Source organism: Tachyglossus aculeatus, chromosome 21 (genome assembly GCF_015852505.1).
Source record: "Tachyglossus aculeatus isolate mTacAcu1 chromosome 21, mTacAcu1.pri, whole genome shotgun sequence".
Lineage (NCBI taxonomy): Eukaryota > Metazoa > Chordata > Mammalia > Monotremata > Tachyglossidae > Tachyglossus > Tachyglossus aculeatus.
In genome coordinates, this window is record NC_052086.1 from 66703293 (window position 1) to 66825189 (window position 121897).

General features: G+C 42.2%; 3 protein-coding genes across 4 annotated transcripts; 1 reads left to right on the forward strand and 2 right to left on the reverse strand.

The window, feature by feature from the left end:
• Window positions 1-6852: 6852 nt before the first annotated feature.
• METTL9 (methyltransferase like 9) lies at window positions 6853-67993 on the reverse strand. Of its 2 annotated transcripts, none has more exons than XM_038762835.1 (5): window positions 67924-67993; window positions 48520-48710; window positions 43091-43300; window positions 32266-32450; window positions 6853-7570 (listed from the first exon to the last, which is right to left on the reverse strand). In XM_038762835.1, exons 1-5 carry the CDS (start codon window positions 67966-67968, stop codon window positions 7365-7367), a joined length of 837 nt encoding a protein of 278 aa, XP_038618763.1. In that variant the 5' UTR covers window positions 67969-67993; the 3' UTR covers window positions 6853-7364. The 2 variants fall into 2 exon arrangements, with proteins under 2 accessions (XP_038618763.1, XP_038618762.1); XM_038762834.1 differs by lacking the exon at window positions 67924-67993 and adding an exon at window positions 62184-62386.
• IGSF6 (immunoglobulin superfamily member 6) lies at window positions 11839-27406 on the forward strand. The gene is made up of 6 exons (XM_038762836.1): window positions 11839-11905; window positions 14795-15154; window positions 17727-17833; window positions 19178-19237; window positions 20031-20108; window positions 26766-27406. The coding sequence occupies exons 1-6, from the start codon at window positions 11839-11841 to the stop codon at window positions 26820-26822; spliced, it is 729 nt and encodes a 242-aa protein (XP_038618764.1). The 3' UTR covers window positions 26823-27406.
• Window positions 67994-81220: 13227 nt separating the features above from the next.
• Window positions 81221-114949, reverse strand: LOC119942419 (transmembrane protein 180-like). Its single transcript, XM_038763227.1, has 6 exons — window positions 114800-114949; window positions 110115-110846; window positions 104977-105131; window positions 102064-102147; window positions 96122-96265; window positions 81221-83059 (listed from the first exon to the last, which is right to left on the reverse strand). The coding sequence occupies exons 1-6, from the start codon at window positions 114947-114949 to the stop codon at window positions 82921-82923; spliced, it is 1404 nt and encodes a 467-aa protein (XP_038619155.1). The 3' UTR covers window positions 81221-82920.
• Window positions 114950-121897: the final 6948 nt, after the last annotated feature.

The following is a 121897-nucleotide window of genomic DNA, read 5'->3' on the forward strand; positions in this document are numbered from 1 at the left end:
TCCTAGTCAATCAATCAATCGTATTTATTGAGCGCTTACTGTGCGCAGAGCACTGTACTAAGCGCTTGGGAAGTACAAGTCGGCAACATATGGAGACGGTCCCTACCCAACAGTGGGCTCACAGTCTAGAAGGGAAAAAAAAAGCGCTTACTATGTGCAAAGCACTGTTCTAAGCGCTGGGGAGGTACAAGGTGATCAGGTTGTCCCACATGGGGCTCACAGTCTTAACCCCCATTTTACAGCTGAGGGAACTGAGGCCCAGAGAAATGAAGTGACTTGCCCAAAGTCACACAGCTGACAAGGCGGGGGGGATGGAGAGGCTCTTTCCACTGAGCCATGCTGCTTCGCACGGGTTCAAATCCTGGCACCGCCCCTTGTCAGCTGGGTGACTTTGGGCAAGTCACTTCACTTCCTCGGGCCTCAGTTACCTCATCTGTAAGATGGGGATGAAGACTGTGAGCCCCTCATGGGACAACCTGACCATCTTGTAACCTCCCCAGCGCTTAGAACAGTGCTTTGCACATAGTACTGTGAGCCCACTGTTGGGTAGGGACTGTCCCTATATGTTGCCACCTTGTACTTCCCAAGCGCTTAGTACAGTGCTCTGCACACAGTAAGCACTCAATAAATACAATTGAATGAAAGTGGCGGAGCTGGGATTTGAACCCATGATCTCTGACTCGGAAGGCCGTGCTCTTTCCACTGAGCCACGCTGCTTCTCTGGTCCCATGGTCTATCCACAGCAGGCCACGCTACGTCGCTCTTCCTTTTTTCTTTGGTTTTGAAATGACAAATAAATCAAAGGCCACTGGGCATATATATCCAGTTATAAAATAGAAACACTTTAAAATTGAACACCCCTGTCCGCTAGCAATAAGTATGTCTTCTAAGCCTGCCATAGTGAAAATTTGGTAAACCAAGTGTACAGACCATCATCCTCACATCGCACTGGATACGGAGCACAGCAGACCCTTTGATTCTAAACTCTCCGACGAGGAAGAATTTTAAAAGATTACAAAATATAGACTGTCAGCAAATGAACAGCCTAGGTGAAGATAGTATGACGGACTAACATAGGGAAACCATGCTTCTTGTGAATATGGAAGGAGCAAGAACTGTACACTGGGGAAGAGAGTAATACAGTGGGAGGCGGAGACGCACAGCCACATCTCATCACCCACAAATGAACCAACTTGCAAATGCCCAAAGGCAATATCATTCTCAAGTGGGTGGTGCATGACAGGGGCAATAAAACTAATTCAGGACCAATGTACAAGCTTCCTCTCCCCTCCCAGAGAATGGGAAGGAGGCCGTCTTCACACATCCTTGGACTCCTTGCCCTTGGGGACCCTGAACTCCACTTCACGGGGCAGCAGGGAGATGGGAGGGCAATGAGATCAATCAATCAATCAGTCGTATTTATTGAGCGCTTACTGTGGGCAGAGCACTGTACTAAGCGCTTGGGAAGTACAAGTTGGCAACATATAGAGACAGTCCCTACCCAACAATGGGCTCACAGTCTAAAAGGGGAAGACAGAGAACAAAACCAAACATGCTAACAAAATAAATAGAATAGATATGTACAAGTAAAATAAATAGAGTAATAATAAGTAATAAATAAAATGCTGAGAAGCAGCGTGGCTCAGTGGAAAGGGCACGGGCTTTGGAGTCAGAGGTCATGGGTTCTAATCCCAGCTCCGCCACATGTCTGCTGTGTGACCTTGGGCAGGTCACTTAACTTCTCTGAGCCTCAGTTCCCTCATCTGTCAAACGGGGATTAAGACTGAGCCTCACGTGGGACAACTTGATCACTTTGTATCCTCCCCAGCGCTGAGAACAGTGCTTTGCACATGGTAAGCGCTTAAGAAATGCCATCATTATTATTATTATTACTCCAGCCGACTGCACCCTCCGCGAGCACCTCACTATCCCCCGCAGCATCCCTCCAGAATCCCAACTGAGGGAGGTTCAGGGTCTCCCTGGATGAGAGAGTGTGGAGGACTAAGCACAAACCATCACTACTCCAGTCTGGGAAAAATGATCCAGGCAGCAGAGTGAAGTGCGGACCGGAATGGGGAAGAGACAGGCAGGGAGTTGAGCAAGGAGGCTAATACAATAGTCAAGGCAACGTAGAAGTCCATCGTAGAAGTCGTTTGGGCAGCGATATCAGCACTTTAAAACCTCTGCCAGCTGCAGTCATGGGTCTCCTGTTCTAGGCCTAGGATTTACAACTCCTTTTCCTCTAGTTTCTCACTTCAACCATCACTTTCAAAATCCCCTTGTTCCTCTCAATTCTCCAGTTCAAACTCTTAGGGCACATTACACCCTAGAGAAGCAGCGCGACTCACTGGAAAGAGCCCGGGCTTTGGAATCAGAGCTCATGGGTTCAAATCCTGGCTCTGACAATTGTCAGCTGTGTGACTTTGAGCAAGTCACTTAACTTCTCTGGGACTCAGTTACCTCATCTGTAAAATGGGGGTTAAGACTGAGCCCTACATGGGACAACCTGATCACCTTGTAACCTCCCCAACACTTAGACAGTGCTTTGCACATAGTAAGCGCTTAATAAATGCCATTATTATATTACTCACCTGTTTCCAGTATCCTCTTCTCCAATTCACACTTCATTCTAATGCCCAGAATATTTCTCCAAAATGTCACTTAGGCATTTTACTAAGTGAAGCCCCACTTCAAAAGTGAAATTCAGTCCACGTTTCCCTACGCCTTGAGAACCTCCAGTGGTTGCCCATCCATCTCCACATCAAAATAGCCCCTTCTTAGCCTATCATCATCAATCGTATTTATTGAGCGCTTACTGTGTGCAGAGCACTGTACTAAGCGCTTGGGAAGTACAAATTGGCAACATATACACAGTCCCTACCCAACAGTGGGCTCACAGTCTAAAAGACTGACTGTTACCCTAGACTTTAAAGCACTCAATCACCTTGCCCCTTCCTATTTATCTCACTTATTTCCTTCTACAATCCAGCATGCTCACTTCGCTCCTCTAATGCCAATCTAATCACTGTACCTCGATCTCAGCTATTTCACCCCCGACCTCTCTCCACATTCTGCTTCTGTCCTAAACCTCCCTCCCCCTTCATATCTCATCATTCTTCCCACCTTCAAAGCCTAATTAAAATCACACCTTCTCCAAGAGGCCTTCCCTGACTAAGCCCTGCTTTCCCCTTCTTCTCCCTTCCACATCATTCTTGCACTTGGATTTGTACCCTTTTTCCAACCCACCCTCAGCACTTTCATTCATTCAATCATATTTATTGAGCACTTTCTGTGTGCAAAACAACAATCTAAGCGCTTGGAAAGTACAATTCGGCAAGATAGAGACAGTCCCTACCCAACAACAGGCTCACAGTCTAGAATGGGGAGACAGACAACAAAACAAAACAAGTAGACAGGTGTCAATACCATCAAAATATATAGAATTATGGACCAATCCCTGGAATTTACTGAGCACTTACTATGTGCAGAACACTAAACTAAGCACTTGAGAGAGTAAAATACAACAGAATTAGTGGCACGTTTTCTGTTCATAATTAATTTTAATGTCCGTCTCCCCCTCAATACTGTAAGCATGTTATGGGCAGGGAACATGTAAACCAACTCTGTTATGCTAGAGAAGCAGTGTGGTTCAGTGGCAAGAGCACAGGGCTTGGGAGTCAGAGGTCATGGGTTTGAATCCCGGCTCCACTGCATGTCTGCTGTGTGACCTTGGGCAAGTCACTTCACTTCTCTGAGCCTCAGTGACCTCATCTGTAAAATGGGGATGAAGACTGCGAGCCCCACGTGGGACAACCTGATCACCTTGTATCCCCCCCAGCGCTTAGAACAGTGCTTTGCACATAGTAAGCGCTCAATAAATACGATTGAATGAATGAATGAATGAATGAGTCAGAGGTCATGGGTTCTAATCCCGGCTCCACCACTTGTCAGCTGTGTGACTTTGGACAAGTCACTTCAGTTCTCTATGCCTCAGTTCCCTTACCTGTAAAATGGGGATTAGGACTGTGAGCCCCACGCAGGACAACCTGATTACCCTGTATCCTCCCCCACCGCCCCCAGGGTTTAGAACAGTGCTTGGCACACAGTAAGTACTTAACAAATACCATCACTATTATTATTGTTATACTCTTCCAAGCGTCTAGCAAAGTGCTCTGCACAGAGTAAGCACTCAAATACGATCGATATTTTCACACAAAAAAATTTTGACAAATGGTGTCAATTTTTGAAGTTCCCCCCACATATTTAAGATGTCAAGGGCTCCGGTTTCATTATTTCACTTCGGAAAAACCGCTCACTCTGTTTGTGCAAACCAATAAATTATGTACTTCCCAAGCGCTTAGTACAGTGCTCTGCACACGGTAAGCGCTCAGTACGATTCAAAGAACAAAGGTGAGCTACACTGCCATTTAGTGCCACAATACCTTACCATGAATGCTTTTGCTTCCCAAGAAGAGATTTTATCATGACAAGATTGGGCATCTTTATCTGAATGGCCACTAGAAACTAACAGGAGGGGTAACAGAAAGCCCAAGTCTTCAGATTTTCTTTTCCCCTAAATGAAAATCATTTTTAATCTTTACCATATATAAAAGAAGCAGCATGGACTAGTAGATACAGCACAGATCTGGGAGTCCTCATCATCATCAATTGTATTTATTGAGCGCTTACTGTGTGCAGAGCACTGTACTAAGCGCTTGGGAAGTACAAGTTGGCAACACATAGAGACAGTCCCTACCCAACAGTGGGCTCACAGTCTAAAAGGGGGAGACAGAGAACAAAACCAAACACATTAAAAACCTGGGCTCTAGTCCAGCCTCTGCCATTTTCTGCTGTGTGACCTTGAGCAAGTCACTTTACTTCTCTGTGACTCAGTTACCTCACTGGTAAAATGGGAGCCCCATGTGGGACTTGGACTTTGTCCAACTAGATTAGCTTGTACCTTTCTAGACTGTAAGCTCGTTACGGGCAGGGAACGTGACTGCTAATTCTGTTGTACTCTCCCAAGCTTTTAGTATGGTGTTCTACATAATGTTTGTATGTATTTATTACTCTATTTATTGTATTTATTGTATTTGTACATATTCTGTTTTGTCAATATGTTTTGTTTTGTTGTCTGTCTCCCCCTTCTAGACTGTGAGCCCACTGTTGGGTAGGGACTGTCTCTATATGTTGCCAACTTGTATATCCCAAGCGCTTAGTACAATGCTCTGCACACAGTAAGCGCTCAATAAATACGATTGAATGAATGAATGAATGAATGAATAGTAAGCACTCAATGCCATTGATTGATTGATCTATTCCATGATTAGTACAGTGCCTGGAACAGAAAGTGCTTAATACAGCAACAACAACAACAACAACAACAACAACAACAATAATAATAAAACTTAAGAATTTTCCCTAGAAGAATGATTTAGTCAAATGCTAAATCTAAAGCCATTTTAAGTTAACTGACAGATGTTGAAACTTGAATACCAATTTGACAAGATCAAAACGGTATCATCTTGAACCCAGTATTTCACTCAACCAAAGGAAACCCCAACCTATGCTTAACAAATATACCTCAGTGAACTGTGTACAAGTTTACTTCTTTCAGCTATCAAAAGTTTATATTTTTATAATCTAGAGCAATTAGTGTTCACATTTCTTCTAGTTGAATACCTGAAAAAAACCCACAAGTAACATTAGTATATACCAACAACAATTTTGCATTAAGCATCACATCACCTAGCTCTCTTTTAACAATTTTGCAACAATGAGAGTCGTATATTGGAGAAGAAATGGGACAATGAAGCCCTTAATGCATAATAAAGTCATTCTTCATGCAGCTTTATTCTCATTTTCACCCAGGTGCTCTAATGTATTTCCATTTGAAGGCTTTTGAGTGTACATAAATGAAAACACTTAATGGAACACCTGGATAAAAAAGGAGAACTAAGGTGAGAGAGGAATAGCTTTATTATGTTAAAAGCGGCACTCTGCAATACACATCTCAGTTACAACAGATTTATGAGTCAGATTATGTGGTTCTCTTTTCTTAAATTATGCACAACGATTACTGACATTTCCGATCACCTTCGGTAACATTTTTAAGTATTCAGTTGGAGGCAATTATATTTTATAGGATCCACAAATCAAATATACTTTTCCAAATCGCGCTCTCTGTAAACAGTGAAAAGGTACTGGAAAGGTTCAAGAAAAGTAGTGAGGGCAGGGAAGAAAGAAACAGGTGATCAGGTATAAATAAAAGCAAATGGCAGAAAATCATGCAAGTTTACAATTCATTCTGTTGTTGACAACTGTATTTTTTCCACAGAAAAGACTATCCAGGACAAGAAAAAGCTTTCAGTATTGTCTGTACTCCTTTATAAAAAAATAACTAGAAGGTGAGGATTTGTCATCTCAGCAAGGATTCTTCCTTCAGAAAATCAGGAACAAGAGCTTCAACAAGTTTCTCCCATCTTCTTTTCCAAAGAGAGCAACAGTAAAGGAATGAATCAGTTTATCGGAACCTCGGCACACATTTAGTGAAAGTAGTGGATTTTCTTTTTGTTTTTGTTACTGGGACAGCCTCGGTTCTAAAGGAGGTTTTATCCTCTGCCTCTAGACTGCAAACTCATTGTAGACAGGGAGCTTGACTACCAACTCCACTGTAATGTACTCTACTCTGCACAAAGCGCTTAATAAATACCACTGATTGATTGATTCTACTTTTTATGAAACATAACTATTCAGCATGCTCTTAGAACCAAAGTATGTTTTCAATGGCATTGGCAAATTTCCCATACATTTTGGATCCTATTTAAACTTTAAATGAGTTCAAACAGAAAATTAATCTCAAAAAAAGTTTATTAGCATGATTAAAAACATGTTCTGAAGGATGACAGAGAAAGTAATTTCTTAACATGGAAGAAAATCCATTGCAACACTTCATAGTCAACAATGTCTGGAACTGAATGGACAGCTTTATTGCTGGTCTTCACTTGATTAAGAACGATCCATACAATGATTGTGTGCAATCATGACTATTGATTTATCTGGTTATGAGTCCCTATTGTGGTTAAGTATAAAAAATATCTTCCATTATTGTTGGGTTGAGGACTGCGTGGTCGGGTTAAAACTTGGTAAAAATTATTCTCAACTGAAGAGTCAGTTTAAAAAAAAAACTGTCCTTTTAACATACTACGAAGAAATACATTAGTATTTTGGCTTTTAAAATTCTTACATGATATTCAGAATGTCAATCCCAAAATTCCCTCCCTTTTCAAAATCATTAAATCAAAAACCTCTTTTAGAGGCTGCTTCTTGGTTTGACTCTGGAGACTTCTTCACGTCACATATGTTTACACTGGCTTGAGAACGAAGACAGCATCATCTAATACATAGTAGTCATTATACATATCACCTTCACATAAGTATGGCAATCTGGTAAAAGCTTCAATAGCAAAACCAGCTTTTCTAAAAACTTCAGGCAGGCTGTTCACTTGTTCTTCCCAATTTTGCCCCTTGATTTCCAAAAGTTCCGAGGGTTTCTCCCACTTGCCACCTACTGGGGGAAAAACAGAAAAATAAATCTCTTGAACTGTTAGCTCAGTTTTGAAAACTTTACGGTATTTTACTAGAAAATTACATATAAAATATCTACACTCACTTTACCCCACTAGACTGAAAGCTCCTTGAAGACAGAAATTCTGTCTACTAACTGTATCGTACTCTCCCAAGTGCTTAGTAAAGTGCTCTGCATACACTAAGCACTCAAATACCACTGATTCACTGAATAGACGGGTCAATGTAAAGTGTTCATAATTTGGATGTGCTGCTTTTTAATGTCAAGTACTCAGTACTATAACTAGAACTCATCCACACTCACCTGCTTTCTGCTGCCTTCGAAACTGTGGCTCATCCCCGTCTCCTGGAAACATTATCTAACCTTGGCTTCACTGACGCTCTCCTTCCTGGTTCTCCTTTCTTTTTCACTGCTCTTTCTTGGTTTCTTTCGCAGGATCCTGCTCTGCCTCTCACCCTCTAACTGTGGAGGTGCCTCAAGATTCAGTTCTGGATCCCCTTCTATTCTCCATCTACAATCACTCACTTGGTGACTTATTCACTCTTACAGCTTCAACCACCACCTCTACGCGGATGATTCCCAAATCTACCTCTCCACCCCTGTCCTCTCCCTTTCTCTGCAGTTTCGCATTTTCTCTTTCTTCCAGAACATCGCTACTTGGACATCACCCCGACACCTCAGACTTAACTATCCAAGACAGAATTCCTCATCTTCCCACCTAAACATCATCTTCCCTGTGACAAACACCATGTTATCATAAATAATACCACCATGCTCCATGTTTCCCAAACTCATAACTTTGGTATTTTCTTCAACATCTCCCTCGTTCAGCCCACACTTTCAATCTGTCACGAAATCCTGTCGGTTCTACCTTCATAAAAATCTCCAGAATCCATCCTTTTCATCCAAACTGCTTCCAAGCTGATCCAAACAATTATCGTTTCCCACCTCGCCTACTGCGTCAGCCTCCTTGCTGACCTCCCTGACTCCTGTCTCTCCCCTTTCCAGTCCATACTTCACTCTGCTGCCCAGATTGTTCTTCTAAAAAATCTTTCAGTTCACGTTTACCCACTTCTCAAAAGCCTCCAGTGGTTACCCATCCCTCTCCAAACAGAAACTCCTTTACCATTGGTTTTTAATCAATCATATTTCGTGAGCCTGTATGCAGAGAACTGTACTAAACACTTGCAGGAGTACAAGAACACTATAACAGAGTTGGCAGACACATTCCCTGCCAAAATGAGCTTACAGTCTGGGGTGGAGAGAGGGGGAACAGATAATTAATGTAAATAAATTATGGATATGTACATAAGTGCTGTGCAGCTGATGAGGTGGGGGCAGTAACTAAAGGGAGCAAATCAGGATGACACAGAAAGAAATGGGAGAAGAGGACATGATGGCTTAATTGGGGAAAGTCTCTTGGAGGAGATGTGTCTTCAATAAGGCTTTGAAGGCGGGGAGAGTAATAGTCTGTTGGATATGAAGAGGGAGGGCTCTCCAGACCAGAGGCAGGATGTGGGCAAGAATTAGGCGCTGAAGTATATGAGGTACAGTACGTATGTTGTCATTAGAGGAGCGAAGTGTGTAAGCGGGGTTGTAGTAGGAGAGCAGCGAGGTGAGGTAGGAGGGGACAAGGCGATTGAGTGCTTTAAAACTGATGGTAAGAAGTTTCTGTTTGATGTGGAGGTGGAGAGGCAACCACCGGAGGTTCTCGAGGAGTGGGGAGACATGGCCTGAATGTTTTTATAGAAAAATGATCTAGGCAGCAGAGTGAAGTATCGACTAGGCAGGAGGAAATGCGAGACTGCAGAGAGGATGAGAGAGAGACTGAAGATGTAGATTTGGGAATCGCCTACATAGAGATGGTGGTTGGAACCACAGGAGTGAAAGAGTTCTCCAAGAGAGAGGGTGTATATAGAAAATGGAAGGGGGCCCAGAACTGAATCTTGAGGGACTCCCACAGTTAGGGGGTGAGAGGCAAAGGAGGAGCTTGCAAAAGAGACTGAGAAGGAGGAACAGGAGAGGAGAGTGTCATTAAGTCAAGAGCCAGATAATGTTTCCAGGAGAAGGCCGTGAGCCCGTTGTTGGGTAGGGACTGTCTCTATTTGTTGTCGAATTGTACTTTCCAAGCACTTAGTACAGTTCTCTGCACACAGTAAGTGCTCAATAAATACGATGGAATGAATGAGAAGGGGGTGGCTGACAGTGTCGAAGGCAGCTGAAGGATCATGGAGGATTAGGATGGAGTAGAGACTGTTGGATTTAGCAATTAGGAGAGCATCTGTGACTTTTGAGAGAGTGGTTTCCATGGAGTAAAAGGGATGGAGGCCTAACTGGAGAGGACCAGGGAGAGAATTGGAGGAGAGGAACTTGAGAAAGTGGGTGTAGACAACACGCTCAAGGATTTTGGAAAGAAATGATAAGAGGGAGATGGGGTAATAATTGGAGGGAGCCGTGGGATCAAGGGAGGATATTTTTAGGATAGGGGAGACAGGAGCCTACTTGAAAGCTGTGGAGAAGAAGCCATTAGAGAGAGAGAACAGTTGAAGATAGTGGTAAGGGAGGGAAGAAGGGAGGAGAGAAGTGATTTGACAAGGTGTGAAGGGATGGGATTGGATGACCAGGTGGAGAGGGTGAATACTGAGAGAAGACAGGAGATCTCTTGAGATACTGCTGGGCAAGATGGGAGAGTTAAAGAAGGGGCAGGAGGAGGGAGGGACTGAGGGGGAACAGGGGAGATCACGCCTGATAGTTTCAATTTTCTCAATAAAGTAGGGGGTCAGGTCATTAAGAGATAGGGGAGGCAGAGGAATGGGGAGCTTGAGGATGGAGTTAAACACCTGGAACAACTGGTGAGGGAAGCGGCATTGGGTGTCAATAAGGATGGCAAAATAATTTTGCCAAGCAGCAGAGAGGGCCTAGTCATGCAAGGATGAACTCATGAGGCTGGGCCATGCCCACATCTGTGCCTGGGAGTCAGAGGACCTGGGTTCTGAACCCGACTCCACCACTTGTCTGCTATGTGACCTTGGGCAAGTCACTTTACTTTGTCTCAATTACCTCATCTGTAAAATTCATTCAGTCAGTCATATTTATTGAGTGCTTACTGGGTGCAAAGCATTGTACTAAGCTCTTGAGAGGGGATAAAGACTGTGAGCCCCATGTGGGACAAGGACTGTGTCCAACCCAATTACCTTGTATCTACTCCGATACAAGGAGTATCTACTCTACTAGCGAAGCAGCGTGGCTCAGTGGAAAGAGCACGGGCTTTGGAGTCAGAGGTCATGGGTTCGAACCCCAGCTCCGCCACATGTCTGTTGTGTGACCTTGGGCAAGTCATTTAACTTCTTGGAGCCTCAGTTACCTCATCTGTAAAATGGGGATGATGATTGTGAGCCCCACGTGCGACAACCTGATCACCTTGGATTTTCCCCCAGCGCTTAGAACAGTGCTTTGCACATAGTAAGTGCTTAAGAAATGCCATCATTATTATTACAATTATTATTATTACTCCAGCACTAAGTACAGTGCCTGGCACACAGTTAAGTACTTAAATACTACAATTATTATTATTATTACTATCCCCTCATTTGTTTTTAGGCACCCAATCAACTCTCTCTCTCCGCTTCCCCCCCCATCTTACTTCACTGATCTCCTACTGCAACCCTATCCACACACTCCACTCATCTATTTGCTAACCTGATCTCTATACTTTGATCTCATCTATCTTGCCACCGAACCCCTGCCCACATCCTGCCTCTGGCCTGGACTCCCTCCTTCTTCATATCTGACAGTCCAGCACTCTCCCCACTTTCAAAACCCTCCTAAAATCACATCTCCAAGAGGTTTTCCCTGAATAAGCCTTCATTTCCTCTATCCACCCTATTCTGTCACACTTATAGCCCCAAAGCACTTATGTACATATCTTTATACTCTATTTTCCCTTTCTGCAATTTATTTTAATGTCTGTCTACCCCTGTAGACTGTAAACTCCTCGTGAGTAGAGATCTCGCCCAGCAATGAACACCCAGAAATGAGCACCCAGAAATGAACTCAACATTGAAATCACAATTTCACTGATGAAATCTCGTGGTTTCAAGTTTTTACACAATTTTAGAAAGTTTCTGATTATAGTTCCTGGTTATAGTTCCCCTTACATTTCCTCCACCCCTTCCACTCACATCCCTCCCCTTGGTTCCCACACACACAAAAAGCCTAACTGGGTCATTTCTAAAGAAACGCCTAACAAAATGGACACCATGAACCACGTTAAGATCATTCTTGCTCTGAAAATCAACCTCATTTTATCTAATATTGGTAAGACACTCTTTCCTTTTATTTAAATCAATTGCTGTTTTTCTTCTGCTATACTTTAGGGGTTAATTTCCTAGAATGTGTTAAAATATTAAATACATATTACACAATGGAAAATGAAATACAACTATTCTGACTTTCAAATTAAATAAGTTGATCAATCAATTTTACTTATTGAGTACTGACTGTGTGCAGAGCACTGTTCTAAAGGCTTGGGATAGGATAATATTACGGAGTTGGTAGATATGTTCCCTGGACACAAGGAACCAATTGTTTTATTGTAAATATGAAAATACTTTTTAATTTTGTACTAATTTAAAAAATGAATATTTAACTAAAGCCAGGAAAATACATTTATAACACGTAAAGAAAATATTTGCTGTAGGCAGCAACAATGAAGGCTATTTTAAGATTCCATGCAGAGAAAGAAGCTTTCACGCAAAACGGAGTTGAAACATTACATATTTTTTAGAACTGGAAAGAAAACGTATTTTTCCAATTTGTTCTCACATGATCTTATTCCCCAAAATTTTGTAGAGAAAGTAGTTGTTCATTATCTTCCTATTTCATATAATAGTAATAATAATGATATCTGTTAAGTGGTTACTATGTGCCAAGCACTGTTCTAAGCACTAATGAAGATATAATCTTTGTGTCTGAATTTAATATTTGGCCAGATATTTGCATTTAAATGTTATAAAATTTAAAAAGTAGTGAAAGCAGCTTCTACAAGACTTTTAGGGAACTTTCTCACGAGCGGACTATGGTGCGACATCTGCTCAAACTTCTCTTTCTTACAAATATTTCTCAACCTGGAGGAAAAGTGTGGTGTCACCAAGGACAGATGTAACCACTGGAAACTCTCAGTGTTCATCTTTTTTTTAGGGAGTATGGGCGAGGGAAGGAGCTGTAAGTCAGAAGTCCTGGGTTCAGTTTCTGCCAGTGGCGGAGCCCAACTTTTTCAACTGTAAAAGGGGATAAGGACCTTTCTTTCTCTCACAAATATATTAAAAGCATAACAGATACGAAAGCTCTTCAGAAGATAAAGGTGGTGAAGAAACCCAAGGGATTATTATTAACTTTATCATTACCATTGGAGCAGTTCTTTTGAACTCTCTCCCATTAGACTGTAAGTCACCAGAGGGCACAGACCCTATCAATTGCTTCTAGTGTACTGTCCAAAACACTTAGTACAGTGCTCTGCACACAGCAGGAGCTCAAATCCAAGTGACTGATTCGCAAAGTCACAAGTCACCATAGAGAGTGATCATTTCATTGTGACTCATTTCATTTCATTCAGAACCCAAGATTGGTGAATTTGGACAGGAAAACTCTCGTTTAATAAGACCGGAGTAGAAAGTTAAATGATCTCAGTAAAGGGGGTTGCATTTAGTGAGTAGGAAGAACAGTCTGGAGAGTAAAAGCAATGAAAAGAGATTATCTACGATAATCTTACTCCTACTCCTTCTCTCCTCCATCTCCCTTCTACATCAGCGACATACTTGGATCCGTACCTTTTAACCACTTGATATTCATCCCCTCCATCAACCCTACATCACTTATATCCATAATTTATTTTAATGTCTGTCCCCCATCTAGACAGGAAAGTGGGCAGGAAAGTGTCCACCAACTCTGTTGCACTGAACTCTCCCAAGCACTTAAGTACAGTGCTCTGCATACAGTAAGTGCTCAATAAATACAATTGATTGATTGATAATCTTTGAGTTCCTTTAAGTCTATTTATGTGTGTGTCTAGAAGGATGATTATTTTCATTTTGTTATCTTTTCTGCTCACTGCATTTATAGCTTGGGTCAGACAGACTGGTGCACCAGAAATCATATTTATGCCTGGCATACTACTTCAGTTTCTAATCCCGGCTCTGCCACTTGTCGGCTGTGTGACCTTGGGCAAGTCACTCAGTTCTCTGTGCTTCAGTTACCTCATCTGTAAAATGGGGATTGAGACTGTGAGCCCCATGTGGGACAGGGATTGAGTCCAAATCGATTTTCTTGTATCCATCCAGTGCTTAGTACAGTGCCTGGCACACAGTCAGCGCTTAACAAATACCATTATCATTAATAATTGAAGCATCTGGCTTCAAATCCTTTCCCAGTCTGGAGGAACCTCAGACTAGAAAATACTCTAATGGCTAAGAACAAGGACATAGATTATTTCCCAGTTTTATTTACAGGGGAAAATTTGGTATGAGAACTTGCCCCAAAACATATAACCAAGTAGGAATTAAAAATTCAATTTGGGCCAATTCAAATTTTCCTTCCCCAAACTTCCTCTCTGGATATTAGTCCACTCCTAAATGAGTGATCCTAAATCTCCATCCATTTACCTAATAATCATTCATGTCTGTCCAAAGAGTCAGGGGCAGGCTATTCCATAGTGGGGAACTCCTGCAGGCTTTTCTTATGGCACTACCATGCGTATGTTATGAAAAACTGCTAATTAAAACTTGGGAGACAGATTCTGGGAATTTTTTTGTTTCTACATGTGGTGGGAGGAGAAAATACGAGAATAGTACTTATGGTACTTGCTAAGCACTATGTGCCAAGCACTATCTACAAGCACTGCGGTAGGTAGAAAATAATCAGGTTCCACAAAGTCCCTGTCTCACATTCATTCAAACATGCAATTGTACTTATTGAGTGTTTACTGTGTGCAGGGCATTTGGGGCTCACACTTTTAAACCCCATTTTACAGATGAGGGAACTGAGGCACAGAGAAGTTAAGTCACATGCTCTAGGCCACAAAGCAGGCATGTGGCAGAGAGTAGTTTGGCCCCCTCCAAAATAAAAATCTAAAATATGAGAGCAACTAAACAAAGGGAAAAAAATCCCAAAGCATTCCATCCTAAAGCTATTCCTTGTTTATTTCAACAGGTTCGACAAAAGCCTGTCAAGTTACTGTTAGACAGCCCTCCCTCGTAGAAGTGGATTACACATGTCAGGAAGTAACCATACAGTGCCATTTCTCTGCTTCTGGATGCCCCAATTCCCCACCCGAGGTTCTGTGGTTTCGCCAACACACTCACCAACCTGACAATTTGTGCCCAAATAAATGTCCAAGAGACATGGGAAAATTTACATTGACTGGTTTAACAACCTCAAATGACGCTTCCCTCACTGTTAAAGCAGTGAGTTTAAATGACAGTGCAATTTATTTCTGTGGAATAGCATTTCTAGCATCAGACAAACCAGGATCTAAGCAAACTGGAGGAGGAACAATGCTGGTGGTAAGAGGTCAGTCATGAATTATTTCAGTTCAAACCACTGTAATATCCATTGTGCAAAAATTCTGGTTCTACTAAAAAATTAATTCAGCTCACCTAAACGATGGGGAAAATAAATCCATTTAACAAAGGGCCTAATCTGAACACTCATCAAAAGGAGCGTGGAAACAGATCTACAAATGCTAGCCATCTTTCAACTTTGTTTCCACCCACGATGTGGGTACTTGAGATGGAAATTACGACCAATAAGTACATTTTAGTGCTCGAACTTTTCTACTTTAATACTTTTCCTAGATGAGGATCAGCAAAACCAAACCACCACGTCCGAGCCAAATCATGCATAAGGGTCAAACATGAGATATTTTGTTAACCTTGACATTAAAAAAAATGCACTTTACTGAAGAAATTCACATCTTTCCCTTAATTCATGAGATAGGACTTTGGTAAGATTCTGCCCTTGCCTGTATGGAGGAGGGGGGGTGAAGAAAGCCGGAGAAAGTGAAAGGGCATCTCCGTCATGGGTCTGGCAACTCTGAATTAAGGTGGGGGATTCGAGCTCCTATCCTGACAACACTGAGCCTAGAAGGTTCCCTAAGGCTGGAGATTTTCTGGGCTGCAGAGATTCTCAAAACTCTCAACCCACACATCAAGTAGATGGGATCAAGCTCAAGGCTGTCAGAGACTCCCTTAGTCCTCACAGCCACTCCTAAGCAGGCTGGGATTCATAAACTGTACAGTTATAGTCTATCGGGCTAGAGGATGGCTCCAGTTACAGGGGCAATAACTTGGTGGAAAGACCGTAAATCGGGATCGTCAAGCCATGCAATAAAAATTAATTCTTTCGCTATTGTTTTAAAAATTATGGAACTGTTTAGAAAGAGAATTTTGCAGGCCCCCCCAAAAAAGCATTTCTGAATTGCAATCCATGACTTTTATTTGGAATTTTTAATGATCTGTCATCTTTTATATGTGGTCTGAATTTCCAAAGGCAAAGCCAACAAAACATGGGCGCTTGTGTGAATTGTTGACATAGAAATGTGGATAACTGAAGGAGAACGGCTTTTTAAGCACAGAGGCATTCTGCTGTACAAGCAGATACTCCATCTGTAAAAGGGATCCCCTTAAATGATGGTATGGAAAAGGAATGGATAATTGAAATCAGCGATGCTGTATCTGGTGGGAAACAGATCCTCAAAGGAATGGGTTTCCCCCAAATTTTACTTCACTGCTACTTTGCACATGGTCCTGTGGTCTGTTGACTTCAGTTCTGGCCTATGTGGAGTAACCGTTCCTCTTACAGGGGGAACATACGGAATGTGAAAATAGACCAGATTAGTTTCACTTAGGGTTACAATTCCAAGAGGTTTGTGCACAAATGGCAATGTCCCTAACATGAATAAGCACTGTACAGAGATGAGTTCTCCCACACCCAATCTGCTCATGTCCTATCACACACAGATGAATCCCCAAACCTGCTTCGACCTGTCCATTTATGGCTTGACTCGGTTAGCAAAATTTCTACAAAGCCCGGGTGTGATTTCTTTTGATCCAGTCATATTTACCAAGTGCTTACTTTATAATAATAATAATAATGATGGCATTTGTTAAGCGCTTACTATGTGCAACACACTGTTCTAAGCGCTGGGGAGGATACAAGGTGATTAAGTTGTCCCACGTGGGGCTTACAGTCAATCCCCATTTTACAGATGAGGTAACTGAGGCTCAGTGAAGTTAAGTGACTTGCCCAAGGTCACACAGCAGACATGTGGCGGAGGCGGGATTCGAACCCCTGACCTCTGACTCCAAAGCCCGTGCTCTTTCCACTGAGCCACACTGCTTACTTTGTGCAGAGCACTGTGGTAAGTGCTTGGGAGAGTATAAAATACAGAGTTTGTAGACATGTTCCCTGCCCACCAGCAGCATGGCTTAGTGGATAGAGGACCAGCCTGGAAGTCAGAAGGTTATGGATTCTAATCCCAGCTCCTCCACTTGTCTGCTGTGTGACCTTGGGCATGTCATTTCACTTCTCTGTGCCTCAGTTACCTCCCCTTTAAAATGGGCATTAAGACTGTGAGCCCCATGAGGGACTGTGTCCAACCTGATTAGCTTGTATCGACCCCAGCACTTAGAATAGTGCTTGACACTTAGTAAGCACTTAAATACCATTATTATTATTACTATTATTATGAAGGAGCTTACAATCTAGAAGTATGGTACAACAAATCAATTTCAAGTGCCTACTTACAAAATATTCTGCTGTGTCCATCTAGCCTTACGTAATTACCTGTACAACAATGGTGTTTTTATCACTAACACAGGATTCATCCAACTGCAGGCAATTCTCAATTCTTTAACTGAACAAACTTTCACGCTAAGACTACATGAAGAGCTGGTGAATTGGAAATGGCCCTATCTCTTAATATTCAGATAGCTACTGAGCAAGGGGCACCTTCACAGATCCTTACCTGAGAGGCCAGAGTAAATCCGAGCTATCCCCTCTATCTGTTCCTCTATAACTTTATATATGTAAAGAGCTCTGGTGAGAATGTGCTTTATATTTGTTTCTCTTTTTATTTAAAAAGGGACTAAGCTTCTCGACGATAAAGAACATAAGCTCCTAATAGCCCTATCATCACTGCTGTCTTTATATATCATTGCCCTATTTGCAACCTTCATAATCCTCTACAGAGTGAGTCAAATTTACTTTTTTTCCTTTGGGTTTTTCCTTAAGACTTCAGTATTTTCAAGAGAAGACCATTTTCACCTCCGCACGAATTGCAAGCATCATTAACTAGGTTTCCCAATTCACACTTTATTTTGCAGCACTTCTGAGTACCATACGGCAGTTTTTCAGAAAGTGTAAAATTTGCATTATCAATAATCATCTATATTACCAATAAGATTAGACATTGCCTTTAAAACAAATCTTTAATGGGGGGTAGGACATGGGATGAGTATAAACGAATGGGTACCTATTCCACACAATTCTCACCATCTATCTGGATAAGGTTCTACTGTGTGACCACTACTTTGCAGGCCTGATGGGAGGACAAACTACTTCCCAACCCACTACCAAAATCATTTGGAGGATTCTGGAAAGTTGTCTCCTCTGCTCTCTGTCCATAGTGGGAAAAGCCCAATCCCCATTTTGGGGGTGGGGGACTAGCTAGGAAGAGGCAGTAGTAGGTTTAAGTTTTGGCCTTACTGTAGTGTGACTTCTGCCTCCCTGCTCCCCTGAGATCCAGCCATAAGAGAACTTCATTTGGCAAAGAATGTCTTTTGACCTGGGATAAAAATGAAGTTGGGATTAGTTAATTTAGTGGAGGGGAGGGTTGTGGGGGGCACGCAGCAGAAGGTCTTAGACTGAGCCCTGCTTTCTTCCATTTTCCCAAACAAAGCTTTCAGGTAGGCAGTCGGATGGTCAAAACACATGGTGTTTGACTTGTGATAGTCAGGTCATCCGCATGGCCCTCAGTGGCTCTGGATAAACACTTCATAAAGCTAAACTTCTGCAATTTCTGTGGTGATCCTTCTCCTATTCGTGGTACTGATAAAACAGTACAGTATTCTGCACACAGTAAGCGCTCCATAAATGCTACTGATTGAAATCCGGATTTTGATCTTGTTTTGCTTAGGAATTTGGTTGCATCATAACTGCTGGGGCCTCCACAGAACTCTCACTGGGGCCTGGCTACAGTTTTTAATCCCATATTTGTCTTTGATAATTTTGAACAAAGATTGTCAGTAATTACAGCCCCAGTTTGGTGAGGAAAAGCAGCCCCAACTTCAACCAACCAAGGAAAAAAGTCTCCAAGTCTAATACCTACTCGTGGGATGTGTGTATATGTAAATATTTTTGGTACACAAACCCTTATTCCATAATGGCAGTGACATTAATTATTTTGGTACTTCATTTGCCAACATTTAGGTTCAAAAAGAAATATATGAGTTTTACACTAGGCAGCAATATATTTGTTGTAAATCTTTAGAAAATATAACATTTGCATTTTTAAATCTTTTCTTCTTTTGGCAGTCAAAATTCAAAATATTGAGAAAAACAGGAATGAATGAAGAGCCACAACAGATGAACAAAGTATGTTAATAGCCTTTCAATCTTGTTTCACTATTTCCTACGTTTCTTAAGAGATATATACTTTCAGAGTATGCAGTGCAGAACAGAAGGAATAGACCACTGCAATTAATGTAGCTGAACAAGGTGGCAGACTGTGGGTCATGAGGAAGCAGTGTGATGGGTGAAAACAAGAGCGTCTCACCAGGAACCCATTAAAGTCTATAAATAATACCATTATTGGGTAAGATCAACAATCCACCTAGTCCAGTATTTGGTCTCTGGCAGTAGCAAGAAAATGCTTTGGGAAACCATGTAATTGCGGCCCTCCAAAAAGGACATCCTAATATTTACAAATCACTCTAATATCCCTAACTCTTCCCTTCTACATCCTGAATTTTCCCTCTAGTTATCCATAATGGATTGCTTATTCTTGAATTGATCCAAGACCAGTGAAAAGAAGGGTTTTCTTTTGTTTTCATTGAACCTACAGCTTCTAAGTTTTTCTCACCCCTCAGCTAAAGAAGCCCAGCATGTACTGTTAGCAGTTCTGCAAGTACACTACAATGACCCATTTTAACTCAATTAAAAGAAGTTTTCTCAGCCAAAATAAAAAATGGATAAAATTTAGCAGTTTAATTTCTCTTCTGGCTATATGATACCAACTTTTGCTGGAGCTTTCACTTAATACACTTAAAAATTTTTCAAACAGCAAGTACTTTTGAAAAACTAACTACTTTAAATACAGCCATCATTTCTCCTCAGCCCCCAAGCTGAGCTTCAAAACAAAACTAATTTGTTCTCCTTTCTTTAACAGAAGAGTGGTCGCCGTATTTTTCAGGAAATTGCACGTGAATTACACCTTAAGAGATATGTGGAAACAAATCCTGAGTCTGTAAGTATGAGTTAACAGCAAGGTGATCACCGCAAATTTATCAACATACTAGTTTGAATTGCCGCATAAACATTACACAGCATTTAATGGTCAAAGTAGGATTTTTTTAAAACCTGAGTTTTAAGTTTTTCCCAGTTGATTTCTATCAATTCAGAAAAGGTGCATTCCTAACAATATTAAACAATAGTTTAAAGCCACTTCAGCACTTCTGAGTTGCCTGAGCACCCTCCCTTTCCCCAGGTAGCACTTAAGTATATAATAATCTTTAAATTCTGTTGCTTCCTCCTCCAGGTAATTTATTTATTGTCCATATCTCCCACAAGAGCTCCTTGAGAGCCTGAATTGTGTCTAACTTTATTGTACTGTCCTAAGCACTTCATAAAGTGCTCTGCACAGCATGAATGCTGAATAAATACTACCTGATTAACCAGAAATCCTGCATTAAAATTTCATGAAATTTTGGCTGCGGTCTTTCTCAATTTAGGACCAATGGAATCCCATTAGGTTCCGCTTTCAGTCTAGGCAGTGGAGGCGGCTATGTCTCTGCTGCAGTCAGCAGAAGCATGAAATCAAAGATTGTAAGACTTGCCATTTATTGGGCCTGCCCAGCGGTCCGTCCAGGACATTCAGAGGATCGCATAGTGCACCCCTTCCAACATCCATCCTCATTCATTCTAATTTTCCCCTCTGGTAATCCATTATGGATCTCTTGTCCTTGAATTTCACCCACGGGGTGTGAAGTTTCCTCTTGCTTGTTTTGAACTTTCCCCCTTCAAGCTTCAATGGATATCCTTCATGCTGCTGTTAGGGGATTGGGTGAACTGCAATTTTTTATTCACCTGTTTGCACCCATCATAGTTTTGAGGGATTCAATTACATCCCTTCTCAGCCTTTACCTACCTTTTTCAGATTAACCTCACATGGAAGCTTTACTATTTCACTGGCCTATTTGGCTGCCCTTTTCTGATTCTGTTATGTCCTTCCTAAGTGTCGGGACCAGACCTGTATGCAGTATTCTAGCTGCAGGCATTTTGTGGCTTCGAAGAGTGGCAAAACTGCTTTTCTTTTTGTTTTGAATCACTTTCCTGATGATGCTTTGCATCCGATTAGCTCTTTGGGCTGCCATCTCAGATCCAATTTAGTCAACTCTGACATATTTCTTTTCTACATCTTGACAAAGCTCAGAATCCATCATCATGTAGTTGTAATTTGGAATATTTTTCTCTAGATATATTACTTTGCATTGAATATTGCCTACCATTTTCCAAATACTTACTTAGCTTTCTAAAGTCTTCCTGCAGTTTACCCCCATCTGCATAGTATTTCTCCAATTCATTCATTCAATCATATTTATTAAGCGCTTACTATGCACAGTGCAGAGCACTGTACTAAGCTATTCTCCTCCCAGAATAGCTTTGAGTCACTGGTAAATATGGAGGTTTCACTGTACACTGTACATTCCCTCTGCCTCATTATTTATGAAGATGTTAAGCAAAACCAGTCCTAGAACTGATTCTTGGGGGCACCATCTTTACATCACTGTGTGCCCAGAAAAGTGGTCATTGATCTGCCCCCATTCCATCCTCCTTTGTATTTCCTGGCTAGAAAACCAAAACGCTTTTTGTTAAAAAAAACAAAACAAAAACTCTTATTGTGGAACCCGGTCAAAGGCCTTCTGAAAATCTCAATTAGAGCCATGGTTCTCTGCTTTTCCCATGTTTATTTACCCTTTAAAAAACTGCAGGAAATCAGTGAGGCATAATTTCTCCTTTGGAATCCATGCTGTCTTTTCTTCAACTGATTTGATTTTCTAAGCGTCCACTAACCCTAAGCTTGATTATAGACTCTACCAATTTTCCAGGTATAAGAGTGCAGTTAACAAATCTATAATTTGTGGGATCACATCTGGAATCCTTCTTATAGATGGGAATTACATTGCTAATTTGTCTAATTTCCTATTCAGTGGTCATTTGAACTGATAAGGTACTCACCCTTGCCAGGCTTTTGCAACTTTCCCTCAGCAAACAACAGAGTTCTAATTGTACATATTTATTACTCTATTTATTTATTTATTTTACTTGTACATATCTATTCTATTTATTTTATTTTGTTAGTACGTTTGGTTTTGTTCTCTGTTTCCCCTTTTTAGACTGTGAGACCAATGTTGGGTAGGGACTGTCTCTATATGTTGCCAATTTGTACTTCCCAAGCGCTTAGTACAGTGCTCTGCACATAGTAAGCGCTCAATAAATACGATTGATGATGATGATAATTGAGAAGCAGCATGGCACAGCGGTAAGAGCACATAGGTTGGAGTCAGGAAGCTGAGTTCTAATCCCAGATCCACCAATTGCCAGTTGGATGACTTTGGGGAAGTCACTTAACTCCTTTAGGCCTCAGTTTCCTCATCTGTAAAATGAGGAATACTTATCTTCCTTTCTCCTTCAATTGTACATCTTGTGGGACAGGGTTTGTACCCTGATTATTCTGTATCCATCCCAGTGTGAAGCAGTGTTTGGCATACAGTCAGCACTTAAATATCACAATTAGAATTATTAGAGTGGATGCATTAGCCCCCGTTAATTTTCATGTCTCTTTTATGCAAGTCACTTAACTTCTCCGAGCATCAGTTTCTTCATCTATAAAATAGGAATTCAATACTGGATCTCCCTCCTCCTCAGGCTGTGATCCCCATGTGGGCCAGGGACATGTCTGACCTGATTAAGTTGTATCTACTCCAGTGTTAAGAGCAGTGCTTGGCACAGTACCTACCTCTGGCCTGGAATGCCCTCCCTCCACGCAACCGCCAAGCTAGCTCTCTTCCTCCCTTCAAATCCCTACTGAGAGCTCACCTCCTCCAGGAGGCCTTCCCAGACTGAGCCCCCTGCTTTAATAATGGCATTTATTAAGCACTTACTAGGCTTTTCCTATCCTCCTCCTCCCCGCCCCATCACCCCAACTCCCTCCCTTTGCCCTACCTCCTTCCCCTCCCCATGGCACTTATGTATATTTGTACATATTTATTACTCTATTTTATTAATGCTGTGTATATACCTATAATTCTATTTATTTTGATGGTATTGACACCTGTCTTCTTGTTCTGTTTTGCTGTCTGCCTCCCCCTTCTAGATTGTGAGCCCACTGTTGGGCAGGGACTTTCTCTACATGTTGCCAAATTGTACTTTCCAAGCGCTTAGGACAGTACTTAGTACAGTGCTCTGCACACAGTAAGTGCTCAACAAATATGCTCAATAAATAAATATAATTGAATGAATGAATGAATAATAAGCGCTTAACAAATATCACAATTATTAATTATTATTATTAGCTTAAATATTTGGTCTAAAACATCCTAGGTGGATACCGCAATTTGATCCAGTTCTTTTGACCACCTTGTTTGAAAAATATTTTTGGATGCGGCCATCTCTTTTACATCTTCCACGGTAAAGACCAAACTATTCATTTGGAGAATTCATTTAGATTCTCAATTATACCCTTTTCAACCTTGAGTGTAATTTTTAACCCATGATCCCAAAATTCCAAAAGGGTTTCTTTCTTGAGCTACATTTGGAGAATCTTTTATAACTAGCTTTGATGTCCTTTGAGAGGTGGTCTTCAAACGCCCTTTTGGTCTGCCTAATTTCAGTTTCCAGTTTTCACTCCAGCATCCATTTTGGGTGGACTTTCCTATTCTCACTCCGCTGAGCTTTCCAGTTTCTAAGGAAAGAACCTCTTTTTCCCTGCCACTAAACCATATATGTTTTCTGTTCGGTTGCTTGCCCCCACCCCTGCCTCCCTTTTTTTTTTTGGCACTGCAGCTCATGCTTTACCTTGACCTCTAAAATGATGTTTTTAACAGTTTCCAGCCTTCTAGCAGGCCACTTTTTTCTTTAGCAATTGCTTGCAGTTTTTTTTTCTAAGGTCTGCATTTTTCCACAGTTCCTTTTTCTAAAATTAAATATCTTATAGTTGAACTTTTCAGGCTTTTCACTCTCTCCCAGTAAAAATGTCAAAATCCATTCAATTGTGGCCTCTGTTGCCCAGTAGTTCTTCCATAGCTTCTTAATAATAATAATAATAATATTAATAATAATAATAATAATAATGGCATTTATTAAGCACTTACTATGTGCAAAGCACTGTTCTAAGCACTGGGGAGGTTACAAGGCAATCAGGTTGTCCCACAGGGGGCTCACAGTCTTAATCCCCATTTTACAGATGAGGTAACTGAGGCACAGAGAAGTTAAGTGACTTGCCCAAAGTCACACAGCTGACAACTGGCAGAGCCAGGATTTGAACCCATGACCTCTGAATCCAAAGCCCGTGTTCTTTCCACTGAGCCATGCTGCTTCTCTACTATGCTGCTTCTCTTCTTGTACTAGGTCCTAAGAACTACTCAGAATTTAATCCAGTATATTATTTTTCTTGTGAGTTATAGGATTAGCTGTTCCAAAAATGGTCATTTTTATCCTATCCAAGAACTTTACCCATTTTCCATCCCGTTCATCCAATCTACGTGAACTCTTTCAAATTACTACCTGCTACTAGCTCCCTCAGTTTCTCATCCAAAATTTCTGATTCTCTGCCTCACACTGGTCAACTCCTCCTGAGTTATTTCATTATGAGTGGAATTTCAATCAAAAGGGATTCCAAAATATTCCTTCTCTCTGGTGAGATTTTTATGCTATCCCCCCAATACGTACTACCGCTATTGATACTCCCTAAGAGGGTTATATCCTGGCAGTGCTGTATCCCACTGGATTGTCCCTCTTCACCAAAGAAGAGATGTCAATTATATCAGCATCCAAGCATCCTAATCCATCATATTTTAGACTTTTAGCATTACTATAGAGCATCTGTATATTTGGGTTTTGTTGCGTTCCATACCTGCCAACTTTCCCATTTGATAGAGAAGCTACTTGCCCTCCTTATTTTGCTCAAATGATCCATTTGACTGTCTTCCAAACTTCCCCACCCCTGAAAAATTTTCAAGACCTAATCCCCCTCTCTCCAAAAGTTAAGTCCAACATCTGCCTCGGGCTTTTCTGTCCTTATCAGCTTTCCCCTGCATTAGAGTCTTTGAGAACAAGTATCTTAGTGCCATTTTGGTTCAGTTGGAACCTTCTTAACAGGTCTCCAGTTTCTTATGTTTATTACCCTTTCTTGGTAAGCACTAAAACTCTTTTTCTTTGGCTCTGGGGTCCTGTGGTTGGGAGGGCATGACATGATTTCAGAGAATGTTGCCAGGGAGTACAGAGTAGCACCAATGGTGAAGGAACAGTAATAGGTGAGGAGAAACCCTGGAAATATTCTAGAAAGGTTGATTTGCCCTGGCCCCTGCTTCCATCAAGACCCTCCAGGTGACAGATGAATAGTTGCTTTTTCTTGAAAAACCTCTTAAGGATGGAGACACCTTAAATTATCCTGGTAGCTCATTCTGTATTTTATCTCGCTCATAATCAAGGAAGTTTTCATGTTCAACCAAAAATCTTTCCTGCTTTAATTTAAGCTCATTTCCTCTTGTTTAAACTTCAGTGGATTTGACAAACTGGTGAGCACAGACCCATAAAAACTCTTTTATATAAAAGTATCAAGTCACTCAGCCTTCTCAACTCTAGGCTAAACAACCCCAGCTCCTTCAAACCCTCCTTTATAGGGTCTATTTTCCATTGCTTTCATCATTGTTGTTGTTTTTCTAGTTTCTATACATCCCTTTTAAAATATGGTGAACAAAACTGGCCATAATACATAAAAGTCTGGCTGTGCATAATATTAGTAGGAGGGTTTCTCTCCTGGATAATACTCATTATACCCGTTAATACATTCCAATATCATGTTTGCCTGTTTTAATGATGGCATTACACAACTGACTCATTTAGCTTCTTGTCAACTATGACATCCGGGTGTTTGTCTGTTGTACTTTTGCCTCACCAGTCTTTCCTCCTCCTGAATTTGGATCGGTCGTTTCATCCCTAAGCACACTATCACTTTCTCATCCCTACTGAATTTCATCCTGCTTTTGGGGGAAACAAACTTTCTAGTTGGTACAGGGTACTTTGAATTCCTGTTTCTTAAAGTGTTAGTAACCTTAATTTAGTATATCTATAATTTTGATAAGCATGCTCATGGTACTCCTTGAGAGACCCTGATACAAACCCCCAGGTTGGCCCTGAGTCACTGATGGGTTTGACCTTGGAGTCACCTGTGTGCACTTACCAAACAGTAGACTAATAAAGACAATACTTTTCAAGGTCTGTCAAGAAGGAGATCATGTGGAACAGAGTTAAAAAAAAAAATTACTGAAGTTTAGAAAGTGATAGACCACATAGACAAAGGAGAAGAAGTAGATGTGACCTATCAAAGAGAATACCTCTGGCACAGTTTTTGTTTTTCCACAAATCAGAGTTGATTGTTAAATTCTAGAGTCCAAGCCTAGCCTCTGTCATTGGTACCTGAACAAGTGAATAATGAGTAACTATTTTCATCTAATATGACAAGAACACTTTCCCTGCCCCCCATCTCTCAAAAACATTGGGAGAACTATTTATTCTGACCCCAAACAGATGTTACCCACCTCTGGATTCTACTAGATTACCCAAGTGGTAAACGGTTAGATCAGGCTACTTAATTTAAATGTGAATCGTTTTATTTTTGCAGGTGAGGGAAGACATCATCTATGAAAACAGAAGAGTGCATTCCAACCTAAAATATTAATATGTAACTAAGCCATTAAAATCTAGGACCTAGAAGTAATGCTACTGGTCAAAATATATTTAATATGACCACAATAGTTAGGGCATCTGGGAATACAGCAACTGACCACACCAAAATACAAAATGTCAATTTGCTAATTAAAACAGAGGGCGTGAAGGTTGGGAAAGAATACAAAATGCAGCAAGTAGCAATTATTGAAAAATGCCTTAGACCAACCCAAAGCAATTGGAAAAACACTTACTTTCTTCCCTTAAAATCTGCTACCGCTTCATGGAAAATTCCAGGTTTTCTATTTGCAGAAAATTCCACTTAAAATTACATTTCCTGAGTTCCTCTTCTGCAAAATACTGCATTCATGAGAACTGCTAGACTGGGCGCAAAGTGAGGCCATCTTTCCCTCTCCCTGGACCAAAACCCTGGACCAAATAGCAAGATTTTCCATCTGTGAGCCTCAACGCTGCACTACAACTAGCTACCTTCCTGGGTGGTGAAGGTGAAGAGGAGAGGGGGCTTGGTACCCACTGCCTACGTAAATCCTTGGTCTCTCCGGAGGATGAGACAGACACAAGGTTTGAGCATGACTTGAGCCATTTGGAAGCCATAGGTCCCACACAGATATCTGTGATCCCTTCCAATACCTCATCTCCTACAAGCCACTGTTTTCTACAGTGGAGCAACAGAGTCGCAAGACGGAGTAAGTTCCATCTCCTTACTGACAGAAGACATAACAGAACTGTTCAAAGCACCATAGAACATTCGCGGCACTGGATCAGAGAATACAGAATCATTTTATTCCAATTTATTCCAATTTAGATTCTGTTGGAATATAAAACAAAGAGATACTATACAGAGATAACCTTGTAACAACCTGCATTGGAGCTACTCTAACTCTTGGTGTCACCATTGCACCAAAGTACTGCATCGCACAGAAAGAGGAATGTTCCTTTTAATTTACAAGTACATTTGTATTATTGATTTCGACTAATTTAAGAGGGAAACATCAGAGGAAGTGCCAAGGGCAACAAAAACATTTATGGCATCCATTAGCATTTCAGTAATGAACACAATATGGATTTTCCTTTGAAAGTCATTTCAGTGAAAATAATCGGTAAAAGGAAAATAAATCCATGGCTCTTCAAAAGGTGTCCACCCTTTGAAAGGATTACAATAGTCGTCTCTTTATTATACATATATGCATTTTCTTTTACCCCTTGTTTTAAACTGGTTGTAAATAAAGTTTAACTAATTTATGGAGTAATGCTTGGCATTTAATATTTTCCTTGTCATTTGCAACTCAATCCCCTTATTCTGTTGGAAACCAAACTTTGGATTTTGGAATATGCAAAAAAAACAAAAAAAAAGAATTCAAAAGTGAACTGATGGCATATATGATTAAATAAAAAACTAAACTAGTTTGCAAATAGGCTTTCTCATCTACTCGATTTACATCAAATGAGTAGAAAAAATGCTGATTCCATTTATGGCATTACCTACTGGCTTCCTGAGGGCTGGTAAAGTTTTTATGGGCTTTTTTGTTTGTTTGTTTTTAATCTTCACACGGGGCTGTTTTAAACTATTTTAAATCTTTTCTTTTCCCGAAATATGGGCTAGGACACAAAAATCATCCTATTGAACTCTTGTAGCATTAATTCATTTGGAACGTGCATCTCCAGATGAATTTCCAGAGAAGAGGGAATTAGCTTGCCTTTTTTGCTTTCTCTCAAATCGCCTGCTTCAACAAATAGTTTCCATGACATAAAACAAGGGCAGTTGTGCAAATGGGGGTGGAGGAAACACATGGGAACATAATTCTCGGACCTCCCAGGCCCACCAGTATGCAAAGCTTTTAACAGGATATAAATGATTTTGCAGTCAGAGTTTGGAGGGTAAATAACTTCCATTCCCACTACTGCACAAGAGCTGACAGATTTTTCGCTGTCTGAGAAATGATAAATGGCTCTTGATGTTCTTTAACCAAAACTGAAACATCTTGATGGCGAATGGTAAGTCTCGGAGATGGAGAAAACTAACCTTTATAAGGAACAGGACTAAATCTAAATGAACTAGTTCAAGGTTCACTTAGACGCATTTGAAAAGGCACCGAAAAGTATTTCGGACTTTGAACTGAGAGGAAGAGTGATGAAGAAAGGCACCAAAATCAAAGGAGTCAAGCAAGAAAGAACAAGTCAAAGACGCTAGCTTCCTTTCCAGTGGGCTGCTGTGATGATGCTAGAGGCATAAAATTAATTGATTTTTGTTTCGTTTATGAACTATTTTTCCCTACAAAGTGAACCACTAATAATTATTTTGTGGCAGTCAAAAAACAGAACAAAACACAACCCTTGACATTCTGTTAATAACGTTGTAAACGAATCTCAGGGTGCTAGACTGCACGCACGCATTAGTAAGATGCATTTTAAACTTGATCTTCCCAAATTACTGTACTTAAAACAATACACCGGGGCCTTGATTTAATGCAGTCCAAGTGGCCCATAATCCCAAGACTATATAGTAAGCGAGATCATGTTACAAATAGGGACTTTTTCAAGGTTAAGTTCAAATGAAAATTTGGGGGTGCAAGACATGAGTCCTGACTCCACAACGAAAGGGGCAGATACCTCCAAGGGCTTGGCACCGTGAGGGCAAAGCCATTTAACTACACCCCCTTAGTTGCCTTTGGTACCAGTCCCCATAAGGATGAGCCATCTGCAGCAGCTGACCCTGCCCGTGCCACCCTTGCCGCCTGCCCACTGCTGTCATTGGTAACTAGTAGAGATTTCCCAAAATGAGCCACGCTGGGAGGAAGCCGTCACTGCCAAAGCATGAGCTGCACTGAAGCTTGAGCCCAGTGACTCTGGATCAATTGAATCATCATTCTCTGTGGTACTGCAACTTAAGAACTTGGATGCAATTTAAAAGGCACTTAGAGAAGGCGCGTGGCTCAGTGGAAAGAGCCTGGGCTTGGGAATCAGAGGTCATGGGTTCTAATCCTGGCTCCCCCACTTGTCAGCTGTGTGACTGGGCAAGTCACTTCACTGAGCCTCAGTTCCCTCATCTGTAAAATGGGGATTAAGACTGTGAGCCCCACGTGGGACAACCTGATCAACTTGTATCCACCCCCCGCCCAGTGCTTAGAACAGTACTTCACACATAGTAAGTGCTTAAAAAATGCCATCATCATTTTTATTATTATTAAGAATGATGGCACATATGACAGTAGCTGGCAGGCAGCGGTGGCCCTGGGCAGGGAAGGGGTGCAGCGAACAGAAACCACTCATCCTCGTGGGTACTGGGACCAAAAGTAGCCTTGGGCTCCCCTTTCTTCCTGTTTTCCCCTCCCTCTCCCCATTTTTCCTCTTCCTACCTTAGTTCTCCCTTTCTTTTCCTCCTTCACCCACTCAAAACTCTACCTAAGTTCTTTTCATTTGGCGCCCCAACCCTGAATGCTCCATTCCCTCAATGTTCTACCCCAAATTTAGCCCCACACTCAAAATGAGAAGTTGGCATCCCAGTTCCACACTTTGAGTTCCACACAAAAGCAGAACACACTTATTGGGGGGCCTTACAGCAATCACCACAGTTGGTCTTCCTGCTAACTCCTCAGGGTTAAAAAACCCTCCTATAATATACTCTGTGATTACTTACTTTTTTCACAAAAATAAGGTGTTATCAATTGAGTACCTAAAACACATTCACCATCAAATATCGTTAGCGCAGCCACAATCAATCACTGAGTTCACACAACCAAATCACTTTGCATCTTGTTAGCCTCTGAAAGTTTCAGATGGAAATCATCAGGCTCTAATTAGTGGCTTAGCAGAAGGAAATGATAATAAAGAAAGGGTAGCAGAGCAGTTTCCAAGGTTAACGCAGGCCACCAGCCCCAGTGAGAATTCTTGGGTCCGGCTTACAAGATGTCACTTACCAGATTTCTTTTATTCAACAAGCAATGCTATGTCCAGGAGGCTGATTTTCAATCTATTACCCAATTCTACTTCCAGACAAGGTTGCAAACACCAGGAAGTGAAGTCTGTGTTTAGATTTATGGCTCTTCCCCCTGTTCTTCCACCCCATGCTATGCCAGGAAGTTGCATTAAAGTTCTACCATGTGGTTAGCCAACAGGATGCAGAAGGCAGCCCTTCAGTATTTCCAATGATTGCAGATGCAGAGAAATGGAATGAGGTTTCATTATACAATATCTTAAAACTTGAACAATGTCGAGACACCATACACTGAAGTAAATTTCAAGGCAAGGGACTATACTTACTATACAAATACCAAGACATTTCCGGCTATTTTTTTCCTTTGGGAAAATACTGACACTTTCACTATCCACCATCACGTGACGACGGATGATTTTTATGATTTTTTTCCCCTCTTCTCAAATCCACTTGAAATATGCTAAGTCAACCATGAACACTAGAGAGGCCCATAGGGCCAGGCCCTTAAAAAATAAGTATTAAGGCTGAGTGGTAAGAATCAGGTGAGAGAAAAAAATCTAGTAAAAAAAATCCAAGTAAAATCCACATCATCTTGTAATTGGATATTGGAAATGTTTTTCAGGCCATTGACGTTCCCTGACCTCAAATGTCTCAGCATGACAACAATGGTGAATGTTTGATGGGTGGAATTTCTAACCCAAGGTTGATCTAAGAAATAATCTAATTGTTACAGCAGATTTAAAATATTAAATGTCTCATGAAAATGCATTCAGCTAAAGAAGTTTTGAGGTCTGTCTTCAGTCACATTTCATTAGGGACAGAGATTCAAACCATCCGATTGAAAAATCTGACTCTAGATTAATCATATAGTGACCAGAAGTTACATGAATTATGGAGCAATAGCAAATCAAATAATTCCTACTGGTACATGTTTCATCCGGAGAGTAGAAAAATTAATATTTCTAAAGAGCAAGGGGCATGCAATTAAAACACTATGTTACCAAAATAAATGATACATATTGGAACACTAATGGTCTTCACTGAGAAAGAGACAGCCAAGTTTATCATTTTAAGAGCCCCTGTCAAGAAATGTAAAATGCAAAACAAAATAGCAATGGCATTCACTGATTGTGTATGGGATAGATTGTGCAGGCTGGACTATTTACAGTTGATTCTGTTTAAAGGCCAATGTGAATGGTTTGCTCTGCATTTGCAACTCTTTCAAGAACTCACCCTTCAAAACCCCAACTCAAGCAGGTAGATCAAGCTGTTTATTTAGTGTGGCCTTCACAAAGGGAATGTTAGAGCCTTCTAAAAACCACGTTAAAATGAACATTAACCAAATGGAGCTTTTACATCGGTCAGTAGGGCTATTTAAATTACTGGTTAGTCTTAACATTAGAAAGTGCTTAAATGAAAAAAGGACAAAACCACTGCATACCAGCAGGTACCTTATACCAAAATACCACAATGTGGCATCTTTTGGACTGAAATTGCTTACCATTTTCCACATAAGGATGAAAGGGAAGAACCAATGCAAGGACGACCCTGCCCCTAGTTGGCTCCAGGACACTTCTAATATCTTTTAATAAAGTCAGTGGCTGATCACAGCGATCAAGCAAATTCAAGCAGCTGATAACATCGTACTGGAATCCTGTATTTTGCCATTCATTTATGCCAAGCACTCTAGAAAAAAAAATGGGGGAAAAAAAATGTTGATATACACACTTGAAAACTCAAGACAAAATATAACTTTAAGGATCTGATTTTTCTGTTTTCTACAAAGTGATTCCAAAATATATTGATATTTATGGTAATAAAATAGAGGACAACTGAAGACTGAAGATGGGAAATTCAAACTTATGTTAAGAAATGCAAAAAAACTAGAATTAGAGAGTCCACAAACAATACTCCTGTGGCATACAATCATTGCTGTGTAACTGACTTGTGGACAGGTAAAAAAAAATGGCTATTACCCCCAATTACAAGCATATAGTTTACTAACAGTGATTAAAATACATTAAAAAGTATATTAGCATTCATTAACATAGCACACCATGTAATAATGCTTTGCATTCCTGTGGCCCTCTCTAAATTAAAAAAAATGGCATGGAGGGCATCTGACGAGAATTTCTATTTACAGCCCAAGGCTGAATAAATCTTCAACCCCTGCAGAGAGATGCTGTTTCGTATACTAAAATCGTCATATCCAAAGAACCTTGAAGGGAGATTAAAGCAGAGCACATGCTCTTACATTCTAAGGATCGGGCAAGGTATTCCGCAAAGTCTGAGCCATTCTTCATGGTGACGGAGGGGGAGAAACAGCCAAAAGTAGGGGAGTGCCTGTTGGGGATATAATATCTGTGCTGATGACTTCTAAGCCAAAAAAAAAAAAACCCAAAACAAGAAAAACCCATCTAGGGCATCTTGAAGAAGGAATCCTGAAGATTGCTGACCAATGTGGGCAATGAGGACCACATCATCATCATCATCAATCATATTTATTGAGCGCTTACTGTGTGCAGAGCACTGTACTAAGCGCTTGGGAAGTATAAATTGGCAACATATGTTGCCACAGCAGTTGCCAACGTGGGTAAGGAAGACCACAGTAGCCCACATGGCTACTATCATGGCAGCTACCTGCTGGTCTATGGTGCTATAATAGCATCTGCACTATTCTGCGGTCACTTTGGTTGTAAATGAGTTTTGACGTTCATTTCTTGCATGCCCGTTTCAATGTGCTGCACTCTGAATCATTTACTTGCTCGCTGCACTCAATGCTCCAATAGGATGACTGGCAGGGATAAGAGAATGAAATTCTACTGCATAGGTACTTGGCCTAAAGTCCTCATTACTGGACTCAGATTTGTCTGCCATTTATGATGTGATGCTCCATCAAAGAGGAGGTATAAAACTTCCCAGTTTTCAGGAAAGCTAAATATATTTTCTTCAGTGCTTGAATATGCACTTCTAATGTAGGAAATGAAGATATTTTAGAAATAAAGGGTCTTGTCAACTGTAGAGCTTCATGTAATATATTACATTATCACCAATATGGTTCTTGAGACCGTTAACTAAGTCAACAGAAGTCTACAGACATTACTTAATCTACAGGATCAAGGCTACATTTAGAAGAGTATTTTCATACAGGAAATTCACTTATGTCCAAATTTTCAAAGGGCAAACCTTATGTGGAAGGGATTTTGTCTTTCAGATAAAAGTAACGTTTTTGAAACCATAAACCGCTAATCTAGGCCATCAGAAGGATCTGCTCAAGACATTTTGTTGGATCTCTGGGCAAAAGAAAAGGATGCGTAAGACAGCTGAACCACAAAGTGAGAGGCCAAAAAGTTGAAAAAGAAAAAAGATAACACTCCTAACTGAAAAGCGGCTTAGACAATGGCCTAGAGTGCCTACACTAGAACCAGTCCTGACTATCAGGATTTACTGAGGCCCACTTGGGGGACAGAGAGAAATATAAGACACTGACCCAGCCCTCAAGAAATCTACAAACGGATGGAGAGGATTAGCAGACATAAACTGATGAATATATAATCATTTAAAGAATGCAAAAGATGACAAGAATAACACTGTCAAGTACGTAGATCAATCAGTAACAAAGAAATAGAGAACATATACGAGTGCTGCTGTGGCTGGGGTGAAGTGAGAGTGTTAATCAGGGGACATGACCTAAGAAAATGTAGAAAGGAAGGATATGGTTTGGCAAATTTGAGGGGAGAGGGCATTCTATCTGGGGGATAGGGATGAGAAAAAACGGGTCAGAGATGAGGTGGTTTAGGAAGAATAAAGAACACAAGGAAGAAAATAGGTTAAAGGGAGACAGGTGATTGGGAGAGGTGATGAGGAGGCAAGTGATGTACTTTAATCAGAATTAAAGAATGATATACACTGTAGTAAGATACACCAAGGAGGGAAAAGGCTGGGGGTTATTAGAGTAGTCCAGATGAGAGGTGGAGAAGGCTTGTACCAGGGTATCGGTGGAAAGAGCATGGGTTGGGAGTCAGGCATTCCAGGTTCTAATCCCAGCTGTGCTACTGGCCTGCTGTGGGTCCTTGGGCAAGTAACAACCTCTCTGGGCCTTAGTTTCCTCATATGTACAATGGGGATTAAAAATACCTCTTTTCCCTCAACTTTAGACTGAGGGATGCTTAACAAACACCATCATTATTATCAAACTACAGTACTTCTTGAGTGCTTACTATGTGCTATATTGTTATATTTTACTCTGGCAAGCGCTTAGTACAGTACTCTGCACACACAGTAAGTCCTCAATAAACATGATTGACTGACTGACTGACTGACTGCAGAGCACTGTACTAAGCAATTGGGAGAGTACAATACAACTGAATCAGCAGACACATTCCCTGCCCATGACAAGTTATTTTGTATTTACCCCAATGCTTAGCTTGAGGCTTTGGCCTAAGAAAGTGTTTAATACAATAACTATTATTATTAGGATGGGCTTAGATAGATTGGAAGAAAGGTTGGATTCACAAAATAATTTGGGGGAAGAACCGGTAGGATTCAAAGCTTATTCTGCTTAGGCGGGGTGGCGGGGAAAACTGTGAGTAGTCCGGGGGAAAGAACATGCTCTGGAAATCAGAAGACTTGGGTTACAGTTCCAAATTTGCCACTGGCCTGCTGTATGACCTTGGGCAAATCGCTAACCTCTCTATGCCTATTAATTTTCTCATCTATAAAATGGGGATAAGATTTGCTTTACCTTAACTCACAGGAGCTGTTGGTTGGACCAAATGAGATTTAAAAAAAATGAAATTTGAAAAGATAAAATGTACACCCAGTTCTTCCAGACTGCAAACTTCTCATGGGCAGAGATTGTGTCTACTAACCCTGTTGATCTGTACTTTCCCAAGCTCTTAGAACAGGGCTCTGCACACAGTAGACATTCAATAAATATCATAGATTGATTGAATGATCCCAGAATATCAGTTTTCACTAAGGGTTTTAGTTAGAAAACAGTTGGGGAATTAGAGAACATTTATCTGACAACATGAGCCTGTTAAGATAGAATGAACCTCAGAGTTCATTATATGAAAGGTTTGTGTGCATGGATGCATATATGTGGCATCAGGCACCATGAGTTTATTTTCTTTTATGCAGAGCTTTGGGAAAACACAACCCTCGTGTTTTAAGAGAACTGGGTGCATTGTTATTATATATCGAATGGGGAGAGAAAAATGAGAGTTAAGACAAAGATAACACTAAGTCATCTTTAAGTGTGTGGGACACAGAAGAGATATTATTGCAAAAGCATCATGTGATAATAATGAAGCAGGTTTAGAACAACATCATTTCCACCTATTCAATAAAGGGCATTTTGGCTTATACATTCCCCTAATCACCTGTAGAGAAGCAGCATGGCATAGTGGAAAGAACGCAGGCTTGGGAGTCAGAGGTCATGGGTTCTAATCCCAGCTCTGCCACTGATCAGCTGTGTGACTTTGGGCCTCAGTTACCTCATCTGTAAAATGGGGATTAAGACCGTGAGCCCCACGTGGGACAACCTCATTACCATATCTCTACCCCAGCGCTTAGAACAGTGTTTGGCACATAGTAAGCACTTAACAAATGCCTTTATTATTATTATTATTATTACCCAGACAGCTCCCTCATCCAAACAGATGAATGGACTCTAACTGGATGGAGAGTCTCTCCACAGGAGACAGAAAGGATCTTCACTGGGAAGTAGACTGGAGATTACAATCAATAAAACAAAGATTCTCTATGTCCAACTGGGATCCTGATAGGAAGCAGGCTCGTGATGCAAGATGGTCAGGAGCACGGGGCCAATCAGTGCCTCTGTCGGTTTAGTAGTAGTTACCAATTACGTACATTCAGGGTCAATAAGGAAGCCGGCAATCTCACTGCTCATCAGCGCAATCTAATGTTTTTGGGCCCTTGTAGGTAACAAATAAGAACAGATGGCATAATTTTCCAACATTAGCGGGCGGTCGAGTCACTTATTAGATTAGCAGACTCAAAATCCATAAAATTATTCCAATGTGCCAGTTAGGTTGACGAATATAACAAAGACTTAAGAAAAGTTAAAACATGTATGAGCATAAGCGGATACTCAGGTGTCTTTGAACATACATAAAATTCAGGGATTTGAAAAAGTATTCTTGATTATAGTGCTTCTTTTTAAACTTCTTCAGATGAAAAAAGAATGCTTCTTGCTCCCTTCAGCTATATTATTTTAAAAGTATATGTAAAAAAACAAAATAATGACTCCCACATCTACTTTTAAGATTGAAAATTATTTTATTAGCTCATACTAAAAAAATAACCAACCCAGGCCAAAAGTAGATTAAGAATTTACACCCCTCCAATCTATGATCCTTGTTTCTAAATCAGGCAACTGAACCATGTTATTTTAACAAATGTTTGTTCGCTTATTATGATACTTGTTAAGCCCTTGATCATCGCCATCATCAGTGGTATATATTGAGTGTTTATTATGTGCAGGGAACTGTACTAAGTGCTTGGGAGAATAGAATACAACAGAGTTCGTAGACACTTCCCCTGCCTACAATGAGCTTACAGTCTAGTCAGGGAGACAATGTCAAGCATTGTTCTAACCACTGGCATAGATGCAAGTTAATCAGATTGGAAATAATCCCTGTCCCATATGGTGGTCACAATCCAAATAGGAGGGAGAACAGGCTTGGAGGGTAATGAGAATTTGTTCTTCAGTTCTAAATAGCCTTGCTTTTGTTAGAAAAAAGGAATCAACAAAAAAACTGCTGCAGCCTAGAATCTGATAAATCTGAACTTCAGACCCATCTTTAAATTATTTAAAGCAGTGCTCTCCAAACTATTTTGCTCCACAACTTCACAGCTCCATTATTCCCACCCAGTCACAAGTCTATGGGAATGGGAAAGTTATAAGTGTGTACTCACCACTCCTCATTTTTTTGGTGTGAAACAGAACAAAAGAAAAAGTTCTGGGTTTCTATCAATTAGGGTATTTATTGAGTGCTTACTATGTGCACAGCACTTACTAAGCACTTGGTAGAGTACAGTACAATAGAATTAGCCATCATATTCCCTGCTGATAACGAGCTTACTACTACTATACTGAACTCTGCTTGCTTAGGAGCACTATTGCTCATGCACAATAAATCACAACTGGCAGTGCCCAAGTAGATGGTCATTATACCCTTGGCATGCCAGCTGAGAACCAGTAATCAGTGATATTAAAAAAAAAATTCAAACACAAACACATGCTTATTGGAGGAAACATCACTCACAATCCAACAATGGTATTTATAGAGCACTGACTGTGTGAAGAACACTGAACTAAGCAATTGGGAGAGGACAATACATTAAAGCAGGCAGACACGATCCCCCTGCCAACAAGGAGCTTACAGACTCCTATTCTGTCTACTGGAAACAAACCAAAACAGAGCTATTTTGCTATGAGGAACTTACAGAAGATAATTGTCACATTTTTAAAAATTTCAGGTTCCTACCTCTAAACTTTCTTAAACAAATATTCCCATATATTCAACCTCAGTCTCATTTTTTGGCTCTTCCTCTGCCCCTCCTTCCCAACTGGTGTTCCTCAAAGGCTCGTTCTGGGTCCCTTTCTCAATTTACACTTACTCCCTTAGGAACTCATATACTCCAATGGCTTCAACTACCACCTCTTCAGAATGACTCTCAAAATAAATATACTTTGCAGGCCCTGCCCTCTCACCTCTCCCCTAGTCTCAAAATTGCCTCGTCCTGCCTTCAGAAGATCTCATGGTTGTTTTGCCAGCACCTTAAGCTCAACACCTAAAAGTGAATTCTTGATTTTGCACTGCAAATCCTCCCCTCCACTTAACTTTCTCATCGCAAATAACGATAATAATAATAATGATAAAAAATAATAGTATTTGTTAAGCACTTACTATGTCTCAAGCACTGTATTAAGTGCTGGAGTAGATACAAAATAATTAGGTCCCACATCGGGCTTGCAGTTTAAGTAGGAGGGAGAACAGATATTGAATACCCACTTTACAGATGAGAAAACTAATGCACAGACAAGTGAAGTGACTTGCCCAAGGTCACAGAAAAGATAAGTGGTGGAGCTGGAATTGGGACCCAGGTCCTCTGATTCCCAAGCCTATGTTCTTTCCACGAGGCCATGTTGCTTCCCTGGCACACAACCATCCTCCCTGTCTTTGAGGCCCACAACCACGGCATTATCCTTGACTCCTCCCTCTTTTTTGGTCTGTGGATAAATCCTGTAGGCTTTTCTGCCACAATATTTCCAGGATGCTCCCTATCCTCTCCATCCAAACATCTACAATGCTGGTCCAGGTACTTGCCATATCTCTTCTTGACTACTGCATCAGTCTCCTCACTGGTCTTCCTTGCCTCCTGCCTCTCTCCTCTCCATTCCATACTTCACTCTGCTGCTTGACCCTTTTTTTAAAAAAGAACATCATTCTGCACGTTTTCCCATTCCTCAAAAAATGTAGTTTTGGGTAACCCAATCCACTTGTCCTCAAGCAAAAACTTCTGACCATTGGTTTCAAGGCAAGCCATCAAGTCTCGCCCTCTTTCTTACCCATTCTCTTCTCCCATTTTACCTCAACTCATATTCTCCAGTTCTCCCAAGCTCACCTACTCACTGTAACTCATTCTTCTCTTTCCTGCTGTCAACCCATTGCTCCTACCCTTCCTCCTGCCTGGAACTCCCTCCCCCTTCAAACCCATCGAAGCTTCAGTAACCCCAAATTTTAAAGCCTCCCCCACAAACTTTTTATGGTTTCTGTTAAGTGTTTACAGTCTGGGCCTCAGTGACTTCATCTGTAAAATGGGGATTAAAGACTGTGAGCCCCCCCCATGGGACAACCTCATCACCTTGTAAGCTCCCCAGTCCTTAGAACAGTGCTTTGGACATAGTAAGCGCTTAATAAATGCCATCATTATTATTATTATGTGCCAAGCACTATATGAAGCGCTGCAGTAGACACAAGCTAATCAGGTTGGACACAGTCCCTGTCCCACATGGGGCTCACAGCCTTAATCCCCATTTTACAGATGAAGAAACTGAGGCATAGAGAAATTAAGTGACTTGCCCAAGGTCACACAGCATACAAATGGCAGAGCCAGGATTAGAACCCAGGTCCTTCTGACCTCCAGGCCTGTGATTTCCTTGGTTTTCTAAAGCGCTTTTATTCTCACATTAAATAGCTCATTTCAGCCCTCACAACAACCCTGTGAGGTAGGTATGTATTATTATCTGCATTTTACAGATGAGGAAACTGAGGTACAGACAGGTTAGGTGACTCATTTGTGGTCACACGGTAAATTAGCAGCACAGTTGAGACTCAAAACCGGGTCCTCCAGCTCCGAGACTGACACTCTGCCACGCCTCTTCCCCAATTAATTTTTTTCTCCCCGGATCTTAACCCAAGTTTTGCACTCCCTCTTCAGTTATGTACTCCCAATCACCTATACTCTGTCAGGATATATACGTTTACATACTTCACCATTTAATCACTTATTCATACATTCACCTGTTCATTCTCTTTTACTTCCTATCTGCAACTTATTTTTATGTTTACCCCTCCCACTAGATTGTGAGATCCTTGAGGACAAGAGTGGTGTCTTCTACCTCTCTTTACCCACCCAAGCAGTTAGTACAGTACTCTGCACACAGTATGTGTTTAATAAATACTACTGATTGACTAGAAAACCTAAGAAATACATTCTGCGTAAAATGACTGCTAAAGTCAATTTTCTGCCTTCAAGTAAAAAAGAAGCTGGTCAAAATGGACTGGCATTCTTTAAATCTAATTTTCTCCTGAGTAAAAAGCTGTGATGTAAATAAAAGGAAAGCTAAAAGCAGACCACTGGATTAAAAGTATACAAAGCTAAGGTCTAACTTCTAATATGGCTTTACAGCATATCTAGACAACTTCTGGAAGGGACCAACTTAAAGTCTGTCAATTAATATGAACATATTTGCTACCTCAGATTGTAGGTCTACATTTTTAAAGAGCCTCCCCAAATCCTTACAAAAATAGCTATGCTCATATACTCAAATGGATTTAAGTGGATGATGTGCTGGTTCCCTAGAGAAAGGAAAACAAATATGCACATTATCTTAAAATTTTGTCTTTCAGGTGAAATAAATACCAACAGGAAAGGCTGAGCCCAAACTTGGTAAAGGAATGTTTCCTAAGTAAAAATCAGAGAACAATGCACACACATAACAAAGTTTATAATAAAAACTGATAATCAAGAATTACGAAAATAAAGGTATGAAGCAACCCATGGATTAGACTTCCTCATCATCATCAATCGTATTTATTGAGCGCTTACTGTGTGCAGAGCACTGTACTAAGCGCTTGGGAAGTACAAGTTGGCAACATAACTTCCTAGAGCCATTAACATAAAACTTCCTAGAGCCATTAACATAAAAATCAATGAAAAGAAATAAACAGAGTGCTAGTAGGTGCTTTCTGCCACTTTTCTTTTCTTATGAGCATGAAAGGTAACATAGCACAATGGGTAAGGGAGGCCAAACAGGAAATGGGAAGGAGGAGGGACACTGAGAAATAAATGGAGAAGGTGAAGAACAGATTGGGAATGGGTTGGGGCTTGGGGCACCAGAACAGGAATTAACAGGGGAGTCAGGTTGGGGAATGGGGATTTTGAGGAGCTGGAAGCAACTACCATTCCCCAGTCAGACTTATTGCTCTTCACTAATCCCGCCAAGTTCCTTAACCCAACTTGTTCCTCAAGACCCTAAGCCCTAACTCAGTTCCCTGTTCCTCACCAAACACCATCCCTGATGCGGTTCCCCATTCTAATCACCAGACAATCCCAATCTGGTTTAGCTTCCCATGCTTCACCAACCCTCCCACCTTCCCAGGCCTTCCATTCCCACAGGCTCTGCAATGCCTGGCTATGTTTGTGGATGTAACCGTACGTTACACCTAATACCTACCTAATACCAAAAGCAGGGGTAAGACTAGCTTGAAACCTAAAACAAGGGGGCCCCAGACCATTTCTAGCACTGAATTAAGGTTAGAGTTCTAAAAGTGAATGAGACTCCCAGATCTGAATGAAATTTTCTTTCATGTTAATCAAATTAGAGAAAAAAGTCAATTGTTATGGTAAATCTTTTATGTTGTGTCAGATTTCACAATTTTAAAGGCTTGAAAGCATTTTTGTATATACTTCATGTAGATTTTTACGAAAATAAAGCTCAAAAAATATTTAAGACAATGAATCTAGTCTATTAAATGCAATTAGATAATACAGCATTATGTACATATCTGTAATTTATTTATATTAATGTCTGTCTAGCCCTTTAGATGGTAAGCTCATTGTGGGGAGGGAATATGTCCGTTATAATGTTGTGTTGTACTCTCCCAAGCACTTAGTACAGTGCCCTGCACACAGTAAGCACTTAATAACAATGACTGATTAATTATATTAGATAAAATTGCAATCAACTCAAAACATATTTCATACACTGCTGAAGTGTACATTTAGTATTTGCTCTGTAACAACCAGAACTTTAATTGTCAAAAGGAATAAAGACAGAGATGCAAAGACTGGATTTTCCTTTTCCTCACACTAGCTGATGAGGAATTTCCTTACACTCCCTTCCATTTCTCAAAGAAAAAAAAAGTCAGACTGAAGAGAACACTTGATATAAATCCTGATTACAAGATCTGAAGGATTAAAAGATTTAAAAAATTAAACAGATACAAATTATTTTCAATAGGAATCGAGTAGAGTTTAAGCATTAATACGTTGATCTTTACACACCACAGACAGCGCCTATCTGCATAATAAACTAATGGTCTGTAAAAAGCCATTTACTAAATTAATCCTGCTTTGCAGGCTAGATTACAGTACAACTGAACTAGATTTCTAACGTGGAATCCTTTCTAAGAAATATTCTCAAGGCTGGGAAAGCCAGATTTTAATTTCTGGATGATATGTTTTACAACATGTTTATAGAGCTCATGATAATTTTAGATAAGCTCTTTTCTCCACTTTAATATGATACTATTAAGGAGTCTCTAACAAACTTCAGTTTACCACTGCTGGTATAACCAGAAGAGAATCTAACTAAAAACAAACAACAAAAAAGTGACCACTTTCAAACTCCAATACTATGAACTAGGAGGACATTAAATGCTATTATTCTAGAAAAATTGCTCCTGGTTTCTGTAGTTGTAAACAGATTTTCAAAAAGAATACACCAATATAATAATAATGATGGCATTTATTAAGCGCTTACTATGTGCAAAGCAATATCATTTAAGTACCTGTATTTCTTTTTCTGAAGTTGCCATATCATGGTTTCAGATAGCTCAGTGGCATAGATTTCTTCAAAATGAGGACTCATAATTTTAGTGACTTCTCCATCTCCAGCGCCTAAATCAAGGAGTCTATGGGTTTTCCAGTCTGGGTTTATTTTGAGGAGTCTCTGAAATTGATCTGGTGAAAACACAAACATCGAGCCTCTTCCTAGCAACCTGAAATAAAAGCACAGAAGTGGAGGAGTTTGTGCAAATGTTTGAAAAAGGGTAAGCAAGCCTATTACCTAAAACAAACACACACACACACACAAAAAAAAAAAAAACCTTTTAGGACCCACTTCCCATTAGCAACAACCTCAGGGGCTGATGTAGTTTCAAAAAAATAAGAAGGAAAAGCTCGAAAGGAAGAAATGCTTTTCTAAATGTCAATTTTGTTTCTTTGCATTGAAAGTATGGCTATTCCTGTAACCAATGGAAAATATCACGGATTGAAAGAATGTGGTTGTGACAATTTCGTCAGACATAAGGAAAGGTGAAAGGAGAAAGAGATGGCACATGATAGGAAGAGCTGCAAAGAAAAAGAGATGAGAAGATGGGTATGACTTAAAAAAACTGATTAGCGGATTTAATGATTGGCAGAAGTAGAACATAGCAAGAAAACAAAGCAGAGAAATTAAATATAGAAAATAAGCCGCATCCATCTATACATAAGTACATACAAAAGAAATGACAGTTGCTGTATGGGTTGCCACTGCAAGCCTTGAGAAGCCCGCAGGCTGGGACATAAAGAGATGCCATACAGAAAATTACTCCCCATATCCAGAGGTGCCCTCACCTATTCTGCTGCTGTCCCATCTCCTGAGGGGGAATGGAGTTGTGGTGACCATAGTCTTTGGGCCTTGACAGCCACTTGGCTTGGCTGCCATCCCCCTCTCCTGCAGAAGCATAACTAAGGTTGCAGCCAAGACCAGCAGGATACCAATGGGTTCCTCTTATCAGCAAAAGCTACCATCTTTGAACTGGAGAGGAGCCAACAAACACAGCAGAGCAGAAGAGTATATGTCCAGTACCTGCTGGGTCTTCCCTCTCCCTGTAACACTGCCTCATACTCCTCCCATGATCCCTGCTTTGGGATTTGCCCTCCCCATCTTGTCCGTGTGTTGGCATCTAGATGGGTGTCGGTGACCATCAGTGTCACACCCGTGTGAAGCGCTGAGTTTTTTCTTAGTAAAAACCATAAATGCCTTCCTGGATCCACTGGCTTTATTTCCCCCAGAAGCAACACAAGATGTTTGAAGAAATGTTAGAAATGAAAGAGAAAGTAGCAGTTCAGGTTCAGTAGGATGATTACGAAAGCAAACCAAATGTAGTGACCGAAAAGAGGTCGTCGAATCACGGGTAATAGGATCTAAAAGAGGTCTTCAAATCATGGGTAATACATATGTGGTTCATGCCTTTCTAGAGCCATATGTATAATTTGTGCCAGAATGTACCGTGTAATTGGCTCAGGCTTTTTATTTCTAAAAGGGATGAAGACATAAAGGGGAGGCAGCAAAGCCTAATGGCAAGAGCAGAGGACTGGGGGTCAGGAGATCAGATTTCTAGCCCCAGCTGTGCCACTGGCCTGCTGGGGGTGTCTGGGCAAACTATAACATCTCTGAGCCTTTGTTTCCTCATTTGTGGAAAAAAAAAAACAGAGATAAAGTAAATAGTGAGCATTGTGTAGGCCAGGGACTGTGTCCAATAGAATAATCTTGTGTCCACTCTGGCATGTAGTACTAAGTCTATAATAAATGCCACTATTATCATTATTAGCAAAGATCCTACAAAGAAATAAAACACTGGGAAGTTTTATGAGAAAGATTAAGCAAGGATGGAAAGACGGAGCTCAAACACCTCATATAACTAATTAGAAAAAAGAATGAACCCCTCCTTAAAACCTGTTTTTCAGTAGTCATAGCCAGTTTCACCACCTTGCCTAATTAGTGAATAAGAAAATCCATGTGTTATGACCAAAGACTAGGAAGTAAGCGCAGAAGTGACTAAGCATAGGCAAGCAGAGTAGCACAGAAAAAAACCCACCAGTGACTCGAGTTACTGCCAAGAGAATAAGTTTGACTTGGTAAAATGAGCAATCTTATTCTTTGCATGTTTAGGAAATTGCAAGTTTGGGGTTCACAAAGAACCAAAGAGACCCCATGATTAAAGTCAACTTCCTACTGAGAGCAGTACTCATTTCAAGATAGTCAAGTATGTGTGTGTACTCTGGCCAATTTGTTACAGTAGGTCCTCTGCCCCAGGACATCTCAAAAACACTGAGAAAAGTGATGTGAAACAGCGATAATCATCAACATCAGCTTACCAGAAATAATCCTTATTTCTGGTAAATAAATCTGGTGGAAGATGAGGTTGTTTTTCTAATGTTAATCAAATATTATACCTTGAATTTTTATAGCATGATTCTTTTTCAGAACACTTTCATATTATTTATCCTATTTTTGTCTTCACATCATTCCTATCAGGTAGGCAAGAGCAGGTATTATTACCCCCATTTTATAAACAAGGAAATAGAGGCTTGGAGAAGTTAAGTGACCTGCCTAAGGTCACACTGCTAGCCAGTGGCAGAGCTGGGACTGAATCCGAGGGCTGTTGTCTTATCATCATACCTTTCTGAAAGGGATAAGCAAATTAAATTTGGGAGAAAAGGTCTAAATCTATTGATCAATTGATAAGAATTTCAGATAGGTACATGTGTTGGGCTGCTTTAGACAGTGGTGATCACTATTGGAAGTGTCACCTTTGATCACTTTCCAAGCGCTTAGTACAGTGCTCTGCACATAGTAAACGCTCAGTAAATACAATTGAATGAATGAATCGCAGAAGAGCCAGCTCTTCATATCTTCGCTGAAATTTGAGGCAAGATATAACCTACTGCCGTTAGCTGTGATTTGCCCATTCATAAAATACATCTCTGAGGTAGACGGAAAACATTATTGTCCTTGTACCTCAGAGATGTGCTGAGGATTAACTGGACAAACCTAGACTTCTGGAACTCATAAGGTCACTTCTCCCATTTGGTGCCTCAGAGAGCGCCCAAACCTGAAGTACCCATGACAGATGGTTGTCGATTCTATTCTAAAGACCTCCAGGGTCAGCTATGCCACAACCTCCCTTGGTAGCCTGATCTAGTGTTTAGTTACTCATATACCATTTGCTACTTGGAAAAAAATACTTACTGACCATTTATTCTTCACTGAGTTATGAGTGAAACGTTCAACAAATCCTTTGGGTGAGGAAATCTCATAGAACAACCTTTAAAAAACTCTGGTGTCTTGAGCAACACAATTTGGGGTGTTAAAACTAAGCATATCTATTTATATATTTTTGTCCATTTATATTTTGGGGGCTAATGATGGGTATCTTGCCTGTTTTGTTTTGTTGTCTGTCTCCCCCATCTAGACTGTGAGCCTGTTATTGGATAGAGACAGTCTCCGTATGTTGCCAATTTGTAATAATAATGATGGTATTTGTTAAGCGCTTACTATGTGCACTTCCCAAGCGCTTAGTACAGTGCTCTGCACAAAGTAAGCGCTCAATAAATACCATTGAAAGAAAAGAAAGAATAACCAATAACTCCTTCCTCCGAAGTGAACTCTTCCTTGCAGCCACAATCTCATTTTCTCTTGTGCTTCCTCCTATGGGGATGGGTGAGCAGCCAGTCACAGTAACTACTTACACATTCGGGGTTATTAATTCATTCCCTAGCCTTCACAAATAACTAATTATTTTGAGCTCTTTGAAGAGAGACCTATAAGAATCCTTTTGTGAACTTATTACTTCCTCACATGAAAAATCATAGGAGTACTTTGGTTGGGCTATGGATATCTGCTAAGTTTACTCTATTGGAGCTGGTGGCCTTCAAATTGAGTTTTTCCCCTAAAAATTGACCATTTCAGCATAGAAATGGTTTGGAATAGGAACTGGAAACCAGGAAGGGCCAAGGGACTAATGAGGATTTTCTTCCTCTTCTCCAAAAAGGAGGCATTTTTTTTCTCCCCCACCCAAGGGATCTAGGACCATGTAAATTGTCTGTTTACAGAACTTCTTTGCTTTCAAAAAGAAAACAATATGGAGCAGAAATGCTCTGCAGCACATTTTCAGAATTGCAGAACAATACTCTGGATTAAAGAAAAAGGTTTGGCTGCCAAGTTAGGGTGCTTAAACAACCACCAGCGAATAAATGAGACATGCTTTCAGAGGGTGACCTACAGCAATTCAGTGGAGACAATGAAAAAAAAATCAAGAAGGAAATCTTGGGAAATGGGTTATGGGGCATGGGAACTGATCCAGACACCAGATGATAGGCTGGGAATCCAGACATAAAACAGGAACTAGTTCCGAACCTAGAGGGGAGGCGCACGTGGCCACTACCCGTGGTTGAATTACAGTGTTTTCAGTATTAAGCACGTTGGTTTTCTTTCTTTTGATTTCCAGGTTTGGAGGACCAGGATTACGTTTGAACATTTACTATGGGATTCTTTCGAGGATTCTTAATTGAATGTGACCCAGATACCCAATTAATTAATTAGCAGTCTTTATTCAGCCGCATATTCTCCACTCAATTGGCTCTCGGCAGCTAATAGTACACTGATTTAACCTGGCATGAACTAGTTGGAGGGCTTTTTAGATAAGGATCCAAGGCTACAGAAAAAGAGATTCCTGTCCCCTGGCTGAGCCACCAGGAAGAAATGCAAGACCCATCTACTGCACTGGCCTCTAACCTAGCCTGAACAGATCATCTAGGTACCAGAACTTTCAGTCCCAGAACAACCAAAAATATAAGGCAAAAGAGGATCTTCATATCACCCCCTTTTTTTTTCTCTTCACCTCAAAATGATCCCTTTCTCACATTGCCAAGATTGATGCCATGGGAATATATAATGATTGGGATAATGATGATGATCTAGAAACAGCATGGCTCAGTGGAAAGAGCACGGGCTTTGGAGTCAGAGGTCATGGGTTCAAATCCCGGCTCCACCAACTGTCAGCTGTTTGACTTTGGGCAAGTCACTTAACTTCTCTGAGCCCCATTTCCCTCATCTGTAAAATGGGGATGAAGACTGTGAGCCCCCCGTGGGACAACCTGATTACCCTGTAATCTCCCCAGCACTTAGAACAGTGCCTTGCACATAGTAAGCGCTTAATAAATGCATTATTATTATAACAACCATCAAAGCAGATTTAGATAAAAACATAAAATGCCCATAAAGGTGGGATATCAGTAGGAATCTGGCGGCATGGTGACTGGAGTTCTGGTTAGTTTATGGTACAAGAAGAATATTCTACTCATGAGTCCCTTGAACGCAGCAACCTTTTCATTAAGGAGCAATTTTTTTTAGCCTAAATATGAAAGGAAAAAATACCACTTCACTTACCCATTGATTGATGTCCTAGACATAAACAGGCTAAAAACAGATGACACAAAGGAGTGATACAGTTGGATAAACAACCAGCCCGATTTCTCAATACTGTTGTTTAAGAAGATCTGGGTTCCTTGATCAAGGTAACTCTGGACAAAGACAGGCTGAAGTGATTCACATAATTGTTCCGTGTTGCACACATACCACTAAAGAGGAAAACACAACAGAAGTGTTATTTAAAAGGCTCAGAATAATAAAACCAGAAACAGCAGATGTTTAAGTACAAGACCTATGGTCTTAACGTTTTATGATTTGCAATCTTTCTTCTGGGGAACTATGTTATTTTACCTCTTCTCTCAGTGCTCCTCACCACTCTGCCAGGAATGTGGGTGGCCAGCATTATTAACCCCACTTTATAGATGAGGGAACAGACATAAAAGGTGAAATAACTTAATCGGGATAACAAAACAAGCCAGTAGCTGAGAAATAAATTAGAGCGCAGGTCAACACTGTAGCCATGAGATCAAGCTGTCCCTCCATATTTTCTATATAAAGATTTGCCATCTGGGAAGTTCAAAAATGAACACACAGGCACTTTACCAATAAGCTTGTTTCCTCTATCTTTCAAATGGACCGTAGATTGAGAGATTTAAGCCTTCTACAGCAGGCCACGGCAATACAAGCAAGAACCTTACCAGAACACAAATTTCACTCCATTGGCTTTAATAAAAAGGACACCCTTGCCCCCCTCTACCACAAGGTTCATGCATTTTGATAGCAGATAAAGTAATTTTACAAACTCAGTTCTCCTCCAATGCAAGGGTCCCATTCTTGAAAAACCTGCTGCTAAGGAAAACTTGACTGTTTCTGAACACATCTGTGACACCACAGCACCATCCAAACTGACACACGTTGTCCCAAAAATGTTTCCTAATTCCACAACAGGGTTCGACCCAAAACGCATAGGGGAAACACAGTTTTGGAAAACTGACGGTACTGTGTAAATCAGAGCCAAACAGCATCATGTTTAATTAATGATTTTTCATTAGACAGGTGAGCTTTTTGTAAAGCACAGTAACTGAATCAATGAGTCCCCGTTTGGAATTTACCTGTAGTGATGAAACTTTGGTTATGAACCACTGTTGGGCTCAGAAACTCCTAACTTTTGCTAAAAATACTACAGTCCACCAAATAGGAAAAATACCCCTTATGAAGCTTTCAAAATGAAGTGGGCCTTCACTTCATAGCCCTGCTGCTACAAAGTGCTTTGTAGTCCCTCGAAAATGTTTGTGAGACCAATTTTGTTGCTGTCCCTATCCTGGTAAATTCTGATTGAAACTCAAAGCAGCTTCTTCCTCACAGTTCCATTAAAGAGAAACTGAAGAAGTCAGTTTCGTAAAATACACAGCAGTTAGAAATAGGAAGGGTTGGTTATTCTCTTAGGTTGGTGGATTTTCTGCATGCCTCCTCACTCCCTAAACTTGACAGCCAGTATTTTTTTCTCTGCTGAGTGCTACTTTACCATGATTGTTACTATTATTTCATTAATTCAAACTAGGCTGCCAAAAACAATTTGATTTTCCTATCCCTAAATACTGAGCAACAGAAATAAACCATGTTCCTTTGCATTTCTGTCCTGGCTTTAAAATAGGCATTCATTTTTTCTGCTCAGCTTTCCATGCTTTTCAATTTTTCTTCCCCAAATAACCATTAGTCCTAACACCCCAACATACCTCAAGTTATAACATCCTTGTGCCTGCCTCAGACTATTTTTATTGAACACCGGTCTTCTTGTTTCGTCTTCTGAACCCTCTAACACCCATGCCACTCTAACCTATATTTATCTTATGTTCTTTCAAAGAGCAGTGAAGATGGAAAGGGTAGTTTATGAGGCCTGCTATAAATGCCATCTCCCCAGTGATGTGCAATCAGGTATGTCCTACTAATATGAAATGAAGTCATTTAAGTGAAGCAGGAGAGCAGCAATTTCAATGTCATGCACTAGTAAATGGACAATCAGGGTTCAAACAATAGGCTCTGGCTTCCGGAACTAGCAAAGGCTAGCACTGCTCACTGCAAATGATGCTCGCCTGATGCCACAGGGAATTTTGGGCTGCTTAACAGCAACTATTTCAAGCTACCAAAATTAGCCTTAAGAGCATCTCCTTCAACCTTCCGGACTTAACAAGAGCCTTGGTACAAAGAATCCTGCTTGGGCTCTGCTGAATGGACCAGCTCAACCCCAGCACCCTCGTATACCCCTCTGCTTCCCCCACCTCCCACCCCCTCTACCACCCAGCAGGGCATCTAGAGCACTCTCCGGCAAGGGACCCCCGAGGTCCTCTTTCAACCCTGATCAGACCTGAGGTAGACCTGGATGTTTATTAATAATAATAATAGCATTTGATAAGCGCTTACTATGTGCCAAGCACTGTTCTAAGCACTGGGGTAGACACAGGGTCATCAGGTTGTCCCACGTGGGGCTCACATGTTTAATCCCCATTTGCCAGATGAGGTAACTGAGGCACAGAGAAGTTACGTGGCTTGCCCAAGTCACACAGCAGACAAGTGGCGGAGGCGGGATTAGAACCCACATCCTCTGACTCCCAAGCCTGGGCTCTTGCCACTGAGCCACGCTGCTTCTCCAGCTGCTTCTTTAGTTTGGGCTGAGATCAGCACCAGGGGCAGGCCTTAAATTATGGCCCATTCTGGACCCTGCAACATTCAAAAAGGACTGGGCTAGAGAGAACTCTAAATTTGGAGCTTTGCCCTGAGATGGGGTAGGCAAAAAGGAGACCGAATATGGGGTCAGTACGAACAGCCGCAGGGTGCTAGTACTTCCTCTGCTAATATACCCGTGATCTACACCTACCCTCCACAACCTCCTCAAAGTCCTGGTTTTGACTTGGGGTCAATCAATCAATCAATCAATCATATTTATTGAGCGCTTACTATGTGCAGAGCACTGTACTAAGCGCTTGGGAAGTACAAATTGGCAACATATAGAGACAGTCCCTACCCAACATTGGGCTCACAGTCTAAAAGGGGGAGACAGAGGGAAAAAAAAAAACCAAACATACTAACAAAATAAAATAAATAGAATAGATATGTACAAGTAAAATAAATAAATAAATAAATAGAGTAATAAATATGTACAAACATATATACATATATACAGGTGCTGTGGGGAAGGGAAGGAGGTAAGATGGGGGGGGGTGGAGAGGGGGACGAGGGGGAGAGGAGGGAAGGGGCTCAGTCTGGGTCCTTCCTAGCCCTGATTCACGTTTCATGATTCAAACTGTAGGAGAAAATAATCCGATTCACAAAATGCAGGGGATGAGGTTGACAAAACAAGGATAAAATAAAAAACCCAGCCTAAATTCAAACATTTGCTGCAGTGGCCAAGTGCAAAGAGCCCAGGACTGAGTCAGAGGACCAGGGCTTTAATCCCGGATCCACCACCTGCCTGCTTTATGACTTTGGGCAAGTCACTTAACTTCGGCGCTTAGAACAGCACTTGGCACATAGTAAGCATTTAACAAATACCATCATTATTATTATTCTCTGGGCCTCAGTTTCCGCAAAATTGGGGAATTGAAAAATGGGGAATACCTGTTCTCCCTCCCTCATAGACTGAGAGCCTCATATGGGACACGGTCTGTATCTGATTACCTTGTATCCACCCCAGCACACAGTACAGTGCTTGACACACTAAGCACTTAAATACCACTGCATTATTATCACTGTTATCATTATTAGTAATACATTATAATTATTACCAGTAGTAGTAGATATTTTTGCCACGACCTAAAAATCGATCCTTCCACACATGAGAAGCACTAAGTTTCTCAGCCCGTCACCCATGAGTTATTTCTGCTTTCCTGGGGCTTTTGAAAAGAGTTGCCTAAGTGGTTAAGCTGCACAATCATCAGAAAAGTTGCATTGCCACAGGTTGTACACTTTACATACTGTGTGCAAACAACAAGCTTAGTTTCCCGAAAGAAACCCCAGATGATGCAAGCAGTTGTTTCAACAGCATCTTGCTTTATGTGGTGTTTCAGTCCAAAGACTTCTCACATTCCAATCACACCCAGATATCTCTGGGTTTCTGGGCCTATCTGGTTGAAAAATATGGAAGCTGGTTAGAGTATTACAGAGCGCTTTCAAATGGTAATGGAGGAATGCCATAATCCAGTTGAAATGTCTTGAAGGGATTTGAGACAGCAGATGTCCACAACTGGGCTTCTAGGTTTTACAGCCTACTCATGAAAAAGCACTGATTAAAAACTCATGATTCTCATCTTGGGTTTTATATCTCGGGGATGGATAAACATTGAAAAGGACAGGCAGACACAATCCAGTGCTTTTTCTCCTACAAAAAACTGGTCCCCAAAAGGTGGATTTCTGGGTTCCATCATGGAGATACGGCCTGGAATTCGGGGCCCGGGGTTCTGGGTCCCTGGAACAGCTACTTGGAGGCGGAAAGTCCTCCTGGCTCATAGGCTGAGTTGGGTCAGGACAGAAGAAGGGCCTGGCTACATTTTGGTCAGCTTGGGTTCCCTCCAGATGCCCTTATTTCAGCCTTTTGAGGGCTGGAGCACCGCTGAACTTGCACAAGAGCGCTCGCCGGCTGCGGCTCCCACACAGGTGAACCCGCCACACATATGCAGCAGTAGCTCCTGGAAACAAGACCGCCGTCTCCTCTAGTCCTGACTGGATCCAGGCCAGATCCACCCACCCCAATCCTAGGGCCCTGCTCCGCGTCCCAAGTGACGAGTTGGGGCTTTAATGGGGCTCCAGTAAAAACAAAATACCTCCTTCTGCCATTTATTTTGTCCGGAAAAATGTTCTACCTCCCTAGCATTTGCATGGCCTAGTGGATGCAGCCCGGGCCTGGGTTCTAATCCTGGCTCTGCCGCTTAGCTGCCACGTGACCTTCTCTGTGCCTCGGTGACCTCATCTGTAACAGGGGGATTAGTACCGTGAGACACAGGTGGGGCGCGGGACTGTATCCGGCCTGATTATTTTACAGCTATCCCAGTGCTTAGTACAGGGCCTGGCACAAGTGCTTAACAAATACCATAAAAAACTGTAAAGTTCTTGTGCACCCATTGCGTTTCTCACCTCCTGTATTAATGGGACTCAAAAGTCGTTTGCTCCTACAGAAAATAATTCTGCATATACCCGAAAACAGAGATTTGGGGAGTCATAATCTCAGAGATGATTCACTCCTTCAACCGTATTTATTGAGTGCTTACTGCGTGCGCTGTACGAAGCCCTTAATCTTTAGCTGCCCACCCGCTCCGCTGAGATACAGACCAGGGCAGAAAGGTGCTGCCAAATGAAGCACCAAAACTTCCTGTGGCAATTGGGTATTCTCTCTCATCTAGGTAGTCCTTTGCCCCAGCCCGGCATAACCGGCATAACCGGAGAACTGGGAAAGATCACAGCCCAGGGCAGAATGACTGTAGGCTAACGCGGATTTCCGCCTAGGTGAGGGAGTTCTTTGAATATGTTCTCCTCAAAGGCTACACCAGGCACAATAACTTCGGCAGGAAAACGCACTCTGCTTGTTAATGTCTCCCCATGAATACCATGCGCACCAATCCTCCCTTGCAGGGCAGGCTTCCTCAGCTGGAGATCAGAGGCAGTTTGAAAAGGGTCTTATTAAAAGCCATCTTTGAAGATCCCTACTGAAACGTTCCTCATTCTGCATTAACTATAGGAATTTATTTTTCGTAAGAATAAACTTGCAATCACACTGGAATTATTGCTAATCAGCCCTTATTGACAAGGATTATAAAACGGGATTTGATTGTCAGACATGGAAGTATTTCAAAGAAATGCCTGTAAAAGTGCTCTCTCTTTCTTCCCTTCATTGTAACAAGACCCCAAACCATCACTGCGGGCAAATGGTTGTAAGTAAAGAGAATTTATCAATATGCCACTTAATAACAGACTACACCCTGCAGACTCCACTAATAGTGGCTCTGCAAATGCTTGTACCCCATATTGAAAGTATTATAATCATTAAAAAACATTTTTTTTTGCTAAAAATCCTTGCCTACATTCATTTTTTACAAACTTTTTCAATAAGCATATGGATTTTGACCCTTCAGACAATCTGGCTGATAAATTAAGCCTACACCCCATAAGTAGAAATATTATCTCCCTCTAAAATTTTATTTGTTCCTGGGACGAAGAGAAATTGATGAAGGTAAAATTTTTCCCAGTTGGTTCTTTTGGATGTTTCAACTGATTATCAAACATATGCTACACATCAGGATATCCTTTTGTTTCTATAAACAGGGAATTTGAGCACAATGGTAAGAGTATGTTATCTTCAAATCACAGGGTATAAGAACTAGCTGTAAAACACTTAGTGGCTTTTAGGTGATCAGTCAATGAAGTTCTAAACATTTTTAGAGTAATAAAAAAAACAACAAATTTTACAGATAGATTCCAATAGACGACAATGGCTCTTGACCTTTTCTGACTCAAAGTCTAACTATTTCAGTGAAAATTTGGGAGACTAATTACATAGTCAAATTGCCCTTAGTAGAGTATGGTGATAATACCATTAAAAAAAAAAGTGCTTACTGTGTACCAAGTACTGTACTAAGCACTGGGGTAGTTACAAGATGATAAAGTTGGACCCAATCCATGACCCACAAGGGGCTCACAGTTTTGTCCCCATATTACAGATGGGATTACTTAGGCACAGAGAAGTTAAGAGGCTTGCCCAAGGTCACACAGCAGACAAGTGGTGATGATGATGATGATGACAGTGGAGTCAGGATTAGTACCCATGTCCTCTGACTCCCAGAATGACTAAGAGGAAAGGGAGGTTATGGAACAGAATAAGGCATGGTGCATTAGAAGGGCAGACTTGTTCTCCAAGCTACTCATGATCAGCCCAGCCTCTCTGGAATACCGTCTCTCCATACTAGGACAGAATCAGAGGTGGGGCCAAAAGCTAAGTGGAATTTCCAAGCTCCCACCCTGATGTTCCTGCTACCAAAATAGTGGGCAGCTAGATATAGACAGGAGAGTCATAACTAAAGGTAAAAGGAAGCCCAAGACCACTGCGGGGAAACTCACTCTCACACTGTCTCTCTCTCTCTCACACACACAGATTTGTAGGCACTATCACATTTAGGAACCCTACAATCAAGGACGATAGACTGGAAGATATTTTTAAACTAAAATTACTCTAAGACTGACCACGCGTACTAGAACCTAGCAATTGCCTTTCTCGTAGGAATAGTATAACCCAGATGAGGTCGGTGATTTGAATTTCACTCTGGATAGTATGTGGACACCCCACTTCTGAGGTATGGAAGAGCATTCAGGGATTCCTTCTCACCATCAGGAGCATCATTTCAAATCAAAGGCAACTCTCTACATCATCGATTTGAGACTGCGTTGCTTGGGTTGGATTTGTGGGGGGAAAAAAAGAGAGAAAAAAATCACTACCTCCCCAAATGAGCTAGTTCACTGGCAGACTCACTAAGAATATTCAATCACTGCTATAACTTTTAGTAAGATTTTAATACAGACTCAGAGCAGCTGGGATACTAAACAATAGGGCTTTTATTGAAAGTTTCAAGAGTCTCCTGTGGCATTACCTAGTGGGAACGCATAGATCCCTGTTATACCCATCAGTGGAAGGAAACTAATCTGTGATTGAAGAGAACATTCATCAGAGCTTTCAAGCAGGGCCTTTAAAGAAGGCACGGAGCTCAACCTCTTTCAGGCATTTGGCTGTAGAAGACTCCAACAGACTAGAAAATGGTTCAGTCAAGACGGGTCAAGGAGGGGGAGAGGAAAATCCATCAGCAACAGCCTGGGCCTTCACAGGTTCAAATCCCGGCTCCGCCAATTGTCAGCTGTGTGACTTTGGGCCAACTGCTTAACTTCTCTGTGCCTCAGTTACCTCATCTGTAAAATGGGGATTAAAACTGAGCCCCTCGTGGGACAACTTGATCACCTTGTAACCTCCCCAGTGCTTAGAACAGTGTCGTGCGCATAGTAAGCGCTTCATAAATGCCATTATTATTATTATTGAAACATTACAGGTTCCTGTACAACTTGAGACAACTAACAGTTCCTGGGGCATTTTTGCTAGATCCAACAGCTACCTTTGTCACAACCGGGATGTCCTCCTATTGGGATTTACAAGGTTTTGCAAGGAAAGTGACAATCCACCAATGGTACTTGAGTGCTTACTGTGCGCACAGCACTGTACTCAGCGCTTGGGAGAGTACAACAAAAGAAGTAGACACGTTACCTGACTTACAGAAGCAGAGTGGCTTAGTGGAAAGAGCACGGGCTCAGGAGTCAGAGGTCGTGGGTTCTAATCCCGGCTCCGCCACTTGTCAGCTGTGTGACTTTGGGAAAGTCACTTAACTTCTCTGTGCCTCAGTGACTTCATCTGTAAAATGGGGATTAAGAGTGTGAGCCCCTCATGGGACAACCTGATAAACTTGTATCTACCCCAGTGCTTAGAACGGTGCCTGGCACATAGTAAACGCTTAACAAATACCATTATTATTATTATTAGAGGAGCTAACAATCTAGTAAATGGTTATGCGAAAAATAGCTCCTTGTTCTATTTTGGGCTCATTAGCTTTGGCAGAACAAAGTTCTGGGCCCTAAACTACATTTAGGGATTCTCAAAATGGGCAAACATTGGTGATTCAAAAGATATTCACATTTTTGGGCCCTTGGCAAGATAGCCTCTATAGACAGTGCTCTGCACATAGTAAGCGCTCAATAAATACAATTGATGATGATGATAGACACCGGTAAGATTGGAAGGCCTGAACTGAAATCAATCAACTGTGTTCTAGTTGCATCAACGTAGGTTACCCGCTGATTCTTACTATAAAACAGCTAAGCACTGTGGCTTAAGTTTCAATGCTTTCCTGGTAGTTGCATTAACTTTAAAATTTGGGTCCTCAGCTGGTTTCCAGCTGGACAAACCATCAAGGCAATGATGCAGATCATAGAGTTTTATTTAATCCTCAAACAAGGGACGAGTTCCACACTTAGAGTGGGCTCTCTTCTTATGAGCCAATCACATTTTGTAATTTGTGATCAAAGAACTTGCTGACAAATTGGAGAAGCTCTAGACCACCTATGCAACAAGATCCATCTGCTATTTTATATATATATATATATATAATATATATTTCTTATAAATAGTTGTGGGTTGGGGGATTGGGCCAACAAAACAAATTTACATTCCAAGAGGGCATAAGATGGGTGATTAAAACACTGCTGCTGCTGCTGCGACGTCCTATACGTGTTTATAATTTTAAGGGTGTTTCTCTCTCTACCCCTAAACCAAATCTCTTGGTTATATCAAAATGTAAGAATCACATGATCAAACGCAGCCCACAGTTTTTATTATGAACTCCGTACCTTCCATTTTGAGTCTAAATAAAAAACCAGAAGAAAATATTGAGCAAAGTATGGTTCAATCAAATCCATAACCCTCCAAAAGAACCAGATGTGGACGGCTGCAGGGCCTATATAGTCAAATGAACGATGCAACACTCTTCATAAAACTATTCACTTGCAGAGGCCAAAAATAGACCCTACAAAATGTATGTATTTCACTTACAAAGAAACTAACGGGCAAAGTCAAAAACCTGGGATTTAAGGTTTCACGGAAAGGATAAATGGGAAAGAATCCTTAAATTCTTACTTTTCATTCATTCAATCATATTTATTGAGTGTTTACTGTGTGCAAAGCACTTTACTAAGCGTTTGGGAGAGTACAATACAACAACAGACACATTCCCTGCCCACAGCGAGCTCACAGTCTAGCGGATTCCTTAAACGGATCCCTTAAATTTTCACACATCCCTTTTCTTTGTTGATTGTAACATTTATTCTTGAAAGTATTTCACAAGTTAGCAATCTCTAGAATACATATTTATTTATGCAATTCAAAAGATGGTTGGGAATCGACATTTTAAGTTCCTTTTCTTTCCTTCCTGAATACTCATAGACACTAATTTGACCCTCAATGGCAAGAAATGATAAAAATTTCCAATTTAATGAGCAAAAACTTATTGTCTCTTCAGAAGCAAAACGGAGTACTGGATACAAGTACCAATTTTTCCTGAAACTTCGATGCAATGCTTTAGCTTTCCACCAAACAAGTAGTTCACTTATGATGAAACTTTTATGTCAGTGTTTAGAATTAACCTTCTTGTGTAGGTTAGTAAAGTTAATCCACCCCAATTTCATCACCACCACTGAGGTCATATTCTACAAGTTAAACATTTGCATCTAAAAGTTTCCTCCCATTACCCCACATGATTAATAGGCCAGAGTGCTCACCGTTTTCTTAGTCTAGTCTTATTTCTATCAACCAGCCGAAATAAACTTTTAGCTATTCCATTCTCATTTCCCCAGTACCCTTATTACCTACCCATACTGTAACCGTTGTATTTAAGTACTATTTTTTCTAAGATGAGAGGCTTTCGCTAATGAATCAGTGCCTACCCAAACATACGCCCACACACTTTGCAACATCAGAATTGTCCACCCCAATGTTTTGTGTGATGGGTGTGCCGCAGAAGCAGGCGCTCTGCAATGAAAACCTGCACCTTTGGGATTTAGAGAAATAAAGAATTTAGATCTGCTTTAAAAAAAAACAACACAAAGGCTCACCGCTGAACATTTGATAAATCAATGCTAAGAGCTAGAGTCATACGTTTCTCTACAAAAGTTGTTTCGCCTGATTTATTTTCCAGATAATTCTTTCACGCATTTTAGGTGGGGAAAATACGCTTAAACTCCAGTGCAAACTCTCTCACCCACAAAAGTTATTCACCCTCTTTCCCTGATAACAAAGAATTAAAATCCGATGAAATGTGGGCACTAAAAATAGTTATGTAATATAGGCTGTTGTGTGCATTCATTAGCAATCATAAAACACTATATAAATACTAGGTATATCAGCAAAATACCGGGCAGGACTCCAATACCCTCTTAAATAATTTTTAATGAATGCGACATTAACTTCTGGCTCAACTCAAATATCACAGACCTCTTACCAGAAACTGAATTTAAGCCTCAAATTCCACGTCCGCTATTGCGATTATTAGACTGCACATACACATATGCACATACTGCATATACATATATGCACGTACTGCATATACGGCCTGCATATATATTCTTTCCCTGCCATAAGGCCAGTTTGGCTCTAAAGAAAGCCCACCGGTATTGACCGTGCCCCATCGTCCTGACCATACAACCACGAAAATTTAGCCATGACTTTCACTCAATCCCTTGCAGCATCTTTGGCTCGTTACAACGACCCCATCGGAAGCACAGAATAAAGTTGGGGTAAAAAAAAACCACAATAAACTGTCTTTTTTTTTCCTTCTTTGGGGGTGGCGGGGAGAGTGGGAGCCGGATGGGGCAAAGCCTCACAATGGGATATTTTTAAGGTCTGCAAAGATGTCACCCATTCACTCAATCGTATTTATTGAGTGCTTAGTGTACTAAGCGCTTGGGAAGTCCAAGTTGGCAACATATAGAGACGGTCCCTATCCAACATAGGGCTCACAGACTAGAAGGGGGAGGCATGCATGTCAGCAGGATGAGGATCATTAGACCCTCCCGGTGAAAATTTTTTATGACCCATTGTATGATTTCCAGGGTCTCTAGGATTTGCAGGCTTAACTGTGCCAAACTAAGGGGGATTTAGGGGGGTGGAGGGAGGTGATGGGGTCCCCTTTGAAACTTTTCGGTGCCAGGTGTGTGCCATCCCACCTCGGTGGGCCCTGAAGTTCCCCATCCTGAACCTGCGAGGGGTGAAGCTTCGGCACACTTCAACTCCAAAAAGTGGATGGTTGGAAAAGTCCTAACAATAACCACCGGGGCCGGGAGAACAATACCATTCGCTGCTTCCCCTGCCCTGGAAGCAGAGGCGTGGGGTTGGGTAGGGACTGTCTCTATATGTTGCCAACTTGGACTTCCCAAGCGCTTAGTCCAGTGCTCTGCACACAGTAGGCGCTCAATAAATACGATCGATGGATTGGGGGGGCTTGGAGGGGGTGCCCTGGGGGCATCTACAGTCTGGGGGCAAAAGGGACAGGGTGGGGAGGGGGGAAGGGGAGGGAAGAAAAGGCCATTTTCCCCTTCCCATGGAAAACGACTCCAGCCAGCCAGCGGAGCACCCACTCGCCCTAACAAAAGGTCCCCCGCAGGAGAAGGAGATCTCCCCCTTTTAGACTGTGAGCCCACCGTTGGGTAGGGACTGTCTCTCTATGTTGCCAGCTTGTCCTTCCCAAGCGCTTAGTCCAGTGCTCTGCACATAATAAGCGCTCAATAAATACGATTGATGATGATGCTGATTTATTTATTTATTTTATTTTGTTAGTACGTTTGGTTTTGTTCTCCCCCCCTTTTAGACTGTGAGCCCACTGTTGGGTAGGGACTGTCTCTCTATGTTGCCAGTTTGTCCTTCCCAAGCGCTTTGTACAGTGCTCCGCACACAGTAAGCGCTCAATAAATACGATTGATGATGATGCCGATTTATTTATTTTATTTTGTTAGTATGTTTGGTTTTGTTCTCCGTCTCCCCCTTGTAGACTGTGAGCCCACTGCTGGGTAAGGACTGTCTCTATATGTTGCCAATTTGTACTTCCCAAGCGCTTTGTACAGTGCTCTGCACATAATAAGCGCTCAGTAAATACGATTGATGATGATGCTGATTTATTTATTTATTTTATTAGTATGTTTGGTTTTGTTCTCTGTCTCCCCCTTTTAGACTGTGAGCCCACCGTTGGGTAGGGACTGTCTCTATATGTTGCCAACTTGTACCTCCCAAGCGCTTAGTACAGTGATCTGCACACAGTAAGCGCTCAATAAATACGATTGATGATGATGATGATGATTTGTCCTTCCCAAGCGCTTTGTACAGTGCTCTGCACACAGTAAGCGCTCAATAAATACGATTGATGATGATGATGATGATTTGTCCTTCCCAAGCGCTTTGTACAGTGCTCCGCACACAGTAGGCGCTCAATAAATACGATTGATGATGATGATTTGTACTTCCCAAGCGCTTTGTACAGTGCTCTGCACATAGTAAGCGCTCAATACGATTGATGATGGGCACAAGGGTTGGCGGGGGGGCCCACACCAGGGGGTCGGAGGCCTGTTGGCAGTCGGAAGGGGCGACTCGTTGGGGAAATCAATCAATCAATCGTACTTATTGAGCGCTTGCAGCGTGCAGAGCACTGTACTAAGCGCTTGGGGAGTCCAAGTGGGCCACATAGAGAGACAGTCCCTACCCAACAGTGGGCTCCCAGTCTAAAGTTTCAAGGGGCGCAGGGCCGGAGGGGGGGGGGGGGGGAGGTCGGGCCCGCTCCTTCGCCTCAATCCACCCATTTATTGAGCGCTTCCCGGGTGCGGGGCACTGTACTAAGCGCTCGGGAAGTCCAAGTTGGCGACATAGAGAGACGGTCCCTACCCAACAGTGGGCTCCCAGTCTGGAAGTCGGATGGGGATGAAGTTGGGGCCCTCACAATAGCGGGAGCCCCCTTTCTGAGGAGGAGGAGGAGGAGGAGGAGGAAGGGCCTTCTCCCACACACACACACACACACACACACACACACACGACACACACACACACACGTGCGGCCTCGCACCTGGTGGTTCTCCTTCCTGCTGCCCAGGGCGGCCGGCTCGCCGGGGCCGCTCATCACGTTCACGTAGAGGGACCTGGCCAGGGGGCTCCTCGGGGACCGGCCGGTGCCCGTCCACATCGTCCTCGCCAGCCACGGGGAGAGCGGGGGGGGCGGCACAGCCGGGCCGGGCCGGGCCGGGCCCAGGCTCATCGGGGGCCGGGGCCGCTCCGCTCGCCGGGGGCGGCGGCGGCGGCCGCGGCGGGGACGGCGGCGGCGGCGGGGACGGCGGCGGCGGGGAGTCCGGGCTCGGCGGCGGCGGCGGCGGCGGCGGCGCTGCTCTCCATGGCGCCCAACTTGCCCAAGCGGCCGGCCCCTTCGGGGCTGCGGCGCGCGGGGGGGGGGGGGGGGGGGGGCGGGCGGGCGCGCGGGGAGGAGCGGCCGGGGAGCACCGCGGCGCGCGGAACGGCCTTTTCCGGCGCCGCCGTTTCCGCCCGGACCACGTTTCCCCGCGCGCGCGCGCGCGCGCGCACACACACACACACTTACAGTCCCCATCCTCCCCGGCGTCGCCGGGGCTCGCGCGCCGCCCGCCAATCAGCGTCGGCCTCGGGCGGGCGCGCGCCGTTCCCGCCCGGACCACGTTTCCGCGCGCGCACACGCACACACTCACACTCCCTCCCTCCCCCCCCTCCCCCATCCTCGCTGTGCGCCCGGACCACGTTTCCGCACACACACACACACACACACACACACACACACACACACACACACACACACACACACACACACACACACACACACACACACACACACACTCCGTTCCACCCCCCAATCCTCGCTGTCCGCTCGGACCACGTTTTTACACACACACACACACACACACACACACACATCCCCCCCCCGTCCCCCCCATCCCCGCTGTCCGCCCGGACCACGTTCTTACACACACACACACACACACACACCCTCCACCCCATCCTCGCTGTCCGCCCGGACCACGATTTTTTACACACACACACACACACACACACACACTCCGTCCCCCCCATCCTCACTGTCCGCCCGGACCACGTTTTTTTTACACACACACACACACACACACACACACGTCCCCCCCCCATCCTCGGTGTCCGCCCGGACCACTTTTTTTACACACACACACACACACACACACACACACGGCCCCCCCCCATCCTCGCTGTCCGCCCGGACCACGTTTTTTTTACTTACACACACACACACACACACACACACACACACACACACACACGTGTCCCCCCCCATCCTCGCTGTCCGCCCGGACCACGTTTTTTTTACTTACACACACACACACACACACACACACACACACGTGTCCCCCCCCATCCTCGCTGTCCGCCCGGACCACTCTTTTTACACACACACACACACACACACACACACACATCACCCGTGTCCCCCCCATCCTAGCTGTCCGCCGGGACCACGTTTTCTCTCTCACACACACACACACACACACACACACACACACACACACACACACACCCCGTCCCCCCCCATCCTCGCTGTCCGCCCGGACCACGTTCCCCCCCACACACACACACACACACTCATCATCATCATCAATCGTTATTTATTGAGCGCTGACTGTGTGCACAGCACCGGACTAAGCGCTTGGGAAGTCCAAGTTGGCAACATATCATCATCATCAATCGCATTTATTGAGCGCTTACTGTGCGCAGAGCACTGGACTAAGCGCCTGGGCAGTCCAAGTTGGCAACGTCTAGAGTCGGTCCCTACCCAACGGCGGGCTCACAGTCTCAAAGGGGGAGACGGAGAACAAAACCAAACATACTAACAAAATAAAATAGAATAGATATGGACAAGTAAAATAAAATAAATAGAATAATAAATATGTACAAGCATATATACACACTCTCTCTCCCTCCCTCCCCGGCGTCGCTGGGGCTCGCGCCAATCAGCGTCGTCCTCTGGCTGTCGCGCGCCTCGCCTCAGAGCCCGCCACAATGGCGGCCTCGCTCTGAGGCGAGGCTCCAACCAAACGCGCCCTCCCCCCCTCCACCCCGGTCCCGCAAAAAGGGGTTGGGAAGTCTTCCTTTTCCAAGATATCATCCGTCCCCCTCCTCAGGGAGGCTGGGAATTCCCGGGAAACGGGCCCCTTCCTGAGTCAGGGGGAGCGGGCTCGCTCGGAAAGCCTCCGGGCCTTGGGGATCCATCCAGTCCACAGCCCATGAGGCGTCCAAAACTCCTAAGGAGAGAGCCGGCTCTGGGTGGATCTGGGTTCAGATGGGGCATCGCCTCTCTCCTGCTTTGATGGGTGGTGAAGAATCAATCAATCAATCGTATTTATTGAGCGCTTACTGTGTGCGGAGCACCGTGCTGAGCGCTTGGGAAGTCCAAGTTGGCCACATACAGAGACGGTCCCTACCCAACAGTGGGCTCACAGTCTAGAAGGGGAAGACAGACAACAAAACCATACTAACAAAATAAAATAAATAGAATAGATATGTACAAGATAGAGTAATAAATATGTACAAACATCATCATCATCAATCGTATTTATTGAGCGCTTACTGTGTGCGGAGCACCGTACTGAGCGCTTGGGAAGTCCAAGTTGGCCACATATAGAGACGGTCCCTACCCAACAGTGGGCTCACAGTCTAGAAGGGGAAGACAGACAACAAAACCAAACATACTGACAAAATAAAATAAATAGAATAGATATGTACAAGATAAATAAATATGTACAAACATCATCATCATCATCAATAGTATTTATTGAGCGCTTACTGTGTGCGGAGCACTGTGCTGAGCGCTTGGGAAGTCCAAGTTGGCCACATATAGAGGCGGTCCCTACCCAACAGTGGGCTCACAGTCTAGAAGGGGGAGACAAAGAACAAAACCCAACATACTGACAAAATAAAATAAATAGAATAGATATGTACAAGATAAATAAATAAAAAGAGTACTAAGTATGTACAAACATATATACAGGTGCTGTGGGGAAGGGAAGGAGGTAAGATGTGGGGATGGAGAGGGTGATCATCATCATCATCAATTGTATTTATTGAGCGCTTACTGTGTGCAGAGCACTGTACTTGGGAAGTCCAAGTTGGCAACATAGAGAGACAGTCCCTACCCAACAGTGGGCTCACAGTCTAGAAGGGGGAGACAGAGAACAAAACCAAACATACTAACAAAATAAAATAAATAGAATAGATATGTACAAGTAAGATAGAGTAATAAATATGTACAAACATATATACATATATACAGGTGCTGTGGGGAAGGGAAGGAGGTAAGATGGGGATGGAGAGGGGGATGGGGGGAGAGGAAGGAAGGGGCTCAGTTTGGGAAGTCGTTTTTCCCTGTTTGTTTCCTATTTTAAAATCACTTCCTTCCAGACTGTACGCGTTGTGGGCAGCGGACACGCTTACGCACTCTTTCCATCCTGTTGAGTGAGCGCTGACTGTGGGCCGAGCACTCTACTAAGCGCTTGGGAAAGCAGGGACCGTCTCTCTATGTTGCCAACTTGCCCTTCCCGAGCGCATAGTACAGTGCCCTGCACACAGTAAGCGCCCAATAAATACGATTGAATGAATGAATGAATGAATGAATACAGCGCAGCACGGTGCTGTGGTTGGAGCGCAGGCCTGGGAGCCAGAAGGTCGTGGGTTCTAATCCCAGCTCCGCCACTCGTCTGCTGTGTGACTTTGGACAAGTAACTTCACTTCTCAGCGTGGCTCAGTGGAAAGAGCACGGGCTTCGGAGTCAGGGGTCAGGGGCTCAAGCCCCGTCTCTGCCAATTGTCAGCTGTGTGACTTTAGGCAAGTCACTTAACTTCTCTGTGCCACAGTTACCTCATCTGTAAAATGGGGAGTTAGGACTGTGAGCCCCCCTTGGGACAACCCTGTAACCTCCCCAGCGCTTAGAACACTGCTTTGCACATAGTATGCACTTAATAAATGCCACCATTATTATTATTCGCTGTGGCACAGTTACCTCATCTGTAAAATGGGGGTTAGGACTGTGAGCCCCCCTTGGGACAACCTGATCACCTTGTAACCTCCCCAGCGCTTAGAACACTGCCTTGCAAATAGTATGTGCTTAATAAATGCCACCATTATTCTTATTCTCTGGGCTTCAGGTATCTCATCTGTAAAAATGGGGATTGAGACTGAGCATGGGACAGGAACTGTGTCCAACCCAATTAGCTGGTTTCCACACCAAGCGCTTAGAAAATACGTAAGCGCTTAACAAATACCATTATTAACACTAAACAGACACATCCCCTGCCCACAACGAGCCAACTCTTACAGTGTACTCTCCCAAGTGTTTAGATCAGTGCTCTGCTCACAGTAAGTGCCCAATAAATGTTTGATAGTAGTGTGCCCAGATGACTTGTACGTTCCCTAGATCAGAAAATTTGATTTTTGCTACTTAAACCCACAGTCCACCGTTCTGCTGCCCAGCATCTGGAGGCCATCACAGTGGTTAGCCCTGTGTGTTTAGCTCTGACAAGACTATTCACCCACATCAGTCTTCAATCATATTAGTAGTAATAGTTTATCACAACTGACAGAAGAACAGGCATCATTTTCTAAATTAGTTGGGAACAGGAGAATCTCCTAGACATTAACCTAATTCCAACAGCTTTTGGAATCTTCATACTTTCTCCTAATAGGTACATCTTCCTCAACTAATGTCGTGGAACAAATGTTTTCCATTTAACCAGAAAAAAAATCTCCCTGCCTAAAAACACCCCTTTTCCATTATTGTATTCTTTAGGCATTTTCTGGATCTGTGTTGATTGATGTGCAAAAAAATCAATCAATCAATCACCTTCTAGACAGTAAACTCGTGGGTAGGGAACAATATACCAACTCTGTAATATTTCATTCTCCCAAGCATTTAAGCACACAGTAAGCACTCAATCTGAATGGAAAATATTTCAGTACATAACAGTGTTGGTAGACTAGTTCCCTGCCCTCTTCTACCAGACCTGGATCTTATTTGAGAATAATCCAGCTCAAAAATTTTAAAATTTGTGGGTTCAGGATTTTTCACAAGCATTAGTTTTACATTATGATGCAGGAAATCTTCCATTGCTGAATATGACTAAGGGTGGTGTATAAAATGGCTTTTTTCTCTCCGCCCAGAATATAACTTTTTCCTCTTCCCCAGCAAAACAAAGTGGGGGGGATAAAATTGATTCTTAATTTATAGATATAAATAAAAGCATAGGCCTAAAATTTGAGAGAAAAAAGAGCCATTTCAAATGTAAATAAATCCCTTTGTGTACTGTGAACTCCCATATCTTAATGTGCCTAGAAAGTACAGCTATCCCTAAAACGGCCTACACCTTTCCAAAACAAGAAAATTCAATCAATCGAGTGGCCCAGAATTGCACATGTATTTTCCAAGGACTGCACTCAAAGAAGTAGGAGAGGCGTGTCCCAGTACAGAACAAGCCTGCAAGTGACCTGTTCCAGTCATACACCACAATAAAAAGATGCTTATGTGGCATTAGGTTTGTGCCAAGGAGCCCAACAGTCCAAAGCAGCCAATTCTTGCTTTCAAAATGAGCAACCGGTCTGTGGACTGAATGACCCATTCGTTTGCAATGCAATTATTAGCATAGCAAGAATCCTCCCATACCCTCAGGTTCTTGACACACATTATTTACGCATAACAAACACAGAAACAAGCAAAATGAGATAAAGCAATTTGCCCAGGTTGCAGAGCAAGTTCAACAGCCAACCTGTTTATAGAACCCCGTGTTCTGTCTCTCAGTGTTTTCCTCCATCTCCTGAGTCTTCTTGCTTCTGCTCAAAGAGCTCTTTGCTGTACAAATGATGAGGAAGGAAACCAGCAAGTGCCTATTCCCCAAGCAGAAGTTTACAATAACCTCTGTGATTGCCCCGCCCCGCAATTACCAGAACATCGCTTCCAGACTGTAAGCTTGTTGTGGGCAGGGAACGGGTCTCCCAACTCTCGAGTGCTCACGGACAGTGCTCTGCGCATGGTAAGCGCTCAATAAGTATGACTGAATGTCACGTAAAATATTAGGGTAACATTTCTAGAATTCTTGGGTGACGTTTTAAAAATGTGAGGATGAGCTCATGTCCTACCATTTCAATAAGTTGTAATATTGGAGTAAATGTTTTCAAAATCGTTAATATCATTAAATTGCCTCCGGTGCTCTGGGCACTGAATAAAACATACAAATGTGCAAAACTCTTAAGATTTCCGCCCTTAAAGAGATTATACTCTAAATCAAGGGTCAACAACCTTCTTTGGCTTGTGTCGAACAAAATGAAACCTGTGAGCAGGTGGTGCACAAAGACCCAGTCATACAATTTAAACACACAGTGATGTATCTTACTTCATTGAGAATCTGAAAGTTTTAAGCGTCTTGTATCCACTCCTGTGCAACTCCTGCTTAGGGGGCAGTTGGCCTGATCAAACTCTCCCACCCGCCCCGAGGGGCATTGGGAATAGCATGGCGCAGTGGATAGAGCTTGGGCCTGGGAATCGGAAGATCATGGGTTCTAATCCCGGCTCCTCCACTTGTCTGCTGTGTGACCTTGTGTGAAGTCACTTCTCTGTGCCTCAGTTACATCATCTGTAAAATGGGGATGAGACTGTGAGCCCCAAGTGGGACAAGGGACTGATTTTTTCATGTCCACCCCATGGTTTAGTAGTACAGTGCCTGGCACATAGTAAAGTGCTTCACAAATACCATCATCATTATTTACTCAGTTTTATGCTCCCTCACCCTCCAATCGGACACATTTCCTCATGCCGTGCATGGCACAGTGTGATGCGGCGTAACATTGGACTAGTCATTGGCAGAAATGGATCTCTTCCCCCTGGCCCCTGCCCTCCTTACCCTAAGGAAGCAGGAGGGCAATGCCTCCGCTGGGCCAGGCAGCCCCTTCCTTGCCCCCACCCCATCCACCAGTGAAGGATTGGAGCAGCTCTCGCTCCCCAATGGGGGCTGCGTCGAAGTCTTTGGGAGAGGTGGGTCCTCCTTTTCTCCCCTGGGAGCAGGATACCAATGCTGCTTGGGCTTTGGGGGCTGCCTGGTGAGTGTTTAAGTCCTGGGCCTGCCCTCTTTTCTGTTCTTGCTCCTGTCTGCAGCCCCTGATTGCCTCCTTCCCTTCTGGCTCGGAAGAGCTGCCAAGCTTGCGGGAGCCTTCAGGGTGGGCTGGGATTCCCCTCGGCATGGAAGTGGGAATTCCTTTCCCGGGTGGAAAGAGGTGAGAATTCCCCAGTCTGAACAGTGCAGGGTGAGGAGGTTATCTGGTGTGGGTCTGGCACCACCCAGGGGCTGCCTGCTGTACAAAATCCCCAACCTCCCGCCCCACCTCACTTTCATTTTAATCTTCTCTCTTACTGAGTTTGAAGAACTGGAACTCTGATCTTACATGCCCCTGACTCTCTACCATCTCCGTGGGAACCCACTCTTTCAAAAAGATTTATCAAAGGCGGTTGCCACGTTCAAGAAAACCCCACAAACGTTTGTTAATAAGCAGACATCAAGACCCGCCCTAAATATGTCAGCCACCCTAGACACTTCAGATTCTCTCATAATTGTAAGTGCAGACATTCTAGCCACGATCTATACGTAGTATTCTAGTATACCTAGTATACCTATTACCCAGTAATAATAATAATAATAATAATGGCATTTATTAAGCACTTACTATGTATTATTATTACTTAGTATTCTAGTACTAGTATTCTAGTATACCTATTACCTAGTTATAATAATAATGACATTTATTAAGCACTTACTATGTATTATTATTACTTAGTATTCTAGTACTAGTATTCTAGTATACCTATTACCTAGTTATAATAATAATGACATTTATTAAGCACTTACTATGTATTACTATTACTTAGTATTCTAGTACTAGCATTCTAGTATACCTATTACCTAGTAATAATAATAATGACATTTATTAAGCACTTACTATGTATTATTACTTAGTATTCTAGTACTAGTATTCTAGTATACCTATTACCTAGTAATAATAATAATGGCATTTATTAAGCACTTACTATGTATTATTATTACTTAGTATTCTAGTACTAGCATTCTAGTATACCTATTACCTAGTAATAATAACAATAATAATAATGGCATTTATTAAGCACTTACTATGTGCAAAGCACTGTTCTCAGCGCTAGGGAGGTTATAAGGTGATCAGGTTGTCCCACGGGGGGCTCACAGTCTTCATCCCCATTTTCAGATGAGGTAACTGAGGCAAAGAGAAGTTAAGTGACTTGCCCAAAGTCACACAGCTGACAATTGGCGGGGCTGGGATTTGAACCCATGACCTCTGAATCCAAAGCCCATGCTCTTTCCACTGAGCCATGCTGCTTCTCAGCCAATCGTATTTATTCAGCGCTTACTGTGTGCAGAGCACTGTTCTAAGCGCTTGGGAGAGTGCACTACAACGGACATTCCCGGCGCACAATGAGTTTACAGTCTAGAGGGGGCAACAGACACTAGTGTAAATAAATAAATTACATATACGTTCATAAGGCTGCGGGGATGAATAAAGGGAGCAAGTCAGGAAGACGCAGAAGGGAGTGGAGATGTGCCTTCAATAAGGCTTTGAAGGCAGGGAGAGTAATTGTCAGGTATGAAAAGGGAGAGTGTTTCAGGCCAGAAGCGCAGGATGTGGGCAAGAAAGGGTGGATTTTAGTGATGTTGTAAAAGTTGAACTGACAGGATTTAGTGATGAATTGAACATGTGGGTTGAAAGACAGAGAGGGGTCAAGGATAACGCCAAGCTTATGGGCTTGTAAAACAGGAAAGATGGTGGTGCCGTTTACAGTGACCCAAGGATTAAGATTGTGAGCCCCATGTGGGACAGTGACTGTGTCCAGCCCGATTTGCTTATAATCTCCCTAAGCTTGGTAAAGTACCTGGCACATCGTAAGTGTTTAAAAATACCACTATTATTATTATTATTGGTTAATATTTGGGATGTGATCAGAACTCCAGAATTCATTGTAGTTCGGCATCCTATGCTGAGACCTGTTACCTAAACTTTAAAGAATGCCTCAGCATCAACTAAGGTTATATTTGAGCATGTCTTTGAGGACTGGAACCACAACTTTTCTGTGCTCTGCATAGGGCCTAGAATAAGAGTATCTTGCAAATCCTCCATTAATGCCGATTAGTAACAACTGATGACGGAGTCTAAAAAAAAAAATTAGGTTGAGGAAATTCACCTTTCCATTTCAACTGCAAAATTCAAAAAATAGTGCTAACCCCCTACTTCCTAGTTGATGGGCTGTGAAGATAAACAAGTTCTTGAAATAAAGAGGTTTTTAGAACAAATCTGTTACATAAACTCCAAACTTTATGGAACTTTATTCATCAACCATATCATCCAGTTATCAACCGTACAAATAGTTTTGTGAGTCAGAGCTTCAGAAAAAAATGGAACAAAACTGTATTTTCTAAAGGCCCTCTTGTTTGGGCTATTTCAAAGGTCCAAAGATTTCTTTCAACAATAAAGTAACCAAAAACTTGCTTGTTCCTTTCCTGGCTCATCACTTCTAGAGTTTGTGCCACTTGGAACTCCTGCATCTCTTTGGACCAGACTCCATCTCATCTTTAAGTATAATTTTTAAATATCTTTTTGCCCTTTCTCTTTTTTGTGAGTACAGTGATATCATGAGGCCATTTAGAATAGCAGCAGGTAGGAGAAGGGAAAAACACGAAATGCAACCAATGGTATTTATTTAGCGCTTACTGTGGTGCAGAGCACTGTATTATGCTCTTGGGAGAGTACAATATAAACAGAGTTGGGAGACATGGTCCCTGCCCAAAGGGAGCTTAGAGTCTAGAGAAGGTGCTTAATGCAGTCGCATTAATGTGACTGCATTAATTAATTAATGATTACTTAATAACTAATTAATATAAGGTCTCATTAATGTGGCTAGAACAAGTTTGGGATAAGCCTAATGAGTAAGTCTCTGGAAATATTGGCTTATAACCTGAAAGATATACGTTCTTGCTTATGTTTGTTTTACCGGGGCCACAGAAACTAATCCTCTGGTGAGTTGCAACTTGCTCTACTGTGGGTGATCGTGACCTCGAGGGGAAAATTGGGAGGGAGGAGGAGATGTAAGTATTCACTAAGCCGCTGAGACTGCCTCACGACAACATGACTGCTTATGTCAAAGTTGGGTATGCCCTGTTTAATCCATTCTCCACTACTGATGGGATAACACAGGGCAAGGGCAGCCCAGTCCTATTTAATTCATTCTACATGGCCATGTTGGAGGCTGCAACAAAAGACCTGGACGCTGGTGTTAGAATATAAGTCTATTCCTCTGGGAAACTTCCAGCTCAACGAACTCTGAGCATTATCTGAAGTCTTAGAACCAGTTATTAAAAGAGCCGCAACAGCCCACTGTTGGGTAGGGACTGTCTCTATATGTTGGCAATTTGTACTTCCCAAGCACTTAGTACAGTGCTCTGCACACAGTAAGCGCTCAATAAATATGATGGATGATGATGATGATGATGCTAATGGCTGCCCCATGGACCTACTGAACCAAAGAGACGTATAAATGATTGTAAACTGCAATGCCAAGTCAGCCAAACACTTTAGACCCTCAGTAAGTCGTGGGAAGCAGCATGGCCCTAGTGGAAAAAGCATAGGCTTGGGAGTCAGGGGACCTGGGTTCTAATCCCAGCTCTACCAATCACTTGCTGTATGACCTTGGGCAAATCACTTAACTTCTTTGTGTCTCAGTTCTGCTGTTCTCTCTCCTACTTAGACTCTGAGGCCCATACTGGGCAGGAACTGTGACCAAACTAATTGCTTCTACCCACCCCAACCCTTAGAAAGTGTTTGACAAAGAGTAAGTGTTTTAATATCATTAAAAAGAAAAAAAAAAGTAAACTAAAGGAATGCATTGGCCTGTGCCAGGGAAACCCTTCACAAAATGAACAATCTTGAACTGGCAGCACAGAGCAAAATGCCATTACAGAATCTATTACCTATGCAATATTTATATTAATGTCTGCCTCCCCCTCTACCCTGTAAGCTTGCTGTGGGCAGGAAATGTGTCTGTTATATTGTTATGTTGTGCTCTCCCAAGAGCTTAGTACAGTGCTCTGCACACAGTAAGCGCTCAATAAATACGACTGACAAGTAAACTGGGGAACAAGGCAACGATAGATCAAGAAGTAGGAAATTTAATGGAGAAGCCCATCCATTCGGAAATTGTCAGACAGTGTGTGTGGCTTCAGGTCTAAATGAAAGCCTTTGGAACCAAAGTGCTGACCAGACTAACATAAGGTTGTGTGAGCTGGACCCCCAGGAGCGGTTCCAGCAACATCTCTTCTAGGGCAGACTCAATGTCAAGTGAAAGACATCATCACAGATAGCAAAGTCCTAGAATGAAAACAGTCTCCTAGTTTTGCTGGTTGGGGCACATCAAAATGAGTATGAGTAGGACACCTAATTGGGGGTCCACCCACATCACTCTTCTCCTCAAAACCCTCCAATGGCTTTCCAGTGTCCCCCTGTGTTAAAAAAGAAAAAAAACTAAAAATGAGGACTCCTCGCGATTGACTTTGAGGCTCTCTACCATCTCACCCCACATTGTAAGTCTGCTGTCTTCACTTCCTCTTCCCAATTTGCTTTCTTTGTTCCTCCCAAGCTTCCTTTTAATTGTTCCTTGCTCTTGATATTCCTGCCTCCAACCCTTCATTCAATCTACAATCAATCAATAGTATTGAGTGCCTACTGTGTGTGAGTCCTGTACTAAGCGCTTAGGTGAGTACAATAGAGTTGGTAGACACAATCCTTGCCCACAAAGAGCTTATATACCTTTATTTATTTTACTTGTACATATCTATTCTATTTATTTTATTTTGTTAGTATGTTTGGTTTTGTTCTCTGTCTCCCCCTTTTAGACTGTGAGCCCACTGTTGGGTAGGGACTGTCTCTATATGTTGCCAATTTGTACTTCCCAAGCACTTAGTACAGTGCTCTGCACATAGTAAGCGCTCAATAAATACGATTGACGACAATGACGACAATTGACGATATACCTGCTGCTCCCCCAGGCTGGAACTCCCTGACTCCCCAAATCTGACAGACCATAGCTCTCCCCACATTCAAGCCCTCCTAAAATCCCTCCAGGAAGCCTTCCCCAATTATTTTCCCCAACATTCTGAGTCATATAAAACCAGCTGTCTCTAGCATTTATGAATTTATACCCATGTTCAGCACTTTTGTATCTGTTTATACAAATGCACATTTAATTATTTGCTGTGACTATTCTATTCGTAAATATTTTTGTGTCTGTCTCCCCTGATAGAGTGTAAACTCCTTATGGAGAGGGAACATTTCATTTCTTTGTTTTGAATTTCCCAAGCTCCCAATTTCCCAGTGCACTGCACCAAGTGGGTACTCGAATATTGCTTACAGCACTACTTGAAAATGAGAGCGAGGAAACTTTTTAAAGATGCCTACAATAGAGCCTCAGACAATTCTAAATCTCAGCTGAAAACTAGGAGACAACTGTGGCGGCAGACCATTAAGGCATAGTGCAGTTAGGGAAACAGAAATTCTTTTTGAAGGGGTTCAAGAGGCTTGAGAGAATTGGGAGGTAAAGGTGAAAATCGGTGCTGCAAACAACACAACAGCACAAAAACGTAGGCTTGCTTTGTGCATTGTGCAATCAAGGCTAGAAATCTTGCACTTACTTTTTCAGCCAAACATCTATAGATGAGCTTCCTTGACAAACTTTGAATATACAGGACAATAATCAGCCAATCAATAATATTTACAGAGCATTTACTATGTGCACAGCACTGTACTAAGCCCTAGGGAGTGTATAATATACAAAAAGGCTAATCAACCCACAACTATAAAAGCCAAGTAATTATGTCAGAAAGTGAAGGTGAATAGTCTGTGCAAGAGGGCATATGGAGGTGATCAACCAGAAGAGGATTTTATAAGAACCACTCCTCTACTTTAGTGAAAAATACCTGGTAGCCTTCAGCTGATCAGTTTTTATCTGTCTTAGAAAGGTACTATGTAAAAGATCCCAGGTCTGTTTTTAATCTTTACGCTAAGGATCCCAGGTCCTTCCTAAAGCACAGTGCTGACATTGAGTTTAATACTGAATCATTAGGATCACTCCTTGCAGCCCTCTATATATTTCTGAATTGGCTCCTCTCACCCCAAATTTCTGATCCACCTTTACTTGCGAAAATTAAGATGATCAGAAAAAATAGCGATCAAACCAGTTTCCAAAGACTGTTGCTGTAGGAATTTTTTTCCTAAGTTCACTAACCTTAGGTGCTCCTCTCTCTCTGGAAAAGTTTTGATGTAATGACTGTCGACACTGGATACTAGCAGTTTTTTTTTTTTTCCCCGAGAAGTGGTTTCCTTTTTTGTTTCCCTTCTTGGCCAAGATTTTTCTGATCCGGTTTTGATCAGGAACCTCATCTTGGTAGTGTGGTTTGCTGTTTATGAACCAAGAACAAGCTGTTCTTCCTCCAAGAAAAAAAAAAGTTTTACAACCGAACTATAAATGACATCGAAGCCAAATTTGCAGCTTTTCAAATAGACATCTGCTTGCAATGTATAAACAGCTAAATAAATTGCTTCAGGTTAGTTACATGTAGTTCTTCAGTTTCACAAGGAGACATAGATGGAGGGTGACTTTCACCACATCTACAGTTCTCATCATGATTATTCAATGGAACAAATCTTAGAAAAATCTGAATTATTTCTGAAGGGTTTGGAAGCACAATGGGGCCATTTCAGAAGCTCCAACTCACTGTTAGATCCAAATGCAGGAATGTCTCTATTGTTCTACTTTACTGGAAGTATTTTCAATCTGTTTGATAGCACAGTGCATCAGTTTTGAGTGTGAAAGTCACCCAGGTGAAATAACAACCTGTATCAATTTGGGCAGTACGATAGAGAATGGCAAAGTATTAATTACATTTCAGGTACCTTTACTTATGCTAGTTCTCGGCTACAAAATATCAGGATTTTTAATGTAGAAGGGAACTCAGTTCCTTTCTTCATGTCAGTCAATAGTTTTTCCTTTTTTTCCCTCTTCTTTGAAGAGAAGCAGTTTGGCCTAAAGGATACAGCACAAGCCTGAGAGTCAGAAGGACCTGAGTTCTAATTATGACTCTGCCACCTGTCTGCAGTGTGAACTTCAGCAAATTGCTTAGCTTCTCTGTGCCTCAGTGACCTCATCTGTAAAATGGGGAATTAAGACTGTGAGCCCCATGTGGGATATGAGCCATACAGAGCAGCATGGCTCAGTGGAAAGAGCCTGGGCTTTGGAGTCGGAGGTCATGGGTTCCACTCCCAGCTCCGCCACTTGTCAGCTGTGTGCCTTTGGGCAGGTCACTTAACTTCTCTGTGCCTCAGTTCCCTCATCTGTAAAATGGGGATCAAGACTGTGACCCCCCTGTGGGACAACCTGATCACCTTGTATCTCCCCCAGCGCTCAGAACAGTGCTTTGTACATAGTAAGTGCTTAATAAATGCCATCATTATTATTATTATTATATGGACTGTGTCCAATCTGATTGGCTTGTACCTACCCCAGAGCTTAATACAGCACCTGGCACATAGTGAGCTGCTTAACAAATACCATCAAAAAAAAATGTAGTCCTGACCAGCATGTTCAGAGATCTTAAAGAGGATGCTCCTTACCTGAAATAACATCTTGGATTCTGCTTAGTAAGGCCAGCCTTTAGCAACCCCACTAAAGTGCTCTTTCTCCCCGTACCTGCTTTTTCTTCCATTAGATTGTGAGCTCTTCAAGGTCAGAGACCCAATTTTTTACTTATCAATTCTCACATATGTAGTATCACGCGTGGCACTTTGCTGCTGCTGATGACATCTGTAGAAGTCAAGACTGCTTTGATTTTAGAGTTCTGTGTGTTTAAATGGTTGTCTGTTCCTCACTCTCCCCAAATTTTGGTCCTTTCTCCTTTGGTATTTTACCCCAATCCCTACCCACTTACTCATGGGACTCATTGGGTCAAAGGTTGCCCTTTGAAGCACTGAAAAATGCTCTAGAAATTCATTTTGTCCACTAACTTCTAGTAATGTCATATTAAAATGGAAGTTACCAACAGAAACATAACTTAATATGCATCTTTACTACCCAAGCTTATGATGAATCCAGTTCATGCAAGGGCCCCATTAGAGAATCTTACACTACCCATGTTATGACATATGACACAACAACCCTTTGGGAAGAGCAATCATGAGCAATCATCTCTTGATGATATGTCGCAAAAGGCCAAAATTTGGGGTGTGGGGGAGGTTAGGAGAGATGTTTTACATACTAGGCATTTCCTGAATATGGAGTTCCAGCAAAGCACAACTCCAGTTTCAGAAGACAGCCTGAGAAGAGAAAGCCCTATGACTCTGGTGTCTCTCCCTCTAGACTGTAAGCTCACTGTGGGCAGGGAATGTGTTGGTTTATTGTGATACTGTACTCTCCCAAGTGCTTAGTACAGTGCTCTGCACACAGTAAGTGCTCAGTAAATACAATTGAATGAGTGAATGAATGAATGAATCTCCATCCTAGTACAATTATTGCCACTCTTCCTTGCTGGGGTGCAAAGCATGTGGAGGTGTGTGTGGCCTCTCGTGAGAAACCCGGTTCCAATTAACTGGTTGAACCACCCATGCATTGTCCCTGCCTTGCGACCTAGAGCCCTTCTACTCTCGTGTGGAGACCTCCCATGGACTCCAATGGCAGCTCTGCATGGATAGCACATACGCGATCAGGTTCTACGCCAAAAGTCACTGGCTCATCGAATAAACTGCTTCAAGTTAATTAGCTAATGACTATCAGGTGTCCAGGATAAGCTGAGGAGAGGTGTTCACTGGCAAAGGCAATACCTCCTTCAGTAAAATGGATTAACAGACCTGAGGAAAATGGAAAAACACACCAGAGAGAGACCATATGGAAAGAATACTTAAAATAGGTTGCTTTTATTACTAACTAGCTCAAAAATGGTAACCTGGAATAGCATGGCATTTTCAAATAATGAACCACAACATTTATATAAATTACATTTCTTCAGTTATTTCAGAATGACCTTCCCCCAGAAAATACCAACCTAATTTCCATGAACTGGAAAAGTAAAAATTGCTTTTTAAACAAAGAACTGTAAAGAGATAAGACAGAGCCCAAGGTGTCATGCTATCATGTGACTTTTTATAAAAAGCCACAACTTGAGAATTCCCTAGGAATTTCCCATTACAATATTTTCTAATTATGTACAACTATAGATGCATATGTAGATCTCTAAGCATATGCAGAGCTCTAACGATTTGACATTATGCATCAGTGTGCAAGATGCTGTTAGAATAGTTAGACATGATCCCTGTTCAAAAGGAATTGATGTAAATTAAGACAACATCAAAACTTGATATAAGCTCGTTGTGGGCCTGGAATATGTCTACCAACTCTGTTATATCCCAAGCACTTAGCACAGTGCACTGCACATAGTAGGTGCTCAATACACTGATTGATTGATATAAGGCACTCTTAAGACCACTTTAAAATCGTAATAATCAAGGTTAAATGTAACTCAATGTTATTGACATTTCACAGTGTCACCTATTCCTTGAGTTTGAATTAAAGTGCTTATGTTATTCAAGTAGGTGTGCCTTTTGCATAGCTTAGTCCTACACAGAGAAAACTGTGGAGAAAGGGCCAGTCTTGGGAAAACCACCATCCAAAGCCCTTAAGGAAGGATGCAAGACCTCCATTACTGTGAGGTCTAATTCTGAGGCCTCCTTAGGAGCAGAACTGAAGACTCCTGACCCCAGCAAGCTTACCTGAAAACTACAAACTCCAGACCCCAGAGAATATCATCTTTGCAAACCAGTGAATTCCAGTTTGGCAAAGCTCTGCTAGTGATTCCCATTTATAAGAGCTTCTGGCCGGGCTTATTTAGAGGAAACTATATGCACTTTCCCTGCCTCTGCCTCTCCCTTGCCCCTCACACACTTATTAAAATTTTTCCCCCAAACGAAATTATTAAGGAAAGAATTGTTGGCTAACTTTGCAGATTAGCCAGAGGGATTAGAGGAAGGGAAAATGAGAATGATGCAGCTCTGCAGGCCAAAAGTAAAAAGGAGCCAGTTCCACACTGCAAAAATTAGGACTTCCGTTATCTAATCAGAGCACTGTAATATTATCCTATTATTTGCCAAGCACTGCTCTCCCGAAGCATTACAAACATTGTGATACTAATCCTAATACTCCACTGAGTTGGACAGGTGTTTATTCTCTTCATTTCACAGGTGAGTACAACTAAACCAAAAAGAAATTGTGACTTACCCCAAGTTGAAGTCAGGAACAGAGCTGGAAATCACGCTCATGCCATCTGAAGTGCTTTATCCACCAAACTACATTACCTGGTCCCTGGGATGTGAATTTGGCCCTTTCAGACTATCTTGGATGAAAGACTTGTTCACTATTTCACAGTAGATACAAGTTGTGATTTATGTAATTTAGGGAAATATTTTAAAGTATCAATTTCTTATTAAGAGAGTTCCTAAAGGAAATGTTTGGCTCAGCAAATAAACCCTCCATCGACCTGAACATAATTTAGTTTCACACTGACATTTTGAAAGATCACCCAAGGCTAGGTCAACATGACCCAAAAGGAACAGCCTTATTGAGCCCAAAGTCACCTGGAGCCAGCGGAAGGCCATAACCTGTTCCGCAACCACAGAGAGAGAATGGAGCACGTGGCTTCCAATTCAGTGGAATGATTGCATCGTCACCATTCATAGTCTTACACTACACTCTTTAGGCCAGTGAGGTAGCTCAAATTTATTTTGTATTTAGTTACTAATTCATAGTCTCTGACTCAACTACACCTAGAAAAGATGACAAGCACACAACTCACTTTGGCAGCAGTTGATTACCTTGCAGAAATTCCTCTCTCCCAACCCCCTCAATTCTTGCTTCCGCTGCTACCCCATCCCTATCAGGAGGAAACTCTGAATACTCATGTCTGCCAAAGGGTGCTGTTGTTTTAGGGCACAGAGACTATACCGGGTTCCCCATCCCCTCGTTTCCTCTCTGCCCCTGACCCTTCAGGTGATCTCGGCTGAGTCCATAACTCTAATCATACCCCATTCCTTGAGACAGAGCCAGGACCTGGATGTGGTAAAGGGAAGTACGGCGAGCCACTTCCATCATCCCTGATCCCAAGCATGGCCAGCCACAACAAGTCCATCCACCTGGCAGGAAACTTACAGATCACGGGGGAATACAGTTTCCCTAATGGGCTCTAATGCAGAAATGAAGATCTTTCAACCAAAAAAACCCCATAACCATTGAAAACGGTGAATGAGAACAGAGACCAAAGGAAGTATGTATTTTCAGTTCACGGAGAGAGGCATTAGCAGGGACAACTGAATTGGTGAATAAACCAAATACAGCTTCATCCACTTAGGCAGCAGGCAGACAGACAGATACGCACACCCCTTCTTCCATGTAGGCTTTACAACCATTGCAGCTAACCATAACCTGGTACCTAAAAGGCACCCACTGAGATGGTGCAGCATGGGAGAACAGGGGAGAAAGGGGAGAACTCTATGAAGTATGTGGCCCAAACCTGTTCTTCCTAGAGGCAGCAAGGAGGTGTTCCTCTTCCTGACAGTTCATTTCCTGTCCCCCTCCCTGTTGCCACTGTTACTATCACCTATAATGCACGGGCTGTACCGAGGAGACAGCAGGTGACGGGAGCTAAACCCTTAAACTAGGTTCCCAGTCCTGTTGTCAGCCCCTGCTGACCTGTCTGTAACTTGGATTAGGTCAGATTAAGATGCAGAACTGCAGGGATTTTCTGATAATGCAACCTGAGTCCGCAGCTTTTTCAAATGGTTTAAAATGAAGTATCCCTGGGAGAACCCGGAGCTCCTTCTGCAACCCTTTAAAAAGCTAGGGAAACAGCAGAGCTCTGAGGAGCCACATCTTAAAATAGAAATGCTTCTCCAGTCCCGCTGGGACCATAGCTGCAAGAGTCACAGGATGCTGTGTGGTTCTAGAAAATATCCCTGGGTACCTGGGCCTTTGAACAACAGGATGGGAGAAGTCAGGGAAAGTGAAGAGCAGAAAATGAAAAGTACTTAACTGTAGTAGGGTAGGGTGAAGGATAGATAACCATATCAAGGGCACCGAAGACCCTCAATAGGCCCTGGGATTCGGAGGCAGCAGCATTTCATCAATGGGAAGGTGGAGAATATGAAAGGATCTTGAGAAGTATCAATGTGCAAGGTGCTATTCAGAACAGTCAGACATGGTCTCTGTTCAGTTGGTTTGAATGTAAATTAAGAAAATATCAAAACTTGATGTGAGCTCACTGTGGGCAGCCAATGTGCTGAAAAAGCAGGAAAGACAGAAATATGGAGAACTAGAGGTACAGAGAGACAAGGGTGAGGGTGGGGGGGAAGGAGATGGGAGAAGGAGACTGGGAGGAAGAAGAATGGCTGTGAGGAAGGGAGAGAGGGGCAGAAGGGGAAATGAAAGGGGTAACAGAGAAAGGAGAAGGCAAAAATCACACAGGAAGAAACACTGAGAGGAACCAGGGAGGACAGTAAGGAATGAGAAAAATAAAGAGTGGAACATGGGTGACGGGACCAGGGTTACACACAGACTGAGACACATACACAAATAAACATAAACCAAAGAGAGATTACCACTGCTGCTACCTGAGTCCTGTCAGCAGGGCTTCCTGTCACTATTCGGGGATTCCTAGACAGGTCGCGAGGAGTGGCAGCAGGAGGAAGGCCCCCGGAAACAAGTGGTTCCTAATGCACCTGCCCAGAGTACAGCCCAGAGAGCCTTGCTGATCAGGCCAGGTGGCCGCCATGGGAGCCTGACGACAGTTACTGCCCCTGCCTACTTCACAAGAACCAGCCCTTCCAGGCCAGGGATGGGAGTTTCTGGTATTACTGGCTAGAGGTTTTCCAGCTTCACTGGAAATTCCCATCTTTGGCTCAGAAAAGCCAGTTCAGTCATGGTGTTGCTGCCTCTGAAGAGGATAAAGGGAAAAGAAGTGGCAACTCTAGCTGTTGCTGCTGCTGTCATATCCACTGCTGAGGGATTCTCTTCCGCCATTCAGCTAAGGGTTATACAATAGGCCTGTCAGATGGAGAGATGAAAATCCCCAAAAGGCTGATCATCATCGCAGTTTAGGCAGACTTGGTCTCTTTAGGTGCCGTTTCAGACTTCTGTCTTAGAGAAGATGGGGCAAGGCTTTGGGAACCAAGAACACAGCATCTCCTTGGGTACAGTGCACAGAAGCCACCCAAAGATGATTAGAGATTCTTAGCCTATAAGGATAATTGGGCTTATACTGACAGCCAGGTGTGTTTCTCTGAACAACTCCCTCTCTTTCCCCACCCACTGCCATGGAAATCACCCAATTAGCTAATCGGAAAACAGAACTAGCTAGCTGTATGGGTTGCACTGAGGCTGTAAGACACTGACAGCTTTAAAGTGAAATTCTACAGCCACCAAAGAGGACCTTTCCAATTTAAAGATTAACTGCATTTACCCTCCTGATCAGTCAAGTTAAGAAAGCCTGGGGAACTGGATTTTAACAGCTCTGACCTGTGGTAGTTTTCTCCATATAAAACAACGACAACGACAAAAAAACTATACCACATGAAAATTTAGTCCCATGACATCATGCCTTTTGTTATAGGGTGACTATCCAGTTTGCCTTGTGACTATTTCTTATTGAGAAGGGAGTCCAAGCCAAAATCTGAATCACTGCGATGCCCAGTGGAACGAGAGAGATCAGGTAGAACATGGTCTCATGAAGTCCTAAAAACAAACTAGGGAAGAAAAGGTTGGAAATATAGTTAAAATTTTCTTCAGAAGCAGTTTGTTTCTATTAACTCTAGGTAGTTTCTTAAGAGGTAAAAATAGTTAGCTTCAAACAAATTCATTTTGGAGTTCACATAAATGTGTCAGATAACAATACTTTGTCTCGGTAGAACACCATTAATTTTATAAGCGCTTTGAATTCATAATTATCATCATCTGGGGAGCTTGTTGCCTAACAAGCTTAGATTCATTAAACACTGAGGTACTGTTTTACCCTCAACTAGAAAACAATTAGTTTCAGCATTCAAAGATGGATCTGGTTTGTCTCTCAGCTTTCAGTTTCCATTAAGAAACATGGCCTAAAAGTCCTGGCCTCAAAGCTCCTGTCGATACCAAAACATGTTTCTGGAAAGTCTTCCTATTCCACTAAAAGAATAACATATTTATACTTTCAAACGTGTAGCAGCAAGCTTTCAATAATTTAAAGGACTGATTACCAGGTGCATGAACTTTCCAGCCTTCTTTTTTTGGCAGCCATTTTTTGGCTTTTTAATCATCAATCAATCAATGGTATTTCCTGAGTGTTTACTGTGCGCAGAACACTGTACTAAGGACTTTGGGGAACAGAATACAAAAGAAGTGGTAGACACGTTCACTGCCCACAAGCTTAAAGTCTAGAGTACTTGTTAAGCACTTATTTGCCAAGCACTGTACTGAGGTAGACATTACATAATCAGGTTGGACACAGTCCCTGCGCCACATGCGGCTCAGAGTCTAAGGGGGAGGGAAGACAGGTATTCTATCCCCATTTTATAGACGAGGAAACAGAGGCACAGAAAAATTGAGTGGCTTGCCCACAGCCACATAGCAGACAAGTGATGGAAGCAGGATTACAATGGCATTTATTATGCACTTACTATGTGCAAAGCACTGTTCTAAGCACTGGGGAGGTTACAAGGTTATCAGGTTGTCCCACGTGGGGCTCACAGTCTTAATCCCCATTTTACAGATGAGGTAACTGAGGCGCAGAGAAGTTAAGTGACTTGCCCAACGTTACACAGCTGACAAGTGGCGGAGCTGGGATTTGAACCCATGACCTCTGACTCCAAAGCCCGTGCTCTTTCCACTGAGCCATGCTGCTACCCTTTATTGGGTATTCAAAAATCTCCAGTGGCTACCAATCAATCTGCGCATCAGGCAGAAACTCCTCACCCTGGGCTTCAAGGCTGTCCATCACCTCGCCCCCTCCTACCTCACCTCCCTTCTCTCCTTCTCCAGCCCAGCCCGCAACCTCCGCTCCTCTACCGCTAATCTCCTCACTGTACCTCGTTCTCGCCTGTCCCGCCGTCGACCCCCGGCCCACGTCATCCCCCGGGCCTGGAATGCCCTCCCTCTGCCCCTCCGCCAAGCTAGCTCTCTTCCTCCCTTCAAGGCCCTGCTGAGAGCTCACCTCCTCCAGGAGGCCTTCCCAGACTGAGCCCCTTCCTTCCTCTCCCCCTCGTCCCCCTCTCCATCCCCCCATCTTACCTCCTTCCCTTCCCCACAGCACCTGTATATATGTATATATGGTTGTACATATTTATTACTCTATTTATTTATTTATTTTACTTGTACATTTCTATCCTATTTATTTTATTTTGTTGGTATGTTTGGTTCTGTTCTCTGTCTCCCCCTTTTAGACTGTGAGCCCACTGTTGGGTAGGGACTGTCTCTATGTGTTGCCAATTTGTACTTCCCAAGCGCTTAGTACAGTGCTCTGCACATAGTAAGCGCTCAATAAATACGATTGATTATTGGCATTTTCACCAGCAAATCAGGACAGGGATTTTGCATGTCTATGGTTCGGCCCCTATCGCCCATTCCCCTGGCACTATTTTTTTTTTTTTTTTTGCTTTGCTCAGTAGGGCAGAGGCAAAATCAGCCCCTTCCTCTAGATGGAAGAGATTTCTAAAGCATACAGCAACATGTGACCTCTCCTTTATCCCACAGCATATGCACCTCTTGCTCCTTGCCTTTATTTTCTGTGCCACTGCCCTGTTGGGCAATGATGTGTTCAGGAGGAAGAAGGGGCCTGGCAGCATAGGAAACCTGCTATCCTTGATTTCTTGGGTACGTCCACCCTGTCTCAAATGCTTCCAAATCCCTCCCTCTTCTTCCTTTCCAGTGTTCCCTCGGCAGAGGGGAAGGAAGAAGCACTTATATACCCCAAATGAGAAGCCATGGAAAATTCAGAATTTACCATCTCTCTTGACTTTATTCATGGTATCAAGGGCACCAGCCTGAAGTTTATAGTTTAAAGAGAGTTGAGTTTTTCAAAAGGTTAAATAGCTTCCTATCCATAAAGGATAATGTAAGCACTACAAGTAGCAAACGTACCTACCTAGATATTTGACCCTTTTCATTTTTACTTTAAAAACTCTTAACTATATACTGGCCCATAAAGATTCTGAAACGACTTTACGTGGTACGTTTTAAAAAGCAGATTAGATAGCACAATAAAAAACACAGCCCAAGCAAGTTGAAAACATTTTGTAGAACCAAATTCAACTAAATAGCCCATATAATAGCTAGTGGTTGGAGGATTGGGTATGACAATTTTTGACAATTCAACCCAGTAGGAGATAAGTCTTAGGTTACGTCAATGTAAACCAAGCCTTTTTGTCATGAGGTTGCAGTCTTGTGCATGCCTTCCATTTAACAGAGAACTCCTACCAAGGAGTATTAATTGTTCTTTGCTCTTCTCATTCTGCTGCCTGTCTGCCTGATCCCTGTGGTGAAGGGTGAGAGGGAAATGGGGTGGGAACATGCTAATATCTCCACAGACAATTACTCTCCCCCCACTTCAAAGCCTTATCAATAATAATAATATTAATAATAATGGTATTTGTTAAGCCCTTACTATGTGCCAAGCACTGTTCTAAGCACTGGGGTAGATGCAAGATAATCAGGTTGTCCCACGTGGGGCTCATAGTCTTAAACCCCATTTTACAGATGAAGTAACTGAGCCACAGAGAAGTTAAGTGGCTTGCCCAAGGTCACACAGCAGACGAGTGGCGGAGGCGGGACTAGGACCCTCGTCCTCTGACTCCCAAGCCCGTGCTCTTGCCACTAAGCCACACTGTTTCTCGAGTTTCACTAAGCCAATGCTGCTTATTGGAGGTATACCTCCTCCAAGAAGCCTTCCCTGACTAATCCTTCCTTTCCTCTTCTCCCACTCCCTTCTGAGTCACCCTGACTAGCTCCCTTTATTCACCCTTCTCCCAGGCCTGCAGCACTTACATTCGTATCTGTAATTTACCTATATTAATGTCTGTCTCCCCCTCTACATTGTAAATATGTTGTGGGTAGAGGATGTATCTGTTATATTGTACTCTCCCAAACACTTAGTACAGTGCTCTGCACACAGTAAGTGCTCAATAAATACAACTGACTAATACCAGGGCTCCTTGGGCAGGCTGAAGACAAGATGAATGATCCAAGGAAAAAAACATTAATCCTGTCTACATCCTGCAATCCCGGTTAACATCAGTTTGGAACTTTACATAACAACAACAACAATCGTATTTATTGAGCGCTTACTGTGTGCAGAGCACTGTACTAAGCACTTGGGAAGTACAAGTTGGCAGCATATAGAGACAGTCCCTACCCAACAGTGGGCTGACAGTCTAAAAGGGGGAGACAGAGAACAAAACCAAACATACTAACAAAATAAAATAAATAGAATAGATATGTACAAGTAAAATAAATAAATAAATAAATAGGTTAATAAATATGCACAAACATATATACATATATACAGCTGCTGTGGGGAAGGGAAGGAGGTAAGATGGGGGGGGATGGAGAGGGGGACTAGGGGGAGAGGAAGGAAGGGACATTAGGCTTTCCCAGTGCAGATCCATGCAAAAAAGGTAATTTTTGACTAAAAAAAATCCTTTCAAAAACTGCACTTGGCCTGTGTAGACATGGCCATCATTACCTTGTGATTCTGCAAAAAAAAAAGATGAACAGAATTGGTGACATCTTATCTCTTTTGTGCAATTACTTGGGGGTCTCAGAGACAACATTTCATACAAAATGTAGGAAAGATCTCCAAAGACTCACTGACATGATAGAGGTCTAACATTTTTTAAATATAATGAAAATCATCTAAATTCCACTTTAAAGTTACATTGAAAAGACATCTTGAGTCCACAAAAGGAAAGGAAATGTTCTAATCAAGACCTTTAAGGGAAAACCACAGAGCTGGGGCCATCAGCTGCTATTCACACAATTACTACAATATGTGCTTTAAAAAAAAATCTTTTATGAATAGATGGTTTCTGCTTGGCTGAGGCACCTCTAAGCTTTGTCCACGCTTTTGGTTAGCAGCAGGAGCCCATTATCCATCGGCATTCTCTGCTTATTAGCAGGCTCCAATTACAGAAATATCAAGAAATTGGACTCCAGCTGCCAGAAGGTCCTCTGGATGAGGCTTTCAGCCCCCAAGAGAAAGGCTGACTTCTCTCTTCTTTATCCAGACTGAAAAAGGGACTTAGGGAACACCTGTGACAGTGTGCCCAGGATAACTCGAGTGTGCAGTGACAGAGAAATGTACATGGAGAATGCACCACACTAGATCTGAATTCACAGGTACAGGGGAGGAAAGTTTCAAGCAAATACAGTAATTCAAAAGCTACCACTTTGTGGCAAAGGACTGAATATTTTCAGAGGCAGGCAGTTGTTACTGGAATTCGATAGTCAGCACAACTGTACTTCACTCTCTCCATGGTATATGTGATTTCACTGATTAAATAATAACTTGAGGCAGTTAAAGTCCACCTTTTCATCATGCATTTCTCTCTACAATTTAACTTAATTCTTGGGTCTCTTCCTACAGTTTTAGAGAACTTTTATTTTTGTCTCGTATCTTCCCTTTTGGAGAGGATTGACTCTATTGATCAATTTCCTTTTCAGCTTTTTGTTCACTGAAATTCCATACCCCCTCCCCCTCATTTTCCAAACTGCATGTACTTAAGGCTTTGGTAGAAATATTTTTCTTAATCCTGACTATCATTAGAGTTTTACATTCTCTCTTTAATCACAATGGCTCATCTGCTTTTTATTTATTCATTTATTTGACTGAACCCATCCTTTCTCTTACACAGTTCTCTTTTTATAAAAGCCTTTCATGTAGTAGTAATCTAACTCATATCTGGCCAGATCATAGAGTTCTTCACACCTCCTGCCTCAAATTGAAACAGCTACACAAGTTGTAGAGTCAGCCCTGTCTTAAGTGGGAGGAGCAGTTACTATAAGTGGCACTCCCCTCGACACCCCCCCACAATCCCACGCACACACAAATGCAATCTTTTTGGTATTTTTTTGAAAAAATCCTGAGCTATTTCTCACAGTCAAAACCCAATCTCCCCATCTCTTCTCATTCCCTCCACCAAGAAGACTTCAGGGTACAGTGAGACCAATAAAGAGATTACTTGGCGGCCTCAAGAAAGTGAGGTTGTGATTGTCTGTCCAGAAACAGGTGTCCCCATAAAACTGCTTTTAGATGTACTCCCATTGGATGTTCTTTTGGATAAAAGACTCGAGGCTAAATACATCATGGAATACATATTCCTCTCTCCACATGGGAAGAGTCTTAAATGACCATTGCCATAAAATGTGGGGAAAACAATGTAAGGAAATTTGATCTTGCCTCTTTCTTGCTATGCTTTTTTTAGAGGGGCTAAATAGCTCTAAGAAAATCACTTGCCCTTTGTGGGAAATTGAATAAGTAGCAAATAGAGCCAAATCCCACCCTGAAGTGAAAGCTAAATAACAAATGATTAGAAAAAACCCCACTAGTTTAGTAACATCCTCACATCTGACTTCTTTGTTTATACATACTGCAGCAAAACACATATAAAAATGGGCCTATTTGGGGCTTCTAATGTGTACCCATAATGAGAAGGAAACTTACACCAGCACAAAGCAACCACATTTCTCCAAAGGTGAATCTATTTCAAGTTATCAACACCGGGTACTTCAGTATTTTGCACATGAAAGAGTTCTTTCATTACCCCGTGTTATAACCCATCACCAAGAGGGGTAAACCATGCCTTCTATTGGTGTAGAGAGTGGGTTGAAGCAGTCAGTATGGTCCTCCCTTTTATGCCCTTACTACACTAATGCCACCCGACTCACTGTACCTCAATCTCATTTATCTCATCAATGACCTTTCGCCTCTGGCCTGGAACGCCCTACTTCATCCCCAATAGATGACCACTCTCCCCACTTTCAAAGCCTTATTAAAAAGCACAATTCCCCAAAAAGCCTTCTCCGACTAAACCCTCATTTCCTCTTCTCCCACACCTTTGCACTTGGATCTGCACTCTCTGTTTAACCCTCCTGAAGCCCTACAGCATTTATGTACATATACACAATTTATTTAATCCCACACTGGACCATAAACTCTCTGTGAGCAGGGAACATGTCTACCAACTCTGTTCTATTGTACTCTCCCAAGTCCTTAGTACAGTGTTCTGCACTCAGTAGACATCCAATAAATACAATTGATTGGAGCAGATATAGAAAGAGCTATTTTCAAATGGAGTTGCACTACATTTTCCAAGCTGTATAACTGTTCCTAGGATTTTTCATTATGAACCACTATATTTTGAACCTAAATTTAAAAATAATTTTAAGATTTTAAATTCCTTGAGGTCAGGTATGTCATAATTATTCCTCGCAATCTTCTTAACACCTAGTGTAGGGAGATGCCCCAAATGGGAATTTAATGTTAACATTTGTAACAAGGAATTTCATCCATAATTGTGCATTCCATCCATTTTCCTGAGATTGAAAATTGACCCCTGAAGAAGCAATGAAAGTCATTATCATCACCATGGCCTAGCAAAAAGAACACAGGCTTGGGAGTTGGAAGACCTAGATTCGAATCCCATCTTTGCTATTTGTCTTCTGTGCGACCTTGGGGAAGTCACCTAACACCCCTGAGCCTCAGTTCCCTCATCTATAAAATGGGGGTTCAATACCTGTTTTCCCTTCCACTTAGACGGTGAGCCCTATTTGGGACAGAGACTGTGTCCAACCTGATTATCTTGTATCTATCGCAGTGGTTACTTAATACGGTGCTTGGTAAGTATTTAACAAATACAATTATAAATAAAATAAAATCACTGGTTACTTATATCGAATGTCCACCATGTACAGCAGTAAAGGACATGGTTTCTGCCCTCAAGGAATTTACAGTCTAATGAGGGTGAGAAATTGACAAAAACTGCCAAACATACAATAGAAAAAAAAGAGAAGGAAAGATACAAATTACCAATCAAAAAAAAGCTAAATGAAAAAGAAACCAACATAAATATGAGTGCTTAGGTGGAGGATGAAGATTAATCAGTTTCATAAGATGAGCAATGACTTCAAATCAGGGTGTACTTGTTAGGTCATCGTAGCTTAGTGGAAAGAGCCCAGGCTTGGGAGTCAGAGGTCACGGGTTCTAATTCCGGCTCCGCCACTTGTTAGCTGTGTGACCTTGGGCAAGTGACTTAACTTCTCTGGGCCTCAGCTCCCTCATCTGTCAAATGGGGATGAAGACTGTGAGCCCCACGTGGGCCAACCTGATTGCCTCGTATCTACCCCAGCGCTTAGAACAGTGCTTGGCACACAGTAAGCACTTAATCCCACCATCATCAACCCCCTTTCTATACTTTCACACGACCCTTGCTTTTCTAGTGTATTGAATGTGTAGCTTTAGCCATAGTAATAATCAAAAATATCCAGAATCAGGTCAAAATAATAATCATCATCGTGATTATCAAACTATCTAGTACAATGATACACGTGCTCGTGTGTAATGAACTCCAAAATTCTGCCTCAAACAAAGCACTCAACACCAACCCTGGAAGTAGGCCGTTTGGGATAACATCATCATCATCAACCGTATTTATTGAGTGCTTACTGTGTGCAGAGCACTGTACTAAGCGCTTGGGAAGTTGGCAACATATAGAGACAGTCCCTACCCAACAGTGGGCTCACAGTCTTTGTAGTAACAAAAGTTCTTCGGGAGAGGGGGGATTTTTTTCCACTGAGAGCCTAAAAATTCTTAATGGAAACCTGCTTTCTTTTTACGATTAAGAAAAAAAAAAGTGAGCAAATCCAGTTTCGAGCTGAACTACTGCATGGGATTTGTTGCAGTGCAAGAAAGAAACCCACTGGAACACAATATGACATACAAGGGTAGCTCTTTTCTTCCTGGGTAACTCGAGCTTTAACATGGAATAAAACGAGTGAATTGCCCCTTAATAAGAAACAGAAGTCATTAAGCAAACAGCAGAGTGCTTTACATCATGTGGGTATTATAGTGGCTATTGCTGTAATAAATCTCTATGGAAATCACTTATATTCAATGAACTGTTCTTAAACTGATCTTAATGACTGACCACATAAAGTTCAACACCAAGACATTTTCATTATATAAAGGCTAAACCTTGATACTATTTTTTATTTGCTTGGCTATTTTCTCCAGGGCATTTGCTTTCTGAACTGAACTTTTCTACAGCTTAATATTGTTTACTGTGTTATTTGGAAATGAATTGCTTTCTGAGCACTTCTTGGAAGTATAATTTCCGAAGTTTTACTAGTAATGACTCAGGCAAAGGAGGAAAAAAAAAGCCCAAGACAGAGTACTACATATGGTACTCTTTGAGGCTATGCTTGTATAAATAGCAGATTAAGTTTTCACTTAAGTTTATTTCATGATCAAAGCACTGAAATTGGTTTGGGTTGCCCTGTATGGATCCAAAGACTATTCTGTGTTTAACAAAGGCTTAATTGTGGCTTTTTTTATAATACTGATCTTCATTTCTTTCCCCATTATGTAAACATATAATCAAAAAGGAACTCAAAATTGGCCAAAATGGAAGTGTACTAGGCCTGCTTTTCTGTACTTGGGGCTTATAACAAAGCAACCAGTGTAAGTTAGTGGAATAAATTGTATCTACATAACAAACAGTTGCTAAATGTACATGCTTGGCTGGACAGAACAGTAACACTCGTGTTTCTATACCACGATTAAATATTTGAAAAACTCTGTTAGTGGCCATATTTGCATGGGCAAAAGTGTTTTGGAATGCATTTTTTTGACTGAAAAATTAAATTTGCATACGAATTTGTAAAATTTCTACTAGATCATACCCTTATTTAGGGCAGAGATTGTATCTACCTTCTCTATTGTACTCACCCAAGTGCTTGGTACAGTGCTCTGCTCACAATAAGTGCTCAATTCATACACCTGAATGTCTGATTGAACATCTGCATTTCAAGCATTTCCATTTCCCAGGCCACCTCACCCTGCTGCCACCCTAGGGGTCCTAAAAGCAATCCCCAAAATCCAGACAGGCTGGCAATGTGATAGGAGGAATTTAGGGTCATGCCAGCTACTCAGGGTATCAACAGTCAATTGGGCAAACTCCCTGGCCGATTAGCAGACATATGTAAGAACACCTGGTGTAAGAACAACAGTCTACAAACTCAATCTAATGCTTTACAGCTCTTTACTTATAAATGCCTCCTAGCAAATTTCCTTTTTGTTACCTGGCTATCATTTGGCCGAAAGTTTTATCCCATCAAGTTATAGCCATTGTTCTTTCTGTGAAAAATAGATCAAACTCCTCTTCAGTACAATTTTTAACCACATATTTGTGTGTGTGTGTGTGTGTGTGTGTGTCGGGAGAGATATCATTTCTAAAGCATTGTACTAAGGAACAGATTCCCTCTCTACATAATTGAGAGGGATTATGGTTAGTTTTCTTGCCCTATACCCCATATATAAACATTTAGTTCCGAACAAGATTGCTGAAATATACACTGGCAGCTGGAGGTGGCATCCAACTGTCACTAGGGAGAAAATGGAAACCATTCAATTCAGAATGGAGGTCTGCCCTGAAACCACATCATTTTCTACTCTTAATGTCAGGCTCGCCCCATCTGTCTCAAAGTGATACAGTGAGAGGAACGACAATTCACTCCTCTCTGTAAGTATAACATCAGCTAGTTAAAGGGCCTCATTCAATAAGGAGGGACGGGGGTGGGGGCAAGAGAGGAAAGGGGAAAGTTAAAGCAGCAGGAATTAACACGGAAGTCAGGAGCGACATGGTGGGTCAACTGGCCCAGAGTTGATTGGGAGAGGAAAGGCAGGGGTAATGGTGAGACAACCAACTGAAGGAAGCTTGGCTCTTCTTCCCCTTTTCTATCTTCCCTGCTGAGTCTGTGAGTGATCTGGCCAAGCTCTCTCTCAGAAAGGAAACTAGAGGGAGACCAGTTCTCGCCCTGCCTCTCCTCCCTGTAGTTTCTCTGGGCTGATTCTCTCCTTCAACGCTTCTGCCATCCGTCAGAAAAAGAAAGAGACAGATGTATATTGACAATAAATAGTCCAACTACAAATCATCTAATTTAAAATGGTCAAGTTATCTAAAAACTGAATTCCTTGGATATGCTAGGTACCGAAATTGGTTTGACTAAAAAGTCATTTTCTAAATGACAGGAAACATGGTGGAAAGGTTTTTAAATCAGGGTTTCTTTTTCTCCTTCCCCAGAAATCTTGGACATTTATTTCCTTCTTGGGCCCTCAGTTCCTTTATTTTCAATGATTTAATGTGGAACTGTCAGAAACTACTCCCACCTGTGCAGGAATTTCTGATAACCAATACCTTTGCTGTGCTCTTAGAAAAGACTATTAATTAGCATTTCTATCAAGACACTTTATAAACACTGAGCCAGAGCCCGCCAATGTGGGAGCTAATTACTTGGTGTAATGTTGGTTCCTCCAAAAGAATATTAACTATTTGAGGGTCCTTGGGATGACTTATGAAAACACTATTCCAGCACACTACATAGTACCCAAACACAACCTAAATGAATGCACCTAGTTTACTCACATGGCAAGACTTGGCCAAAAGCCTAAAACCATCTAGATAAACATTCACATATTTGCCAAGAAGTGACGTAGGAGAGTGTATTACTCTGCATGTTCTGCTTTTAATTTTTTTCCACTAAACCAGTCCCTTCTTCTGCCTATCAGCCTTCCCCTGGTGATACCTCTCTGGAGTCCTGATAGATGAGACGAAGGTCTAGGACAGAGGACTCAAGGCTGTCTAGAGCTCTAAAATGAGTCAGGGGAAGGTAGCAACAATGGAATATTTTTTTGAGAGCGAAATCTCTGTTCTACAACTATCCTCTTTCCCATTCCCAATTGGCAAGGCCTTACACTCCCCCTTTGGGATGGCCTTAATATTCATTCATTCAATCGTATTTATTGAGCGCTTACTGTGCGCAGAGTAAGTGCTTGGGAAAGTACAACAACAGAATTCCTGGTGAATGGGCACTTGGATATGCTGATGACTCACTACTGAATGGTATTTTTTTATTTTTTAAAGCTGTCCCAAATTTAGTGGTAGGCACTGCACATCACACATTTGGAAAGCAGAATTGGAAATTCAAATCAAATCGTGAGGATGCTAATTTTTTCAATGGGGCCCTGCTGGGCTGAGCTCTCCCAGGAGAGGTGAAAATCACCCTGCAGGTCTGAAGTGCTGGGCAATGGCAAATTCTCTGGGACCCAAATTTTCAAAATATATGTCCAAGACTGAACTCCTTATCTTCCCTCCCAAACCCTGCCCTCTCCCTGACTTTCCCATCACTGTTGACGGCACTACCATCCTTCCTGTCTCACAAGCCCGCAACCTTGGTGTCATCCTCGACTCCGCTCTCTCGTTCACCCATCACATCCAATCCGTCACCAAAACCTGCCGGTCTCACCTCCGCAACATCGCCAAGGTCCGCCCTTTCCTCTCCATCCAAACCGCTATCCTGCTCGTTCAATCTCTCATCCTATCCCAACTGGATTACTGCATCAGCCTCCTCTCTGTTCTCCCATCCTCCTGTCTCTCCCCATTTCAATCTATACTTCATGCTGCTGCCCAGATCGTCTCTGTGCAGAAACGCTCTGGGCATGTTACTCCCCTCCTCAAAAACCTCCAATGGCTACCAATCAACCTACGCATCAGGCAAAAACTCCTCACTCTTGGCTTCAAGGCTGTCCATCACCTCACCCTCCCCACCCACCTCACCTCCCTTCTCTCCTTCTCCAGCCCAGCCCGCACCCTCCGCTCCTCTGCCACTAACCTCCTCACTGTGCCTCGTTCTTGCCTGTCCCGCCATCGACCCCCGGCCCACGTCCTCCCCCTGGCCTGGAATGCCCTCCCTCCCCACATCTGCCAAGCTAGCTCTCTTCCTCCCTTCAAAGCCCTACTGAGAGCTCACCTCCTCCAGGAGGCCTTCCCAGACTGAGCTCCCTCCTTCCTCTCCCTCTCCTCCCCATCCCACCCGCCTTACCTCCTTCCCCTCCCCACAGCACCTGTATATATGTTTGTACATATTTATTACTCTATTTTACTTGTACATATTTATTCTATTTATTTTATTTTGTTAATATGTTTTGTTTTGTTGTCTGTCTCCCCCTTCTAGACTGTGAGCCCGCTGCTGGGTAGGGACCGTGTCTATATGTTGCTAACTTGTACTTCCCAAGCACTTAGTACAGTGCTCTGCACACAGTAAGCGCTCAATAAATACGATTGAATGAATGAATGAATGAAAATTTGGGATCATATGTAACAACTAGTTGACAGATACTTGACTGCTAGCCTGGGGCCAACAACCATTTAAGTAGGGTAGATTATTTTCTACTTGTAGGACTGCCTGAAATGAAAGATGCTTGTAAACTGGTTCAAACTTTACACCTAAAAATGTGACTTAGAGATATAGAAAATTTGATTTTTATGGATTTACATATTCTTTAAAAAGAGTATCCTTAAAGAAATTCTAATCTGAGCCCCATATATGTATGACGTATTGACTATTCCTTACTCTCTAAGATATTACTTTATGACCAACAACATTATTTTGTGACCAGTGGAAATATTCAGAGTCCAAGACAGTTCCTTAGGAACTGATGTAAAGATTTGGGTTTGCTTTTACTCCTCTTAGTCATGATTTCAAGAATATGCTTTTAACTCTACCTTGGGTCTGGCTGCATGACTTTGTTGTTCAGGTGCTCATATCCATACTTATTTAACACGGAGACAATGACTATAGGAGCCAAAGACTGTGCAGGTTTCGTAAACATAGCATTGGTCCCAAAAACCATTGAGGAAAGGGGTGACCTGGAATAGATAAGACCAATATTAGTCTGTTTTTCATGCACAACACCCAATTGCTCAATCAGTGGAATTTATAAAGTGCTTACCATGTACACAGCACTCTACGAAGCACTTGGGAGAGTACAACACAACATACTTGGTAGACACACTCCCTACCCAGTGTGGCATAGCAGATAGAGCACAAGCCTGGGTTCTAATCCCAGCTTCGCCACTGGTCTGCTGTGTGACCTTAGGCAAATCACTTCACTTCTCTGTGCCTCAGTTCCCTCATCTGCAAAATGGGTAGTGAGACTGTGAGCCCCAGGTAGGACAGGGACTGATTTGCTTATACCCACGCCACAGCTTAGCACAGTGCCTGGCACATAGTAAGTGCTTAACAAATACCACAATTATTATTATTACCATGTGTTTACAGTCTAGAGGGGGACCATAAGTATTCACCAATAATTATTATTGTTATTGCTAAGTGCTTACTATGTGCCGAGCACTGCACTAAGCGCTGGGACAGGTACATGATAATCAAGGTGGACACAGTCCTAGTCCCATGTGGGGCTAACAATTTAAGTGGGAGGGACAAGAGGTACTGAACCACCAGTTGACAGCTAAGGAAACAGATGCACAGAGACATGACTTGCCCAAGGTCGCACAACGGGCAAGCGGTGGAGCCAGGATTAAAACCCAGGCTCTTTGCCAGGCCTGAGCTCTTTCTGCTAGGCCACACAGTTTCCCCTTTGCCATGGAATACAGATTGGAAACATGCCAGTCTGCATGGCAGGCAGCCACATATTCCTAGAAGCACTCAAATGCACCAATCTGGTGTAGAGTCTACACACAAGTGATAGAGGTAGAACAGGAATAATATGTAATTCTTTAAGTCTAAAGGTTTATGTGAAAGTAAAGTTGGATTCGATTTTATACCTAAACACTGTGGTCGAAGTGATCTTCAAAGATCTGAAGAGAATGAGGTCATCATCTTTAACTGGATTCTGGCCTATCCTGTCCCTTTGTTTGTCTCTCCCCAAACAATAAAAGGCTGAATCGAAACAACAAATGCCCCGGAGAACACCGTGAGATGGGATAGGGTTGAAAAGCAGGGCTACAAGGGACCAGAGTTCCCTTATTTCTGCCAACGTGGGAACTAGGGAACACACAGTAGGTGTTCGATAACTGCCAACAGTCAAAGCAAAAGAGCAAATACTTAAAGCTAATGGAGGGAAGCCAGGCCACCACCAAAAAGTCAACATTATGGAGGAATCCTGCCTCTTTATTACCTGATCTTCCACCCAGGTTAAAAGCTGGAAATCAACTGTTTTGACACTTTTTTTGTAGAACAAAAACACTGATTGAAATTATTATTGCAAATTCCACCAGGCAAATAGATTCATGGAGAATTAAAAGACATGAAAAGAAGCTTGGGCATGATTTAGACATAATGCTTGCTACTTTGGGTTCATTTCCCTATTTCACTAACCTGATCACAAACTGTGAAAAAAGAAATAAATTAATTGGTAAAAATTGGGAAATCAAATTTAAAAAACCTATGACAAGATAGTGTTTATTTAGGTAAGGCATGCCACACGCTGTCACTTGTCTTCTGAAGCACCCAACTCCAGCCAACCCGTTGTTGGGTAGGGACCGTCTCTATATATTGCCAACTTGTACTTCCCAAGCGTTTAGTACAGTGCTCTGCACACAGTAAACGCTCAATAAATACGATTGATTGATTCCCCCTCTCCATCCCCCCCATCTTGCCTCCTTCCCTTCCCCACAGCACCTGTATATATGTATATATGTTTGTACATATTTATTACTCTATTTATTTATTTTACTTGTACATATCTATTCTATTTAGTTTATTTTGTTAGTATTTTTGGTTTTGTTCTCTGTCTCCCCCTTTTAGACTGTGAGCCCACTGTTGGGTAGGGACTGTCTCTATATGTTGCCATCTTGTACTTCCCAAGCACTTAGTACAGTGCTCTGCACACAGTAAGTGCTCAATAAATATGATTGATTGATTGATCACAAAATTGTGAAAAAAGAAATAAATTAATTAGTAAAAATTGGGAAATCAAATTAAAAAACCCCATGACAGGATAGTGTTTATTTAGGTAAGGCAAGCCACACGCTGTCACTTGTCTTCTGAAGCACCCAACTCCAGCCAACCCGTTATTGGGTAGGGACCGTCTCTATATATTGGCAACTTGTACTTCCCAAGCGCTTAGTACAGTGCTCTGCACACAGTAAGCGCTCAATAAATACGATTGAATGAATGAATGAATGAAAGCAGAGGGTCTGTGAGTAAGAATCCCCCGTCTTGCTCAGCATCCCGGACAGGAGGAGGTTTGGAAAAGCAGTTGCTTAGAAGAGCCTGATTCAAAGTCCTCCTTTGTCAATTCACCAATAATTAGGACCCAGAACCCATTATCATTATCAACAATAATGATGATGATTGTTATTATGTGCTTATTATGTATCAATCACTGTACTAAGCACTGGGGTAGATATAAGATAATCAAGGTGGATAGAGTCTGAGTCTCACATGGGGCTCACAATCTAAGTTGGTCATGCTGTTGCAGACAAGAGGAAAGCAATGAACTATACAGGCACAAAGTTATTTTAACAAAGCACTTGAACTGAATTTTTAAAGAGTTGCTTTAAAATAGCTTAGGGCATCCCAGGCTACCATCTGTAGCAGTATGACATTTCATTCATTCAAACAATGCTTTGCACATAGTAAATGCTTAACAAATGCCATCATTATTATTATTATTATATCCATTCAATTCTGAGTGCTTCCTGTGTGCAAAGCACTGTACTAAGCACTTGGGAGAATACAATATAACAATAAACAGACATGTTCCCTGCCCACATTGAGCTTACAGTCTGGAGGAGGAGACAGACATTAACAGAAATAAATTACAGAGAAGTACAGAAGTGCTGAGGGGCTGGGAGGGGGAATGAATAAAGGAGGCAAGTCTGAGAGATGTAGAAGGGAGTGGGAGAAGAGGAAAGGAGGGCTTAGTCAGGGAAGGCCTCCTGGAGGAGATAAGCATTCAATAGGGCTTTGAAGCGGGGGAAGGGGAACTCCGACTCCTTGGCTCCCACTCTGCTCCAACCCCAGTAACAACGAGCCATTTGGATTTCAATAATCAGATAAACCATTAAAGTAGGGGCTGAAAAGCTGACTCTACAGAGCTTAAAGCATTCAAAACTGAATGGGCAAAAGCATCCACATTACCTCTGGCTCATTTCACCCTTAAAAGCTAGGACTTCCGAGTTAATTACAGAAAATGTACTGGACTTTGAAATACGTTAGAAGGGCAAATGACCCCTGGGCAACATATTAACCAAAATATTTATTGGCGTCTTTAAAAATCCCAACTGATAAGGAAGCTCGAACGTGTACGGTGAATTGTGCTCTTCTTGGGTCAAACTGCAAGGGTTCAGTGTGCCTTATCTTATTCTGAAATAACAACTTTCCAATTGTGTGGAAGGTGAACCTAACTGAAGTAACTATTTCCAAAACTTCCGATGAGGAAATCTATTTTTGCATTGGCTTGGTGAACTCTTGGAGGGGAATTATTGTTCATTTAATCAGGAGGCTCTTGCCCAGAAGGTTTTGCTGCCATCCTATGGCTGAACTGAGTTAGAAATCCCACTGCTCTAGAGAACCCAGCTTTGCATACCACTCACTTGGCTCTCTGGATAAGAAAATGAGGAAAATCAGGAAACCTTGACTAACTATGGGGTTCACATACAAGGCCAAGAAAGACACCTACACCAGAAGACTGCTCCAGGAAAAGAGGGGTGAGAGGCCCAGATAGGATAAATGGTCTTCCCAAGTAAATGGGATAGTGGTTAAAGCATGGACTTCAGAGTCAGAAAATCATAGGTTTTAATCCTGGCTCCACTATTTGTCTGCTATGTGGCCCTGGGCACATCGCTTCACTTGTCTGTGCCTCAGTTACCTCAGGGGACTGTGAGACTCCCCTGGAACAGGGAGGATCCAACCTGATTTGCTTGTATCCACCTGAGTTTAGTACAGTGCCTGGCACACAGTAAGCACCTAACAAATATCATAATTGTTATTACTAGAGTTGAAAAGGCAGAATATTAATGAGGCTGGCAAAGACAGGGGATGCTGCCATGCAAAAAATCCACAAAAGATGGGCAGCATCTAGCAGGACAGACTCCCCAAAAGGATTGTTTTGCAGGCCTATGAGCTACACTACACTTGGGAGAATGATGCCTCTATGGACCTAGGAATAGCACTGCCTTTGGGATGGCTGCCATGACTACAAGGCTAGAAACATCTTAGTGAGCACTGCTCGAGTTGCAACTCCAAAACAATGGAGCGTGAGGGAGTCCCGCTCGTACCATGGGATCAATAACTTGCCTGGTACCCAAATCACCTTCAGGAAGGCTGTTGCTGCTTCAACCAGCACTTCTAAACCCATCGGTTACAATCTTATTAGAGGGTAAGCTTCTTGTGGGCAGGGATCACATCTTCTAACCGCATTATACTCTTAGTCCAGTGCACTGCACACAGTAAGTGTCAAATAAATATCACTGATTGATCAGCAACCATAGGGTGACCCTTCTTCCCAGAGACTTGAAACTCTGCCTCCTTTGGGTTCCTTGAGAAAATGTACTATGTGTCCTGCAATGATGTTTGGAAAATTGGGGGTTTGCACTCCCGTGACCCCGCTAACAAATAATATTCCCTCTGTATCTCATATTGATGATGATGACGGTATTTGTTAAGCACTTACTATGTGCCAAGCACTGTTCTAAGCGCTGGAGTAGATGCAAGGTAACAGGTTGTCCCACATGGGGCTCATAATCTTAATTCCCATTTAACAGATGAGGTAACTGAGGCACAGAGAATAATAATAATAATAATAATAATAATAATAATGATAATAATAATAATGGCATTTGTTAAGTGCTTACTATTTGCCAAGCACTGTTCTAAGCACTGGGGGAATACAAGGTAATCAGGTTGTCCCACATGGGGCTCACAGTCTTAATCCCTCATTTTACAGATGAGGTAACAGGCACAGAGAAGTTACGTGACTTGCCCAAAGTCACACAGCTGAGAAGTGGCGGAGCCGGGATTAGAACCCATGACCTCTGACTCCCAAGCCCGGGCTCTTTCCACTAAGTCACGCTGCTTCTCATATTCTCATATTTGCAAATAGACTTGCCCATTGAGGACTTAATAATAGTAATGATAATGATGTTATTTGTTAAGCGCTACTATGTGCCATACACTGTTCTAAGGCTGGGGTAGATACTAGTTAATCAGGTTGTCCCACAAGAGGCTCACAATCTTAATCCCCATTTTACAGATGAATTCACTGAGGCACAGAGAAGTTAAGTGACTTTCCCAAAGTCACATAGCTAACAAGTGGCGGGGTCAGGATTAGAACCCATGACCTCTGACTCCCAAGCCCAGGCTCTTTCCACTGAGCCACAATGCAGCTCTGCTTCTCTTGGTTGTTAAAAGCAGGTGAGCAAACGAGTTCTCCAAGGAAGATGGAGAATAGAAGAGGACCCAGAACTGAACCTTGAGGGAAATCCACATTTAGCGGGTGGGAGGGAGAGGAAGAGCCTGTGAAAGAGACTGAGAATGAGCAGCCAGAGAGATAGGAGGAAAACTAGGAGATGACAGTGTCAGTAAAGCCGAGGTCTGATAATATTCCCAGAAGAAGGGGCTGTCCAAATAAAACTAACGTAAATAAGTGTAAAAGTGAATGGCTTCAACATTTGAAAAGTTTACCTTACACGTACATACTTACTTCCGTTTGAATTTCAGTAAATCGGCATCAATGATGTCGGCCAAAGGAAGATTAAATAAACTAAAAGAAGCTTGAACAATGACCCTGAAAAAGAGAAAATGTCCAAAATATGAACTACAACTGAGGAGGGCTGCACATAAGATTCATCCAAAATTCGGAAGATGCATTCCTACATTTACAGAAAGGAAGGCAGGGAAGTTGGGGGTAATGAGGAGAGAAAATTGTTCCAACCTGATTAACTTGTATCTATCCCAGTATGCTTAGTACAGTGTCTAACATACAGTAAGCACTTAAAAAATACCATTAAAAAATGTTCAAGATGGAATCACTGGAAGAAGTTTGCTTTATAAAAAGGATTTGGGAAACAGATTAATGACACAAAGCATTTTTGATGATGCTGAAACTGACTGATGACCTATTCATTAATATGGAATATTACATATATAAAATATACAAATATAACCCAGATCTGTCCCTTGGGGACAGTTGGGGAAATGTCTATAAATTTAAACTGAGCCATGATGAGATAAAACTAATTTACACATAGGAAACAATTTTCTAACAAATTTTTTAAAAGTTTAACTAAAAACACATCAAGGGAATTCTTCTTAGTCCCCGATTGGACATTATTTCCCTAACAAAATATGGAGCTACTATTTTCATTTGGAAAAATATCATCAGCATACAATAAGACTGTGAATCCAGGGTGATACAGGGGCTATGTCCAATCCACTGATATTGTATTTACCCCAGCGCTCAGTACAGTGCCTGGCACATAGTAACTGCGTAACGAATATCTCAGTTATTAATGTATTGTAATGTTCAGGTTAGAGAAATACTTCATCATGTCCACTTTTCTGTTCCTGATAGAAGTAACAAAGCGCTAGGAGGGAACACGTGATGATTGTTGCCCTCCTTGGAAAGGATCATCTAACATCCCTGACTTTTCCCTGCTACATACATAAACAAAGCTCTTTGTGGGCAGGAATAGAGTCTACCAGCAATTATACTGTACTTTCCCAAGTGCTTAGTACAGTGCTCCGCATACCATAAGCATTCAAAAAATACCACTGATTACCTCACGTAACCCTCTAGGGTCCTTGCATGTATATAAACCCCTCACGAATCTACATATATTTTGACCTGTACAACTTTTGGTAGGACAAATTCCATATTCTTAGTACCCACTGTGCATGATGGGTTTCTTTTTGTTTGTTTTTAACATAACATCTTTAAGATTCAATAAGTGCCTTCTCATCCTATTGTTGTGGGATTGTGTTGTGTGAACAACAACCCTGCACTTGTCCCTTTGTGATTTTATAGGCACTGATCATGTCCTATTTTAGCTTTTGTTTTTACAGATGCAGCACTTAGTACAGTGTTCTGCACACAGTTAGCACTCAATACCACTGATTGACCTGTATATATGTATATATGTTTGTACATACTTATTACTCTATTTATTTATTTATTTTACTTGTACATATCTATTCTATTTTATTTTGTTAGTATGTTTGGTTTTGTTCTCTGTCTTCCCCTTTTAGACTGTGAGCCCACTGTTGGGTAGGGACTGTCTCTATTTGTTGCCAATTTGTACTTCCCAAGCGCTTAGTACAGTGCTCTGCACATAGTAAGCGCTCAATAAATACGATTGATGATGATGATGATGATTGAACTTCAGTCTAACACAATATAAAAGCTTGTCCACACCCCTGACCATTTTGGTCATCTTTCTCTGTACCCTTACAGCTCTATTACATACCACAGTAAGATACTTTCGAGAAAGTAAACTTTTCTCAATTTGCTCTTGTCATTATAAAACTACCTCCATAACATACTGATAGTTATTCAAACTACTCTTATAGTTAGCACACTGATAGTTATTCGAAATACTCTTGTGAAAAACAGAGTTTCCCAGAAAAACGAAACTGAAATTTTTCTCTTGTCATCACGAGGAGGGGAAAAATAGAATCTTTAAACATTTTCAAGAAGAAAAAGAAAGGACAGTGAGAAAAAAACCGCGCAAAGATTATTAAAAATATTTTTATGATTAAAATTATTCTTTTTTAATTAAAATTCTACAGCATTTAGCAATTGATATCTTCCAAATAATACACTAAAAAGACCTCAACTCTCCTATTAACTTCAATATGTAAATATCCTTATGCCGTTGAGGAAACAACTTCTGGCATTACAGAAGAGACAGTATTCAAAGTGGCTTTTTCTTTAGATGCATATCTAAATAGAAATGGCTAGATGTGTGCAGGTCTGGGGTCTGGACATATAGGATGATGTAAGGGTCACCCCCCGGGCTCAGTCTGGGAAGAGAGAAAGGGAAGGGAAAGAAGGATTAGCATACTTTGCGCTACAACCGTTAATCAGGTGAAGTCCTTCAAGATGACCTGACAAGCGAATAGCTACACCTAGGCTCCTGATCAATTGTCTTGATGGTTTAAAATCCATAAAGTGGAGGTAGATCAGAGAGGGGCACACAGGCACATCCGTAATCCAATCAAACACCTCTTATGCCAATCGCACGCCCACTGCGTACCCGGGCAAGCAAAGGAGTTGAAGAACAGAACTGTTACTGATCCAGCAGTTCTGCTCCTTAAGCTCCTCCACCCCAAGATCAAGGCTGTGAATCACGGCTGTGTGAGTCAGTTTAATCCCACAATAACTGTTTTCAACTGGACCGAGTGGCTCTGCCACTCAAGCAAGGACGGGCGGATCCTCTTAAGGCACAGGTTTCAGGTCAAATTGTCCCAAATTGGTTCCTGGAAGTGACTATCTCATGTCTAACTACGTCGGTCAAAGAAAAGGATTTCTAAAAGATAGAATGAACCTGTACATATTTTAAAACATTTTTTATGATTAGAAAAGACGTACAAGGGAAAAAGAACAGGTTTTACTTACATGTTAATGGTGAGATAAAGTGCCAACAAGTAATAGTGGTCCTGCCCAAAGATGAACATGACAGCTGCTGTTGCTCCTTCTACATAGAAGGAGTACAAGATCACCTTGTAGTAACCGAACTTCTTCAGCCAAGAATGACTGATCAGCACCAGGCACTGAAATGGAAATAGACTGACCTACTATTAAAAGTGCATATAATGGTTTGTAATGATACTTGTTAAGTGTTTACTCTATGCTAAGCACTGAACTAAGCACTGGGGTAGATACAAGTTAATCATATTGGACACAGTCCCTGTTCCGCATGGGGTTCACAGTTCAAGTAGGTGGATTTAATCCGTATTATAGATGAGGCAACTGAGGCACAGAGAAGTTAAGTAACTTGCCCAATACCACACACCAGGCAAGTGGAGTCTGGATTAGAACTAAGGTCCTCTGACTCCCAAGCCCAAACTCTTTCAACTAGACTACTCTAATAATAATAATGTTGGTATTTGTTATGCGCCAAGCACTGTTCTAAGCCTGGGGTAGATACAAGGCAATTACGTTGTCCCACATGGGGCTCACAGTCTTACTCCCCATTTTACAGATGAGGTAACTGAGGCACAGAGAAGTTAAATGACTTGCCCAAAGTCATGTGACTGACAAGTGGAGGAGTTGGGATTAGAACCCACAACCTCTGACTCCCAAGCCCGTGCTCTTTCCACTAAGTCATGCTGCTTCTCTACTTCTGGGAAACATCTAAATGAAACTCTCCAAAATCTGAATATCAAATAATTAAATTTTCAGCTGAGAGCTTCCTCCACCCTGTACTGGATACTATACTTGGGCCAGGTAGCATCAGCATTTTAAGTCCAAGAGACGATCACATATCTTAATGCTACTGTTAACTACAACATATCTGATGTTAGAATTGTTGCAGACTATTCCAAAAAGGAAAATTGCATATCCACTGCCAAAAGGTCTACTAAACAAGGATGACAGTGAAGTTACTTCTTTCAGTGGTAAATTTGTAATGATTCCCTTCATTTCACCTGGGCAAGACGACGCACTGCCATTAGCTAAAAGTGAATCAATGTAAATGCTGACCATGGTAACATCAATGAGTTTAAACTCTTTAAAAGAAAAATCCAAACCTGGAAATTTAGAGATGAACTTTTGATGCTCACCAAGTCTTTATAGTGTAATCATCATCAATCGTATTTATTGAGCGCTTACTATGTGCAGAGCACTGTACTAAGCGCTTGGGAAGTACAAATTGGCAGTGTGATCTAGGGGAAAGAGCACAGACCTAGGAGTCCAAGGATTTGGGAGTCCAAGGATCTGGACTCTAATCCCCAGCTCTGCCACTTGCCTGCTGCGTGACTTTCACTTCACTTCTCAGCGTCCTCATCTGTAAAATGAGGATTCAATACCTGTTGTTCCTCCTATTTAGACCATGAGCCCCACGTAAGACAGAGAGTTTATCCAACCTGAGTAACTCGTATCTACCCAGTGCTTAGAACAGTGCATTGCACATAGTAAGCATTTAAATACCATAATTATAAAGGGAAAATTAACTTCCTTCTATGAAAGAGAAAGGAACAATTCCTAGTTTGAGTTTTACTCCATGATGCTTCCTACCATTGGTTCTGATCCTTCCCTGTGATTCAAATTGAAATTGACTTGAAATTATTACATTTATTGATGTCAGTAAAAACTTTAGTTCACATTATATTTCAAGGAAAAGTTTTCGGCTGGGCCTCCTAGTCTGACTTCTTTGCTTTGAAGGAACAATAGATTCACTAAGCCATGTAATCCTAGGCATTTCTTGAACTTTCATTGCAACAGAAAGTTTTCTAGAAAGCCAGCAAATTCAGTGACATCTTCCAAGTGCTGCCACTAAGGGGCTGAAGATCTCCACTTTTTAAAACGTGGTTTTGTGATATCCCCTACTACACATGAGTGCCAGAACTGCCAGAATTTGATAGTATTCAGAAAATGAAAAGGATGCAGGAGGATACTGAGCATTTACAAAAAGTAAAATAAGAAAAATCAAACATTTTTCCACTTACTCCCTTGCCTTTCTGCCTATTAAATGTTGAATAAGAGTGAATACCTTGCCTATCCCAATAGGCGGCTTGGCAAATTCAGCTACAAGGAATGATATTTAGTGGACCTTCAGACTGGAAGATGACATTATAGTCAGATACTTCAATCAGCATACTCAAAACATGGTTAAGACTAACATGCAACCTACAACTCCTGCCACACGTGCATAGAAAGGCTGTCCCTTGCTGAACTTTTACATTTACAGTCCCAGGCATTGTTTGTTTCTCCATGTCTCAATCTTCTCAAGGCATTTAAGAGAATCACCCCATTTCTAATTATTTTACATTAAGTAGGTCCAGTTTGCTTCATTGTGCCTTTAAAGCATTTCTCCTGTCCTTCCTGATATGATTTCCCCACTTCAGCTCCCCAGACAGTCTAGCATCCTGCTGTTGGCCATTCTCGCATATCCCTCTTAGCAAAGATGTGAAGTGACAAGTACTGCTTTAAAGCTCTTGGGCTGATTTTGCTCTGATGATTAATTTTCTTGATACTCTACAGTTCTTTAATGTTAAATGTCACCTTAATGCCCCCAATAAAACTGTTTCAGTTGTGTAGTTTGGTTAGTAGAGTTCTCACAGCCATGAAGAAGATTGGACACTACAGTTGCTCCATCACTATTTTACTGCCTCAAGTGCTTAGTACAGTGCTCAGCACAGAGTGGGCACTCAACAAATATGACTGAAGATTTTCTGTTCTATATAAAATGTAATATGTTTAGGTGTTGTGCTGTCTGCTGTCTCCCAAGGGCAAACTAAACTTTTTGGCTTAGTATTGTTCTTTGCATATGTATACAATCTGGATGCAGTATTCAAGTTCGCAGCTGATGGGGGACCTTAACTGTGAGTAAACAGGTGCAGACTGACACAAACTTGTATTGGTTTACAATGAATTAAGTCAGCTTTCACCCAGTGTCTTGAGATGAGAGACAGTGGGCTGGTGTTAAAGATGGAGTCTAATGCAGAGGAACAGGACTTCTCTGTGTACAGAACCTTTCAGTAGTGCACTAATATGACCTCGCCTGCTTTATGCTGTTACAGAGTGTGGCTTTCACCCGGGCCAAGAAAAGTCAGTGGTTGCCCATCCATCTCCGCATCACACAGAAATTCACTACCATCGGCTTGAGGGCACTCAATAAGCTCTCCCTCTCCTACCTTTCCACACTGATCTACTACAACCCAGCCTGTGCACTTCATTCCCCTAATGCCAAGCTACTTACTGTACCTTGATGTTGTCTCTCTTGCTATTAACCTCTTGCTCACCTCCTCCCTCTAACCTGGAACTCCCTCCCCCTTCACGTACAGACTTAGTAAGTACATATGGCTGGCACTATATAATGATCACATTAAGTATAGCCAAGATCACAAAACTTGTGACATACAGATTGCCTTCTCCCAAATCTGAAGTTTTCAGCCAGTTTTTCAAATTGGGATGATAATCTTTTTACCATCAATGTCCCTTTGGACTGTGAATTCCAAACAGAGCAGAAAAGACCCACATTGAAAATATTTTTTAACCACTTCATTAACTCTGCTGAAGTTGGATGTTAAAGATCCAGGGGGAACTCAGCCCAAATTCCTGGATCCTCAGGCTAAAAGGATTGAAAATATAAATTATATTTCTACCCTCTTTTTCTCCATCACCTTGCTTTTGTCTTCCAATTCTGTTTTTATTGAATCTTCTTCATTCTCACGTATCAAACTCCCCTGCTTTTAGCACTTATAGGAATGCTTAATATAGGAAAGAAAATATTGACTTTCAAACTAAAAAGTAATGCTGAGCAATTTGTACATCACTTCTGTAAATGCTGTTACTTTTCCCTGTTTGACCTGAATAGTGCTGCATAGTCTATCTCAAAAATCAAGCCTATGGATTTCTAAGAAATAACTCCAAAGTTGCTGGAGACTTTCAAAAGAGGATGATTACATTATTTAGGTATAAGCACCCAGTTTGTTCCTCTGTTTGGACGACAAACTTTTGCAGACAAAAAACGATGAACAACTACAATTCTACTATTGCTAAGGGTTCGAGAATGAGCTCTAGAAACTACAGACTGATGACAACGCTGTTTTCAATTATTCTGATTAGTTTGATGCCCACGGGAAAACGCTCCTCACAGTTGACCTTACGGAGTTCAGAGCAATCTAACTTCAGATGTCAAGAGGCAGGGCATATCAATCCCATGACAGTAATCCTTGGTGCTCATGGCACTGCTCGTCGCAAATGGCGACAGGCCAGAAAAAGGGTCCTACTATATTTTCATGGGTAGAGTGTGCAAGAGCCAGCGTCACTCACATTCATGGACACAAACAACCAGTAGCATCAGCTTCTAATTCAAGGATATGAGGGAGCAGCTTGGCCCAATGGAAAGTGCCTGGGCCTCAGCGTCAGAGGACCTGGGTTCTAATACCAGCTTCATCATTTATTGCTGTGTGAGCTTGGGCAATACTGCACTCTCCCAAGCGCTTAGTACAGTGCTCTTCACACAGTAAGCACTCAGTAAGTACGAATGAATGAACTTCTCCAAGCCTCCACCTCACATCTGCAAAATGGGGATTCAATACCTGTGGTGTTCCTTCCTACTTACACTGTGAGCCCCATGTGGGACCTGATTATCTTTTATCTGCCCCAAGGTTTGGTACAGTGCTTGGCATACAGTAATCATTTAAGTACCACAATTATTATTATTATTATTAATAATAAGAAGAAGGTCTCATTTCATCTTATTAAGACCTTCCTTTAATTTCTTCTCTTTCCTTCTAGTTACAACCTCACAAAACCATCCTCAACATTTTCTTTTCCTCCTTCCTTCCAAAGAAAAATACTTTTAGGAGAAGTTATTAAAAATCAAGTCCATTACCTAATGGCTAGCGTGCAGAGTTCATTTCTAATGTTGGTGCTTTGACTTCGTGGCTGTTTCATAACCTTCCTATAAGAATGTCTTTTATGTAACCTACTGATAACTGAATTATTTAATCTCTCCACAACAAGAACAGTGTTAACTGTTGTCCTGTTTCATCCCCGTAGGAAAAGTCAAAAGCCCAGTCACATACCTGAGGGCAAATAAACCCTGCCCCATACATGACACTCCTCACAGAGGAAGAAAGAGCATCCTTAGGGATGAGATTATCGGCAAAGATCATCATGAAGTTGTTGAAGAAGGCTACGTTGAAGACCTGGAAGAAGTTCATTGCCAAAAAAAGCAAGAAGTTTTTCTGGGTTAAAATCTGCTTGGTCAGCAAGAGGACTGAGAACCAGGAGAGCTCTGATTTGCCCTCTGGGCTCGTGTTGTCTCCCGGACTTTCTTTAAGTTCATATTGACTTGTGCTGTACAAGCCAGTATAACAGAGGCAGGCAGTGGAAAGGAGGGCTACCACAAGAGAGAAAGTTTGGAAATGAGGAAAGTTTTCCATATTGTCAGAGAAGAGGCCACAAAAAAGGATGCTGGTAGACCCAACCAGTGATGCCACCTGGTTGTACTTAATAAGCTGAAGCCGACTTTCGTGTCTGGTGGAAATCTCTGCAAACAGGGCAGACTGAGCCAGAAGCACAAAGGTCAGCATGCCATCGAAGGCACATAAGGATATCACCAGGTGAAGTCCGCTGACCCAGTCATTTTCATGATAATGTTTCCAAGGGAACCACGGAAGCAAGAAGGCTAAGGCGTACAATGGAGCTCCATATAAAATGGCCATCTGACGTCTTGAACAGCATGGAGCCTTGGAGTTGTCCTGAAGGTAGCCAAACAGAGGGTCATTAAAGGCATTCCAAATCATGAAGATTACCTGCAGGAAAAAGAAGAGACGAGACAATTCTGAGGGAAGAGAACTGCTCAAAATTATTCCAAACTTTTCTGGACTTGACTAACAAAAATGAAAACATCTTTCACTGCCAGCAGAGAGTAGGTATGTTAAAATAGAAGGTGAACATCCAACCTGAAAACTCCCTGTGGGCAGGGATTGGGTCGACATAACTCTATTTTATTATACTGTCCCAAGTGCTTACTAGACTGCTATGCACACAGTAAGCACTCAGTAAATACCTTTGATCGATGGAGAGAAATGGACCAAAGCAGCACTATTTGTTCGTCTCCACAAAGTTTTCACCAGGAACAAACAACAAAGTGTTCTAAATTTTAAAAATGTTAACACACATTTCTTCCTTTACTCAAGAATAACAATCCAATTGTCATGGTAGTAGAGGCAAAATTCATGAGTATTAATGCATCGTGCGTAGGGCTTACTGTTGGGACAATGGAGGAAAGTATAACTTATACCAATTAAAATATCAGTGTGCAAAGTTTGTGAATTCAGATATGCCTAGGCAGTAACTGTAAAAACAAAATTATTTGACAAGATTCATGCCAAGCATACATCTGAAAGAACCTTTGCCTAAAATAGCGGGTGAAGATATCAAAGCTATAAACTCTCACTGAATGGATAAACACTATCTGAAAGAACAGAACGAGGAAGTAATCCCAATTACAGAAATACTGATAAGATCATTCATTCATCAGACTTGCTATATGTGGAAAAGATAACTGTATCCGCAAAATGACCTCATGCATACTGGGCCCATATATGTTCATATGTTCATGAACATATGTTCATATCCTGGGCCTACCAATAAAACAAGTATTATGGCTAAAGATATGCTCTCGGCTTGACATTTCCAAGAACAACAAATCATTTAACTGCAACCCTTCACCATATCTGGCTGATTAGCAGAAATGATAAATTGCTGGGAAAACTCTGGCTAGCTAGGTTCCTTCCCTTGGCATAGAACTGGAGGCATTAGTTTGAGGTAGCTTTGGCGATGTTAGGGGGTTTGTTGCCTCTATCAGGGAAAACCACCACCTGGAGAGTGGTGTTACCCTAAAACAGATATATTTCTGCTCTAGCAATCCCAGTTAGCCATCCAGACAGACATCTGGTCCTTGGGTGAGGGGTTAGGTTGAGCCCCCGCTTGCAATCTACCCAACAGGTCTAAAACATGGCCCTTTAACCCAAGAGTCAGATCTGAGGGGAGCCTCTTTCTTTCTCTATAATCTCACACTTACGCCCGTTTCCAGGATATCTCTACATGGATGTCCCACAGGCAACTCAAGCTCTACATGTCCAAAACTGAGCTCCCATCTTCCCTCCAAAATCCTCTGCTCCACCTAACTTTTTCATTAGTTGAGATCACTACCATCTTCCCCATCTATGAAGTCTGCAATCTTGGTGTGATCCTCGACACCTTCTGTTTCAAACTATCAATGGTATTTGAGCGCTTACTGTGTGCAAACAGTGTACTAAGCGCTTGGAAGACGACACTACAACAGTGCATTGGGCACGTTTCCTGCCCACAAAGAGCTTCCAGTTTAGGGGAGACTTAAATAAAATAAATTATGAACATGTGCATAAGCGCTGTGGGGGTGGGGTGAATATCAAGTGCTTAAAGGGTACAGATCCAAATGGATAGGTGATACAGAAGGGAGAGAGTAAGGGAAAAGAGGACTTAGCTGGGGGAGGTCTCTTGGAGGAGATGTGATTTTAATATGGCTTTGAAGGGCGGGAAAGCAGTAGTTTGTTGTATATGAAGGGGCCGAGGTGGTGAGGGGTGGTGGTGGTGGGGGGGAGTTCCTGGCTACAGGGAGGATAAAGATAAGGGATCTACGACAAGACAGAGAATGAGATACACTGAGTAGGCTGGCATTAGTGGAGTGAAGTGTACAGGTTGGGTTGTAGTAGAACAGAGAGGTAAGGTAGGAGGGAGTTGACTGATTGCCTTATTGTTGTAGACAGAGAACATGTCTCTTGGTTGTACTGTATGCTCCAAAGTGCTTAGTACACAGTAAGTACACAGTAAGTGCTCAGGAAATACCACTTATTGATTAAAGCCAATGGTATGGAGTTTCTATTTGATGCAGAGGCTCTTGAGGAGTGGGGAAATGTGGACTGAGCATTTTTTTTTTTTAGAAAACTGATCTGAGCAGCAGAGTGAAGTAAGAACTGGACTGGGGAAAGACAAGAGGAGGGAAGACCCCTATATTCACTCTGTCACCAAGTCCTGTCCGTTTTTCCTTCCACACAACCAAAATTCTTCCCTTCCTCTCAATCCCAATAGCCACCACAATGTACACACTTGACAAATTCTGGGCCTGATTACTGCAACGGTCTCCTTGCTGATCTCTCAGCTTCCATCTCCCCCTCTCCAGTCCAGACTTTGCCCTGATGCCGATTATTTTTCAGAAACATGGTTCTGCACACATCTCCCCACTCTTCAAAAACCTCTAAAGGTTACCCTCTCTATGTCAAGCAGAGACTCCTGACCACTGGTTTGAAGGCATTCAAACCTCTTTCTACTTATCAGCTTTCATCAACTCTGCAATACTGTACTCTTCCAAACAGTACAGTGCTCTGCACACAGTAAGCACTCAATAAATAAGTTTGATTGATCTTCTCCACTTACACCCCAACTCATCTCAAGTTAACCTATTCACTGTGCCTCATTCCTGTCTCTTCCAACAGTGATCTCTTGTTCAAGCCCTTTACTCCTGCCTGGGCCACCCTTCCCCTTCAAATCCGGCAGACCACAGGTTTCCCATTTCTAATCTCCCCACCTTATATTTCCCAACTGCCATTTTGGCACGTCCTTGCCACCTAAGCATTCACAGCCTCCCCTAAGCACTTATGTACATATCTTTACTTCCTCCCGTCTGTAACTTACTTTACGGATTCCCCTGCTAGATAGTAAGCTTCTTAAAGGCAGGGATCGTACCTACTAATCATAGGAGAAGCAGCGTGGGTCAATGGAAAGAACACAGGCTTGGGAGTCAGAGGTCATGGGTTCAAATCCTGGCTCTGCCACTTAGCTGTGTGACTTTGGGCAAGCCACCTAACTACTCTGTGCTTCAGTTACCTCATCTGTAAAATGATTAAGACTGTGAGGCCCACGTGGGACAACCTGATCACCTTGTATCCTCCCCAGCACTTAGAACAGTGTTTTGCACATAGTAAGCGCTTAACAAATGCCATTATTGTTATAATATTGTTCTCTCCCAAGAGATTTAGTACAGCAGGTACTCAAACATCACTGATTGATTCCCCAACATTTAGAGAAATTTGGTACCCTAGAAGAAAGCAGCTTGGTGATAGCTCTTGGGAAGTTTTCCAAGGGGGGTTAAGAAGACAGTTGCTAGCCACAGGAATCATTAGTTTACACTGGTTAACAAATGACCTAAGGAAAGTTAGTGCCTGCCTTGTGTATTTGGGAGAAATCGTCTTAGTTATATCACCCCTTGAAGGTGCTTAAAAAGCCAGAAAGCCATAGCCAGAGACATCTAGGAGTTACTGATTAACCAGGACAGTCCTGGGTTAAGAGCTATGTGGACTACTTAGCTCTGAACAATTTTTGCTATCATCTGGGCACTTAAACCTTTCATATTATCAGCCTTCGGTCATTTAATATTAATGCTTCCCATTGGTATTTACAACAGATTTGTAATTACCCCAAAATTACCACCAGGTTATTGACCCTTTTAAATCTGTTTTCCCTCCCTTGACTAAGCTTACCTGGCATGCATCAATACACACATACTAAGGTGAGCACTTACTTACACCAGCATTAAGAAGTCAGCATTTTGTACTTTGTTGACTTTCATTTCAGAGTTTGTCAATTAGGTGAGTTCCCACCAAGTCATGTGGGAAACAGAAACCTTGTCCAAAGGCAGAAAACAATGCCTGTCCCCTCTTACCTGGGCATGGTGAAAGGCAGCTTCTGAAATCTTGTATTGACTTAAGAAAAGCTTCACATAGTAGAAATTAAAGACTGTATTCATCATTCCAGCCCCCAGGGTTGTCATAGAATATGCCAAAGCATTGAGATGGATTCTTAGAAGCTTCATTTTCCAAATAAAGACTTTTCTTCCCTTAAATACAAGCCAAAATAAGAGAATCATTATGGTATAAGAAGCTGGAACAGTATGATAAAGACAAGAAGAATGAGAAAAATAATGCGTTACATTCTTAGAACAGATATTTCATTTGGTATAACAACCAAAAAGAGGCAGAATCTCCCGAAGACCAGTTTAAGAGTCTGATAGCTGTCCTTTTTTATGGTATCTGTTAAACCCTTAATATGTGCCAGGCACTGTACTAAGTGCTAGGGCAGAGTCAAGGTAAAATGGGGATGAAGACTGTGAGCCCCACGTGGGACAAACTGATCACCTTGTATCCCCCCCAGCGCTTAGAATAGTGCTTTGCACATAGTAAGTGCTTAACAAATGCCATCATTATTATTATTGTAAACAGATTGGACACAGTCCAGATCCCTCATGGGGTTCACCGTATTAAGACTCATTTTAGAGATGAGGTAACTGAGGCACAGAGTTAAGTGCTTTAGGAGAAATTATATCCTACACCATATAATCAGATAATTTCTTGTCCCTGCCCCACATGGGGGCCCAGAGTCCCTGGGGGAGGGAAAACAGGTATATAATCTGCAAGATTAGAACCCAGACCTTCTGACTTCCAGTCTTGTTCTCTTTCCCCTGGCCTCACAGTTTCTCTAGTGTTCCAAACGTTGGGGATGGGGCTACTCCCCATTGCTAGCAGGCAGGAAACATGAGGCAGAGGCACTGTGGTCTCAGTCTCTGCCCTGCAAACCTTGGAGTTCCTATGGCAGGGATCCGTGGACCAAAAGAGCACAGGACTGGGAGACAGGAGACCTTGGTTCTAATCCTGGCTCTTCCCCTGGCTTGCCCAATGATCTTGGGTAAGTCACAAGTTCTATGGGCCTCAGTTCTGTCATCTGTAAAATGGAGATTAAATGCCTGTTGTCTCTCTCCTCCTTTGACTGTGAGCCCCAGGTGGAACAGAGACCGTGTCTGACCTGATTATGTTGTATCTACACCAATGTTTTGTACAGGGCTTGGTACATAGTAAGTACTTAAATAACACGATTACTATGCTGCGGCTGCAGCCCAGCTCCTGTGGTATATGGTGTTCTCCCCAGTGGTAACAGCCAGCCTACCCCAAAACTTGGCTCATATTAAGCACTGAAATGCAATTATTGTTATTATTACTATTATTACTGGGACAGTTGTGACTGTTGGGGTCTACCTGATGTAGTAAGCAGTGGCATAAGGGGGCAAAAACCTAATTGCACTGGTCAACAAAAGATTTGGTGTACAGGAAGTGAAGCATGAGGTGAATACAACTCATTCAAGGAGTTTGAGCTGAAACAAGAAGAGGAACATACAATTTATTCATTCATTTAATCATCCTTATTGAGCGCTTACTCTGTGCAAAGCACTGTACTAAGCATGTGGGAGAGTACAATACAACAACACATTTCCTACCCACAATGAGCTTACAGTTTAGAGGGATCCAGAGCAGACATTTTTTAGTATAAAATGAGATACAAAGGCAGAGGGGAGGGCATCATCGAGAGTGACAAGTTGAAGATAGTAGTTAAGGAGTACTGGTCCCCAAAAGGTCTGACCCAATTAAGTTCTCTTTTCCTCTGCTCCCTCCCATTAACTCCAGTTGGGCAGGAAAACACGTTTAACAGCTCTCGTGCATTGTACTCTTCCAAGCGCTTAGTACAGTGCTCTGCACTCAGTAAGCACTCAAATACCACTGATGGATGGGGAAAGGAGTGGCAGCAAACTGTCTTTAATAATAATAATAATAATGGCATTTATTAAGCGCTTACTATGTGCGAAGCACTGTTTTAAGCGCTGGGGAGGTTACAAGGTGATCAGGTTGTCCCACGGGGGGCTCATAGTCTTAATCCCCATTTTACAGATGAAAAAGAGATGAAAGGTGATAGACTAGAGGTGCTGGTAGGTAGATTTAGCGAACAGGTGGAAGATCTGAATGAGCTGGGAAAGAGGAAAGTAAAGAAGGGATTGCTGGACAGTGGGAACGAAAATCAGGGATTTGCAGAAGCTCACACCTGGTAGTTTCCATTGAGTCAAAAAAGTAGAGTCGTCATCAGGTACGCTCAAATAATGTTTGGAATGTAAATGGACATTGGAATGGACATGTGTTTACTACTGTTGTCTAAAACAACTTTTAAATCTCTACAACTGTGTGACAGACAACACGTTATATTTATAGAGCGAGGGAGAGAGCCATTCCTATTTGTGGATACATAAATGTTTTGATACAGATTGCTTTTTATTTTCCAGCTTGTTGTCCTTGCTTTTTTCAGAATCACACTGAAAATCCCCATCCACTAACAGTATTGTCATCAAAACTCCCTTTCAGTCATTTTACTTTGGCACTGAGGCACAAAAGAACAGGTCCTGCATGTTTTTTTAATGAGGACAAGGGTTCTCTGAAGCTCGTTCTTTTCTGAAGGTCTCAGAAGTAGCAAGATAGAATAATGACCATACTGAGTTACTGAACTGAATATGGGTGAATTAATTATTAGATGAACATCCAAGAGCAACATTAAAACCAATGCAATTTCTGTAAATGAATAAAAAAATCTTGAAAGAAAAGAGAGTGCTCAAACAGGCTTTGCCAACTTATCCACCCCCATCTCAAAAGAGTGAAAAAAAAGCCTTTTACTCTAATTTCAGTCTCTCAATAATTTTAGAACTCCAGGCTGGAAGGATTACTATATGTTAGAAAGAACCTTTCTAGATGTAACCCACTAAGTTGCTATTTGCCATGGAGAAAATGGTGAGAGTTTTCAGTCTTGCACAGTGGACAGGTTTGGAGTGGATCAATGACTATGGAAGATGAGCTTCTGGACAGCCTTGATGCATTACTGCAGTTCAGCTTTCATAAATCATCATTAGAACTTTCCAAATCCTGTCATCTCTTTTTCAAAAGGACTATTTGTGGTGATTTATTTTTAAATTACCTTAGCTCATCTTATTTTTGCTCTGGTCTAATATTTTTGCCAGACACTTAGGTTAACAGGGGCCACAGAAAACGATAGAATCTAGTCTCATATTACCATAACAGTAAAAAGTGGATGATCAGTGAATTTGGTCCTTCATATTATCAGGGCCTAGATAAAGAGGATTTAGTGGAATACCTTTTAAAAAAAGGTGATTTATATTTTGATAAATACAGTATTTCAAAGGAAAACTCATTGTTGCTCTCGTTAACTATTAACTACAAATTGCTCTCATCCAGTTTGGAATACTATGATAGCAACCATAGCAGTTTGCAAAAATATATAATTCAATCAATAATATTTATTGAGCACTTGTGAGCAGAGCACTGTACTAAGCCCTTAACACTGAACCAACCCCTTAGCACTGGATTTTTTTTATTGGACTCCGCTTTTTCTTCCTTTCGAATCTCTGAAAAAATTTTTTTCATTCATTGCACCTCAACTCAATAAAATACCTACTATTTCCTATGGAGTCTTGTAATTGCTAAAATTTTGCTGACCAGGTCACAGTGCAGATAGTCAATCCTGATCAACGCAACCCAAGTTTAGGGTTAGGCAAGCACCCGTATTTTAGACATCACTACTCTTTTTACCGTAATAAATGTAGCAGTATCTATCACACACCATTTTGCACTGGCACAGATACAAAATCAGATTAGACAGTTCCTATCCCACACAGGGTTCACTATTATCCTCCATTATTCCAGAATTTCAGGACAAGTTATTGTTTGGGCCCGATACTCTAACTACATCAAATTTCCCCTGATTTCTGTTAGGCTACTTCTGGCCATCAGTAAGGATGTCAAGTGACAAGGCATTGCATGGAAGCAGAGCTATTTGCCATTTAAAACCAGAGTGTAGCCAATTTTACAGGATTTGGAGACATTAACCAGGCCCTTCTTTTCCTGTTTGCACCATGCCCTTGTCTTTTTGGCTACTATTTACTGGCCCCTGGGCATAGTGACATATAAAATATAAAAGAAAGAGGTAAACAAGCCCTCCAGCTTTGTTCCTTGGTTGCAACTCTGGGAAACGATTTAGTAAGAAAGACTAAACTGAGTGTTTGGATTCCCTCTGAATGCAAATTGTCCATACTCCGTCATTTCCCCCTCTAGACTGTAAACTCGTTATGGGCAAGGGAACAAGTCTGCTCATTCTGTTGCACTGTACTCTCCCAACGACTTAGTACAGTGCTCTGCACATATTGGGCTCTCAATAAATACCACTGACTGATTCCCTCAATGTCTGCTTCCCAAATCCTGCCCCTTCGGCACGGATTATTGAGACAGCTGCATTGCACACAGGTATCCTCCCTGCGGCAGCTGCCAAAAATGTGAGGCTAACGTGAAATGGAAAACCCCCATGGAGCATGTGCGTCCTCAAGGCCGTGAATGATCCTCATGGACGAAGGGAATCTGGGAAGGCGGAGAGAGGAAAGTTGGCACAGGTGAGGTGCGAAGAAGAATACTGTGAGTCCCACGTGGTACAGGAATTGTGTCCAAACCAATTTGCATGTATCCACCCCAGCGGTTAGTACAGTGTCTGTTATATAGTAAGCGCTTAACAAAATACCATTATTATAATTACTATCTCGCTGAGGCGCAGGTGAGGGCAGGTGGGGTGCGGACAAGAATACCATGAGTCCCACGTGGGACAGGGATTGTGTCCAACCCACTTTTCTTGTATCCACCCCAGTGCTTGGAACAGTACCTGACACATAGTATGCGCTTAACAAATACAATTATTATTATTAATACCTCGCTGCGGCACAAGTGAGGGCAGGTGGGAGTGCAGAAAGGAATACTGTGATCCCCACATGGGACAGGGACTGTGTCCAACCCAATTTGTGATCCCCATGTGGAACATCATCATCATCATCATCAATCATATTTATTGAGCGCTTACTATGTGCAGAGCACTGTACTAAGCGCTTGGGAAGTACAAATTGGCAACATATAGAGACAGTCCCTACCCAACAGTGGGCTCACAGTCTAAAAGCGATTGTGCCCAACCCAATTTGTGATCCCGACGTGGAACAGGGATTGTGCCCAACCCAATTTGCTTGTATTCATCCCCGTGCGCCTAGTACAAAGCCTGGCACATAGTAAGCGCTTAACAAATGCCATTATTATTAATACCTCGCTGCGGCGCAGGTGAGGGCAGGTTGGGAGTGCGGACAAGAATACTGTGTGCCCACGTGAGGCAGGAATTATGTCCACCCAATTTGCTTGGATCCACCCCAGCGCTTAGAACAGTATCTGACACATAGTAGGTGCTTAACAAATACTATTATCATTATTATTATTAATACCTCACTGCGGCGCAGGTGAGGGCAGGTTGGGAGTGCGGACAAGAATACTGTGTGCCCACGTGAGGCAGGAATTATGTCCAACCCAATTTGCTTGGATCCACCCCAGCGCTTAGAACAGTATCTGACACATAGTAGGTGCTTAACAAATACTATTATCATTATTATTATTAATACCTCGCTGCGGCGCAGGTGAGGGCAGATTGGGAGTGCGGACAAGAATATTGTGAGCCCGCGTCAGGTGGGAATTATGCCCAACCCAATTTGCTTGTACCCACCCCAGCGCTTAGAACAGTATCTGACACATAGTAGGTGCTTAACAAATACTATTATCATTATTATTATTAATACCTCGCTGCGGCGCAGGTGAGGGCAGATTGGGAGTGCGGACAAGAATACTGTGAGCCCACGTGAGGTAGGAATTATGCCCAACCCAATTTGCTTGTACCCACCCCAGCGCTTAGAACAGTATCTGACACATAGTAGGTGCTTAACAAATACTATTATCATTATTATTATTAATACCTCGCTGCAGCACAGGTGAAGGCAGGTTGGGAGCGTGGACAAGAATACTGTGAGCCCACGTGAGGTAGGAATTATGTCCAACCCAATTTGCTTGTATTCTGTCCAGCGCTTAGAACAGCACCTGGCACACAGTAGGCGCAGGGACGTGGCTCAGTGGAAAGAGCACGGGCTTTGGAGTCAGAGGATGTGAGTTCTAATCTCTGCTGCTTATGTTGCCAATTTGTACTTCCCAAGCGCTTAGTACAGTGCTCTGCACACAGTAAGCGCTCAATAAATACGATTGATTGATTGCTCTGCCACTCGTCCATCTCAGGCAAGCCACTTCACTTCTCTGCGCCTCAGTTACATCGTCTGTAAAGTGGGGATGAAGACTGTGAGCCCCCCGTGGGGCAACCTGATCACCCTGTAACCTCCCCAGCGCTTAGAACAGTGCTTTGCACATAGTAAGCGCTTAATAAAATGCCATTTGTATTTATTGAGCGCTTACTGTGTGCAGAGCACTGTACTAAGCGCTTGGGAAGTCCAAGTTGGCAGCATATAGAGACGGTCCCGACCCAACAGTGGGCTTGCATCATCATCATCATCATCAATCGTATTTATTGAGCGCTTACTGTGTGCAGAGCACTGTACTACGCGCTTGGGAAGTACAAGTTAAGCTCACAGTCTAGAAGGGTTTGCACTGAGCACCTTTTATGTGTACAGCACTGTACCAAGCGCTTGGGAGAGAACAATATTAACAAAGTAGGCAGACATAATAATAATGATGGCAGACATAGTAATAATAATAATGACAGCATTTATTAAGCGCTTACTATGTGCAAAGCACCGCTCCAAGCGCTGGGGAGGTTACAAGGTGATCAGGTTGTCCCAAGGGAGGGCTCACAATCTTGATCCCCATTCCATCCCCATCAGACTGTGAGCCCACTGTTGGGTAGGGACTGTCTCTATGTGTTGCCAATTTGTACTTCCCAAGCGCTTAGTACAGTGCTCTGCACATAGTATGCGCTCAATAAATACGATTGATTGATTGATTGCACACATGAGGCCACTGAGGCACAGAGAAGTCAAGTGACTTGCCCGAAGTCACACAGCTGACAACTGGCG

Coding starts and splice junctions, on each gene's coding strand:
- IGSF6 (XM_038762836.1), top strand. CDS start 11,839: ATGGACACCATGAACCACGTTAAGATCATTCTTGCTCTGAAAATCAAC. Junction 15,155..17,726: donor AACAATGCTGGTGGTAAGAG/GTCAGTCATGAA, acceptor TTATTTAAAAAG/GGACTAAGCTTCTCGACGAT. Junction 17,834..19,177: donor CCTTCATAATCCTCTACAGA/GTGAGTCAAATT, acceptor TTCTTTTGGCAG/TCAAAATTCAAAATATTGAG.
- LOC119942419 (XM_038763227.1), bottom strand. CDS start 114,949: ATGAAGCTTCTAAGAATCCATCTCAATGCTTTGGCATATTCTATGACA. Junction 105,132..110,114: donor CAGGGTTTATTTGCCCTCAG/GTATGTGACTGG, acceptor TTTCCATTTCAG/TGCCTGGTGCTGATCAGTCA. Junction 83,060..96,121: donor GTCATGCAGCCAGACCCAAG/GTAGAGTTAAAA, acceptor TTTCTTCCCTAG/TTTGTTTTTAGGACTTCATG.
- METTL9 (XM_038762834.1), bottom strand. CDS start 62,372: ATGAGCCTGGGCCCGGCCCGGCCCGGCCCGGCTGTGCCGCCCCCCCCG. Junction 43,301..48,519: donor TCTAGGACATCAATCAATGG/GTAAGTGAAGTG, acceptor CTTTTATTTCAG/GTTGCTAGGAAGAGGCTCGA. Junction 7,571..32,265: donor TCATCCTTATGTGGAAAATG/GTAAGCAATTTC, acceptor TTTTTCCCCCAG/TAGGTGGCAAGTGGGAGAAA.